Source organism: Podarcis raffonei, chromosome 6 (genome assembly GCF_027172205.1).
Source record: "Podarcis raffonei isolate rPodRaf1 chromosome 6, rPodRaf1.pri, whole genome shotgun sequence".
In the NCBI taxonomy this organism is placed as follows: Eukaryota; Metazoa; Chordata; class Lepidosauria; order Squamata; family Lacertidae; genus Podarcis; species Podarcis raffonei.
The window spans coordinates 68,269,599-68,412,273 of NC_070607.1; the positions used below are offsets into that span (position 1 = coordinate 68,269,599).

A 142,675-nucleotide genomic window follows, 5' to 3' on the forward strand; every position below is an offset into this window, starting at 1 on the left:
TTTCTTGGAATGGTGTGCAACTTCTTGTGCCTGAATGGGGCGGTCGGGAAGCAGCTCCAGGCTCATAACCTCTTGTGCAGGTGCTGGGTCGGGGCCTGTTTCCGGTAGTGGTAGCCTGCTGAGGGCATCCGCATGGCCCATCGCCTTCCCCGGACGGTGAATCAGTGCATACTGGTAGCTGGCAAGGAAAATTGACCACCTGAGGACGCGAGGAGACAGCACTTGGGGGGTCTGCTTTTCAGGGGCAAATAAGCCAAGCAACGGCTTGTGGTCAGTCACCACGGTGAAGGGCCGCCCGTACAAGAAATCATGGAATTTTTTTACTCCCTTCACGATTGCCAGTCCCTCCTTGTCGATTTGCGAGTAGTTCCGCTCGGTTGCGTTGAGTGTCTGGGAAAAGTATGCCACCGGTACCTCTCTTCCATCCGGGAGTTGGTGTCCCAGGACAGCGCCAATTCCATAGGGCGAGGCATCGCATGCTAGCACCACCGGCAGCCTCTCATCGAAGTGTGCCAAGACCGAGTTTGAGACAAGCAAGTCCTTGACTGCCTGGAATGCGGCCTCCTGGCGCTGGCCCCACACCCAAGGGGCCCGCTTGTCCAGGAGTCTGTGTAGGGGCTCTGCTACCGCCGCCTTGTGGGGAAGGAAGGAATGGTAAAAGTTCAATAGTCCCAAGAAGGCCTGAAGTTCAGTCTTGTTCTTGGGCGCTGGGGCATCACAAATGGCCCGTACCTTGTCCCCAGTCGGGTGGACCCCTTCTGCGTCCACCATAAATCCCAGAAAGTCCACCTGAGGCACTCCTAGTAGACATTTTTCCCGCTTCACCTTGAGACCCGCCGTCTGGAAACGGTGCAGAACGGTGCGGAGGCGGTCCTCAAACTCCTCTGGTGTGGGCCCGGCAATCAACACATCATCGAAGAAGGGGGTGACGCCAGGAATCCCTTTAAGTAGAGAGTCCATTAGATTCTGGAATATGCCTGGTGCCACGCTGACACCGAATTGCAGCCGCTTTACCCTGAATGCTCCTCTGTGCGTCACAATCGTCTGTGCCTCTGCTGTGGCCTCATCTACTGGCAGCTGTTGATATGCTTGGGCCAAGTCCAGCTTGCCAAAAATTTTCGACCCAGCCAGGGTGGCAAGAACATGGCTGACCACTGGCACTGGGTATGCATGGGCCGTGAGGGCCTTGTTTATGGTACATTTGTAGTCTGCGCAGATGCGGACTGAACCATTAGGCTTGACGGGCGTGACGATTGGGGTTTCCCAGGGGGCATTAGGCACCGGCTCCAGCACTCCTTGCTTCACGAGCCGGTCCAATTCCTCGTCTATACGAGGTTTCAGGGCGAACGGGACCCGGCGGGCCTTGAGCCTGACCGGTCGTACTGCGGGGTCAAGCTGTAGAGCAATGGGGGGGCCCGTATACTGTCCCAATTTCCCATCGAAAACCCCCGGAAATTCCTTGCATATGGCGTCCACGTCCACTTGTAAGCTAGTGTGGTTCACCCCGGTGACGGCTAGCCCCAGTGGTCCAAACCATGCTAATCCCAGTAAGCTAATGTAGGGGCCCTTGACCACAAGCAAGTCCAGTTGCCGCGTCCGCCCTCGGTATTGCACCCTGAAGGTCCCCACCCCCATTGTGGGGACCTTACGTTTTTGGAAGTCCCGGAGGGTGAATGGGGCCGGCCTGAGTTTGGGACCCCCAGTAGGACACAGTTTCCTTAAGGTCCTTGCCGAGATTATGGATAGAGTTGAACCCGTGTCAAGCTCCATGCGGCATGGGGCCCCCTCTATCTGTACGTCAACATAAATTTTCTCTACGTTGGGGTGGGGCAACTGGTATACCTGGAAGTCCGTGAGCTCTGTCGAGTTGCCTTGGTGCGTTGGGCCCCGGGACCTGGGGCTCTTGGATTGGTCATCTGATGCCTGGCGTCGGGTGGGCCGAGCCCGACACACCCGGGCGATGTGTCCCAATTTTCTGCACTGCCTGCACTCTGCGTTGCGGAAACGGCAGGTCCTCCTCTCGTGACTTTCTCCACAGCTTGCGCAGTTCCCTCCTCGTCGAGGCAGCTGTGGTATGTGGGCTGCTTGAGTGCGCTGCTGTACTCGGTGCACCTCCTCCCTGTCGGATCCTGAGTCATCGGTGAGGTCTTCGTGGTGGACCCTCGGTTGGGACGGCTGGCTCGGCCGTGCCTCTTGCGTCGACCTCTCGGCAGCTTCCGTTGCCAGGGCCTCCTCCAGAGCGACCTGGAACGTTAGGTCCTTCTTAGCGTAGAGGCGTCGTTGCAGCTTCTCATCCTTCAGGCCACCGACGAGGCGGTCACGAAGCATGTTCTCCAGCTCTGAGAAGTTGCAGAACCGGGCGGCTTGGCGGAGAGAGGTCACAAACCCAGTTATGGTTTCCCCAGGGGCTTGCCGCTTTGCGTAGAAGGCATTTCGACGAGCCACCACTGAGGGCTGCGGCGAAAAGTGCCCCTTCAGCTGTTCCATTATTGTTTTGTATGGAACAGTAGCGACGTCTTCAGGCGCAAGGAGGGCCCGGGCAATTTCAAACGTCTCCTCTCCGCAGACGCTGAAGAATATCGCCCTCTTCTTGGCGTCTTCTTCGTCGATGACCCCTTTGGCTTCTAGGAGGAAGGTGAAACGGGAGGCGTACGCTTCCCAGTCTCCAGATGCTGGGTTGAATGGCGAGAAGCTGTTGTCGGTTGCCATTCTGAGTTCCTTGTGTCCCGGAGCTGAAGCCTGGATACACGGTGCGAGGCAGCGGTGCGGCAGGTGGCGGTGCTGCGGTGCTGTGTGTGGCAGTCAGCTCAGCGGGATCCCACCTTCGTCGCCAGTGAAATATACTCAGAGTCGCAAAGTGATTTCATGCTCTTTATTCAGCTCATAGTGGTGAGGAGGAATGAATGAAAGTCCCCTCAAAGTATCTGCTTTATATACATTATTTACACAATGGGCTGCACATGATTGGCTAATTCCGGAATTCTACTGTAAGCCAATCAGGTTGTGGATTCACTTCTATCTGGAGCATGATTGGGTAGTTCCTGCCAACCAATCATACTGCTGCATTGTTCTAGGACCAATCAGACTGCTGCATTCTGAATCCTATTGTTCTAGGACCAATCAGACTGCTGCCTTTTGGATCCTATTGTTCTAGGACCAATCAGACTGCTGCAGTTTGGATCCTATTCAACTCAGTACATAACACAAGTACTGGGGAAAGGCATGGGGCAACAGTAAGTGGGATCCACACGGTTTGGTTTTTTTAAAGTGGTCTGAGAATATTGTTTTTAAATGCACTTAGTATGCAGGTTAGGCCCTTAGCGGTTCACCAACAATGGCAACTGCACTCCCCATTACCTTCTCTCCTGCATGGTGAGAGTGTATCATACTGGGCTAGATTAATAGTTTCCCCCACAACACCTGAAAGATTCATTTATTTAAAACAACAGCAATAACAGTAATAATAATACAGTAGTCGTGGCTTTTTCCATGCCTCTGCATGCAATCTGACCAGCCCGGAAATTGAGGCTGCTTTTTTTTCAAAATCTCCCCCAAAATGAAGTTTTTTTACCTATTTTTGGGGAAATGGCAAAAAAAAAAAATTTCAACACTTCTTATTTGGGCTTCCATAGGCGCATGGATTTACCGCACATGTTATCCGCTTTTCCAAAACTCCGCTCGGCGATTACTGGCTATGTCCGGGAAATTCAGGGCGTATGGCAGTCCAACGACGGCAAGAAAAGAACAGCCTTTTTTCTTTCTTTTTCTTTTGCAGCGTTCGGGCGGAGTTATCCCGCGGGCGGGAGTTGATATCACATAACTTCGTTGTCAATCCCTGTTGCCTAGCAACCGAGGCCGAGCCGAATCCATCCGCAGCCGCGCTTCTTCCTATTTAAAAGATGGTTCCTGAAGCCTGCGGCTTGGCGTCCACCATAGTGACGTCATCGAGGCGCGCCAGATGCGAAGGAGGAAGGAGACGTGTGGGCCTGAGGAGCCGAGCCGGGATTCTCTCCCCTCACGGGGAGGGTGCGGCGGTGAGTTTGGACGGGGGAGGAGGCCCCGAGGGCAGAAATGCTGCGCGGCCCGCCCCCTTCCATGTGCTGCTGAGCGGAGCTCCTGAGCCCCCGCTGCCTCCGAGGGCTTCCGAGGGCCCAGGGGAAGAGGTCCATGAAGCCCTGGGGAAGAAGGGAGAAGGAGAGCTTCCCTTTTCGCTGAGCCACAGCTCCCTTCCCAGCCGCTGCTGCAGAATAGCCAAATCTATAGGTACCAGTATTTCAAAATAGAGGTCTTGCCCTGCTGTGGGTTTTGGCGACCGCACCGGGAATAGTACCAAATTGGGTACCTAAACCTTATCCTAAGCACTGATGGTTGTGGTTGGTCAGGAGTGGGATTCCATTTCAGTCGGAGGGCCATATTTATTGCCTTCTGGGCAACCTTCTGGGAGCCGCATGCCTGTGGTGGGTGGGGCCAAAGGGGGCAAAGTAGCAAATTTAAATTTTGCCTTTGTACTCTTAGGCTAGTTTATACACACACTCACACGTCTCTCTAACCTCCACCCGGAAAAGCGTGAGGCATGATCAGAAGTCAGGGGTGAGTTCCAACTAGGATAAATACTTGGGCGTGAAGCAGGGGAATTGGCAGGTGTGGCATGGCGAGGCACCTGAAGGTCCAACAGAGAGCCCTGGGGAACTGCATTTGGCCTCTGGGCTGAGATTCCCCAATTATGTGCTAGGTAATGGGACCCATTGCTTGAGCTGAGGTCTATGTATCTCATTTAGGAATGCCCAATAATTGCAATATTATGAGGGAAGTTCTGTAGGTTTGTTGGAGAATTCAGCTCCAAGAGAATATTATTCCCACACAGGAATGGTCAATGAATCTCTTCAGTTAACAACTGTTTGTGGTAGGGAGCAGAATTAGCTCTGAAATGGATGCTCTCTGCTCACATTATTTGCAAATGTGTTTGTCTTTGAACCATTACTTCAGTTGCAGCAACTAAACACCAAGTAAAACTTGTGTGTACAGTAAGTTACCTGTCATTACATTGATAAGCTAGGGGTGGCTAGGAGGTATAGCCTTAACATCCTTTGAAACAAGAAAGATTAGGCTATTATTCTGAGTTGTGCACCCTTGTTTTGAAGTGAGTTCCATCAAATTCAGTGGTACTTGCTTCTAAGTAATTACTACAGCAGATAATGATTTTTGAGTATCTGCTGTAGTAAGTTCTTGAAGGTTTATTAACATACATTTATACACCTTATAAAACAAAGGCAGAGGCTTTCATTGTAGAAGTCTTGTTCTATTGATCTGCATTAGGAAATATTCATATATTTGTCTCTTTTTAAACTTTCAAATAAAATTGAAGTAATTGACATGGGGGAAAGTTAAATAGGTGGCAATATATGGTTTAACTTTGGCCACACTGTTGTGCTTTCCTGGACAGGTGGTGCTCCACCATTGTCCTTGCACTAAATCTTGTCTTTGTCTTTATTAGTCTGTAGTTCTGAGATACTTTGATGTTCTACAATTTGCCTAGCACACATCTCACTGTAAATAAATGTGTACTGTTCTGAGATTTTATTGTATTAAAACATAGAATTTCTATGTTTTATGATATGCCTGTGCTTCTGTTAGGTAGGGATGGTGGTCATCTGAATGTAGTTGAGTAGCGCAATTAGAAGTGAATCAAGGTAGACAACAGGCCCATGGGATAGAAGAGAGAACCGGCAGAAACCAAGATCCTCATTCTCCACCTCTTTCAAGCTTCATGCCATTAGTGAAGCAGACTCTTCTCTTAACAGGTTACTCAAACTCTGAACCTACCTTCTCAACGCTATTGTTGACTGGAGAAATACACTATGGCTCCTAAAGATATAATGACTAATTCTCATGCCAAGTCCATTCTCAATGCAATGAACTCTCTACGAAAAAGTAACACACTTTGTGATGTGACCCTTCGTGTGGAGCAGAAAGACTTTCCAGCCCATCGTATTGTGTTAGCTGCTTGCAGTGACTACTTCTGTGCTATGTTCACCAGTGAGGTAGGCAAGATGCAGAGTACACACATTTTTGTTTTTATTCATGCAAATAAGAAAGTAGCTTGTAATACAACTTAAAAGTGCAAAAATGTCATTAAGGTTGCAATTCTGTATGCATTTATAGCTTGCTCTTCACCAAGCAGCCCTAATGCACATTATGCACAACGCCATGTAATGCTTTTCACTTACTCAGCAATTAAATCCATCTTAAATTGCAATTAAGGTCAACAACAGCACTGCGGTAGGGAACATCAGGTCTTATTCTGTACCCCTAAAGATTTAGACACTTGCCATCAAAAATCATACTAAGACAAGGCCATTTGCCCCTTGGATGGGGGGCATTCCACAGCCTGGGGGCCACCATAGAATTGGCCCTCTCCCGCACTGCCACAAGAATCATATGGTGGCAGTCTTGTTAGCAGATCTCAACATCCCAGTACAGTATAAGAAAAGTTAAATTGCAGGCTTCCTAATGTTTCAACTTTATATACAATTTAGCTTTCTTGTATATCTAGGCTTAAAAAATGTTATCTCTGTTGCAAATCCACACTTTTAAATTGTTACTAAGCTGGCTGGCAAATGTGTTTTGTCTTCTGGTCTACCAGGAAGGAAGCTTTACAAATGTTGGTGGTTCTTTTTTAATTTGGCTGCAAGTGACCCATGTAAGTACATAATGGGTAAACAAGCCATGCAGAATTTTTGTAGGGTCGAAAGGCATTACTATGTTCTCCTCTCAACCCTGAACTCAGTGTAATAAGGACATTGCTGTAATTTATATGTAGAGGTGCATGTTAATTACTTTTGGTGAATTAATTTGCCTGCCCCTTGACAGCATATATTTAAAGCATGTTATTAAAGTCTGTTTCTCTGATATTTAAAATAACACTTTTCAAAGTCAAAACAAAATAAATAAATAAAAATTCCTTCCAGTAGCACCTTGGAGACCAGCTAAGTTTGTTATTGGTACGAGCTTTCGTGTGCATGCACACTTCTTCAGATACATGCACACGCAAGCTCGTACCAATAACAAACTTAGTTGGTCTCCAAGGTGCTACTGGAAGGAATTTTTATTTATTTATTTTGTTTCGACTACAGCAGACCAACACGGCTACCTACCTGTAACTAGAATTTTTCAAAGTATTATCCTTGCACCAAAATGTCTGTAGGGTATTTGTTATATGTTCCATTTGCTGAAATATTCATGTGAGATTATTAATGCTTTATATCTCTTCCCCATTGCCCACACTGTAGTTTTCCAGGTTATGTTTTGGAACCCTGTAAAACCCAGGGAATAAAAAAGTACTTCCCTTGTTTATAATTCACAGCTTTCAGAGAAGGATAAACCCTATGTGGATATTCAAGGACTAACAGCATCAACTATGGAAATATTGCTGGACTTCGTATACACAGAGACCGTTCATGTGACAGTGGAGAATGTTCAGGAGTTGCTTCCAGCAGCCTGTTTGCTTCAGCTGAAAGGTAATGACAAAAACATACAGTGTAGATCAGGAGCGAAGAGCTTTTGAGAATCCTTGATCTGTATTGCCCATTTTTTAAGAGATTTACAAAGTGGTGAACACAATAAGAAAGCAAATATATTTAGACTAATAAACAAATATAAAACCAGCAGCTTCTAATACAACATGAACCTAACCTTGTCTAAAAGCCCACATGAACAAAAGCATTGTAGCTTGAGTGAACCTATTCAGTTGAGTGTGTCAACCACTGGGTAATATGATTGAAAATGCCACATTGCAGATACCAAGTGGGTGATACTTTAGTGGGTTGGGGTCTGAAGAAATATCTTGAACCATGCTCTCAAAGGGCAGAAGGTTCTCCAAGGATTCACCAGAAGTGTAGCTTGATTAATAAGGAAAGCCAAGAACAATATAAAAGTCAAGGAGGGTTCCTTTTTAAAAGTAGAAATTTTCCCATAATGAATAAAAGGATCACAAATATCTCTGGTTGTTCTTATTAAAGCACAGTAAAACATGCTTCATCAGGTGATGTTGGTGGTGATGTGGTATTTCTGTGGTTTCATGCCTCGTGCATTGATTTTGTAATTGGACAGCAAATAGGAACTGTTCTCTGGTGCCACACTTTTTATACAGAAACTGAAATTTATCAACTGCCTATCATAATGCATTCAGAAGCAACGTACAGAAAATTATACAACCAGCACTACATATAAAATCATATTAAAACCCACATTACACCATAGTAAAAGGTATATACTTTTGCAAATTTTCATACAGGGACTCTTTAGTGAGAGAGTCTCCCCATTTTAAGATTGTTAAACTTGAAATTACATGCATACTAGGAACTTCATCCCAGCTAGTACTGCTCGCCAGCCCCACTGCTCCTTACCAACCACCCTCCTTTTAAGCCTGGCCGAACCCCCTTCCCTTTTATGTAGCAGTTTGCATGGCTGGCCATTGACCACACAGGCTTTAGTTTGATGACATCCTTACAATTTTGTTATATACTAAGATACTGAACATTCAGATATCTGAGTTCTGGGGAAAATGCAATCCTGAGAACAAATGAAAAATAAAATTGTAAAACAGCTGTTGATTAGTAGTTTGGGAGCATTTTCTGGGTAGTAAGATATTTATGTATTTGTGAAAGGGTAGAGATTGTTTTTGTAATATGGATTAAAATACAATAGTTAATTAAGAATGTATTTTACTGATGTCACACCATTTTTAAAATTTATTACCACCAAAAAGAATCCCAATACTAACTACCAAGGAAAATGGCAGGCTGGTTAAGATAAAAAAAATGTCTTTTTATTTACCAGATTTAGTGTTTGTTAGGAAAATGGATGGATTTGTTAAGCACAGTTTCCCCCCCTCTTAAACACTTTTCAGAACAGTGACTTAGCCCTCTGAAGTGCAAATCATGTCATTTCTCACAGGAGTGAAGCAGGCTTGCTGTGAGTTCCTGGAAAGCCAGCTGGATCCTTCCAACTGTTTGGGGATTCGAGATTTTGCTGAAACGCACAATTGTGTTGACTTAATGCAGGCAGCCGAAGTTTTTAGCCAGAAGCACTTCCCAGATGTAGTTCAACATGAAGAATTTATTCTCCTAAATCAAGAAGAAGTGGAAAAGCTAATAAAATGTGATGAGATTCAGGTAAAATATTCCTTCTTGTTGTCCAAAGCAATGCTATTAAGTTCTAGTGTTTGATACAGGAACCAAACACAACCTAGGAATTAACTGGTAAAATACTGTGGAGCTGACCGATGGAATTCATACTTTGGAGGTTAGCAATTTACAATCCATGAGCGCTTGTAAGATCTTACTAGAATTCTGAGAATCCTAGTTTTCATTTCAATATAAAAGCAAGTTGGTAGCCTTTACAGTTACCAAGATCTGTTTAAAGAAGCAATGGCAAAAGAGAGAATGTGAACAAAAAGGGATTAGAATGGATGCAAGGCTAAAATTCAGAAAGGGGGGCAGGGTGTAGGAGGATGTACAAGATGGAAATCTGGAATAATCAATACAGATTTACAAGGAAAGTCCCTGGAAGACCTAGAGAAGAGCTCTGCACTCAAGAGAAGCCCTTACTTGCTTCTCCAGGAATGCTCCCTGTGACACAATGTGGGGGTGTCTCCACAAGTACAGGAGGTTTCCTGTTGCAAACAGTAGCCCTTGAACTCTCAGAGGAACATGGGAGCGACCAGAGCTCGTGCCCTTGTGCCCCTTTCCCCACCATGTGTGTGTGTTAAACCAAGATTCTGAATGTCCAAACAGGGCTTCTGAGGCACAGGCTGTGGGTTTTCTTAACAGTTGGTCCATGCTGTTAAAGAGTTATAAATCAATACTTAATTTTGTGCTACAAAATCATTGGCAGTAAATGAATGATTTAAAATTCGTGGAAGCTGTTGAAGAATGTTAAAGTGAGAAGTGCAGTCTTGTTAGTTACTTTGAAAGATTTTGAAGCATTTTGTAAGGCACCAACCAGTTCTTAAGCAGATTTGTGCTTGTAAATATGATCACCCTTTTATCAGTGGGAAAGAGCCCTCTTTGCACTACACTCATGCTAACCCTATCTTGTTAAATATATGTTTGCCTAGGTTGACATTATGGAAGATATTTGCTTTATGAACAAAACCCTTAAAAGAGTAAACCCAAAGTTGAGTTGGGTGTATGTGTTATTGTTTTTTTACTTTGATATGGATTTTTGTGTTTTTATGTTGTAAACTGCCACGAGATCCTCAGACAGAGGTTTAGTATAGAAATTTAATAAAGAATAAAAATAAAAGTGACTGCTGTTAGCATCGCCCTTGAGCCAGTACCACCAACTGGACTCATCCACTTCAGCCCCGACTGGGCTAGGCAAGCTGGGTAGCACTTCCAGAGACCACCTTCTGGACAGGAACAGGTCAAAGTGCTGTGGACTCACAGCTTAGAGTTGTGAGCACCGGATTCACTTCCACAAGAAGACAGTCGTCGCACAGCAGAGTATAGCAGAGTATAAACGACTTGGAGAGCAGCTCTGTAGAATAACTTCTTTATTCTATCTACAACTATCATACAAACTATATACAGAGCTAAATGAGGTCTAAGCATAAAGAATGCTGCACTGCACTGAGTGTCTGCAGCTGCTCTTAGCAGCAACCTTATCTATACACATGATCTCTAACACTCAGTCTCTCTCTCTCCAACACACTGACTGACTGACTCTTTGATGTGGTGCTGGAGCAGAATAAGTAGAGAGCAGAACACGCCTCCTCCTCTCTGGAGAATCACCAGACTCCTCAGGAGATTCTTGGATATGGGAGGAGTGAAATCTCCTCAACTGCACTTTCTTCAGAGAAAATGCTTTTTAAAAGAAAAAATCTTGCATGGTGATGGTGAGGAATGTGTGCTGGTCTTGAGCTAGGGTACTGTTTAGGGAGGGTTGCAGGGGTGTTTGTTGCTGTTAACTGATGATTATTTTTACCCTTATTTTTAAATCTTGCTGTGATTTATGTGGAAATTGTTCAATTTGGTTGTGTACTTTTTGATGTGTTTATTGTTTTTGACTGCTATGGTTATATTTGTAACTATGTAATTTGTTTCATGCTGTAAGCCACCTTGAGCATGGTTTTAGCTATGGAAAGGCGGCATACAAATAAAAGGATGCATATCACATCATTAACATTGCACATTATATGCTTGTCACAGTTACACGACAAAGTTACACATTTCCCTCTCTAGAGAGCTGCCTGTGTTTGCTTTGCAAGGTGGATCTTCCTTTCCAACCACCATAATTTTCTGTGCAAATGCAGCTTCCCCACACCAGAAGTACAATCTATGCTGCACCCCCCTTAAAGTAATCCCTCCTCCCGTGTCGTAGCCATCTATTTTTCAAAAGACTGATTAATTCCATGCCTTTTCTTATAGGTGGATTCTGAAGAGCCTGTCTTTGAGGCTGTTATTAATTGGGTAAAGCATTCAAAGAAGGAACGGGAAGCATCCCTGCCAGAGCTTCTGCAGTATGTGCGCATGCCACTACTCACCCCACGCTACATTACCGATGTCATAGACACTGAGGTAGGGCCAGTTGCCCTATTAAGCAGCTCATGGAATAAGTCCTGCAGAACAACTGCTGTATTTAGGAAAACCTCACTCATAATAGTAACTTTGTAATGTGTTCTAGCTGATCCTTTGCATATATACATGTTAGAATTTGGGAACAAAGATTAGTACCCCTGCAATTCCCCCTTAAGAGAAACCCTAACCCCAAACCCATCTACTTTACTGTGTAAGAACTTGAAAAATTATCTAAAGCGAGTCAGCTGAACATGCCTCTCAGCAGTGAAATGAATGACCTAACTTAATTGCTCCCCATTTCCCCGCCTTCCTTCAGTAACATGTATTAATACTGGAGGTAGCCATGAGTTCTGTGATGCCTAACCATAGAAATGAGAAAGACAATCCAATTCTGGTGTAGCCTTTGTGCAGAAAAAGGGGGGAAACTCTGGTCTGTACGTCATTAATTTCCCCATCCATGTAAAAAAAAACCCATCCCATAATTTTCACTTATTTAGCCACAGGCCTTAGCTATTCAGATGACTTAATATAACAAAATAACATCAGTTCTAATAAATGTAATACAGCTAATTTGCAATCTACTACACAAGTCAAGGTTCCTTGGACAAATATTTGCAGCTGCCATAGAAAAGTTAGGCTGCTTTCAGAGTAGCCGCCTTTTTAGTATTAGCAAGTAGGTAAACAATATTTTTGCAATTTTGGCCAATGGGTTCTTCCCTCTAATAACTGAGGAAGGAATTTATGTGCTGTATCCTTGAAAATTAGGACAATAGAAGGAAGCTCACAGAAGGCTACCTGCCACCCTACCCCAGGCAGTCCTTTGCATTGCCTCAAAAAGGGGACCTTCCTGGGTGGTGTGGGATAAGGCATAGGGCTTTGCTAAAGGAAGAGAGAATTGGCAAAAATCAAATTCACAAATCAGCATCCTTAGTATATAATTTTACATTCAAACCAATTAAGTTATTGCAAAGGTCTTCTGGAACCAGTGTTTTAAGTTTTAATCCTGGAAACTGTATTTGAATAAAGATTTCTGTTGCATGCTCCACCAGCATGGTTTTTCCATATGTTTTATATTACAGTACTTGAATTAATGTAACTGGACTAATTTTAGATTAATTTAATTAAATATTAGGGTTTTTTTGCAGTGGGTCATTCTTCTACTAGCTATAGGGTATTTTGAAGAGTTGTAAAAGTGTATAAAGAATTGGATAAAGTGAAAATAATGCCTGTATGTCTTCTGCAGCCTTTTATTCGATGTAGTTTGCAATGCAGAGACCTTGTAGATGAAGCAAAGAAGTTTCATCTAAGACCTGAACTTCGGAGTCAGATGCAAGGTCCCAGAACCAGAGCACGTTTGGGTAAGCATCAGAGAAGTGCATATCAAAATGGCTGGGAAAGAGTATGGTTTAATGTCTTCTGCCATTTGGCAGGCTCACAATGAAGCAATGCTTCATGTTTATAAGGAGTCTGTTCTTTAGTGTACCTGAACTTTGGAACTCCCTGCCTGTTGACATTACACAGGTACCGTCACTGTAATCCTTTAGATGCCTGTTGAAAACTTTTGTTTCAGTGGACCTATCCAGACATATAATTTTGATATGTAATCTGTTGTTAATTTGTTATGCTTTTATTGCTTTTAGATGTTTTAACCATTCTTGAAATGTTTTAATTATGTGTTATTTTATGTTTAATAATGTTTTTATTAAGGAAATGTTTTCTGTCCAGGATCTTTTGGGAGGAAGGGCAGGATATGATTTTAAAATGTAAATAAAGCTGTGCCTTCAGACCATCCCCGGAGATATAGGGAAGGATGTGGGGGGATGCTGCTCGTTTGCACAAACCTAATAAACATGTGGGTACAAGGACCCAGACAGAAGCTGTATGATACAAAAGAAGCACCTTCACAGCTTTGTCTAAATAACTGCTTTATAGGAATAACCAGTGTTTTTTTTTCTTAAAAAAAATGTTTAGGGGTACTCTCATTTTGACTCAAGAAAATCACAATTTTATAATTCTTAACGTGTGTTCCAAGCAAGAGAGAATCTCTGTATATAATAAGCAAGCATATAAAAATACTTCTGCTGCAGTATAGTATTTAATATTACTCTCATCTGAAGCATTGTGTAAAGAAGGCTTGTTAGAAGAAAATGGAAGTAAGTTATTAGATGATATTATGGCTGAGTGGTAATTTTCAGATACTCAAGCCTTTGCCTGACAGGCATACAGATACTATTCTTAGATTCTGTATAAAGCTGAAAATTCAACCTAAATTTGTTAATGACAAACTGACGATGCTGGGAGAAATTCAAAGCATATTTTTTTAAGACAACATGTTCAGGATGTTCTGAAAAGTGAGCAAAAAGACTTCTCATGTGGTATGACAAACATCCTTGAAGCTTCACTATTATCTTCTGGATTGGAGCAATTAACTGGAAATTAATAGAATGGACTTGCCAAGGGCAAATATGGTTGGGAAACAAAGCCCAAGTGCACAGCTGCAAAATGGGCTGTAAGGGTGTCAAGAGAGAGAAATGAAGATTATATGGCACAAGCTAAGCATGAGTCATCTGTGTGGTGTTGAAAAGAAAAGAGCAAGGGTTATTGGCTTGGATTCACAGACATAGGGTATTAATACAGTTCAGTTTGGCGTTAAACCAAAACTAGATTCTTATTGTCACACTTATCTAGCCTTTAGTAGATTGATGGGCAAAATAGCAATCTCAAGGCTGTTGTTAAAACAGGATTAACTATTCCTCACAATTATGTAAGGAAAAGCAAAATGCAGTGAAATACAGCAACTCGTAGATAGGTTTGCTTAGATGCTATTGAAATATTTTTTAAAAAAAAATGCTTAAGCTTCATGATTTGCAAATTATGTCCTGTGTTTAAAATGGAAGCAGTATAGATTTAGGCATAATTCAAGGGTGGCAAGTGGAGGGGGGACTACTAAGACTACATAGTGCAATGAAATCAGTTGCTTAATAAAATAGTCATGTGTCTCTTGCTGGAGAGTTTAAAAAGGTGAGGCAATCTGTCAAGAGTGGCTTAAGAGTACGTAGCCTTATATTTAACAACTTACCTAGCAGCCATAGGAATTCTATGTAGATGCGTTAAAGGCCTGACTGAGAGATGGATTTCTCCATCCTCCTCAGCCAGCCCACTTGGTTTCCAGTCTAGCAACAGAGGAAGGAAAGTCTCTTCCTCCACAACCATCACAGAAATGCAGTGGGAGAATGAAACACCCTATCCTTTCACCAGTCTGCAGTTTTTTTAGTAGCCTGCATTTTCATGCTGACCAAGGGTGATGGACTTCTGTTCTCCACAGCTGGCATGAAAATGCAGGCCACTTAGCAAGTTATCAAAAAATAAAACAAAGGCTAGTAGCACTTGTGCTTTTATTTTCAAGGCTGAACTAGTGTGTCACTCAGTTCTACTATTCTTGACCCACTACTTACGAGTTGAAGTGAGGATCAGTACACCAATAATGGAAATAAAAAGTATATACTCTAGGATATTAACCTTAAAGTGGTCTGTTTTTATTCAGGTGCCAATGAGGTTCTCTTAGTAATTGGGGGCTTTGGAAGTCAGCAGTCACCTATTGATGTGGTGGAGAAATATGATCCGAAGACACAGGAGTGGAGTTTCCTACCAGTATGTAATTGTTTGCTTTATCACATTTTTTTTTTTTGCAACAGTAAAATACCAGGTATATACTTTAATAACACATGTTTGACCAGTCTGATTAAGCTTACTAAGGGGCTAACTGCACTTACTAGCTGATGCATGTAACAGTGCCTCAACACCTTTTTTAAAAAAAGAGATGAGGGAATTTAAAACAGGGAAGCAGCAGCTGGGAGTGCTTTACCATCTCCCTGCCCTCTGTTTTTCCTCTCAGATTGCTTTTCCTCTGTGGGGTGGACATACGTTTGCAATTGGAAATGCTTCTTTAAAACCTTGTGGTTGGAAGAGTTGCTGCAAGAAGGGCTTTACAAAGATGTTTATAATGCAGGCATCTTCTTCACGTAGGAAAATGGATAAACCCTGTAGTCCCGCTGTTGTGAAATTGTGGGCTGGATTCGGCCTGCCAAACCAATGCAGGTAGCTCACCACACATTGGCAAAATCTAACCATCCCTTGCAGCACTGGGCTGAGAGGTGTTTAACTCTCTGCAATGTGTGTATCTCACATGTGTGTCTCAGTAGCATGGAGCTGGCTAACATCTGGCTGAAAAAAGGGTTAGCCAGTTCTGCTGTACAGCATCATCTGTGGGCAATAATACATGTGTCTCTGACCAGGAGCTGGATGGTGACTTCACAACAAGCATGTGGGTGGCAACATAGTCTTGCACACATGCTAGGATAATAATTACCAAGAACGAACTGCGAGTCAGAAGTCCCCAGTTCAAATCTCATCTCTTCCTTGAATTTACTGGGTAATCTTGCGCAAGCCACACTCTTCCATTCCCACCAACACTCCCCTAATAATTTCCACCATCAACTCTTTTGGGAGGAAGAGTGACATAGGCTTTTAATAAAATACTGCCCTTTTTTGCCTTCATAGGGCTATTATAAGGATTGTCCAGAAAAGGCATGTGAAACTAATTGAACCTACGAAAGCATTGTATGTACATAAATGTTAGAAAGACCTCTTGTGTAAAGTAGTCTGAGATGAAGAATTGGGGAGGTTCTGGATGATGACTCACAGAGCCATCTGAAATTTAAATTAATGTTTTCTAAATCCCCTGGTGAGCTGTTTGCTTTCTGTATGTCAAAACCTTTTGATACTGCATTCCATTGAGGCTCTTCTCGTCTCATGCAGAGAACCTCAAAAGTGTGCTGCGTACTGAAGATGTGAGCGTGTGAAATTGAATATATTGAACATATTGTTGTAGATAAACAGAATATATAGAATGATAAGCCCTGACACATTAGTGCAGCATTGTCTGTATTGATCGCACTATCTCTGTATGGCATCACTAGGAAATTGCAGGTGCCCATCATACCTAAAGATACCCAAAAAAATTGCTTCCATTTTTTTCTTTATGCATAGAGTATCAGCCGTAAAAGACGCTATGTTGCCACAGTTTCCTTGCATGATCGGATATATGTAATAGGTGGTTATGATGGTCGTTCTCGCCTCAGTTCTGTGGAATGCTTAGATTATACATCTGATGAAGACAGTATCTGGTACTCTGTGGCTCCCATGAACGTTCGACGGGGCCTAGCGGGGGCTACAACCCTAGGAGGTATGTATTGGTAAACGTATTCTAATTCCCCTACTGATAATCATTGCTGGAAACAATCTTAAGTACTTTCATTTTGCGGGGAAATTAATTCATTTATTCAACCAACATAAATGCATATTTGTAAAATACTGATTTCAAATACTGTGATTTGTTTAATTCAGTTAACTGTTGTGTTACAGACATGATCTATGTTTCTGGAGGTTTTGATGGAAGTCGGCGCCACACCAGTATGGAAAGATATGATCCCAACATTGATCAGTGGAGTATGTTGGGAGATATGCAGACAGCTCGAGAAGGAGCAGGACTGGTGGTTGCTAATAATGTTATCTATTGTCTTGGTAGGTAACCTCAGTGTATTTACAAATTTTTATATGGTAGTGCCTCAGCTGCAGTCTGGTGAAAAGACTATGCAAGAAGCTGTAATTAGGAAGTGATCTTGCAAATTTCACGGCATTTGTAAGTTCTGTTTTGCCCTGGAATGCCCATCAAGTATGAAAGGTTTCTTCCGTGGAAAGCCTTTGAATTCAGAATTCCAATATCTGAAAGCAGTAGGCTCCATATATAAACATAGAAACAGAGCAAAGGCAATGAATTTTGCAGGACAGAGCTCAGAAATTGTTGCATTGCATTGGTCCTGTATCTTTTGGTTTTTAAGAGGTGACTTAATATTTAAGAAACCATCCCAAAGAAATCCTTAGTAGGTGCTTAAGAGTTGTTCAGCACAGTAGATGCAGCAGCCCTCAGCTCCACAGGCTTCTCAGCCTACCAACCCTGAAGCTTCTGCCTTCAGGATCCAGATGCCCAAGCCAGCCACTGCCACTACTGGCCACCTTACTTCGCCAGCCAGCTTGGGGATCTGCTGCTTCTACTGCTGCCAGCTGGCCAGTTAGGAGTCAGTCTGACAGGAGGAGTGTGGGAACAAGGAAAGTTGGTAGAAGCAGTGGACAGCTGGCCTGATAATCCACTGCTGCAGTCGCCACCGCCAATCCCTAGGCTGGCTTGCTGCTGCCTTCCTCTTCCTGCCGTCCTCCTCCTGCCAGTCTGACTCTTCATCCTAAAATTTTTGGCAACAGCACAAGAAAGTCTAAGCCTTTCATGATCCTGCACTCCTCCTTTGCACCTCTGGCATCAGGAGAGGCAAAGGAGAAGTGGCGGCAATGGGGAGATCAGGGAGATCATAAAAGGCTTCTGGTGGGCTCTTAAGGGGATGTGGGTGTTTTTGGTGCAGAGGTTGGCTTGGTGAGTGAAGTGAAGCGAGCAGGGGCAATAGCCCCTCATAAAAGTAATACAAGTAATTTAATGGGTTCCTCTGTTTTCAGGTGGTTATGATGGTCTGAACATCTTAAATTCTGTGGAGCGATATGATCCCCACACTGGGCACTGGACAAATGTCACTCCAATGGCCACAAAGCGCTCAGGTGAGAGTCCTGATCAGGGTGGGGAGCTGTTGGCAGTATACCAGCTGTAATGGTGGTTTTATAGGGACCATCTGATTAGAGTGAGAATTTTGTTCTTTCTTTTCCCTGCAACTGTACTCCTACGGAGTAGAGCTCCTGAAGCTTCCAAATAATGAATCTGGAATTTACCAAGGGCACCAGTAACCAGCCCTCTCTTCCCAGCAGCTCTCCAACTACCACAGGGTTGTATCAAACAGTTCATGGAGTTCTGCTCATGCAATGTGACTTCCGGGATGCAGGTGGCGCTGTGGGTTAAACCACAGAGCCTAGGACTTGCCGATCTGAAGGTCAGCGGTTCAAATCCCCGCGACGGGGTGAGCTCCTGTTGCTCAGTCCCTGCTCCTGCCAACCTAGCAGTTCGAAAGCATGTCTAAGTGCAAGTAGATAAATAGGTACCACTCCAGCGGGAAGGTAAACAGTGTTTCCGTGTGCTACTCTGGTTCACCAGAAGCAGCTTAGTCATGCTGGCCACATGACCCGGAAGCTGTACGCCAGCTCCCTTGGCCAATAATGCGAGATGAGCGCTGCAACCCCAGAGTCGGTCACGACTGGACCTAATGGTCAGGGGTCCATTTACCTTTACCTTTACCTAATGTGACTTCCACTTCTCCTCTCCCTGCATGCTCCCAACATCTGCTCCAGACAGTCCCCCAGCTTCCTGGAGCAGATTTTTTTTGGGGTAGTGGTGGTTAGGGTTAGGATTAGAGAAGATGTCCTATTACACTGCACAAGCCTGTTTTGTGAGGACTGTTAGATACAATTCATACTATCTGAATAGCCTTCACAATATAAAACATCTGTTTTCTCTCACTCCTTTATACAATTAAGACAGTTTGCATACTGTCTTTAAATGTATATAAATGTATACTTTTCTTGGATATCTTTACGCAACTTTGACATCCTGTGCAAACATTACAGTTTCAGGAAGATTACTTTCCCCCTGTCACCTTTGCAGTGGTAGACTGTGACTATTAAAAGAGGCAGGCATTATGATAACTTCACCCACCATGGGGCTTGTTCATTTTCAGAAGGCAAGAGGCACAATCTTCCATCCAGATATGCCTAATTGTGGGATTTGGTGCCACATTCCATGGTTTTTCTTTCCCAGGAGCTGGAGTAGCCTTGCTGAATGATCATATCTATGTGGTTGGAGGGTTTGATGGAACAGCACATCTCTCCTCTGTGGAGGCGTATAACATTCGCACAGACTCATGGACCACAGTGACCAGCATGACAACCCCCCGCTGTTATGTGGGAGCAACAGTCCTGAGGGGGCGACTTTATGCCATAGCAGGGTAAGGGGGCCAAGCTTCACTCAGAAATACCTTTAAGCCTAGTATAGCTGGATCAGTCTATCTATACTTATTATAAGTGTATTAGATGCCCAGTAACATGGCATCAGTAAAAAGGGACGCGGGTGGCGCTGTGGGTAAAAGCCTCAGCGCCTAGGGCTTGCCGATCGAAAGGTCGGTGGTTCGAATCCCCGCGGCGGGGTGCGCTCCCGTTGCTCGGTCCCAGCGCCTGCCAACCTAGCAGTTCGAAAGCACCTCCGGGTGCAAGTAGATAAATAGGGACCGCTTACTAGTGGGAAGGTAAATGGCGTTTCCGTGTGCGGCTCTGGCTCGCCAGAGCAGCGATGTCACACTGGCCACGTGACCCGGAAGTGTCTCCGGACAGCGCTGGCCCCCGGCCTCTTGAGTGAGATGGGCGCACAACCCTAGAGTCTGTCAAGACTGGCCCGTACGGGCAGGGGTACCTTTACCTTTACCTTTAACATGGCAAAAGGCCTATCTGATACAGCATTTGTTTTTGTGCACTGAGGCACATGATCAAGATCAAAAATGCAGGAAGGGTGAATGCTGTTGCGCTAAGGCCTTGCTTGCAGCCTCCCTATAGGTATCTGTGAGAACAGGATGCCGAAATAGATGAGCTGCTGGCATACCAGGCCTGAGTCTTCCTTCTGTGAAATTGTAATCTGTAGATTGGTCCATAGGGTGGGTTTGTAGTAACATGGTCAAAGATGGACATGGCAAGTGTTTCCTTGCACTGACCTCTCACAAAATACAAGAGTTTTGTCATCGTATGACTTAATAGGGATGGTTGTGCCACCGCTCCAAACTATTATCAAGTCATCATCTCCTTTTTAAGAGTTCCAGACTTCAACATGTTCTCATCAGTAATCTTCTCTCACGTGTAGGTACGATGGGAACTCGCTTCTGAGCAGTATTGAGTGCTATGATCCTATCATTGACAGCTGGGAAGTGGTGACATCACTGGGAACCCAACGGTGTGATGCTGGCGTTTGTGTGCTGCGTGAGAAGTGACCTTAGGGGAAAGGCCTTGCAAGAGCACTTCTGTGGAACAAAGAGACTATGGGAGAAAGTACTGGCTCACTTGCAGCTATTGCTCTTGTAGCTGTGGATGCAGTGACCATTGCTATCTGGCCTGCGCTGCAGACCTTCAGGCTCATCTTCAAAGCTACTGATTCCATTTAAAAAACAATCCACACACAAGGCACTTTGAACTGAAAACAGAAAAATTACATGCTCATGTAATGATAACCCTGTGAAAGTGAGTTGCCTAAAGCAGTAAAGATGTCTATGCTTTCTGGCCCACTGCATCTCTAGAACATTGGCACATACAAGGAAGTTTGAGCATGGCACCAACGATTTGTGCCTGAATGTTTCCATGTACCAAATATGCTGCAGTGCAGACATACTGTTAGTGAGCATTGTGTGGGCACACTGTGTTTTGTTTTTGGACGCTTTTTACGTTCTGCACAGACTTGCCCATGGTGCTGGGGAGAAGAGCCAGAGGCTGATGCATGCAACTGATAAAGACTCTCTGTGTTGGTATAAGCAATCTGGCCTTCCACCATAACGGAAAAGGGGGCAGCGGAGACTATAGCCTGCTGGAATATTCAGTCTTATCTGCTGGGAAGAAAGGCAAGCAGACAGGAAGAAAATACTGAATTTCGTGTTTTTACCTGAAGAGAGGCTGTGTGTTCTAGTACTTGTGAACAAGAACCTGTTTACATCTGCTATCTAAGCCAAGTTTTTTTTTAGTGTTAGTGGAGCAGTGAAGTAGGAAATCTTGACATATTGGCGGGAAAGAGTATAATGTGCTCTGGAAAGGGTGCATCTGCCCAGGCCACTTAGGCTGCCTTGCGAATGTCCCTTCAATCTCCACAAATCACTGAACATCTCTTCTCAACCCCACACTGGTCTTAAGCCTGATACCCTGTGCAGGCCTTCTGCATGAGCATTGTCAGCACAGGTTGTCTTACACTCAGCTTTTATTGTGCTTCTGCTTTAGCACCAAAGTAGGAGCATGATACGTTCTATTTCGTTAAGAGCACACTAATGTTTACAGTGCATTGTAGTTTTACCTGGTGTCATTTCTCTCCAGACCCAATTACAACAAGGCATTTCATGTGAACTGGAACATTTGCTCAAGGCATCTCTTTCATGGCATATTTATGATTCTCCTTGCCTATTTTAATACCCCTCTGGTGTGTTATGCAGCTTGTACTAGATATGTGAATTCACACCACATTGCTGAAATGGACACCTGAGCCTGTGGATAATGCGCCTCCAACCCCTCATGGATGTGCCCTAAACTTTCAGCATGATCCTGGAGCTCTCTCTCTCCCATGACCCACTGAGCCTCTTCCTGTCACACAGCTCTATTGGGAGCCAAGGGGTGAATGTATTTATTTGCTGGGTGTTATTGACTCCTTGCTTTGGGGATATGGTAGCATGGGAGAATGATGCACTTTCGAATAACACTGAGTTTATAAGTCCTGTCCTATCACATCAGTGTTTGTGATTCATTTCTTACGTATTTTTTAATAAAAGTATCTCTGGTACATGTGAACATTTGGTTTCTCCAAGTAGGTTGCCTTTATTTTTGCAGTAGCATTTATTATTTAAACCATTTTTTAAAATATAAAGTATTTGTTGGTGAAGTGCTCCTTTTATGTAGGCTTCTTCTGAAGAGGTGCCAAATGGGCATTGGTGGGAGTCTACATTTGCCCACTTTTCTCTTAAGTTCATCTCTTTTTTTACAGCTTATTTCTTAAAGAGAAAGTAAAGTGATGGGGATTAAGAAAATGTTTATAGAATAATAGAATTGTAGAGTTGGAAGGGACCTTGAGGATCATCTAGTCCAACCCCCTGCAATGCAGGAATATGCAGCTGTCCCGTATGGGGATTGAACCTGCAGCCTTGGCGTTATCAGCACCACACTCTTAACTAACTGAAGATTATTTTTACTTTGATGTGCAAACTGCATTAAGAAACTGCTTTCTTAATCTTGCATAGCTTCAGATCTCCTTTTCCACTCTTGCTTACATTATAGTATGACCCCATTGCTCCTTTCAGGGAGGGAGCTGTCATCTATTGAGGCAAGCTCTGAATGAAATGAATAATGCATCTCATCATCTGGTAAAGAAGTTGCCAAGAAATAATTCTGTGTGTTTTCCTACTCTTTTGAGCCCTTCCACTTTTCTCTGTAATATCTTACCATAAAACAGAGGCAGGGAGCTTTAGCCAAGTATCAATCTCCTTACACAAGAAGCCATCACATTCTTCTTCCTCTTTAGTACTATATTTTAATCGAACTCAGTGAAATACATTACAGGAGAGAAAACTGAGTAGTAGTCTGAACAGAGAAACCATGGGCACAATGAGTTGTTTGGAAGGCACAATGGGCGCATGTGTGAATGGAGTCACGTTTTATTTTGGGACGACTCTTTCCTTTCGGTTACTTACCCTTAAAACCCGCCTAAAAACAAACAAACACACACACACACACAACGGCATCTATGCCAGCCTTCAATAATTCCCCAGTTAGCAAACAGGAACAAAGAAGAATCAGCACTAGCAGGGCGTTCTTCCCAAAACGAAAGTGGGATGTACGCGCTACCACCTTTCCTGGCATAACGGGAAGCTGTCTTCCATTCACGCAGACGTGTTCCTGGCAACTTGCAAGCTGGCGGTACTGTGAACAAGGGCGCAGAGCCATTTGCTCATCTTTTTTCCCCTACTGGGTTCGTAGCTGATGAATTCAGCCGGCGTCTACTTTTACTATTTCCGTTCGATATTATATTAGAACTAAAAAAAACCCGAACTGGTGCAACAGCAGGATTGCAAAAGGAAGCAAAGAGCTTTAGCTTTGAGGAGCGCTGGACTGCGCCGCTCGCTCGGTCTCCTCTCTGCTTTCCCGTTCCAGAGCCGCCGCGTAATTTGCGCGCGCGCCTTGCAGAGCCGGCCGAAGGGAACAAAGCGGGGCGCCTCTCTCGTCCCCGCTGGTGTCGCCCCGCCCTCGCCCTCTTGCGCCTGCGTGGCTATGGCGGCGCCCGGTTCGGAGATGGAGGCGGCGGGCGCGGCGGGGCCGGAGGAGCTGGTGTGCGCGCGGGGCCGGAACCGCAAGGCCGTCCTGTGCCAGCGCTGCAGCTCCCGCGTGCTTCTGCCTGGCACCGCCACCTTCACCCGCCGAGAGGTAGGCAGCGGGCGGGCGGGAGAAGGGCTTGCTGGGACGCCCGTCCTCGGCCCGCCTCCGGGTGCCGCGAGACCGGCTGGCCGAGGCCAGGGCGGGGTTTTCGGAGCAGCTTCCCCGGAAATCTCCCGTTCCTCCGGTGGTGCTTTGCTTAATAAGAGCCAGAGGTAGAAATCTCTGCCTAGCCCTGAAGATCCCTCGGTGATTTGGGGCCAGTCATTCTCTCAGACTCGCCTAATGCTACATTGCAGGGAGGTTGCGAGTTAAAAATGGGATATATTGCGGGTGTGGAGGGGGGTTGATATCTGCAATGTTGAGCTTGTTAAAGTCCTGGGTATAAGTGAAAATAATGGCTATGAAAGGAAAGACGTTTAGAAAGACGCTTGGCGACTTGTCTGGCTGCAGAATGGGAAGACTGTGAAGACACCCTGCAGATCCTAAGAGGCATATTTCTTATTAACACATGCTTTACAGTTATGGAGATAAGTCTTGCCTAAAATGAATCCCTGAATCCGAAATCTAGGTGGAGAGTCTACTTTGCAGCCAGAGGCGTACCCAGGCTCCCTTGCACCCTTCGCAGTGAGCTGTCTCGCCCCTGTCTCCCCTTGCACCCTTGGCAACGAGATCTATTGTTGTGGAGAGGCACAATTTTTGCACCCTGGACCTGCACCCTTTAGCACCCTGGGCCTGCACCCTTTGCAGGGGCCAACCTAGGCAGCTCCCAGGTACACCCCTGTTTGCAGCTAGTCAACTTGTGTATGCTAGGGGAGGCTAACCAGTGTTATTGGACTCTGATTCCCATCAGCGCCATCCAGCATGGTCAATAGTCAGGGATGATGGGAGTTGTGGTCCAACAACATCTGGAGGGCCACAAGTTAGCCACTCTTGATGCATATTCAAAGTACAGTGGTACCTCGGGTTACATATGCTTCAGGTTACAGACTCCGCTAACCCAGAAATAGTGCTTCAGGTTAAGAACTTTGCTTCAGGATGAGAACAGAAATTGTGCGGCGGCGGCGCAGCGGCAGCAGGAGGCCCCATTAGCTAAAGTTAAGAACAGGTTAAGAACAGTTTCAGGTTAAGTACGGACCTCCAGAATGAATTAAATACTTAACCCGAGGTACCACTGTAAGAGTGAAGAGACAGGGAGTTGTGTGTTTGGGAAACTGTAGAAAGCTCTAACTATCCCATAGTAAGTACCAGCATATCATGCCAGCCATGTTGCTTCTTTCACGATAAAAGCAGCTGACTTGCTTGTTTTGTTGCTTGACAGCTTTTCCTCCCTGCTATGAAGAAGAAGACCGCCCTGGTGGGTAACAGTGACTTGGATGGGGATGTCCTACAGGACCACTGGCTGGTTGATGACATGTTCTCTTTTGAAAATGTTGGCTTCACCAAGGATGTTGGAAATATAAAGTTCCTGATCTGTGCAGACTGTGAAATCGGTCCTATTGGCTGGCACTGCTTGGATGACAAAAAGAGTTTTTACGTGGCCTTGGACCGTGTGTCCCATGAATGATGTGCTGGCTGGTGACCAAAAGATCCATGATCTTCCTGTCGGCTGGTTCAGACATGTTACAGCTACTCTTCTCTCTAGCAGACTAATGTCTACTTTGTAATGCCAACATGCAGCCTTGAAAACGGCTCAAGAATGGTGCCCTAACATGTTGCATTGAAAGAAGTGTCTGCTTATATTGCTTGTCAAGTGACTTACGACTCCCTTGAACCCCTTCTTCCCCATGTAATTCTTGCCCTGAGTCCTGTTCTTGTCTAAAATCTTGCAGATTACATTGGTGTAATTTGAAGCAAAGACATCGCTTTATTTAATTATTGAGTGAAAGAAAAATATTGAGATACACTGAACCATCTATCCCCTGTAAAGTGAGCATATTAATGCAACGGGAAGAATTCTTCTAGCTTTTTCTTTTCCTTTTTGTTTTTATTTTTTTATTTTTTTGCTTTTGGGCAGTATCATATCCAGATTTATGGTTTTCTGCTGTATTTTGGACCAAAGGGTGCATACTTTTGACTTTAATGTTTACAGACATGACTCCTATATCTCTGTCAATTGACATTTTATAATTGACATTTTATAATTTCTATCTTATAACTGTTATTGAAAGCCAAGTCTTGGTTGCGGGACTTTTTAAATGTGGGAAAATAAAACGAAGCTTTTGAGAGTGCAGAAAGAAAAGTAGAAGAAAAAATGTCATTGGAAGAGCTAACCTTCTAATCCTTTACAAATATTTGTATTTAATTAAATGTAAACCAAGCTTTTCAATTTGTATGTTGTGATCTTTCTATAAAATGTTGCCAGAGATAATGAACCTAATGAATGTGTTTTAAAAACACAGCAAATCTTGACAAAGAAAGAATGCTTCAGTTGGATTTACTTCCACTTCTCCGCATAGTTGAGGGAGTTGAGAATGTTGAACCTGGAGAAGAGGAGACTGAGAGGAGAGATGATAGCCATCTTTAAATACCTAAAGGGCTGTCACATGGAGGATGGAGCAAGCTTGTTTTCTTCTCCCAAAGCTAGGACCTGAACCAATGGATTCAAGTTACAAGAAATGAGATTCCAACTAAACATCAGGAAGAACTTTGACAGTGCAAGGACTCCCTTGAGAGGTTGTGGACCTTCCTTGGAGGTTTCTAAGCAGAGATTGGGTGGCCATCTGTCATGGATGCTTTAGTTGGGATTCCTGCATTTCATGGGGTAGGACTAGATGACCCTCGGGATCCCTTCCAGTGCTACATTTCTATGATTCTGTGATAGATCAAAGGAACTATTTGTAAATTAGAGCTACAAAACATTGCTAAAGGACTTCATGAAGAGAAATGTCCAATGCTTTTGTTAGGCAAAAATATTCTAGACCAGCAATAGCCAATGTGCTGTTTTCTAGCTATTGCTGGACTACAACTCCCATAATCCCTGACTGCTGACCATATTGGCAGGGGCTGGTGGCAGTTGGGAGTCCAGCAGCACCTGGATTTTAGGCTACCCCTGTCTAGTGAGTAGATTTCTAGTGCCAACATCCTGCTTAGTTGAGAAAACCCAGCTTTAGAGCACCCCCAACTTCTCCTGAAGCCCTCTAGCCCTCTAAGGAATTAGTTCTATTGTTGACGTGCTCTCAACCATCAAAACATTTCTCCTAATTTAGTTAAAGTCTGTCCTCCTATCATTTAAACCCATTAGATCTTGTCCTGTCCTCTGGGACACCAGAGAAGCCATTGCCCTTCTTGGCAAGCATCTGAAATGACCTGGAAAGTAAAACAGAGGGCATGATGACGTTTCCATTTCAAATGTACACCTCATGGTGGCACCGCTGCTTCAGGGCTGTAGTGTGGATTCTTTTGCTTCTGGGATCCAGCACTTGTCTTGCAAATAAGTGAATGTGTCTCTGTTAAAGCAGTGGTTATTTCCAGTGCAGCAGCTTCCTTCATACCTCTTTACTACATTTTCTTAAGTGGCTGATTCTCCTTGACCTCCCAGTGGCTTTTGATACCACTGGCCATGTTATCCTTCTGGGCCATCTGTGAGAGGTAGGAAGCACTCCTTTGCAGAGCTTCCATTCATATTCTGTGGCAGCTTCAGACAATAGCCCTGGGTGACTTCTGCTTGGGCCAGAGCTAGCTTTCTTGTGGAATCGCACATGGTTTAGTCTTAATTGTCCATGCTATGTGTACGAAGCCACTGGAAGCTGCCACCAGGATTGGAGCACCAAGTCATCAGTATGCTGATATCACACACAGTGTTCTCTTTTCCACTTGTACCAAGCAAGGCACTGCAACTGCTCAGCCAGTGCCTGGAGGTGGTAATGAGCTAGATCTGGCCCAATAATTCATCTTAAGTGTAGTGTAGTAGTTACAGTGTTGGATTGGGACCTGGGAGATGGGCTCAAATCCCCAATCAGCCATGAAGTTCACTGGGTAGCCTTGGACCAGTTCACTGTCTCTCAGCCTAACCTACCTCAGGGTTGTTGTGAGCATAAAATGGAGAACCAATATATCCGCTGCCTTGATTTCCTTGGAGGAAAGATGGGATAGAAATGTAATATAAATAAACTGAAGCTGAATCCAAACAAGGCAGAAGTGCTATGGGTGTCCAGGAGGTGGCAGAATTAGCTGTTCTTGATAGGGTGCACTTCTTTTGAAGTGTGTGTATTTTGGGGACACTCCTGAAATAATCTTTTTTGTCACTCAAGGCCAAGGTGGCCGTGGCTAGGAAAGCCTATGTCCAGCTTCAGCTTATGTACCAATACAGTGGTACCTCGGGTTAAGTACTTAATTCGTTCCGGAGGTCTGTTCTTAACCTGAAACTGTTCTTAACCTGAAGCACCACTTTAGCTAATGGGGCCTCCCGCTACCGCCGGAGCATGATTTCTGTTCTCATCCTGAAGCAAAGTTCTTAACCCGAGGTACTATTTCTGGGTTAGCGGAGTCTGTAACCCGAAGCGTATGTAACCCGAGGTACCACTGTATAACCATTTCTGGATAGGAATACCTTGGCTGTAGTTATTCACGATCTGATAAGCTACAACCTGATTTGCTGTGCATGGGGCTGTCTTTGAAAACTGTCTCGAAATCACAACTAATGAAAAATGCTGCAGTACTAATGTTAATTGGAACAGCAGGCTGTAAGCACATTACTCCTATCTTGAAAAAACTACACTGGTTGCCAGTTGTTTTCTGGGCCAAAATCAAGGTGTTTACTTTGATGTTTGAAGGCCTAAATGGCATGGGACCCAAATAGCTGCAGGAATGCCTCCTTTCAACTCAACCTACCTGTGTTTTAAGATCAGCAGGTGACACCCTCTTGGTGGTCCCTAAGCAAGATTGTGAGTGGCCCAGGGAAGGGCCTTTTCTATGGTGGTGCCTTGCAAGTGGATCACTTTTCCTACAAAGGTGCACCTGGCCCCACCTCTTTATAGTTTTAGGCATCTGGTTAAGATGCACCTCTTTCAGTAGGCATTTGGAGGATAAATGGATTACAGTGGTACCTCAGGTTAAGTACTTAATTCGTTCCGGAGGTGTATTCTTAACCTGAAACTCTTCTTAACCTGAAGCACCACTTTAGCTAATGGGGCCTCCCGCTGCTGCTGTGCCGCCGCCGCCTGATTTCTGTTCTCATCCTGAACCAAACTTCTTAACCCGAGGTAATATTTCTGTAACCTGAAGCGTATGTAACCTGAGGTACCACTGTACAGTGGTACCTCTAGTTATGAACTTAATTCGTTCCGGAGGCCCGTTATTAACCTGAAACTGTTCTTAACTAGAGGCATGCTTTCGCTAATAGGGCCTCTTGCTGCTGCCGCTGCGCCACCAGCACACGATTTCTGTTCTCATCCTGGGGCAAAGTTCTCAACACGAGGTAACTCTTCCAGGTTAGCGGAGTTTGTAACCTGAAGCGTTTGTAACCTGAGGCATTTGTAACTCGAGGTACCACTGTATTGGCAATAATATTATTATTATTATTATCATCAGCATTATCATTATTATTTATTTATTATTTATACTCCACCCATCTGGCTTAATATCTGCAAGCAAATTGGTTCAGGCCTCTCACAAGAGTGATGTGCCCCTCTTACAGCAGCCTGCTGGACATGCAACAGTGGGAGAGAGAGAGAGAACAGGGTGGCCTCCCTCCAGCTGCTTGTTCAGCCCTACCCATAGTCAACATGTGGCCCCTGACAGACTACCCTCAAGGGAATGTGGCCTTTGAGAGGAAGCTGTTTGGCCGCTCCTGTTTGAACTGACCTGGACTGGTGTACCATAGTGTGTTTGTCCCCCAGCCAAGAGAGCTGCCTCTAAGAACAGTCAGGAAAAGGATGCCACATCAACAGTTTTCAGCCCAGGCACCTGTCAGAGGAGGCTGCTTCAGGCAGCACCGTCCTGCGATGGAACAAAAGGCCCCTAGCTACTGTTTAGTGCTAACCGGAGAACATTCCTTCGATGTGTGGAGCGCCAGGAAATTCTTGCCTTTCCTTCATTATGGAATGATTCCTTTTTCTCCTTTCTGTGCAGATCATGACTTGGCTCATTCTGCTAGGACAAGCTGAAGAAGAGGATGAAGGACTGGCTCTTTAGGCAGTGAGTACCATAGGAAAATTGGGCAGGCGGAGGGTTATTATAAAGGGAACTAGATTTGAAGAACATTGCAGTGGGCCAGATTCAACTAAGTAGGTCTGCCAGCTGGAGCCAGTGCCAGGACTCCTGCTAGCACAATGGGACTTTGAGTTTAGTGGGAAGCATGTTTAGAATTGGAGTTTTACTCCCAATCAACCAAATTTCCCTTGTTTTCAGTGGAACTGAACTCATGACTATGGGACACGGGTGGCGCTGTGGGTAAAACCTCAGTGCCTAGGACTTGCTGATCGTAAGGTCAGCGGTTCGAATCCCCGCGGCGGGGTGAGCTCCCGCCGTTCGGTCCCAGCTCCTGCCCACCTAACAGTTTGAAAGCACCCCTAAGTGCAAGTAGATAAATAGGTACCGCTTTATAGCGGGAAGGTAAACAGCATTTCCGTGTGCGGCGCTGGTACTGGCTTGCCAGTGCAGCTTTGTCACGCTGGCCACGTGACCCGGAAGTGTCTTCGGACAGCGCCGGCTCCCGGCCTCTTGAGCGAGATGAACGCGCAACCCTAGAGTCGGTCACGACTGGCCCTGACGGGCAGGGGTACCTTTACCTTTTTTAACTCATGACTAACGTTTGCTAGACTGGGGACTTCGTCTTTAACAACAACAACAAAAAAGGAATATCAAATATCAAGCAGCTTTCCTTTAAAACAATATTTATCATATTTTTAATCAATACTTTTTATATGCTCATGAACCATTGCATATACATCCATTTATGACAGGCTACAGTCCTAAGTGCTTAAAAGGAAGCCCCACTGACCCCGGCTTAAAGTGGAATTATAAAGTAGCCATGCTAGCCCATTTTAAATTTTTGTCTGAGGGAGGCGTTGGGATTCAACGCACCTTGCTTTGTAGACTGGCATGGGGAGGGTAAATAGGGAGGAACCTCCAGTCTTCCTTTTGCTGATCTATTTATTCAGTATTATACTGATACTCTCAGAGCCCCTGGCCTCATTTCCTACTTCCTTTTCTTCATGCTCATCCTGGGAGATGAGACATCTTCATGAGTCTCTCCAGCAGACATCAGTGAGCAAACATAGCTCTATGTATCTCCACCTGAGTGAGAACTAGGATCTTTCCTATCAAGAATGTGTTTCCTTTAATAAGCCTGGCTTTCTTATATTCAAAACTCAACGAGTCTCAGCGTAAAGTGTGCTTCTTCAACAGTGTTTCAGTTAAGCTTCCAAGTTGCATGTTAACACCAAATACCATGAGAAAGTTCCTTATTGACCTTGGAGCAGCAAGGCATAAGAGCAAATTTAAAGCATGCATTATGGTATTGCAATCAAAAACTTTTATTAACTATTAAATTCTACCCCTAGAGACAGAGATCTATTTGTGTACTAGCGCTCTATTTGTGAACTGGCAGAAATCCAAGAACATGTTAACTCCTGGGCTGTCTCCTTTGACAGCCACCTATTACAATACTGAATTTGAAGAAGAAGAGTTGTTAAGCAATAGGTATATGTGGGGAACATCTGGTAGGATTAAATTTAGAAGGGATACTTGAATCATGCTATCAGATAAGAAAAAAGTGGGGTGTTCTATACTGTCTACTGTACAACATAAAAATGCAAAATGCAAATGCAAAATACATAACATTATAACATAAAAATTAAAAACAACATAAAAAACCCCTCCTACAAGCACATTTAAAAGCCCATCTTTCTTTGGCAATCACTTCTAGCCGAATAAGATTGTTTTCCAATAAAATGGTCTTAACAGTGAGTGTGTAAGTGACTGTGAAGGCCAATTCTGGATCCACACGTCCTTCCACAGTGGGGACATAGGTTTCCGCTGAGGGTTTGCCAAAAGTGCTTTATTCTTAGCTCCTTTCTCCTTTTTGCCCTGAGTTCATGCTTCTTCAAAGTCCATGGCACCTTTGGTAAAGTCTATTCTCCAATTGGAGCACTTGCAGGCCAGTGTTCCCCAGTTATCAGTGTTTAAACTACTGTACATTTTTTAAGATTTGCCTTGAGAGCATCTTTAAACCTCTTTTGTTGTCCATTTTGCTTTCCATTCTTAAGTTGGGAGTAGAGTAGTTGCTTTGGAAGGCATCTGAACAATGTGACCAGTCCAACGAAGTTGATGTTGAAGAATCATTGCTTCAACACTGGTGATCATTGCTTCTTCCAGTTCATTGTCATTAGTTCTCCAGCCTTCCCAAGTGATGTGTAAAATTTTTCGGAGACACCGTTGATGGAATCTTTCAAGGAATTGGAGATGGAGTTTATAAGTGGTCCATGTTTCGATTGTTTAATCAGGCAAAGACCTAACGGAAGAGGAACAGTTTGGCCTGGTGCCTAAAGATATGTAATGAAGGCACCAGGTGATTCCCGCTGGGGAGAGCCTTCCACAAATGGAGAGCCACCACCAAAAAGGCCCTTTCTCGTGTTGGCACATAAAGAATATCAGATTCAGTAAGAAGTAGATTCAGCTAAAGTACCACCACATGGTATTTATTTATTAAAATGTGTTACATGTTGCTTTTTATTACCAAATTATCCCAAAGTGGAAGTGCAATACCATAAAACCATGTAAGCCATCAACAAACAGTAAAACCAGACACCAACTCTATCTGAGGAATAACCAGAGTGCCCTTCCTCAGGTTGCAGCATTTTCAATCCCTGACAAGTGTGGCACTTAGGCAGGCCCATAAGTTAGAAGGTGCTCCCTCAGATATCCAAGTTCTAAGCCAGGGTGAATAATTTTTTTGGCTTGGCAAACCAGATCTTTATCTTCCCACCCCACCCCTGTGCAGGCCAGCTTTGACTAGTGAACATGGCTACCCACCTGTCAGTCACTGGACATCATTGCTGGTATGCAGGCCCTGGAGGGCTGCCCAAGGTTAGCCAAATATAGTTAGCCACCCCTAGTTTACTGCATACTTCAATACCTCAAATGTTTATTCATTTTTGCATTGCATTTATTAGCTGGACAATATACCTTAATTTATTGATGTATATATAGAGATTTTGGGGACAATGTTTTCTTTTCTGTAATAACAAAGAAAGGAAAAAAGTGAGGAAAGATGAAAGACATCTTATTTACAGCTAGCAGCATTGTGTCCTCTGCTGCTCAGTAATTCTAAGAAACCGAAACATCAGTGCTGGTTTGAAAAGTTCAGTCTGCTATTTTGATCGAAACTGCCATCCCATTGCATCGAAACATATTTGAAAACCTGCTCCTTGCTCTCCACAATTCTATGCAAAATTTGGTTATATCTTCAGATGTATCTAAATGCATAGCAAAGCAGGCAACATTGCAAAGTATATAGTAGATTGGGAGGTAAATCTCTGTTCACTCAAAAATCAGGTATTTACTTTACCAGTTTAATAAAATATTTATACTATTGTTCAGAATTCTTTGCCATTTGTGAAAATTGTGCATCAGAAACATTAATTACAATGTTCAACTTCTTTAGAAGTTCTTTAGAAATCTATAATGTCTATACCCTTACCTTATGTAATATTTAAGGGGAAAGTGGAGAATTTTTAAATAATTAAAAATACAGAGGAAGTGCTGATTTGTTATGGAGTGATGTCTGTATCTGTCATAGATTCCTAAAACCCACTGATGAAACTAGACACCATTTTGGCACAATAAATGCAAATCATATGTAAAAATTAGACCCAGGCATATCTCCACTACGATATACGCCAGAGAATTTCACCTCATCATTCTTCCTGCAAACTCAGAACATCTGGTTGAACAGAAAGAGGCCCTTTGCAAGATATCACTATCTTGCAGAAGGAAGTATATAATTATGCATTGCCTGGAGAGAATGGAGAGAGAAAAGCTTTACTCCCTCCTCTTGTAATATTAGAACCTGGAGACATCCCATAATGTTGGAAGATTCGGGATAGACAAACGAAAGCACTTCTTCACACACACATAGCACTTATCCACACTTAACTTTCATCCATGTTTTCAAGGCACAGACTGCACCTTAAAGCTCTGTGCCTAAGCACCCTTTTTCCACTCTAGATCTTTCCCCGTGAAAACCTGCTCTTTAAAGCTCAATCGGAGCAAGCAAAAATCCACAGAAAGCCCAAATTTGCTCTGATTAAGCACTAAAGGGCAGATTTTTGTGGGGAAAGCTCCGGGGTAGGGGGACAAGCCAACTTGGACACCGAGCTTTTAAGCATGGGCCTGTGCCTGGAAAGAGCAGGGCAAAAGCTAAGTGTGGATAATAGTTAAACTATAGAATTCGCTCCCACAAGAAGTAGTGATGGCCACCAGCTTGGATGGCTTAAAAAGTGGATTAGGCAAATTTGTGAAGGATAAGGCAAACAATATCTCCTTGCCACCTCCACTGTTGAAGGCAGTATGCCTCTGAATGCCAGTTACTGAACCATGTGGCAGTCCTGAAGTGACAGGTTTGGTGTGGTTACCAGGGGTCAGCAAACTTTTTCAGCAGGGGGCCGGTCCACTGTCCCTCAGACCTTGTGGGGGGCAGACTGTATTTGGGAGGGGGGAATGAACAAATTCCTATGCCCCACAAATAACCCAGAGATGCATTTTAAATAAAAGGACACATTCTACTCATGTAAAAACACGCTGATTCCCAGACCGTCCGCGGGCTGGATTTAGAAAGCGATTGGGCCGGATCCAACCCCCGAGTCTTAGTTTGCCTAACCATGGCTTAGATATTGTTTTTAGGTTTGCTCTAGGCATCCAGTTGGCCACTGTGCGAACAGAGACGCTGGCCTGGATGTGCCATTAGCCAGAGCCAGCAGGCTTTTCTCATGTTCTTCTGAAAGAGCGGCAATTTCACTCAGAGAGCCCATGCAGCTATTTTGTCACGTATTCACTCAAGTGTATTATATTGCCAATTAATTAGGGAATGTGCAAACTTCAGGTGCAAACGTGTTTTAAATTTGCATTGAATGCGCTTGAAATGTATTGTGTAGATCCACGTAACAACGGTGCTTTCCTTCTGCAACAAAGCAGTCATGTGATATATGTTGTACCCTAAATGTTGCAATTCATTCCTAATTATGGTTAACATTGTTGTAGGGATTAAGACATATTTAAAAGAGCAGGTTTTCTGAAATACATTTGATGCAGATGACACCCAGCTCTACCTCTCCTTTAAATCAGAACCAGTGAAGGCGGTGAAGGTCCTGTGTGAGTGCCTGGAGGCGGTTGGAGGATGGATGGCGGCTAACAGATTGAGGTTGAATCCTGACAAGACAGAAGTACTGTTTTTGGGGGACAGGGAGCGGGTTGGTGTGGGGGATTCCCTGGTCTTGAACGGGGTAACTGTGCCCCTGAAGGACCAGGTGCGCAGCCTGGGAGTCATTTTGGACTCACAGCTGTCCATGGAGGCGCAGGTTAACTCTGTGTCCAGGGGAGCTGTCTACCAGCTCCACCTGGTACGCAGGCTAAGACCCTACCTGCCCGCGAACTGTCTCGCCAGAGTGGTGCATGCTCTAGTTATCTCACGCTTGGACTACTGCAACGCGCTCTACGTGGGGCTACCTTTGAAGGTGACCCGGAAACTGCAATTAATCCAGAATGCAGCAGCTAGACTGGTGACTGGGAGTGGCCGCCGGGACCACATAACACCAGTTCTGAGAGATCTGCATTGGCTCCCAGTACGTTTCCGAGCACGATTCAAAGTGTTGGTGCTGACCTTTAAAGCCCTAAACGGCCTCAGTCCTGTATACCTGAAGGAGCGTCTCCACCCCCATCGTTCAGCCCGGACACTGAGATCCAGCGCCGAGGGCCTTCTGGCGGTTCCCTCATTGCGAGAAGTGAGGCTACAGGGAAGCAGACAGAGGGCCTTCTCGGTAGTGGCGCCCGCCCTGTGGAACGCCCTCCCATCCGATGTCAAAGAGATAAATAATTACCTGACATTCAGAAGACATTTTAAGGCAGCCCTGTTCAGGGAAGTTTTTAATATGTAATGCTATACTGTTATTAACACTGATTGGGAGCCGCCCAGAGTGGCTGGGGAAACTCAGCCAGATGGGCGGGGTATAAATAATAAATTATTATTATTATTATTATTATTATTATTATTATTGAGTTTTTGTACTGGATGAAAGACTAAAAAGACATTTGGTAATGAATGGATTAAGAAATATTACGATGCAATTACGTAGGCCCGATTCCTTCCTAACAGGTTAAACAAGAAATAAAGTTCTGCAGTCTTTGGTATGCAAAATAATATGGTACGGTTGCAAGTCTCATTTTTAAATATAGTGGAAATCTCATAAAATCATGCATTAAAATTTAAATTAAAGAGAAGCTGTCTGTACTCTTTGATTTTCAGCTGACAAAAAAGATAAAATTAGGTGTTCGATAGTGATAAATAAATATTATATATGCAGAGAGGAAATGTCCACATTGAATCATAGCTTAAATACTCCACATGAGAGCCAAAGTTCAATGCTCTCACTTCAGGACTCCAGCCAGGGGGGAAAACTAGCACTCCAAAACACTGCCAGCTCACAAAGTCCAAAAGCTAAGCAGTTCTGTGTCTCTGGGCTTTTCTGAAAACTCTGGTCTCACTCAAAACTGTAGTCAACTGTTCTTCTCACAGAGAGACACCTTGTCATGCTTCCCTTGACTAAAAGGAATAAAATTTCCCAAGGCTCACTTAGTTTTCTTGGGCTATCTTAGTTAACACAGATACACACCATCTTAATATAGCTATCAATTGTCTTGTCAAATCTAAGAGGCTAGTCAGGTATTTCTTCAAGGCAACTCACATGGACAAAAAACCCATTCATAGTGATCTAATAGAAAACCCATAACAATCCAGCATTGTTGGTTTACACCTCATAAATCACACATTTATTATATCAACTCTTGCAATGATTAAATTGAGAAAGACTGTCCTGCAAAACCATTTATGGGATCAACCTTAGCAGCTGAAACAGCACTGTCCCTATGATTCCTTGTGTGGACTTTCCCACCCCAGTTAAAAGTGCCAGCTTTCCTATCCTCTTTTCCTCCAATTTGAGTGACAAATGATGAGTCAAGGACAACACTGCAAACTATCCTTTACTGATACTGTACTGTCCCCAGATTCATCTTGTTATTTGCAAAATGAAAACCGTGAGGTTAAATTTCAAGCCTTGTGCAATTCAGTAAAAATACCTGGCATTTAGAATCACAGCAAAGGGGAATAGAGATAGTTCAGCTGGTAGAGCATGAGACTCTTAATTTCAGGGTCAGGGGTTCGAGCCCTGAATTGGGCAAAAGATTACTGTGTTACAGGGGGTTAGACTAGATGGCCCCTATGTTCCCTTCCAACGCTACAATTCTATGAAAACGCATCCCTTTAGGGTGGGGAACTTTAGGCCCGGGTGCTGAATGTGCCTCCCACAGGCCTTTTCACCTGACCCTAGGAATTCTCCCAAGGAATATGTCCTTGTACTCTTGATATTGCCTCTTGTGTGCCTGGATAAAGAGGGGTGTATGAGTGTATGTAGAAAATAGCCTCCTGTACAACCCTAAAACTTACACTGGCATGTGACACCTGGAAGGCTTCCCAGAAGGGCCTGTGACTCTCAGGCTGAAAAAGGTTCCTCACTCCTGCCTAGAAGCAGAGCCCTAGCTAGATGATCTTGCACCCCTGGCAGAACCGTCCAGATTGTGGCCCCTAGACACTGACAAATTGGCTCTTTTTTCCACCTCTCTTCCACCCATTCAATTCACCCTCTATTTAAAACATGTTCTTATGAGGCAATAATCAATATTTTTATTTATAGACATATTTGTTGACATACTTCTAGCTGATTTTGTGCACTCACCCTCACCTGCACCCCTGGCAAGGGCCTCCCTCACCACCCCCTAGTTACAGCCCTGCCTAGAAGTACACACAACATCCAGAGCTCCTTCCAGCTATTCTGCCATATGCATGTGTGATCTTTATACTGCCTGGCTCTGGGTTTCAACTCAAACCCAGTAATATTGGTGAATCATTCAGCACTGATTTTGATAGAAGCCAGATTCAGCCAAGAGTGCCCTAGGGCCCTGTTTTTGCCATGGGACATTTCTCAAGTTTGAGCTGGATACAGCCCAATGTAAGTGTAAAGTTCACATTGCAGAGTATAGTCAAACCTCGGTTTCCGAACGTCTCAGCTGCCGAATGCCAAAAACCCAGAAGTGAATGCTTCCGTTTTCGAACGCACCTCAGAAGTCAAATGTCTTCTGAGGCACATTTCTCAATTTTTTCAATGGTTTTTGCTGCCAGCCCTTTGAGCCTCAGTTTTCGAACGTTTCAAAAGTCGAATGGACTTCCAGAACAGATTACATTCAAAAACTGAGGTTCCACTATACCAGAGGCTGATCAAGAATGTGAGAAGAGAGCTGGGTCTAGCATCAAGCCTCAAACCTCCCGGTCTGCAATAGCAAAAGTAGGAAGAAAAATTAAACAGTTATGTTAGCTGAAGCTGATGGGAGTTGTAGTCTAAAACACACAGAGGGCACCAGGTTGGGAAATTCTGCAGTAAGACATATTCAAATGTATTTCATTGGCCAATATCTACTCCCAGCTGAATCTTCTGTACTACACAAACCCATGTATTGGGAGCTCACGCAGTTCAAAACAGGCACATCAGTTATTCATACATGTGGTGGCAAACCTGCTCACAAAACCAATTACCATTGCTATAAAAGTTTAAGGTGCACACACACAGCAGACACACAGAATATTCCCTTAGAAAAATTACTTTATTTTAGCAGACAGAACAATCCCAAAAATCCATCTTGGCTTTCCTAATGATTCCAAATATTTCCTCTGCAGAAGGAAATACATTGGGGAAATATTTCCCAACAGTTCTTTCACTTACAAATCCTTCAAATCCTGTCTTGAGGACATATTTTGTGTATGAATAGGGTATGCCTGTTACCTGGATTCAAGAACTAAAGTATCTGCCATCTCAAAAGCATGGTCAGGCTGTCCGGGTAATGCAATCAGCAAAACATTATAGGGTACCTTGACAGACAGGAGAGAAGGCATGCACTCAAATTTCTGCTATGGACAGCCTCCTGTGATGTATGTATGGTGCTTTTGGGGTGGTCTTTGATTAAGGGGTTGGGCAATTTCAAAAGTCTTTAAAGGGGCTTGCACACCTTTGTTCTTGGTTGCTCACCTCCTTGCAAAGGGGGGGGGGGAGGACTCGTTGCAACAGAAAAATAAATATCTTCCTTCTTTCACTGGATTTTGCCTCCATCCATTCTTCTCTGACCGATCATGGACTTAGGGGACTCTAAGTCCCAAGGGAATTTGGGTTGCAAAAGCCAACCCCAATTTTTCATGCACGGAGTCAAGCAGACTCATAAGTAAAATCTACAGCCAAAAAAGTAGCCAAATGCCATCAAAAATTAGATTTATTTGTTCACCCAATGGCTCTGAAACCAAGTGTGTGATGCACCCTAGTGCTATGTGGATTGCTGCAAAGCACAAGTATTTAAAGAACATGAAAGGGGGAAAAACCACCGAAATGTATTATGTGGGTGTTTAAAAATCCTTCAGCCTTACCTAACACACTCAAGAATGCAAAATAATCCCTGGTCTATCTTGCCTGGCCTGTCTGACTGGTTAATAAGTAAGTCACATACAGCAATTACAGCAGGCAGGCAACTCCCAGAGCTGTAAATACTCCTCCTGTGTTTCTCTTGCCAATACCCACGTTCCCCTTGCACACACACATACCATGTTAATTCCTGGTCAGGTTCCTTCCTTCCAGAAACCATGAAGCAATAATTAAATTCTCTATAGTAAGAGTCTCCTACTGGGAAAAGGCCAAGGACAAACCAGGTTACATTTGCTGGGCTGCTTTAAACGAGAAAGAGGCTTGCTCTCACACACAAAACAATCAAGAACAGAGTCTTTGGAAGTCTTGCATTCAAATTCTGCTGTGACCTCATTAGGCTATCTTGAACAATCTATTATTATCTTAGCCTCTTGTACAAATCCCTTCTGCAGTATAGGAATAATAATTCTGATCTCCCTAAAGATGGTTATTGTAAGGAGGATTTTTGAGATCATGTTTGGGAAGTGCTAAATATCATTGAAAAATGATATTTAAATACTGCTGTTATCACTTACAGTGATTATGGCTCCTCCATAACCATGGTGCAGAAACTGGTGGCATTGTTGCTAAATGCCAGGTCTGTCCAGAATAAAACATAAAGCATCCATGATTTGATTGTGGATGAAGGGGCAGACTTGGCATATTTAACTGAGACCTGGGTGGATGGGTTGGGTGGCCCTGTGCTAATACAGACATGCCCATTCCAGAATTACTCGGGAGATAAAAACCCATAACAGGCCCAGCTGCAAGATGTTACTAGTTAGGAATAGGTGGGTGTCCTAGAAACCTGGGTACCAGCCTTGAGATAAAGGGCTGTAAATCTCCAGAAGCTGGCAGCTATTTCAAGAGCCCTTGATCTACCCAGACCTCCCCTGCTGCTGCCAATGAACCTCAATTTGTCCAAAGTAAATAATAAAACATAACTACCCTAACTAATATTTACATATCACAGGATTTTACTAAATGGTGACAGGGAGCTACCACCAAAAAATCCATTCTCTTATTATCATTCCTGGAAATAATAGTTTATCTATAATTAGTTAACTATCAGCATAATCCTATACATGTTTACTTTGACAGGTATGTATCCCCAAACTCAATGGGACTTACTAGTTAGTAAGTGTGTTTGGAATGACAATTCACAGTATGTAACATATTGGCACAACATCAGTTATATTGTATCTGTTTTCTATCAGATTTCTGTCAGCTGTCTGGGTTGCCCTGAGGCAATAAGTAGACCTGACAAGAGTGCTAGTAATGTGTTGGCATGGGAACTAATAAATAATTAGCCAACTGATTACTGATTTGGACAACTATCAGAGAAGGTACTAGCCCCCTCCTAGCTAAGGATGTGTTAATCTATGTGTAAACATACACTGCAGTTTGAGAAAAAACAGGAAATATACAGAGAACTCAGCTTGGGCTTTATCAGTATTTTAGGATGCTACACCTGCCTCCCTGCTACAGGTGTAGGGAACCTTTGACCCTCGAGATGCCACTGAACTACAATTTCCATCATCCCTGGCCTTTTGCTGTGCTAGCTGGGGCTCATGGAAATTGTAGCTTAGGAACATCTGGAAGGCTGAAGGTTCACCCCACCTGTCTTACTAGATGAAAGAGTGGACAAGACTCCAACACCTTTAATAGTTATGTAGGAGAGAGAATTTTGGCATGTGTAACTTGCACGACAAGCCCAACCTGCTGAAATCTCTACACAATTATTAACAGTGTGGGAGCCCTGCCTGATATTTCACGAAAGAGCCCAGCTAGATCAGAGTAAATACCTTCTAGTTCAGCATCTTGTTTCCCACATATGCCCAGAGGAAGCTCACAAGCAGGGGGAAAGCACAATCTTTATCTTCTGCTTGGGCTCCCCAGTGAATGACACTGAAAAGCAGGAAGCCTCAGATTCTAGGGAGAAATACTATAGTCACCATGTCTAGTAGCCAATGGCAGCTTTATTCTCTGGTGGAGTTGTCCACAAGACAACTTGTAGAGAGCTTTAAAATTCTAAGCTGGTTGCCATCACCATAGTTGTGGTAGCTAAATTCCATGGTTTAGCACTGTGCGGAAAAAGTAGCCCCTCTTGTCTGTCCCGAATCTTCCACATTTCAGCTTAATTGATTGACTCCAGCTTCTAGTATCGGGTTGGCAGGGAGAGACTTCCCTCTATCCACTTTCTCTACATTGTGCATACATTTATACACCTTTATCATATACACACACCCCCAACACACACATCTTACTCTTCTTTTCTCCCAACCTAAAAAAAAAAGCTCCAAATTGTGTTAGGGTATTTACTCCAGTTCCCTGATCATGTTGGTTATCCCTTCCTTCAACTCTGCAAACTTCTTTTTGAAATGCAGCAATGGGAACTATATACAGTATTCGAAGTATGGCTCTACCATAGATTTCCATCAAGGGCAGTTTTTCATCTCTTTCCTAATGGTCGCTGATATAGAGTTAAGCCACCCACCCTGCTCTCATTCTTGGAGACCTCACACAGGAGCAGCGGCCTTTCTGTGCCTGCTGGAGTGTTTAAACTGGGCAGCCGGCATATTTGTCCCCAAATGCAAATGTTACAAAGTTCCAGTGAGCCTTTAGTAACCTCCTCCCAAAAGGGACCCAAACCTGGCAACTCTTGGAGAAGTAAGTTCATCACAACCATATAGAGCGCTGGGTTCAACCTAATTTAAAGTGGATTTATTTCCCATCGCATCGATAGTTCGAAGTGTGTCGGGAAGGAATCGATCAGTGCATCTCTTGGCACCCGTCGGATTCACGTCCAACGCACCTCATTCTTCAACTTGATCCGTCTTGCAAGCTGGCGGGATGTCGCCAAGTTGTGCAGAAAAGCGCAGCCAAAAGAGGAGCGCAGGGTTCTCCGGCAAGCGGCTCGGCACAAGGTGGGCGGAAGGCTTGCCTGCGCAAGGGACACGTCCAGAAACAACCGACCAACCCCCAGCCTCTGGGGGACAACGCACTTGGAAATTTTCCAAAATCAGGGAAGCAACGCCTTGTGCTGGACTCCGCAAGGCCGCAGTCAAGCCCAGGTATATGAACCTGACATAAAAGCAGGTTCTGCCAGTGGTGGAAATAGCACGAGAGAGAGGGAGATTGCGGGGTTCGCTCCTATTCCGATCATTTTTGGTTTGGCGGGAACTCGTCTCCCAGTTTTGCCTCGTTACGAATTATCCTATGGCTGTCCGCAAATGGGCAAATTCATATCCGCTGCCCAATGGTGGCGGGCCGGGGGCGTCTCCCTTTGGCTCCCTCTTCAATGGGGCGCGTGGGGCGGGGCAAGGGGACTCTGGCGCTGTCCAATCGGCTGCGAGGGGAGAAGCGCTCCTTCGGAGCCCCTTATATAAGGGATGCCCGGACCTCAGAGCAGCTGTTTTCGTGGTGCTGATCAGACCCGTAGCGCGTCTGCTGAAGCCAGAGCACCGACAACCTCACAGACTCCTCGTAGCCTGTCGGAGACATGGTGAGGGCTGCTTGGTTTTTTCTTCCCTCCGGTTCCTGCCTCTCCCCCTCGGGGCCTATTAATAAAGGCGCGCGTTATGTGTTTTTTTGCCTTACGTAATGTCATGCGGTCGGGCTTTCCAACATCTCCCTTTCCGTTTTCTGTGCCGCGCTAGCGACGATGGGGCGAGTGGGGGCGTCGAAGGGCTTCTCCGCGTCCTTCGGGGCGGGAAAGAGGGTTGTAGATCGGTGTGTAATGCGCATTTAACAGAGCGGAAAGTCTTTGCTAAGACAACGATCCTATCCCCGCTTACACAGGAGTAAGCCCTGCTTAATGCAGCGGGACTTCTGAGTAGACGCGGTTAGGACCGCAGCCCATGCCGTCTATAGAAAGCAGCTACGACAGAGGTGCAGGACTTTTCAGAGCGGGTGGGGGGTCCCCTCGATCTCGGAAGGCCCACAGGTTTCCCTAAGGGTGGCCTCCGTAAAGCTAGTAAAGCAGGATCGGGCCCTTCTTCGTTTCCTGGTTCCCCGCCCGAGTCGCGCGCCCAGCTGATGTAGGCTGAGTTGGCGGGGTGAGCTTCGGGTTTTTGCAAAAGGTCAGTGTCCAAAGTCCTCGCGTGGGAGACCAGCCAACAGCTGCTGCAGCACTTGGACTCTTTTCTCCGATTCAGTGTCTCGTTTTGCCTCACCCTCCAGTTGCCCCGCTTGTCCTTTCTGCCAGCTCCTCTTGAAACCTCCGCTGCTGAGATTCTCAATCTTAATCGTCTCTGGGCCTAGACATACATTTGGGGATATGCAAGTGATGCCTACATGCCCTCAAATCAAATCAAAGGACAAAAAAAAAGGAAGCTGAGACTTAAAATGGCTTGGGCATGACTCATTTGTCTGGGAGACTTGGAGCTGACATCTCCGAGCCCCCTTCCTTTGTCTGGAATGGGAAGGAGGGGCAGCAGGGGCGAGAGTTTTTGATCCACCACCCTCTGTCCTGCTTGCCTCCGTTTTAAGTTCTTCAAGACTTAATTGGTTATTTTTGACCAGGTAGTGGTTTTTGTGGTTTTTTTAAGAATGCTGGAAGCTTTCTTGGGTATCAGAACTAGTTTGATGCTGTGTTGGCCACTCACTGCACTCCCCTTTTTACAAGTTTATAAAGCAGCATTGCTGCAAAATGGTGGGAAGTTTTTAAAGAAGATGGCTGCCTCTCTCAGTCCTTCCCTTCCCTGGTATTTCAACATCCTGGGGTTTTAGGGTTGTTGTTTTTAAGTCTGTCTCTTTGATTTTTAGCCCAAAGTTCACATTGCTATTTTGTGTTATCCCTTAATGTGAATTGCTCCATCCTGTCAAACTGACTGGTGTGTGTGTGTGTGTGTGTACACGTACACACATGCACAAATACACACTTCATTCTTTCAAAATTGGCACCAGGGCTTTCTTATTACGTTCCATCCTTTTTTGCTAGTGAGTTCTCCAAGTACAACTTTGTGAACACACACCAAAAAACCCCAAAGGCAAGAGAAACATTGCAGTAATGGTGATAGACACTAAATCTTGAAATGACTACAGAGACCTGAACTCTGTCTTAGAGGGCATTTCTTAACATCTGGCTAAAGTGCTGTATTCTGTCCATCAAAATTATGGCCTTAGTTGAGTTTTAGATTACAAATGTCTTGCATCAAGAGGGACTTGCCAACAATTCCGATTGTTCCAGTTAAATAACTGCAAGAAGGGATGTGATTCTTCCCCCCCCCCCCGACATGAAATAGCAGGGAGCACTGTAACAGGTAGCAGAAATTATTGATCATTCCTCCTCATGATTCCTTAGGCAAAGGAAACTCTAATCAACAACTGAAGATTTCCTCTGCTGTCCTAATATTCTTGAGAGTTTATTCAATTATGAAGCCAGTAAGCCTCATACACAAGCACACACACTCAGGGTTGCAGTTTTGATATGCTTTAACTCCCGTGTGATATTTCGACTGAACTAATGTTTCCAGGTTTCCACTGTAGTTACAGCCACTGCTAGCTAACTGTGGCCCTATTTCCCTTACTTTGATTAGATCATCTTTCTGTCTGTGCTTCATATTTTTCATTCTGCCTTAGCTGAGGTGTGCCTGCGTTCCATTAACAGCTGTCCCTGGCTTTGGGGGGGAGGTGTAGTAAAAGACTTGGGGTTGTAAACCAATGTTAGTTCCACTCACGCAAAAACTTAAGTTGGGTACAAGCCTTGAATGTGCACAGATGTCTGAGAACTAAATCTCCAGATTTTTTGTTGTAGCTGCAAATCCTGACAATACTGCTGGATTGCCCAGTAAGCTGCCACCACTCTCGATGGGTGTCCTATGAAGTGCACTGCTTAAGAGATGAAAGGCAGATAGCAGGAACATGAATCAGCCATGAGGCTGTTTTCTCAGTGTTGGCAAGCCAAGGACTGGATGTTCCTGTTCTGTGCCTCCCAGCTTGCTGCTGAAATGAAGTGAGAATCCTGTGGCACTTTTCACACTAAGCAAATACTCAGCTTGAAAGATGGTGGGGGCATTAAACCTCATGCACTATATCCTTGGCCATTTATCCAGGAACCACTAATAAGGTGTCTGGAAGGTGGAAAGAAAGAGACCTTCTGAAAGGGGAGACAAGTTTCGATGGGAAAAGAGCAGAATGAGATTTAAAGCACTTACTAACATTAAAAATATATACAATTAAGTTATTAACTGCTGCTTAAGCTAAAACTGAAATACCATTGTGAGCTGTATAATTTAGATCATTATCCTTCCGTGGTAGAAGAAAATTACCAAGTATGGATAATTGATGACAGAAATATCTAAATGTAAGAACTGGAGGGATATCTCAAAATAGGCCTTACAAGAGAGCATCACCTGAGCTTTGAGACACATGGGAGTAAAGTTAACAAATTAGGACAGCTAATTAAAAGTGCACCAATAGCTTGCTAATTGAGTTAGCTTTATCATTATTTCTAGATAAAGAATACTTTGGGGACAAGCTTAACTTCTTCTCTTTTGCATTAAAATCAATAAACCAAGGAAAAGCAGCATCAGTCAACAAGTAGTATGAGAGATGAATATTTAAATTACATTGGGTGGGAGGACCTTGGGGAAAAACAGTAACTGGAATGGGGAGAACCTTAACTAGGGTAGATTTAGGATTTGTGTTAGCCCAATTGAAACATAATTTCTGTATGGCAACATAGCACCATCTGGCTTGATGTTTGCACATGAACATCACAATCCAAACTGACAACAACTTCCTTGGAAAAGGACTACTTTTTTCTTTAAATGGACTAATCTGTGCTTTATTTGGCATATTTGTATACCGTTCTTTAGTCAAGGCTCCCTGGGTGACTCACAATAAAAAATTATTAATGCTGTCCACAGTGCATTATAGGAATGTATATGGGAATCTAATTACAAAGCTCAAGCATCTTGGGTTTCTAATATTTTTTTTCTTGATTGGTTCTAGAAAAGCAGAGCTGCCAGGGATTCTAGATGGCCAAGGACCTTTTCTACTTCTTGGGCAAGATAGTAACTGGGAAATAATTTGAGTAGTAGATATCCTATACCCTTTTAAAATGTGGCTCTTGGGGGGGGAGTGTTATTGGGTTATTATTTTTATTTTATATACATTGTAATCTTTTCTGTGAACCACCCTGAGACCTCTGGGTATAGGGCAGTATATAAATTCAAAATTAATTAATTGTATAGTTGGAAGAAAATATGAGGCCCACCTAGTCCAACCCCCTGCAGTGTAGGAATCTTTTGCCCAACGTGGGGCTTGAACCCACAACCCTGAGATTAAGAGTCTCATGATTTACTGACTGAGCTGTACAGCAGCTAAAGGTAAAGGGACCCCTGACCATTAGGTCCAGTCGTGACCGGCTCTGGGGTTGTGGTGCTCATCTCGCTTTATTGGCCGAGGGAGCCGGCGTACAGCTTCCGGGTCATGTGGCCAGCATGACTAAGTCGCTTCAGGCAAACCAGAGCAGCGCACGGAAACGCCGTTTACCTTCCCTCCAGAGTGGTACCTATTTATCTACTTGCACTTTGACATGCTTTTGAACTGCTAGGTTGGCAGGATCAGGGACCAAGCAACGGGAGCTCACCCCGTCGCGGGGATTCAAACCGCCAACCTTCTGATCGGCAAGTCCTAGGCTCCGTGGTTTAACCCACAGCGCCACCCACGTCAGCTAGAGAGGTGGTTATTGGCAAGCTGAGTTTTTTTTTTTAAGATATTTATTAAAATTTCCAATTTTTATACAAACAAAAAGCAAACAAGTTTAAAAACACATATAGTTCACAATACTTAGTTTTCAATGACATATTTCCCTGACCTCCTCATACCTCCCCTTCTTGTAGTCCAATTCAAATTATTTATTCAGCAAATCCTTATCTCAAAGCATTACAGCTAAAAAACCCCTTAATTTCTATCTGACATCAATTGGCAAGCTGAGTTTTCAACCTAAATTAGATGGGCTTATTTGTTTTCAACTGAATAATTCATATATTGTATATGCAATCAATGGTGGGCCATCTGCTATCAGTACTATTTCAGTAGTGGCTAGGGTTGGCAATTATGGGACACAGAGACTATTGAATCCTCCTTTTTTATCCCACAGGACATTGGTAACTGTAAATTGAATTGTGCTTGGCAGCTTCTCTTTCAGTGCATATTCCCCTTTTAATGGGTTTGGTGGCAGTTTGCATTTCAGTTTCAGTAAAGAACAAAGGAGGAGGAAACTGGGCATTAACCTTTTCTGTCTGTCTCCCTTCCCCACAGCGTGAGTGCATCTCAATTCACGTTGGCCAAGCTGGTGTGCAAATCGGCAATGGATGCTGGGAACTCTACTGCTTGGAGCATGGGATCCAGCCTAATGGCACCATGCCAAGTGACAAAACAATTGGTGGTGGAGATGACTCATTCAACACCTTCTTCAGTGAAACTGGTGCAGGAAAACATGTCCCTCGTGCTGTGTTTGTGGATTTGGAGCCAGCAGTGATAGGTAAAGTAAATACAGCCTGTGTGGTTGGAATGGACGTGAGATGGGATGTGGGACAGTTGTATAATGAAAAGTCTGGAACGTGAGGATTCAGTTTTTCCCTGTTGTAATTTAGATTCTGTATAAAACACATTGCATGACCTTAACTGTAGACATAGCCAGAGCAAGGCACAGTATTTCTAAACATGTGGTTAACATATTTATCATTATTTAAGTTTAGATACAGTAATCCTTGAGAAATTAGGTAGTACTTTGCTGTGACTTGGATGGAAGTGAAGCCTGGGTTAAGATGTCACTTATGAATATCTGTAATGCTTGGTATGTGAAATACTGGATTGCAGGACTTTTGCATCAGTTTTTACAAGAAAGTGTTTACAGATGGGGGGAACGGGATAATTCTTGTGGTGAAAGGTTATATCCAAGTAATTATTACTCAGAGTAGACCAATTTACATTACTGGACTATGTCATGCCCATTTATTTCAGTGGATTTACTCTGAGTGTAACTAACGGGTAAAACACTTAACATACTTACTAATCTTTAAGGCAGGCATAGCCAAACTTGGCTCTCCAGATGTTTTAGGACTACAACTCCCATCATCCTTAGCTAACAGGACCAGTGGTCAGGGATGATGGGAATTGTATTCCCAAAACATCTGGAGGGCCAAGTTTGGCCATGCCTGCTTTAAGGTGTTTCAAGACTCTTTGTTCCACTCTGCTACAACAGACTAGCATGGCTACCCTGTGGAAATTGTAGCTGGAAAAACATTTTAACCCACATACTGGATACTGTTGCCAGCTGTTTATACTTCTATGTATATTGTTTAAAAATCAGTTCTTGTACTAACAAAACCTGTTCTAGGCAATCACTAGCAGTGCCTGTCAGTAGAAAAAAAAGTTCTCTTCAAGTTCTATAAACCTGCAAAACTACTTAGGGTGCTTCAAGCACAAGCAAAATTGTAAATTTTATTTGTTTCATTTTTATTGTACAATAACTTGTGGTTTTGTTTTCAGATGAAGTGCGGACTGGGACATATAAACAGCTCTTTCACCCAGAACAGCTGATTTCTGGCAAGGAAGATGCTGCTAATAATTATGCAAGAGGTCACTACACTGTAGGCAAAGAAATAATTGATCTCGTACTGGAGCGCGTCAGGAAACTGGTAAGTTCTGTTGCTTTTGCACAGTCAAACTTGCATTGAAACATTTTGCCCTGTTTAAAAATTAATTCTTAATGTTCAGACTTCACTTGTCAATCTGTGCCTGTCAAAATGTAAATATCCTCGAGCTCTTTTGTACCTCCATGTAAATTTCTTTGGGGGGGGTTATTTAACTTTTGATGCTACTAGAACACGGACTGTTGCTTCATGTATTTTTTACTCTGGTTAGAACCATGTGGCAGTCCTGAAGTGACAGGTTTGGTGTGGTTACCAGGGGTCAGCAAACTTTCAGCAGGGGGCCGGTCCACCGTCCCTCAGACCTTATGGGGGGCGGACTATATTTTTGGGGGGGACATGAACAAATTCCTATGTCCCACCAATAACCCAGAGGTGCATTTTAAATAAAAGTACACATTCTACTCATGTAAAAACACCAGGCAGGCCCCAGAAATAACCCAGAGATATATTTTAAATAAAAGGACACATTCTACTCATGTAAAAACACACTAAATCAGCAGGCCAGATTTAGAAGGCGATTGGGCCATATCCGGCCCCTGGGCCTTAGTTTGCCTGTGTTTTGAGCAAACATACCCTCTTCCTTCCCTAGCCACTGTACAACCTCTTTGTTGTGGGAATGTTCTGGGGTGCAGGAGAGGATATATTGACTAATTATATCCTTATCCAACTTGTGCTAACAAGTTCCCAAAATATCAGCAGAGTTTATAAACATTTCCCTTTAAGTTCACAATGGTAACGTGTGCACAGGTTCGCTAGAACCTCTGTAATAATTACTCTGGTAATTTCCCCTTTGTTCCCTCTTAAAATACAAGACACGACACAGTCTTTATAAAAGTATAAAAGAGTTTACTCACGTTCTGTTCACAATATGATCCCAGAAGGCAGACAGGCTTAAAAAGGTTACATACATTCGGAATCTATCTTATAGCAAGATAGTCCTTTCCTCCTCTCTTGGCTAAGAGCCAAGAGAGCATCTTTAGATGCTTCTTCTTCAAAAGGAAGATGGCAGAGAGACAGGCAAGAGAGAGAGATAGCTGCCTGCCCTGTGCTTTTATCATTTACCTGCACAGGTGAGGCCACACCCACCTCTGGTCACATGCGGAGGAAGTCCGTCCCCAGGAAGTTTACCTGCTTGCTAGACAGACATCCCTCCCCATGTTCTAACATGTACACTCTAGGAATGTTGTCATTGACTGCTCCTGTGTTTACATCCCACATTTGTCTAGGAGGCCCATGTAAGGACTAATGCAATGTTTTACATTGGTTTCTGCCATTTGTTATGGATTTGGTCTCATCTCTCATGGTTTTAGAATTGAGTCAGAGGAATGAGGCTATAGCTAACTACAGCAAGAGAATTCTGGGGGCTATGGCTTTCTTACTCTCTAAAATATTTAGATTGCAATCTTTGTTGGTCTGGTATAGATTTTCGCTTTCTCAATTGTTATGTATAAAATAGTATTGGGTTAGAGAACTGAAAGGGGGGGTATTTTGTGAGTTTAAAAAATCTTTTTAAGCTGTGTTTGCCCAGAGAATGTAAGTTATTGGGTGACTGAAATACTCTAAATAAATAAAACTACATATGGCCTGCTCAGTCAGTGAACTTGCAAAATTTGCTTGTGACCTCCATGTAATAAGAAATATCTACCTCCAACTGGCAGATCTGTTTGGTTGGTGTGGGAACTGCTCATGGTTCCTGCTGATGAGTTCTACATTTGGTCTCTGCTTTTTTCTTACAACTGCTTAGTGGTTGAGTTGAATGATAAATGAACTTTTTGCTGCTGGGCAGAATACCACACTAGAAGGTAGAAAAGTGAATGGGCAAAACCCATTCTCAAATGTTAGGATTACTAGCCTGCTATAATGTCCTTTCCCCCCTCCCCAGGCTGACCAGTGTACTGGCTTGCAAGGATTCCTGATCTTCCACAGCTTTGGAGGTGGCACTGGGTCAGGATTCACTTCTCTGCTGATGGAACGCCTCTCAGTCGACTATGGAAAGAAATCAAAATTGGAATTTGCCATATACCCAGCTCCCCAAGTTTCAACTGCTGTTGTCGAGCCATATAACTCCATCCTGACAACCCACACCACCCTCGAACATTCTGACTGTGCCTTCATGGTTGATAACGAAGCAATCTATGACATTTGTCGTAGGAATCTGGACATCGAACGCCCAACCTACACTAACCTCAACCGCCTCATTGGTCAGATTGTTTCTTCAATCACCGCCTCTCTCAGATTTGATGGTGCCTTAAATGTGGATCTGACAGAGTTCCAGACAAACCTGGTGCCTTACCCCAGGATCCACTTCCCTCTGGTAACCTATTCCCCCATTATCTCAGCAGAGAAGGCCTACCATGAGCAGCTCTCTGTCTCTGAGATCACCAATGCCTGCTTTGAGCCATCCAACCAGATGGTGAAATGTGATCCCCGCCATGGCAAGTACATGGCTTGTTGTATGCTGTATCGTGGAGATGTTGTCCCCAAGGATGTCAATGTTGCTATTGCCGCTATCAAAACGAAGCGTACCATTCAATTTGTTGACTGGTGTCCTACTGGTTTTAAGGTAAGCGCTGCTGATTGCATTCAAAATGGTCTGTTTCATGTCAAGATTTATAGGTGGTTGAATAAGCACATCTCAAGTACTGTATATAGTTTTACAAATGGTGTAGGCAGGCTTAATTAACTGTGTTTCAGTCTTAAGATGACCTAAAGGCATGCAGCCATCCCCTGAACTGGATGGTTGATCACAACCTTTGTGGAAGGGCATCTACCATTTCCTGCTTTTGCAGAACCTACATGAAGGAGGGTGGAAATACTTAGTCAATACTCAGCTTGCCATATATATGAACTAACTAAAGCTGATTTGAACATTGACAATCAGGACTTTTCAATATAAAAATGCCTTCTAACGTTAGTCATGGTAGATTAATGTACTATTTGTGGGGGCAGTTTAAAATGGGAGCACTAGCTCCTAACAAAATTATAAAATGATGTAGGCCTGTAGAGAAAAGAGAATTATGTTGATGACTAATGATGTTTCAGCTTCTAATGTAGGAGTGGGAAACCTGCATCCCTCGTGAGAGTTGCCACATGAGAGAAGTGGGCAGGAAACAAAGGAAAGCTGAAATGGAAGGTGGTAGAAAATCTCTCTGTTCTGACTTCTGCCAAGAGCTATTTGTCAGTCCTTCCCACTGGGTCAGGAGAAAAGGGTGCAAGAAAGAACATGCAGCCTTTGGAAAAAGAGATCCCCCACTTTGCTCTAATAGGTATCTGAAAGTCCCAACCATGTGTCAGTTATAAGAGCTGCCCACTATGCTAGCTGTGAAGAAGAATAGCAGTGAAAAATACTGCACTTTGCAAATGGGTAAAAGGTTCCCCATAACACAAATTCTACTTTGTGGGGAACGTATCAGGATACCCCCGGGAAATGGATATAGCTAGACATCTCTTACCTTTAAATGTGAAGTTCTACACTCCCAGTGTTCTTAATGCAGTGTGATCTTGACCTTGAGCTTGCTGGCTTGTGTACAGATGCAGCTCCTTTCTGACTTGCAAATACACACAAATTAGATGTTATTGTGATATAGGAAACTTTACATTGTCTGCATATCTATTGATTGTTTTCTAGGTGGGTATTAATTACCAGCCTCCGACCGTTGTTCCTGGTGGTGACTTGGCCAAAGTCCAGCGTGCGGTCTGCATGCTCAGTAACACCACAGCCATTGCGGAGGCTTGGGCCCGCCTGGACCACAAATTCGACTTGATGTATGCCAAGCGTGCTTTTGTCCATTGGTATGTTGGAGAAGGAATGGAGGAAGGGGAGTTTTCGGAGGCCCGAGAAGATCTGGCTGCACTTGAGAAGGATTATGAAGAAGTGGGCACAGACTCCTTGGATGGTGACGATGAAGGCGAGGAGTATTAGACTTGCACACGTCTGTTGTATGGCTGTTACCATTTGCTACTTTGTAATAAAGTAAATGGGGAGCAAATCTCAAATGTAAACAGAACACCTGGCATTCCATGCCAGAGCGCTTGGAATAAACACTTTTATAACTGAGGTATCTTGCCAGTTGATGATGATGATGCAAGCATTAAAGCATCCAGCTGGATGCAAACAAATAAAACCATCTTGCTATTTACTAACATGGAGTACTTGTCTCATTGCTACATGCCCTAAACACTTGAAGCAGGCAGATTTTAGGGAGAGGATATAGATCTTTGGGAAGAAGTTGGGTTATGTTGGTGGCTTAGCCAGTAACAAACTTCAGTGGTCAATTTGCTTGCGCCTAAACTAGCAAGTAGTTGTTAACAAACAAAAAGCCAAGCTGTTTTCAAATGCGCTTGAAAATGTTAATCATTGTTGTGAGTAGTGCGTATAAATTCTACTTGTAGCTAGTGAAATACTCCAGTCCTAGACATGCTTATTCGGAACTGCCAAATGCTAAATAACCAAAACTTTTAAATATTGTAATTGGTCTAATTAAAAGTAGAAACAAAATAGTAAATGGCTAGCCCCTCACAACCTGCCCACCCACTGGAGGGAAAAGACACCTCCAGAACAAGATACCACATGCAATAGGATGAAAGAGGGTGTAGAAGATGAGAAAAGGGGAAGAGAAGCTGCAGAGGAACCCAGGTAAGATGGAATTGCTGGTTGAAATGAAAATGTGGATATACTGTATCAACTGCAGAGCTGCTCCCCTAATTATGTGAACCAGTTGACGCCTGGCAACCAGTTGACGATGGCATATTTTAGCAGCCTACCTATGTATTTGTAAAGAGTTTTGCTTAGCTACAGGTGGCAATCTAAAGTAATCTGATAGTATCAAAGGTCTGTTTGTGGCACATGGCTGCTCAAATTCTACTTAGTTATATAAAATGTCTGAGGAGGCGGGAGGTAGGCCTTAAAATCACATACAGTGGTACCTCAGGTTACATACGCTTCAGGTTACAGACTCTGCTAACCCAGAAATATTACCTCAGGTTAAGAACTTTGCTTCAGGATAAGAACAGAAATCGGGCTTTGGCAGCACGGCGGCAGCAGGAGGCCCCATTAGCTAAACTGGTGCTTCAGGTTAAGAACAGTTTCAGGTTAAGAACGGACCTCCAGAACGAATTAAGTACTTAACCCGAGGTACCACTGTATATTTGTGGTGGTCTGCCACTGGTTACTGTTTGGCAATGTGCCAGAGATCTAATAAATTCGGTCTTTGTTACTATTGCTGACCAATTCCTGATGTTAAAAAATCTGGAATATTTTAAACACTATTTGTTAATGGGGGTTGTGGGAGGAGAAAACTACATTTCTGATCAGATCCACTTTTGTAAACACATGCTATTGGTGTGTATTTATATTTCCACATTTCACAGAGCTATGATGTGATGGTGTGGGTACAGTCTGAGTTCCCTGTTAATAATTTTCTCTGTCATTGCCTAAAAGCAGGCAAGGCCTTTTTTAATATGTCACTTTCCAGTCATGCTGCTCCTGGCACAAAAAGAAAAAAGCTTAAGACTCCCGAAAATAGGTCATGCTCTTATTTGCCCAAGCTTCAGTGGAGGCATGGAACAGAACAGGTTCGATGTATGTTTAGCCTTGTATGTTTGGCCTTGACTACCAGTAACAGACGTTTTGCAGAAAGCTGTGGGGAGTTCATGATTGTAGTAATTTTGTAGGCGTCTTTATTTTTGCTTTAGCTTAATTTATGGGGAGAGATGCTCCTCTGTCACAGGGAGCATTGATGCCTTCGTAGGAAATACTTTGGCAAAACAGTCTGCCTAGATTAAATTGGCATATACTGCAGGATCTTGTTCTTAAACCTTGCAGATCAAAGAGGCATGATATCCCTAAATTACTTTATATGGCAATACAGTGGTACCTCAGGTTACAGACTCTGCTAACCCAGAAATAGTACCTCGGGTTAAGAACTTTGCTTCAGGGTGAAAACAGAAATCGTGCAGCGGAAGCGGGAGGCCCCATTAGCTAAAGTGGTACCTCAGGTTAAGAACAATTTCAGGTTAAGTACGGACCTCCAGAACAAATTAAATTCTTAACCTGAGGTACCACTGTAAAGTAAAGCATGCTGGGACTGAGTGTTGTGTCGGCTGGGGGCTAGGATGACCCCCAGACATATGACAGGAATGTTTCCAGCCTGACTCTCCCTTCAGCGTTCAGTGTGCAGCTCTAGGGAGTTTCTACAGCCTTCCCCGACGATTTATAATGACTCAAGTCTTGGAGACACTGAGCGCACATTCAGAGTCCAGCAGAGATAAACGCAGACAGAGCTAGGCTGGAGTTGTGAGCACTAAAAGCTACTATATTAAGCATTATGCAGAACATGTCTCCTCTCTCTCGCTCGCCTTCCTCAAAGAGAAGTCAGAAGTGAAAGCAAAAACAAACGGAAACAGAGTACAGTAAACGTCCGCTCCGCTGATTCCAACAATTGGTGCTGGAATGCATAACACAGACATGTGATGAGCCAATCCTACACAGTATCTGCACTGTGAAAGGAATAGAAATCCAACACTGAGTAGGTGGGTCCTAAGCAAAAAAAAAAGGTGGGGTCAGAGCAAAAGGGAAGCCAGCCAACGCCTTTGCTCAAGAACTGCTGGCCACTGCCCTATGTGGTGAGCTGCATGAGCCTCTTTGAGAATAATCTTCTAGTTCTGACCTGGTTCTCTCAGCCCAGGCTTCCCATTAGACTCTTTCCAGCCTAAGAGGAGCCAAAGGACTTCCTTTTCCATTTGGATTAGCTCATGGGAAGCCCTACTTGTGACCTATAGGTATCAAGTTGGCCACAGTAAGGGTGGTCCACTGTTATGTTCCTTCTTGAACAAGGCCTACCAGAGCTCTAGCATGTCCTGCATTTCTCACCATGCTGCTCTAGCAGAGTCCTCCTGTCTTGTGTTTTGATCCCTGATCCTGATTTTTCTTCAGCATTCCTTACTTTGTTTTCCAGCTCAGCCACTTGATCACTTTTGGATTCTGGTAAGTCATCTGACACTGGACTCTTGTTCCTAGCTTTTGGTATTCTCCAGACTGCTGCCCATTGGCCCATACCTGACAACATATTCTGACACCCTTGCCTTGGCCCCTGCTCACCACCACCACTCCAGCCCTATTTGAGGCCAGTGTGGTGTAGTGGTTAAGAGTGGTAGACTCATAATCTGGTGAACCGGGTTCGATTCCCCGCTCCTCCACATGCAGCTGCTGAGTGACCTTGGGCTAGTCACACTTCTCTGAAGTCTCTCAGCCTCACTCACCTCACAGAGTGTTTGTTGTGGGGGAGGAAGGGAAAGGAGATTGTTAGCTGCTTTGAGACTCTTTAGGGTAGTGATAAAGCGGGATATCAAATCCAAACTCTATGAAACTAGGCCACGTGTTGCAAGCTGCCCACCCTGTCCTAGGGCCTATGTTTGTAATAATAATAATTGTACCCTGCCTATCTGACTGGGCTTCCCCAGCCACTCTGGGCGGCTTCCAACAAAGATTAAAAACACACTAAAACACCAGTCATTAAAAACCTCCCTAAACAGGGCTGCCTTCAGATGTCTTCTAAACGTCAGATAGTTGTTTATCTCTTTGACATCTGATGAGAGGGCGTTCCACAGTGCAGGCACCACTACCAAGAAAGCCCTCTGCCTGGTTCCCTGTAACTTGGCTTCTCACAGGGAACTACCAGAAGGCCCTCAGCACTGGATATCAGTGTCCGGGCAGAACAATGGGGGTGGAGATGCTCCTTCAGGTATACTGGGCTGAGGCCATTTAGGGCTTTAAAGGTCAACACCAACACTATGAATTGTGCTCGGAAATGAACTGGGAGCCAATATAGGTCTTTCAAGACTGGAGTTATGTGGTATCAGTGGCCACTCCCAGTCACCAGTCTAGCTGCTGCATTCTGGATTAGTTGTAGATTCCGGGTCACCTTCAAAGGTAGCCCCACATAGAGCGTGTTGCAGTAATCCAAGCGGGGGCACAGTTGCCCCATTCAGGAACAGGGAGTCCTCCACACCTGCCTGCCTCCTGTCCCCCCAAAATAGTACTTCTGTCTTGTCAGGATTCAACCTCAATCTGTTAGCCACCATCCATCCTCCAACCACCTCCAGACACTCACACAGGACCTTCACCGCCTTCACTGGTTCCAATTTGAAAGAGACGTAGAGCTCTGTATCATCCGCATACTGATAGTAGTATGTAGTAACAGTGTAGATTTAGACATGTCTACACAGAAGTATGTGCCACCGTGTGGGGTTCCTCCCAGGTAAAGGTGTATAGTGGTGATCCTTACAGCTTCAAAATCTGGCTAAAGCTGAAGCAAACCCAAAGCCCAATTATTACTTCCAAAAGGTAATGACTGTTATTTTAGAAATGCTGATACTTTATAAAACAAACAAATACTCACACTGGAGGCCTTTTTGGACATTGTTTTGTGTTGGTTTTTATAACTGTTTACAGAGTGCTGCCAAAAGCATGATAGGACTTCCTTCCTGTGTTGAGCATTTCCTGTCAAGTCTTTTTTTGCCGCTGTTGCTTCTTATTCCATGGCCCATGTGGTCTGGTTTCTTGTCGCCCACATTAATTCAAGAGAGTTTCGTGCCGTGGTGATAAATGGCTGCAACTAGGTTCCTTTGAAGGTCTGGAATCCCAGATCAGCATATTAAACATCGGTCATCAGAGCTTACCAAAGAAACTGAATTTGAACTAGAAGAGGGGAAGGAAAGGAAATTGCAAACTTAATCCTTCTTGCCATACAAATGACTAAAGCAGGGTTGGTGAACCTGTGAGCCTCCTTTTTTTTATCCTCTTACTCCAAGTTGTGCAGGGATCCAGAATTGGCCTCCACAGTCACTGACGGACTCACTGTTAAAACCGTGTTTATGGAAGACAATCTTACTTGGCTACGAGTGATCACCAGACAACAAGAAGATGATATTTCCTCATTACTCCCCACAACAATAACCCTCTGGAGTCCATTAGCCAGAGTGACTGGCCCAAGGGCATCCCCTGAGCTCTGTGACTGAGAAGAAATCTGAAGCTGGGTCACCCTTGCCTAAGTAAAACACTTTAGCCATTACTTCACACTGGCTTTTTTTTTACATCTCTGTCTGCACTTGCTGTCTACCTCTTAATGCATCCAGACCTTTTAATACATTGGGGGGTGGGGAGGGAATCCAGTACCCAGTTAAGCTCTAGTACAGTGGTTCTCAACCTGTGGGTCTTCAGATGTTGTTGGACTACAATTCCCATCATCCCTGAGCTCTGGCCTTGCTAGCTAGGGGTGATGGGAGTTGTAGTTCAACAACATCTGGGGACTCACAGGTTGGGAAAGGCAGCTCTAGTACAAGGCCAGAAGCCAGTTTTGGCTCTTGATCCTCATTCAGTGGGACTACATCAGTTTACAGATGGGAATGAGAAATTCTCTCATCTTCATGTGCATGTATGCATTGAATTATGCAGCATACATGTTTCATTAATGCACATCTGAAGCTGCAGCAGCCTTAAAGAAAAAAGGAGGAGAGAAATGAGTGGCAAAAAAATAATTTCAGCTGCCTTAAACTGAAGACAGCGTGCCTAAAGTGCTGCCTGTAGAAACTGTTGAATTGGCGCAGTGCGGTCAACCTCCCCAGAAAGCAATGCAAGCAGACAAACTCTGACCACAAGCCACCTTGTGATCCACAATCAGCTATTAGGGACCAACCACCAGCTCAGCTGTGATTGGGCCAGAGCAATGGTTTCTGCCAGAGGTTAGTATGGGTGTTAACACCAGTGGCGGAGCTTCAAGCTCCGGAGAGGGGGCAGAGAGCAGGCGTGGGCGTGGCTGGCACACATCCTGGGGGCATGGCGCACCACCCGCAGGGGCGTGACACGTGTCCTGGGGGCATGGTGTGGCACCCAGCATGGGCGAGGGGGCAGCCACGATGGCACCCCACTGGGATTGTGCCACCAGGGGCGGTGCGCTCCCCCCGCACCCCTGTTCCTCCACCAGTGGCTAACACCAGTCTCAATAGTATGTCTTGCCATGGCTCATGGCTCTTTGGTTGGTTGTGAAGTCTCTGGATGCTATCTATGTTTGGGGTTTGCAGACTTTGAAGGTGCCAAGGAGGTATCGGTGCACTGTGCAACAATTACAGATTGTGCTTCTAGATAAAACTCATCCAATCCTTTTAGAAGTTAAAAGCTGAGGTCCTGTTGAGGTGCAAAGTCTGAAATGAAAGCTGTTAATTGCCATTCCGTATGATAGATGGTGAAAGTACAAGGGAAACTTATGCCACAGCTGATGACTCAGTGCTATGTGGGAAAAGGCATGTGTAGGTAGGTTGTGTGCGTAGCAAAACTGGTCTGGCCTGATCAGAAACAGATGCTCTCCATTTCTAAATTCATTTGTTCCCAGGAGGCTATTTGGCAGAATGAGTTTTCTAAAATTCCATGTGCATTGTGGCAATTGAATGCCCTTACTTGCAAATTTATTTAAGCCCCCAAGTGGACAGAGAAAATACTTTTGATGTTTGGTCTCAGATAACTGGGTTCCATTCATACAAACAATCAGCTACTTGGTAGTTGGTTGAAATTCCTGCATGAAGGCTGCTATGTTTAACAAGTATTTTATTTTCTGATGGTTGCTGGATAAATCAGCTACTTGCCATGACAAAGTCAATGCAAACAGTCTCTTATGATGTGTAGAGACATGGTGCAGTTACTGGAACTACTTGGTAATTTAACTGGCTACAAACAAAAGACTTCTCCCATGTAAAGCACCATACATGCAGTCACAATTTTAAGTAGCCACAAAACACCTGTTTTCTTAGTTGTGAAAAGGTACATCTCAATCTTTCTGTATTGCAGAATGTTTGTGGAATACTATGTAAGATCTGGCCTCTTTTTCTATGTACGCAGCATAGGGGTTTGCAGAAGGGAGATACCCAGTTACTGGAGTTAATTGCTATCTCACAGCCTTCTCCAAGTTTGTGCATTCCAGATGTTTTGAACCACAGCTCCCATCAGCTGTGCTGGCTGGCCCCATGTAAAACTTTCACCTGCTGGTTTTAACAGATCGGGCTGCTGTTGAAGGTACACATGCAACCCTCTCTTTTCTGGTTAACTGGCAAACTTACATTGCGAATGTCATGTCTGTTTTCTCTACAATAACTAGCAACCTCCTTGCCAAAAATAAATAAATAGAAATGCAATACATATTAAAAACTAATATTTATAGTGCAGCATTTAAGATGTTGAGGTTATTTATTTGCCACACTTATACACCTTTCTGCCAAAGCAGAACAAGCATTATGGGAATCATAGAATGAGAAAGGGAAATAAATTCCTTGAATCACATAGCCAGAAAATAAGTTCCAGACATTCAAAAACTTTCCTAAGAGATAACCTATCCCTCTCTTAAGCAGAGGCCACTTTAAGGGGAAGATTATTTGAGCTGTTAAAGAGAGATATCAGAACAGAAATATAGATGCATTTGCATAGCTTGTTGCAGATGGCAGGAGCTTTAAAGGGAATCTTGTGTCCTGCCAGGGTAGATACATATCTGGCTGACAATAAAAACTCCCGCCACAAATCCAAGTGCTGATAAAAGCATGTGAAAGAGGACGTCGTCTATGTGTGGCTTGTTTGATTCTTAGATTTTTGTTTCTTATTGCCATTGAATATTCTTTCTTCCCCAATCTGAGGCTGCTGTGTTTGTTTGTGTGTGTGTGAGAGAGAGCAAACTCTCACTGCCTAACATCCCATCCCATTTGTCACTCAGCTTGCTTTGCGCTGGCCTGTATTCCGAAGCAAACTTTTTGTGTCCTAACGTTTGACCATTAGAAGCAAATGCATCCTGTTTTATATGTTGCCATCTAGTGGAACATGTGAATAAGAACAGATCTGGTATATGAGGAGTTTATATGATGAGTTGGCTAGTTTGCCAGAAATCGTCATTTTATTATAAACACTACAAATGGTTTCCTGTGGATTCTTGTTGCCTGGCCGTTGCTAATCCCAAATCTGCAAAGAAATCAAGATTGCATTATTTTTGTTTTGGTTTCAGATTCTATGCATAAATTCGTCCTCCTAGGATGGATCTTTATGTAGTGGCCAAAATAGCACCATCCACACATGAGTGTGAGATTATGAGTAGGCATGTAGGCTTGGGGGAACCAATATCTATATCTATATATAGATAAAATAATCACACCATTTTACTCTGAATACCCAGCATCCTTCCAGGATTTGGTCTGAAGACATATGGCACAGCCTCTTTGGTGATCTTTTGCACATCTCAGTCTGGTGAGATCTAACTCTGGCCTGGATAGGAGACTGCCTGCGAATCCCATTATGTTGCTGTGATTTCTGTAATGGAAGAGAGGTGGGATAGAAATGTAATAAAATAATGTCAGACATTCACTGGCCTTCCTTTTGGCCCTTTTTGCGTGCTTGGACGGAATGTGTCCTTGAACTGTGATAATGCCTCTTGCATGCGTAGATGGCAAGACTGGCCTGCCCATGAGGTAGACTGAAGCAGCCGCCTCGGGCAACAGAATCCTGTGGGTGGCATCACTGCAAACTCTTTGCCTACCACCTCACAAGATCTCACCAGAAGACACTGCCACTTAACCTCAGTAAGCGTGACCTTGAAAGGAGGTGGCATCTTTCTGTTTCGCCTCAGGCAGCAAAATGGGACAGGTGGAGAGACGTATGTAAAGATACCATTGATTTTTTAGTGACTGCCATTTAGCCTATTGTGTAAAGCTAAGAGTTGCATCCATTGCTCTGCCCCCTTTTACTTATGTTCCCCATCCTGGTCTAAGCACACAGAACAGAGTGAAGAAGTCTGGCTGGAATCTGAAGGCAATGTCTGGTCCATCATATAGGAGTTGTAGGGAACCAGTCAGTGGGGGAAGTGGATTCTCAATAATATGTTGGTCGTTTCTGTTTGCTGTTTTTTTTATTGCAGGAGGAGATTGCCTTGGAATCAGCTGGGAAGATCTTTGCAAGAGAGCTGAAACAGAATTTCGTAAGATGTCAATGGCTGTTGAAATTTAAAAATTCAGCTTTGATTTTGAAATTTTATTTCAAAATGTGCGTGCTTTAGACTGTGGGGTGCATGCTTTTTTTTTACTGGCAATGCAGACAATGTTTCTTGATTGGTTCCTTAATCCTACTTTACCCCTTTCAAGAGTGGCTGATTTTGCTTTGTTGCTCTATTACAGTTATTTCTGCTGCTTTTCCTGCGGCTTTTCTATTGCTTTTAGATGTTCTATGGTGGTTTTGTATTTTTATTAAATATGATTCTGTATTTGTCTAATGGAAGTTGCCTTGTCAGGATCCTAGTCCTAAAAGACAGCCTAAAATATCTTAACTAATAAATATTGAATGCCAAATATCAAGTAGCATTAAATATTGTATACAGAAGTGCTGAGCATTGGATATCAGTATAAGGTCTACAGAGGAGGAATAGGATTTTAAGGCTGTGGGTTTATTTGTTTTTAATGTAGGCACATATATTTGACCTTTATCATGATCATACAAAAGCCTTCTTAGCATAATGCATTTGATGAAAGCTTTCTTTACATCAGTTTAATTCTGTGCATTCTCACTTTGAAATAAGCCACACTGAAATCATTAGCATTTGCTTCTGTGGTTAGAATTATGCTGTTACCTGGGCCTTACTTTCGGGCATAATGGCCCTTACTTTTGAGTAAACATACAAAGGATTGTGCTCCACTGTAGCTTTTAATACACACATGCCCTTTTTGCTAATTTTTTAATTTATCCATCATAAAAAACCACTCCCTGATTCTGTAGACACAGCAACTAACTTAGATTGCAGCTGTGCTGAACTTCACCCACAGCGTGTACTGGGAGATGGGGCAATGCCTTGCTTTCCGTAACTCAGTAACTTCCTGGTGAAGATGACTCGCGTGGATTAAAGGCCCACGCTTTAGAGCTTGGCAAACCCGCCCCCACTCCACAGTGTGGAAACGACGTCCCCTCGAAATTCAGGGTGGCGCTGTAAGTTAAAAGACCTGATCCCATGTGGCTCGACGGCGAACACTCCCCTTAAGCTGTTGCTATGCTGGAGAAGTTGCCTAGCGCATACTTAGAGAAGGGCGCGGGGCAATGGAGAAGTCGGGATAATAGAGGGGGCGGTGTCAGGACCGCGGAGAAAGAGGAGTGATGGCTGCAAGGTTGGACGGCGGGGGGGTGGGGAGGAGGAGGAGCAGGCTGGCCCAGAAATGCGGGAGCGAATACACGTGTGCTACGTGCAGCTCCCGCTGCTCCCCTGGGTCCTAGAGAGTTCCTCAATGGGGAGCCACCTCCGTGGGGTGCGGTGGGGTGGCTGCCTCGTCGATCGGCTCTTTGGCTCCACCATCCCTCTTTGCTGGATCGACCCCCGAGGGGAGCCTCATGCCCCCCCCGCCAGCCCAACCCGCCCTCCCTCTGGTAATAATGCTCGATGTGTTTCTTTACCAATGGAGGCGCTTCCTTCGACTCCCCTCGCCGGCCTCCATAAGGCAGACCCCTGCCAGATGCGGAGGGGGTGGGGAGGGGGCCTGGCTGCGTCCGGGGTGGGTTGCGCCTCCCTTGGAGAAGCTGACACCAGAGGGGGCTGCCCCTTCCCTTTGTCCTGTTCAGTGGCCTCGACGGGGGCAGTGGCCCGGAGTAGGGGCCCGAGGGGGTGCCTGTTTGCTAACCTGCACGCCTTTAGAGCTGCTCACACCCAGGATCACCCGGCCTGAACCCCAACTTCCTCACCCTCTCCCAGTAATGAAATTGGGGGTGCGGAGGCAGGATTAGAGTAGCATGGAAGACTACACAAGGGTGGGGGCGATACTCATCCGGAGGGTTGGGACAGCTGCTGCAGGATTGCTGGAAGTGATACAGGGGTAGGTGTGGAGTAGGTAGCGAGCTTTGTGCAATACTAAAGGAGGGAGGCATAACTACTAAGGAGTTCAGGCTGGGAAGAGATTACAACGGGCGTCTCCAGATTTGGGGTGTGTGTGTTGGGGTACTATTGAGAAGATGGCTTGATCTGTTTTCTCTTTAAGTAAAGCCACCGCCGGCCCCCCCCCACCTCTGAGGACACACTGTGGGTGCTGAAGGAGGAAGTCTGGAGCGGACCCCTTCAGCAACCTTTGTCAGTGGCTCCATTTGGGGAAGGGGGGGAGAAGACGAGGAACCTCTTTTGTGCACAACTTTTGGAACAGTTCCAATATCTCCCCCACCCCCTTGGAAGGGAGCCCGGTCTTTGCTGGAAGCGAAGGGGTTCTGCTGGGGAAGGAAGGATTATAAAACGGGGGGCGGGGGTGATGGTGTCAGTTCATCTCATGGAGAAGGTATGGGGCGGGGAGGGGAAAGGTTGTGGCCCGGTATGTGGAGAGGAGCAGCGACAAAGCTACCTTTTGGGGGGGGAGGGAAGCCCCACCAGAGAGAACAGATCAGTGGGCGGAGCACCGTTAACAACTGCCAGCTCCCCGGTGGATCACCGCCCCTCCCCCTGAAGCGTGGCACCGTTTATCAAAAAAAGCCTAGACGTTAAGGCTGCAACCTTACGCTCGAGAACAAATCCTATTGAGCTCAGTGGGGCCTACTTTTAAGTAAACCCGTGGTAGGATTCCGGATAGTTGCGCCGAGCAGTGACCCCCCCGGCTCCCTTCCTCCCATCCAACCATTAATTCCCATTGTCCTGGGGACTCCAGTGATCTGCTTACAGTCCCCTCTGAACCAAGGGGCCTCCAAGTCTTGTATGAGACCTAGGGAAGCGACAGGGATAGCAGCGTTACAGTGCGCGCCCCCCCTTTGCCCCGCGCACTGCTTTGCACTGGAAAGGGAAGGCTTTCCCACTGCACAGAGCCAGGCACAGACAATGAAACAGCTCGGCCTCCCTCCCCCTCTGACGTCCCCCCAAGCCCTGGCCTATCCCAGAGAATAGAGAGGCTCTTTAAAAAAAGAAGTGCCGGCACTGAGGTGGCTGTCAGCTGTGAAGGATCCCTCCGCACATGTAAACATAGATCATAAAGGCGAAGAAGGTGGATTAGAGAGTAGAGACCCATGTGGTTGGCGTTCTCTGCATGGAGCTCATTAGCTTAGAGGCCTCTAGTGATCCCCTGTTGCTGGCGAAACTGAAGGGAATCTGTCATTGCAGCAGTCACGTTGTAGGTCCCCACCCCCACGCCACAAAGACAAATCCTAAAGTTTTGCACGACAGGACTAAACGAGATTTTGCCAATCCTGCGGTGCTCCTGCTCTACTTAATTTAATAAGAAGTTTGGAAAAGGCCTTTATCTTTTGGTTGAGGAGCCATTAACTTATACAGAACATAATATTTTAGGGATAAAATAATTCTTGTGGTTTAATAATGGAATCCTCTCTCTCTCTCTCTCTCTCTCTCACACACACACACACACACACACAGAGAGAGACACACTTGGGATAGATTATATGTATCCTCATTTTATTCCTCATTAGTTCTAAATTTAAAACAGCAGTATTATTCTGAAGGAAATGGACTGAAGATTGCAGTCTTGTAACAAAATGCATGGTACTAAAAATGATCCATACCTACTTGAAAAGCCACCCACAATTTATATCATGTGATGTTGACTATGGTGATCAAATGTATAATCTGTGCATGACTTAAAATGTACAAGCCACACAATAAACTTCCCTCAGTGTCCCCCTCCCCACTATTAGAGCTAAAATGCAAGCATAAATGTATCTACCCAGAAGGAAGTCCTAGTGAGTTAAATGGGGCTTACTCCCAAGTAAATAAGTTATAATTGCAGCCTTAAGCATTCTCTTGGAATCAATACAAAACCACATGATTTTGATCATAGCTTTAGACAGAACTTTCCAAATTTTTCATGTTGGTGATACACTTCTTAGACGTGCATCATTTCATGACAAAGTGATCCAGTTTTCCTAGCAAACCTGAGGTTAAACTAACCCCTTTCCAGCCCCAGCAGAAGCACTGGGAGCGTTTGTGCGGACACACCTACACACTGCAGCCAACACACTAACATTTTGCAACACAGAATTTGGAAAGCTCTGGCTTCTCTAAAGATCAGGATCAAGAAATAATTGGGTTATGGGAAGTTACAAAACTAAATAACTGAAGTTGGTGGGCTTTACCCATAAGCCTACATACAATATAATCAGGCTGTTATTTGGTTTAATTTGGAAAAAAAAGCAAAGGTAATATTAGAAATGCATGAGAAATAAAGAAAATAAATAAAACTAATGTGAGAGAAAAGATACTGCTAACCCTATTGGCTCAATCTCCATTTTGAATTAGGAATGGTTTCCACATAAACTAAAATTCTATCTATGAAACAGTATAAAGTATGAATATAAAGCAAACCCAAACTCAGTTTTAAATGTCAGAGTATTATTTGTTTCATATACTGTACCTTGCTGAGACACATTAATATATTTTTGACAATGAAGTATTTTTAAAACAATGCATGGCTAAATAAAACCACGGAGTCCTAATCTTCCTTGCATGTGCATTATTCTCTTGTAGAATTAATTACTGCATCTGAAAACACATGTGGATCTGTTGTATGTTTATATAAAAAAAGGTAAGAATCCTGCCTACTGAAGCATATTTAAACACGTGAAGCATATTTAGGCATATTTAAAACATTTACAAGTTTTTCAGAATTATGTAATTGCTAATCATTTGGCAGTATCAATGTGAGAATACAGCATCCTAATAAAGCAAAATGTGATTTTCATCCCACCATATGTGAAACAAACTTATTTTAAATGCATAAATATGTTGTGCTTTGCTTTGTTTTAAAAGTGCCTGGGGCTGGCAAAATTAAAGCTACTTCACTTAAAACCAGCAAGAAAATATGCTCGTAATCAGAATGTCAATCTTTGCACATTTGGGTGTTATCACATAAAAATGGACATTTTTCTGTTATGGACAAACTGTTCTGTCGTAATCGGTGCCGAGTAAGTCAGAAACAGCTATTTAAAGTACAGCTAGTTGAATCATTTTATTAGTTATTAATTATGGAAAAACGATGAAATTTAAGTTATAAATACAGATTTTAGAGTGGAAGGCATGTAATGAAGAAGATGATTGTTAGGGGTTCCTGGTTTTGTCAGAGAAACAAAATGGAGTGACTATGTTGAGTGTACTGTGTACCCTGAAACAAAATAATGGGTACCCAGACGAAGAACGCGAATTGCAAAGGTGGCTCCTTTTTCCTCAGTCCCGTTTTGTCGGCAAACAGGAGTCCAAATGGACTCCTGGATCACTGGATCGATCCCACCAAAACAATGAAAGCCTACCATGGGGCCTGAAGGCCTAACCTCGTAGGGAGAACACGCTCCCTCTTTCCAAAACAGACACATTCCCTTTGGGGGAGGGGGAAAGAAACACAGCCGAACCAGCCCCGGCTGCAATACTTTCTCTGCTCCTACTGCAGCCCCATTACTTTTCACGCATATGGGCCCCATGGGCGTAGCCAAGACGGGCCCTATACTCGGCCGTCCCAGAAGAGGCCTTTCTGCAAAGAGCAGCGAGCACGCCCGCACGCAGGCAACCCGTGTTTTGCGCAAGCTCTTTCGGACGAGAGAGTTGGGCGTCCGCGAGCCAACCCGAACAAAGGGGTGCGGTGGAGAAAAGGGGCTGGCACCCCATGTGGCGTGGGGGAGCGGGCGGGCGGGTCCCTCAGGAGGCACTTTCCATAGGGCCGGGCCTCCTCCTCCTCCTCGGGACTCTTTTTCTCCCCCTCCCCCCGCCCTCGCTCTGGCGGAGGCACACGGGCCGTTCCAGCGGCGCTCGGCGACGCTTTGGCTGTTGGGGGATTGTTCGGAACGGCTGCCTGACTCGGCGCTGCCCGTCCTGCCGGCGACCCAGGGCTGACCATGGCCGAGTTCCTGCCGCCGCCCGAGTGCCCCGTCTTCGAGCCCAGCTGGGAGGAGTTCGCCGACCCCTTCGCCTTCATCCACAAGATCCGGCCCATAGCCGAGCAGACCGGGATCTGCAAGGTGCGGCCGCCGCCGGTGAGTGAGCCTGGGCGACCGACCTGTGCGCTGCCTTCACCCCCCACCCCCAGCAGCGACGGCGCGGACGGCCGAGCAGAAACCTGGGGGGGGGGCGCCTGTGTGCAGAGAGTCTGGGGGCAACAACAACATCTCTTTCCCCTTCGAGCCTTTTGCCCCCCCCCCCGCCCTCCAAGTTCCTAAAAACTCCCGGTCCCAAGACCCCTGCATTGGGGGGGGCAGATATCGTTTTACACATCCCCACTCAGTAAACTTGTACATCTTCCGTCGGTCCCCCTCCCCCCTTTAATATTCAGCGCGTCTCGGGGGGCTTCCATTCGCCCCCCCACTGCACGCCTTCATGGGGGGAAAGAGCCCCCCACCTCCACCCATTGACCCTTCAATGATGGGCAAGCGTTGGGTTTCTGGACGAGCTCTGAGAGAGTCCTCAAAGGCGTCCTTGTCCCCATATGGACTCGCTTTGGAGGCCAGGCTCGCGTTTACCCCACAGAAACGGGGTCATGGGTTGGAGTGCAGAATGGCCCTCTTGTGTCGCTTCAGCCCAGCGGACTTTGGAGGTTTGGCTCCCCGAGGGAGACCCACTCTAATATGGCTGCCAGTGAGCTTTCTGCCTCTCTCTCTCTCGCCTCCCTCCCACCTTTCCTCTCCCTCTCTCTCGCCCCCAAGGCTCTCTCACTTTGGCCCTCCATTCGGGGAGCTCCCCTCCCGCGGCTCCCCCATCTCCTCCTCCTCCACGACCCAAATAAAGTTGCCTTGTGTGTCTTATCCCGCGGGTTGGGGGGGAAAAAGCAAGAAACGCGCACCGTTCACACAATGAGGCACGTTTCTTCAGCTGCTAGTTTTCCAAATCAAACGGGGAAGTTGGTCCCGAAGTGCTTCCTTTGGGATGACTCGTGCTAGGGAAGCTCCAGTGGCAAAAGCCTCTCAAGACCCAGTTGAGGCTTTTGTTTCTCTGCACAGGATCATATTAGCAGCTAGTTAAGTAATAAAGAGTGTAGCTTTTAGAATGAGTGAGGAAGGGGGAGGTGGAAGAAACTTTATTAAGGCTCAAAACCTGCCTTGCAAGCCCACTTTTAAATTGAGGGAACAAGTTTTACCTTACAGGCAACTACAGTGAAGAAAGAACACATTATTTATTTATTTCCTAAAGACTTAATGCAGCAGAAGTAGTTGATTTTTTTATGGCTAGAAAGAGGCAGCCATTGTCACCGTTTTACCTTTTTTATGGTAGGGTATTTTGAAGGTAAATAAGTGTTTGTTCCACATGGTTTGTCTAACAAAGTTTAAGCATTGTCAAATTCTTGGGGACTGGGCTACTAATATCAAGAGAAATACTTTATAGCAGTCACTGTGTTAAAACCTGAGACAGCTGCTTGGGTGTTGCCCTCCATGTTGGCATTGTGGTTGAGCTAGGACTGTGGATTTTCTTATTTCCATGTTTTCTGTACCCACAAAAAGCTTTTCTGTGGCCACTTTAGTTCCATCTGGGTTAATTTTAATACTGGCACCCATATTTTAAAGTTGGGAATATATAAATAGAAGCCATTGAGTTTTCAGAGATATTTTCTTTCAGAATCCTAGGCAGACATGGCCACCATTTTAGAGTGCGATACATAGTGGGAAGGGTAGTAAGTCTTCATCATTACCAGTATAAACAGACACTACAGAGGGCTATAGAAGGGGTGATTTTGAGCCACTAACTCAATTCAGTTTTTTAAAAACTGTTTCTCAGTATAATTTACTTCAGTTTTATTACCCCAGTTATTTGCACTTCCTTTTTAAAAAAGGTAAACTGTGATTGAGGAAGGATTTGAAGAAACAAAGATTTGTTTGTTACAAGGGGTATACACTACTTTCACTAAAAAGAAGGCAATCTTCATTTAGGGAGATGTATTGGTAAATATGGATTCAAACAACTTACATTCTAGTTAAAATACTTGAAATGTTAATTTGGAGCTGTGTATAAATGAGACATATTGATGAACTTGAGTTCTGCAATGAAACTTGAATTTTATTCATTCTCTGTATCCAGTTACATTTCAGTATGACTTGCAGTCCTAACTGGAAAACATAACTGAAGATTGACCCTTGACTGAAGAAAGTAGCTTGTAGGAACTTTTCTTATTCTACTAGGTGAAATCTTGTCAACCTTTGTTCCTCTTAAATCCCATTTATTTCACTAAGGTTTGGGTGCAAAGAGTGATTGGTGGGTGGAACTCACATATGCACTTAAGTAGGGCAGCCTTTTGATTTGAAAGTAACTCCGTTTAATATATGATCTTTTAAAGTTTCTCTTCAGTTTCATTTTTATGTTTTAATTGTACATGTGTATGCATTAAAAAGTCTGTGGCTGAACAAGATAAAAACTGCACCTAAGATTGTGTATCATACCTACCTACATGACATTCATTATAAATCCCTGTGTTTGTAAAATTATTGTTGGTGGTTGGTTGTGGTTTTAGCGCCTTTGAATAGGGTGGAGGTAAAGTGTGTGTGTGTTATGTATGTTGTTAATGCTGAGATGGCCTGGCTTGATTGTTTGGTCCCAGTGGTCCTACCAATCAAGATTTACTTTTTAGGAAAATAAGTCATGAGACATGCATTTCACAGAAATTACTTCAAGCTTAGGTGCATTCTAGAAAGGTAAAGTATCGCCAGGCTGCCCTTTGAGGTGATTTTTTTAGGAAGCACATACCACAGGCCTTTTATCATATGAAGGCATTGTGTCCCATTCATTTGAGATCCTTGCTGGTAGGTGACACCATATTTATAAAAGGGCCTGCTCATCCCTGAGTGGGTCAGAGCGCACAAAATATTGATGGCCCATGGATTAGTATCTAGACTATAATATGACCCTAAAGGACACAAGTTGGCCATCTCTGTTCCAAAGATTCATTGCTGGGTGTTTGCCTGTTTTTTTTTTGTCACTTAATTTTGGCAGCGCTTGGTAGCAAATAATTGTTTATAGGAGCCTGCTTTCTTGCTTCCAGCTCTACAGAGACAAAATGACATCCCTTTTGTTTCTGTTGCCTTGCTGAAGAGCTTTTTAAAAAGGGGGGGGGGGAGGAGCAATGAGAATTGTATGTATGTAATAATCCCTCCAACCCATAACACTAATGCTTTGTTCTGACTCAAGATGCAGTCTGCTGCCATTTTGAATGAGGTACACACTACCACCATGTTCTTTGAGTGTGTTTCTTTTAAACTTGTTACTCCAACTTTTGTTGGTTATATAAGCAGACAAATATTTTTAAAAGAGTGACATTTGTGAGAATTGTATGTTTTCAAATGAAGGTGTTGAATAATGAAGGTGTTGAATAATGAAGCACACAAATAATGATGTACATAAAGACAAAATGCCCATGGAATTTAATGTCTCCAAATAATGCTACTCAACACCTCATATTGGTGTATTTGATGTGAAATTAAACTCTGGACCATAGGTTCCATCTGCTTTTAAACTGAAGATTTTTTTGCACTGGTCTCAGAATACTTAATATTATAGGCTGCAGTCCAGCACACAGCCTGATGGTGTGCTTAGGCATGCCTAAGACCATGGATTTCAAAGGGTTTAGATGCTCCTAACTCTGATCAGGGTGATTGTTACGGATAATTGAGTCTCACTGAAATTAGTGCAACTTGTGTACTGATTAAATCTACAGACTTAAAATCCTGTACAACAAGGAGGGAGGGGGGGGATAAAGGAAGCAAAAAAAGAAAAAATAGGGTGGTAACCTTTGTATTTTTAAAAAAGAAAAGAAATGCCCACACCATAAATTACCAGTCCAAAATGCCACCCAAAGGATAGTGGGTTTTGTGGACACCATCTGCTAAATGCCTACTTGTTGTAGAGATGCTGTAAAGTTAAGTGGGATGGATGATTGTTTCTCTGGAGCTCTATCCAGAAGGCAGATGAATCTTCACTTTCAGGCCTTCCCTGGAAAAGGTGCTGTAGCAAGCGATGTTCTGAAAATTAAAGCTTGTTCCCAGCTGTAATTGTGTTGATGTCTAGCAGACAGGTAAAATGACTTCCAGATCTCCAAATGTTTCTTTCCATCTGCACCAGAACTATAAAGGCAATGTTGATAATGTAACTGAAAACCTCCTTTCTGGACTAAGAATTCGTTTTCCTAATAGCCCAACCAGAACTCATCAAATGGGAATGTTTGGATTCAAATAATGTTCTTTTCACAGAAAAAAAGAGAGTTAAAATGGCTTAAATGTGCACATTTCAGCATTTGACATTGCCTTCTTGGTGGCGGCACAGAAGTAGGTTGTTGTTACTTGAATGAGCTGGCACAAGCCTTGGATCAGACCCAGGTTTTGAGCCTAACTTATTACCAAACCACCATTTGCCAAGTTTGTAAACCAACAAACCACAATTTGTTTCTAACCAGGAATAGAAGCTTTACATCTTTCTTTTTTTTGTATGAAGGGGAAAGGAAGCGCACATACCTAAGATTTGTTTGAGCTTGTTCATGTAACAACACACTATGGTTTTTTTATTACCCCTGATGAAGCCCTTACTCTGAACATAAAGAATATGCATCTTGCTTCCAATTTTATTTATTATCAAGTGATCCTTTGATGTGAACAACTTTTATTTAACTGGGATAGCAGAATCACTCTCAACATCACATGCTTTATTCCTTCCAGTTGTAGAAGACTTAATATACATACCTTCATAAAAAGGTGAAACTTAGTCTGTTTCTTGGGCATTTTGCTTCCTGAAATGAGGTTATGATAGTATTGTTTACTATTCTGTATGAAGTGTCATATCTATAGCAACATGGAGTACAGTCTTCTAGCATTACCATAAGACGATAGCTTTCAATCAAGCTTGTGACCTATTGACTGTATTTGCCTGGCATAGACATTGTACCTTTGACAGCAAAAAAAGGAATTCAACAGGTGCTTCTCTTGGAATGGAGTTAGGAGGTCATGCATATTAGATTTTTGCTGTCAAAAGGGCATGATCTTTGCCAAGAAAAACACTTTCACCAGACTTAAACTTGCCAAAGCTTGGCACACTGGTACTTTGATTAAGTTCTAGCAGTTCCCTGTGTCTATACATTCAGGTGGTATAAATGTTAATTTCAAAATATATGCATAGCTGTCAACTTACAGATTTGAAAATAAGGGACCAGCAGCCTTGAAAATAAGGGACCAGCATCCAAAATAAGGGACCAGCAGCCTCGCCTGTTCCAGGCACTCCAGTCTTCCTGTCCTCCTGCCGTCTGGTCAAACTCATGCTGGGTAGCTTCGAGAACACTGTCCAACCAACTTTGTAACCAGAGGTTCAACTGAATAGAATCTGAATCATATGCACCACAAGGCCTATGCAGCCTCAACTTAAGATGGCTCCCCGGCCTGGCTTTGCACTGCAAAGTTTGCTGTAGCAGATGCAACAAAATGGCGTCCAGCATTCAAAAACCTCCTCAGCTTGCATTAACTAGCCACACACAAGGCATGCAAGCTCCACCCCCCAGTCGTTCTTAGACTTCTTATTGGGTGAGCAACACAGTGGGAGCCTCCCTCCTCCCTGGCTGGGAGGGAGGGAGGGAGAGGAGCTGCTTCCTTTGAAATTTAAGGGACATCATTTAAGGGACATTTAAGGGACATCCATCAATAAGGGACAGCAGCGGGACATGGCGCTGGAATAAGGGACTGTCCCTTCAAATAAGGGACACTTGACTGCTATGATATATGCCTTTCAAAATATGAACATTTGGAAAATCTGAAACAGGGACCTACCTGCTGATGATAGACATTACCTTAAATCTAATCTGTATCTTAGTTTTCATATTGTACTGTTGGGATGGCACAATCAGATGAAAAACTTGTAATTCTGGAATAGTTTTCAACACTTTCCTTGTGCATGCTATTGGTCTCAAGAGTACACTCTTATTTTTGGGAGGTCCAACAAAGGGATGTGGGAATCAACTCTACATTGCATGACTTAAAATTGGGGCTGTGCAATTTTGCAAATGATAGCTTCTGTTTCTCTAAGAAAATTTGTAACATGGTCCTTTTAAGTTTTCTTTTCAAGCCATTGTTAGTAAAGGATCACCAGTTGCATTGCAGTTCATTTGCTAAATACCACTTCTCTGAACTTGCTTCTTAGTAGTCTCAATTTGGTTCACTAGTTGTGAAAATCTGCAGTTCTTGGTGAAGGAGGTTTTTCCCATTTGCTTTCTTGCCCTTGGAAAGTCCTCATAAACCCAACATCCTACCTGAAGAAATTCCAGCCAACCTCTACCTTCAGGTTATATCCCCAATCTTGGTCTAACTATAAAAAACTTTTAGGAGTTTGGTCTAGGGCTTGATCAGTGATGCCTTATTGAACATCAGTCCTCCCCTCTTTCTCAGAGACCTAGAAGTGAATTTTACAGAGACTATACCTTACATGTCTGATTTATATTAATGTAATTTAATATTGCAATTTCATTCCCAAGAGAAACTTCAACTGGTAATACACAAGTCTTGCTAAAAGGGCATACATAGATCAAAGTGATTTCTTGTGCAAAACCTGTGCATTATTATCACATCCCTGTAGAAACATGTAGAAACCAATCTGGTTATTTGTATGAACTGTGGCATGCTGAGGCATGCCTAATGTGTTATGAACCAGACAGAGACAAGTGAATGTACCTAAGGCAGTGAACACAGCCTGTAGTTGGTGTACTGCACAAACTAAGAAGCTTGGTGTACATACACACCTTAAAACAACCTGGGCTGGAGAGTTCAGTATGAAGCACTAATTGGGTAGTACTTGTAAGATGGCACTTGAATACGAAGTACTTTTTGAATGATCAAGCTTTTTTGGGTGATCTGTGTGGGGCAATTTAAAAAAAAAATGGCAAATTTAGTATTTGAAATGCTGGATTTATGCAGGTAATGAAGTCTTCAAGACTTCATTGACCCTTTTCAATGCTATTAAAACAATTCCAGAGCATGCCATCAAATATATCTTTTAGATATTCCTACCAGTAATTACCCTTATTATTATTATCTTTAAGTTGGCACATTACTGTTTTATACCGTGGACCATGTATTTTCATGTTTTCTTATCTTGAAGGAACATACTAGAAAAATAATTTCATCACTGTACCACAGTCCCTCTCTGTCTGATGTTCATACAGCAAGACTCAGTTCTGTGAAGGAAAACAACAGTTTATCATTAATCCTTCTATATTAAGGAAAAGGACTCAAGCAAATTTTTGATTAATTTCATGGCTTTGTGATGAGCTAGAAATTATACACACAATATTGTTGTAGCTGATTTATAACTCATTCCAAAGTAGTTGTGGGGGTGACAGCTACTTTGCATAAGTGAAGAGAGAAGGGTGAACAAATGTGGAGAAAATTAACATAAATCAGCATTGGAAAAGTTAGCAATATTTTAAAATCCAAGTCAGGAAAAGGGATGATAGGTTTGCTAAATTTTCAGTGTGGTAACATGTGTGAAAAGGTTATGTAGCAGAGAAAAATAGCACTTGCAGTCTACAGAATTGGAAAACTTTATGGAGATTTCAGAACATACACTTAACAGGAAACAGAGAGTTACCAGAGTGGGCTTGTATCAGGACCACTTTCCATACGTCTGCTTCACAAGTCACATTAAACCACACTTCAATTTTTTTTAAAAAATGAATGCACTGTAGTGAATGTCACTGGAAAGTTTTTGTTCTCTTTGTTTGCTCCTGATGAACCATTAGGAAACAAGCAATGTTGGCCACTGCTTGTGCTTTTGAAAGAACCAGGAATCCTTGTTTGGATATAATCACAAGCCAGACTCTGGCAGGAGCTGGGAAGGTAGCGTGAGAAATCCTTAGCTGCATGTGATAGCATGATGAGCATTCATATTAAACCATAGTTAACTTTGAACTATGGCTTAATGTGATGTGTGAACTAGACCATTTGAAAGCCATCTTTATATAGGGGAAAAAATGCCATGTGTGAAGTGGGCCAAACCTGATATTATGGGAGAAAAACTAGTTAGTTTTCCAGTATTTTCCCTTCTAAGGCAATGTGGGCTAGGGAATATTTGCAGAAGAAAACTAGTGGGTTGTTGTGCATGGGGTGGGGTGTTCTTACCCATCGGTTCTCTCCTGTAGGTACTGTCTGGGCACTTACTTTCCCTCTCTGATTTTTGATTTTAGGACTTGCAGAGGGGGAGGAGAAAATTACATTGTGGGTAGCATTTGTTGGAGAAATTGGCAGGTCTTGGAGAGGTTACATAGCCCTCCTTTCTGCTTTCTGATCAGCACCTCCTGTGTTCCCCACTCTATCAGAAAATTTGGGATTAGAACCTTATCGTTCCTGAGAATGTATACTTTAGCCCTTAATGTCAGTATGCTTGCTGTAGCAGAGAAGTGGTAGCTGTTGGATTCACTTTCACCAGTATGGGACTAGATTAATTCTTAAATCTGTAGCTCTTATACAGAGGGTTGGGGAGAAACATAAGTGATGTAGCCATCTTGAGTTTAAATAGCTCCACCTCTGATTTCTAGTTTAGGCTGTCCTTACATATTAGTGTGGCAGTTGTGTAACTCTCCCCTTAAATTTAAATTTCTGCTGCCTTGTCTTTCTGGATGACAACAGAGGCTAACTGTACTTCCTTCTCCTTCCATATTTATGGCTAGAGAAGGTTAAGATGGGATTGTGATGCTTCTCTGCTGGCCTCTGACATTAGAGTGAAGCACAGTTAGTGGGAGAGGTAGCTGTGTTCAGCCTGGTGGAAGGCTCCCACTGATGGTTCTCCCATTGGCAGAAGCAGGCAGTACATTCTGAAATGAGGTATTTTGAGGTTGGGTCCACAAATTCCCTGAGGAGTTTAATCCTAAGGCTCTTTTGGCTGCTTGAGCAGTTGATCCACCGCTCCATCACTCATTGAAAAGATCACAAAGCAGTATGCAAAGAAAAAGCAATAAATGCAATAAAAATAGATACATTATGGAAAATATCAAAATCTATAAATAATACAATATAAGAAAATATAAGACATCAACCTCCAAAATGTAGAATTGCACTCACTCAGTACACTTATCCTCTCTCAGTATCCACATCTACAAACTCCTCTGTACATCAGTCAGCCTACAGCTGCACACGTTCACCCACACTCATAGAATCTATGTTCTCTATATAGATTTCCATACTTCAAAATATTTCCATATAAATACATATTTACTTTGACTTGGTACACATTGTTTTCCTTTTAATTTTTATTATTAAATTTTAGAGAGTATTATAAAAAAATTAAAACAAGGAAACAGTGAGTTGTATCCAACTTAATCACTGTGCAAGTGAAACAATTTTTACTCACACGGTGCAACTTCCGTTTCCTCTCCTCTGTCCACATGCCCTCCCCACCTGCACCTGTTCTGGGCCTTCCCCTGGAACAGATTTGGGGGTGGTGTGTGGTCGGAGAAGGATGAGAGGTTCCATTATGCAAGCTAAAGTTGTTCTGCTCATGCAATGACTTGGATTAATTCCAGTGTTTGAAAAGTGTTTAAAAAGGTAGTAATATTGGTGATGACAGCATTCTACTGTATTTGACTAGATTTCCAGCACTAGTGGTTTTTGGCATGCATTTTCTAATGCCAATGAGATCTGGACTGTATGATGTGAGGTAGCATTTTTACCCCATATAATATTTGCGTTTGTAGTATCGGATGAAGTGTGCTCAGCAGAACCCAAAACACCCAGAGCCATAAAACATATTCATGGGATATTGTATAAACAAGAAAGTAATGTTTTTATTTTAAATTGCAAACAATTCCAAAGTGTAAAAACTATATTTTAAAAATGCTCTGGAAATACTGTAAAATGTCTAGAAAATGCTGTAAAATGTCTAGAAATTACAACTGAGAATTAACATTAATGGTTTTTTTTTGGGGGGGGATGTTTTTCTTACCCCATTTAGAAACCTACAAGAAAACTCTTCCTGGTTAGAGAAAGGTCTCCCAAACGGTGTTACATAGTTTGTGCCAACCGACTGACATTTGCTTGACCTTTCCATGACCATTTGTCTATGAAAAAACAGTGAAGTGTTTTACTACCCCAATCCACTAAATTGGCTGGCGTAATAAACACACCCCAGTGGCAAAATTCAATGCTTTTCTGGGCCATTTTATGCTGCAGGTGGTTTTTGTTTACACTACTAAATCACGAAGTGGTAACTGGCTCAAACTTGGGAATGCTGTACAGCTGACAATTTGTGTGTGGTTATGTGTGTGAGTAAATTGCACAGTGAGAAATGTGCCTGCAGTAAGTATCTTACCCTGCAAAGCTGGATGAAGGTTAATGCTAGTAAGAAGTAACTGTGAACTATATTTTTCTGTTAGATTTTTCTATATCTGAAAATAAAGTGAACAAGATCTTTTAAGTTGTATCTGAAAATAAAGTGAACAAGATCTTTTAAGTTGTATACCAGTTTTGCTCTGTCAAAAAATTCTATTCTCTGTACTGAATTATTTTTCCCCCTTTCCTAGGATTGGCAGCCTCCATTTGCATGTGATGTTGATAAACTTCACTTTACTCCACGGATCCAAAGGCTGAATGAGTTGGAGGTAATGAATTAACTAATCGTAAATACTTCCCAGTGGCCACTGATGGATTGGGTGCTTAAAACTGTTGAGATAAATGCAGTATTTTTAATTAAAATAGCAGGTCTCCTTTTCAGACAAAAAGAGGAAACAGGTGTGGTGATTAGCCACCATTCTGTTGTGATCTGTAAGGCTGGATAGAGAAGTTCTAGAATGCTACCTCTCCCTCAACAGTTTGAGGATCTGACAAAGACATAAATTCTAGCTGGAGAGCCTCAGCTGCTAGCTCTCTGGCTGGCTTCTCAAACATTTTGACCTTTTAAAGATGTCTCTTTGGAGACAGTTTTTCTGCCTAATGTTCAGCTTCCCGGGGATATATTATTTAAGTATGCTTTCTTTCATTTGGCATCTCATGGTATACAAAGGTATAAACAGATTAAACAATTAAGAACAATTAAAATCAGTAAAGATCCATTCCCAAAATATTAAAAACACAAAAGTGATCCAAGTGGAATCAAACACCAACAAAAGCCTGGGGGCTGAAATACACTAGTGTTGGTCTGCAGAAGATGTAAATAGTTCCATAGGGAAGGTGCTGCTACAGAGAAGGCCCTCTTCCTGGTTACTGCCAAATTCACGTCTCTAAAGTGTAGCGCAACCAAGAGGACCTCCTCATCTAAGTAATGAACATGAGGAGATCCTAAAATAGTATCCGCGTAGGAGTGAGATGGGAAATAAGATACAGAAAAGTGGAAAGTTTCAAATGTTCTAGAAATGTGAAGAAGGGGTACTTCATAAGCCTGGAAAAACCACACTACTGGTTCATCTGGGAAGGACTTAAGGAGAAGTCAATCTTAGATTGTATTTCTACCACTTTTCCTCTAAATATCTTGGCTGTTACATGTTCTATGTGACATTGAGTCATGGCTACCCCTTTCCAGAGGTTAAGATGTGGAGGTGCTTCAGAAGTGCCAGTTGATGCATTTTGGTGGTGTGTTGACAGCTATTTTGTTTTGAACAGTCATTAAGCTTGTTCTGCTCATTCTGCAAGCTCCTTTTGACTACTTTTAACATTCCATTCTACCAAAAATATCAGATGATTATTATTTTTGTCATTTTAAAGAAGCAGGAGTAAATAAATACCGTATTTTTCGCTCTATAACACGCACCTGACCATAACATGCACATCGTTTTTAGAGGAGGAAAACAAGGGAAAAAACATTCTGAATTAAACAGTGGATGTATCATTTTTGTGCTTCATGCTGTGGCCACAGACATGTGATCTGATGGTGAATTTGGGGTGACCCAATGCAAAAATCCTGAGAATCCCTGTGGATCCATGCTTTGTAACCACGTTTTTGCACCATTGCAGCCCCAGGCAACAGTGGGTGTGTGATTTTTGGGGGGCAGGCTGTAGCCATGGACATGCTATGTGCTCTGGTGGTGAATTTGGGCTGACCCAATGCAAAGATCCTAGGATCCATGTGGATCCATGTTTTGTAACCACGTTTTTGCACCATTGCAGCCCCAGGCAACAGTGGGTGTGTGATTTTTTGGGGGCAGGCTGTAGCCATGGACATGCTATGTGATTTGATGGTGAATTTGGGGTGACCCAATGCAAAGATCCTGAGGATCCATGTAGATCCATGCTTTGTAACCACATTTTTGCACCATTGCAGCCCCAGGCAACAGTGGGTGCGTGATTTTGGGGGGGGCAGGCTGTAGCCATGGACATGCTATGTGATCTGATGGTGAATTTGGGGTGACCCAATGCAAAGATCCTGAGGATCCATGTGGATCCATGCTTTTTAACCACATTTTTGCACCATTGCAGCCCCAGGCAACAGTGGGTGCGTGATTTTTGGGGGGCAGGCTGTAGCCATGGACATGCTATGTGATCTGATGGTGAATTTGGGGTGACCCAATGCAAAGATCCTGAGGATCCATGTGGATCCATGCTTTTTAACCACATTTTAAGTGGGGAGGGAAGGAAAAACACAGAAGGGACAAGGAGCAGGAGAGGGGTGTGCAGAGAAGCAGCTGGCTAAGAATGCAGGAGAGGGGTATAACGGGAGGGAGGAAAGGAAGGCAAAAGTTTTCCCTCACCTACCCACCCAAGCCAGCCAGCTCGCGCGCGCGCTCTCGCTCTCTCCCTCCAGCATGTTTTCAGCAGCACCGGAGCACAGAGATGACACTCTGCTTTCCCCTCTGCTTGCCTGGAGGGGAGGGGCTTTCCCTGCTCTTTGTTCCGTTTGAGCAAACACAGCAAGGAAACAGAGGTGGGTGGGCAGTAAGACCCTGAGGCAGAATGCAGGAAAGCAGCCGCTTCCTCTTTTCAGGTTTCCCTTCTCTGAGACGCGCGATTTGATTTTTGCCTGATTTTTTTTGCCTCCCCTCGCGCCATTTGGCTCCAGGGACCACACATTCGCTCAATAACACGCACAGACATTTCCCCTTCCTTTTTTAGGAGAAAAAAATCTGCGTGTTATAGAGGGAAAAATACGGTATATGTAGTGTGTATTAAAATGCTATACAGTATTTGCATTTGTTCAGAAGTCTTTTCCTGTGCATGCAAGACATCAGGTGGGACTTAAATGCCACCTAGTGGTAGCAGGCAGAATTCACTGTTTTAAAATTCTGAATGCTCTGGAGCGTTAATTCTCTCATGGACCCAGTCTAAAATTCTATCTCGCCACTTTTTTTGACCTCTTCTGATTGCATGGTTCAAGCCTTCCATTGCAGCGCATTCTTCATCTGGGAGCCCTGGTGGACTTTGTTGTGGGAACAATGTCCTTGTTTCCAGAGAGGATAGGCAAGGTCAAAGCGGCACTCAGTTCTGTCAAAATCATGAGTGAACCTCAGGGTGCAAATTCTGGGTCTCATGGCAATACTACATTTTTGACCTCTTCAGTGGCTGCTGCTCTCTCATTGAAGTTCCATAGCTGACAAGTGACATAGCCTCATTTCCCTGCCAATATTGGTATGTCACTCTTTTCAGTGGTGGCTTCAGAAATCCTCCCTTCACTAGGGATTCCCTCTCAGACAACCCCCTTGGACAGTCATCATTTCAGATAGACAGAGGGCCTCTCTCCAGCAGCTGGATGCTCCAAGGCACCTAGTCCTCAGAGGAGACTCTCCTCATCAACCTGGAATGAAGGGCAGCCCACTTCATAGTCCAGCACTTTGCAACCAAGGGACATTTGGGGGCGATCCTAATCTTAACCAGCAATGTCACGGACCAACAGTCACATAGACAGAGTGGCACTAGAGGTGGAAGAACATGTGGACTCCATTTCTGTCAAGCACTTCAAAAGGATTGAAAATGCTCAAGCCAGCTGACTGAGCAGGGAGCACCTCCTTCATGGAGAATGAATGCTTCAACTTGAGGTGTTTAGAAAAATTGTGTCCCACTTTTGGGACAGTCCAGGTGGACCTCTTCACCTCCTTAGTCAATCACTCTGTCCTCACCATGGCCTCCAGGAATGCTTTATGCCTTCCCCCCATTCCTACTCCTCTCCCAAGGCTTGAGAAAAGAGAGGGTTCAGTTCACTTTGTGGTCCCATACTGGCCTTAAAGGCCATGGTTTTCCAAGATGGGGATGGCATTCCCATGGACTCTTCTTTTGCATGACAACCTCTTGACTTAGGGAGAGCTTCATTATCCAGTTCCATTGTGGCAGAACCTGCATGTTTGAAGACTGAGTGGAAGTATCTTAATCAAGTTGGGCCTTTCTCCCAGCAGCTGATACCATGTTGTTCTCCAGCATCCTCCTTCCTTGGATATATCAAAGCTCTTGGAAAGTACTCTCTAAATGGTGTAATAAGAAAGGGCTCTTGCACACACACAAAAAGTTGGAATCTCAGAATTGTTATTACTTCAAGCTGGTTTGAGCATGGGCTTCAAACCTCATACCCTAAAGCTCCAGTCACCAGTCCTTTCAGCTGTGCTGCCAGAGAATCTGAGCAAGACTCAAGGCTCTCATCCATATGTCAAACATTTCCTTTGTGGTGCTTTGCTCAAATGTTCTCCCACTCACCATAGATTCCACCCATCTATGGGAATCCACATGGTGCTCCTAGCTCTCCAAAGATCTAGCTTCATGAAAGGACTAGTGCTCTAGAACATTCAGAATTTTAAAACAGCAAATTCTGCTTGCTACAGGTAGGTAGAGCTCAAGTCCCACCAGATGTAGTTTTTACATGCACTGAGAAGAACTCACATTTGGGTGGTGTACATGGTTGCTTAAAAGCACAACAGATTCTTCCTCCATACTTCTGCTTGCATCCCAGGATAATGATTGCTTCTTAACCTGAAGAGACAGTAATCACCTTTATTTTCACTTTCTTTGCTCATTATGTATAATAGATTGGAGAATATTAAATTGGTACTTGAAAATAATAACTAAACTGTATAATAAATCCACACTCTGAACAGGCTCAGACCCGCGTAAAACTGAATTTTCTGGACCAGATTGCAAAGTTTTGGGAACTTCAGGGATGCACACTGAAAATTCCACACGTAGAAAGAAAGATCTTGGATTTATTCCAGCTTAATAGGGTAAGTTTCACATGCTTTTAGGCTGAAGTCATGCTAATTTTCAGTCGTAAGCAAGTAAAAATAAACTTGTTTGGTCCTGAAGGCCCTTGCGTTGATAAATATTTTAGAATGAATATCTAGATAAACAGGGATTAAGTAGTTGTATTAATTACTTAAAGCTTTGTTTTTGTCTGACACTAAGTAATTGTGTTAAGGTAATAACTTCCTCTGGATCTAACATTTATTTATAAGATAGCACCTGCTCACTGGAGTTAAGCAGTTTCCTTTTCTGAGTTATATTTGTCGGAAATGACCCTGTAAATTTGTAAATCTTGATGTGCAATCCTTTTCATTTGCAGCTAGTTGCAGAAGAAGGTGGATTTGACTTGGTGTGTAAGGACAGAAAATGGACTAAAATAGCTACCAAGATGGGGTTTGCTCCTGGAAAAGCTGTGGGCTCACATATTCGTGCTCATTATGAGCGCATTCTTTACCCTTATAATTTATTTCAGACTGGAGCTAGTCTTCTGGTGAGTATAGACTACTTTTCCTAGATTGTGAACTTCTTTACAAATTGACTATTTTTCCATTGTGGGAAAGAGTTCTCCAATTTTCTTTTTTGGTGAATGCTTTTAGAGTTCTAAAAAAGACTTACTACAGCAGAGTCATGGAAATTTTAATATAATTTTTTAAGGTTTCACTGAACACAAAGACGTAGTTGTATATTAGCTGCTGTTTTAGGGTTTTTATCTTCTTGCTTGATTGATCAAGAAGTTGATACTTACAATGGCTATTCTTGCCTTGTAGAAAGGAAGTGGTTTGGATTGCTTTGCTCCTTCCTCACAGTTAGAAACAAGGTAGTTAGCTTTTGAACCACATCTAAAGCTGTACTTTGCTTTGAGGGCTCTATGCAGCACTTTTTTACAGTACACACTTTCAGTGTGCTAATCTTCTTAGCTTACATTTGTGCAGTTCTAGCCTGCTTGGGTTCCTTCCCTACCTTCCATTGAATGGGAGTAAGCTTCTTACTTTATTGGACCCCAAAGTGGTTAAAGTTTATCTGCAGTTTCTGAGGTAGTTGTGCAGTTGGTATATAGAAAGCTGGTATGTCTGAAAAGACATGACACTGCTTTACTGAAAGAGTAGAAATGTATGTAGAAAGGATAGGCTTCATCTGATCAAAAACCAGTTTAGACCATCTATAGGAACATAGGAAGCTGTCTTATACTTAGGTCATTGGGCCATTTAACTACAGCAGCTGGCAGCAGCTCTTCAGGGGTTCTGACGGGACAATCCCAGCCCCATGTGGAGATTCTGGGGATTGAACCTTGGACTTTCTGCTTGCAAAGCAAATGCTATATTTCACTGAGCTGCAGTTCTTTTATGGCCAAGAACTCAATACACATGCACTGGGTACATCCAGACTAGACTACTGTAATTTTATGTATGCAGAGTTGTTTCTGAAGACAGTCTGGAAACGGATGTCAGGAAGCTTGTGAGGATTAGGCAGTTTGATTATATAATACTAATTTTGTATTGGTTTCATTGGTTTACCTTTTTGTTTCTGGACTTAGTGCTGGTACTGATCTCTAAAGTCCTATCTCAGCGCCATTATTCAGGCAGCCAGGTCCCAGGGACATGGCCTATATAGTGATGTCCCTACCCTTGTAGAATTCCTTCTCCCTAGAACTCTTTAATTGGATCCTAAATATTTATTCTGTCTAAATTTTGATTTTTTGTTCCCTTCCCATCAACTTTATCTAATGCTATTTTTGTTATGCTGTATGTCAGTTCTGTTCTAAAATTGTTTATTGCAAGCCCTAAAACGCAGGGTAGAAATTTATCAGATAAATAAGTGAACAGAATGGGAAGAACTTCATGACCCAGGCTGATTTCCTAGTCACCTCTCTCTCTCTCTCTCTCTCTCTCTCTCTCTTGTTAAATGAAAATCATAGAGGGTTCCCCCCTTACCCACAAATACAGAAGTTTTAAAGATTTACAGATCACTTCTGGCAATTTCTAAATAATTGAAGTATTTTGAGCAAAAGGAGAGATCCAAATTATATATGTAACACTAGCTTTAAAACTAGTTTGGTGTGCTAAAAGGCATTTTTATTTTGGAATTTGAGAGAAGTTGTATCCCTGTCTGTACAGACTCCTCTATACCCTTCCTTCCTTTCTTTTACACTGATCTTGTTTTCTTTCGCCTTAAAAAAAAGAAAAATAAGTTGAAATTATTTGGTTTGATATAAATTCAGAAGGTGGATAGGCTTTTAAACTGAAGTCTGAAGTTGCAAAGAATGCTGCACATTTTAGTGCAAGGTTTCTTTATCACAATTAAAAGGCTGTGTTTGCATTACCTCCCATCTTGAGCATAGCATATTTTGAGTTAGTCTTTGTTCATTCTTCATAGTAGTTGTGCTATTTGATAGCACATTAGAGGTCATTCTAAATATCCATAGTATTGTTTTTTGTCTTTTAAGACATTTACTAACCTATCTGTAGGTCTGTGTGGCACTGTGGTGCTTATTCACTAAGTTAGTCTACACAGTAATGGCTATGGATGTATGGTAGTAATCAAAATAGCCATCAAACTCTAGCTGTGTATGTAATAACAGGGATGTCTTCATATTCAAGGATCATGCAGAAAGCTGTTCTACTAATTTTATCCCATTCTGCAATATAACAGGCCCTTTAAACTTGATGGTCTTTGTGTCATAAGCTTACTTACAGTGGCTGTGTTTGCACATCATGCATAGAACCACCTCATTCTGGGGGGACTGTAATAGGCCAAGTGAAACATAGCTGCTGATGAGCTAAAAGGGTTTAATTAACTCATAGAAAGTAGGTTCCATTGTTTCCACTAAACAACCATAATGGTATATTGTAGGTTGTAAAAATAAAACTCATATTTTCTCAATTAAGTATATCTATATGTGTGTTTTTTCAAAGTTCTGAATGTTTTGGTTATTTGTAAAAATGCTAATGATGCAAGGACAAAACCTTTGAAGTAAAAGTACTAGATTTTTGTAGCAGAAAAGCAATTTTAGTGTTTCTGTCATTATCTTTGTTAATACATTCCTATTGTTTGTCCAGTAGAAGCCAGTAAATCATTGCAGTCTGTGTTTTGCTCTAAAGGCTATATAGTCATGGTAGCATCTTATGAAGATCTGCTGCTTTGGCCTTGTGTAATCAGGTTTTTATAGTTATTGTAATAGGAACTTATAGAAGAGGATCTTTTTGTTCCATCTTAAAACAGGGCTGTCTTAATGCCCATGTACTTACTGAAAATCTAGTCCTGGTATAGGTGTCTTTATATTCCTGAAATGAAAACTTGCAGCTTTTCAGAAAAGGACCACTTAGAAGGAAATGACTTTCAAATAGCTACTTGTGACCCCACTTCACAGGGTCACAATTCTTTAAATTGTAACTCTCCAAGCTCTCTCTTGCAATAGGCGCCAGACATTTGTTCCAAACTGATGTGTTTAGTGGATGATGCAGTTCTGGAAAAGGTATGTTCAACATTTTTTAAAATGATGATCCTTTCCCGTTTCTCTTCTAAGCTGTTTCAGGTGCTTCCTCTATATCCACTTGTGCAAAATAGTTCTATATTCTGTCAAGTGCATCAAGGAATTGTGTGAATCTGTGTTTTGGGCACAGGATTTCAATTATATGCTTTTCAATAATGTTTCTATAAAAGCATGTTACATTAACTTGGTTTATCCTTGATCCATTGACTCAGGCCTATTCACTGTATTTTAATTTAGTGTGGAGTGTTCATTGCCTAACTCAGACAGTATTTCCTGTATTCCGTGATTGTGTGTTAGTGTATAATATAGAGAGGGAGAATGGAGGCAAACGCTGTATAAAAAATTAGTTGCCTCTTATTAATATCTTGCATTCATTTTTAAGCAGCTATATATTTGTGATATTATGGAGTATTGTGGTATTTGTTGTTGTATATACCTTTGCAATTATTTACTTAAGATTTTATTTTTTCATATGTAAAGCTTCTACCCTTCAAGCAAGTAGTGCTGTTGGATGCAAAATGATTCTTTAGCAGCTATGATTATTCTTCTCCCCTGTCTATTACTTGTATCTTCATAGCTTTTTGTTTGAAGTCTAAATGTTCCTCAGGAGAACAATTAGCACTGTGATGAGAATTGACAACCTTCTATGGAATTTTGTTTTATTGGTGCTTCTGTAACTTTTGGATTCTTGAAAGCTGTGTGGAAAAAAAGTTAAACGCCATTTTGTGCATGTAGAGGTTTATATAAGTAGTTTGGTGAATGATTAAAATTCTGGTTATTTAAAAGGCATGGTGTACATGGTCAAGCAGAGAGAGAACTTTCAGATGCATCCAGGCCATTTTAGCTTTTTCCTTGTCTGGGCATCCCTGTGCTACCACCATGTGGTATTTACCTATGTACCACATTTTGATCAGGCAACACTTCAGTTCAATTGTAGATTTGTAAGTTCAGTTGTAGATTTGCTAGGAAACATATTTCAATGCACAGCTGGCAGAAGAGGAATGATCAAAAGGTTGAGAACTGTTTCTCACTGTGTTTGTTAAATCTACAAAGAATTCAGGTTTAGCTTTTTATGACAATGGCACCTTGGTGTCAAAACAGATGTGCATTTCTTTTTTTCTTTTTTTTAATACTGGGAAAAGCAACACTCTCTGTTTAATATCCCCCTGCTGCAAATCTGCTGCTAATCCTGCTGGGGGAAGGTACAGGTACACGTACATTGACTTAATCTTTCCCTCCATTAGAATAGCAGTCAAGATTTTTTTTTTAAAAAAGTGGGCATGGAGAAAAAGTGTATTTTCTACATCAAGCAGTGTATAACTTTAGTGAAATAAATACATAAATATAAATATTGTTCTCTTTTTTTCCTAGCAGTAAAACATTTATGCTTGGTAACTACTTGTGTTCTTTGCTTCTTCAGCAAAACATTTAATGATTTGTGCCTACCTGAGGGCCAGTGGTTGGAGGGCTGCAGTTAGTATGTTGTACCAGGACTGACCCAATTTCAGATTCCTTTCTCTTTCATGACACTCCTTGGGAGACCTTGGGCCAGTCACCACTCTATTCCTAACCTTATCTCACAGCATTGTTGTGACAATAAAATGTGCATGGTATGGAATAAATGTACACTATCCTTCTCTCAAGGAAGGAAGGGTGAGAAAAATATGTAATATTTCAGTATTTTCATAGCAGATTTGGTATTTTCGTCCCACTGCCCAGAAAACTCAAATGTTATTATCAATAGCAATCCACAGAAATGGTGAAATTGTCAAGAATTCTATTGCAGGTCCCATGCAGAGTACCTTGGATGTAAATGATCGCAATCTACTTTTCTTCTATCCACTGTCATTAGTCGCCACCACTGCAAAACTGCCAGATTGTTGGATCCAGATTTACTTCTGCAGTTACTGTTGGAATGCCATATAGAACGCAAAACTTGTAACAAATTTATTTTCAAAAAAAATTGCCATTATTAAACCATTTTAGAAAGTACAGATTGGTCATTCCAATCCATCTGTAGTGAATATAATCATGTATGGTTTTTTATTTTAGCTACTAAAAATACTTTACATTTGGGTTTTTAAAAAAAAATATGCGTGAAATATTTGGTAGGAAATAGAGAGAGGAAAAAATCACTTTTGCTTGTTTTTTTAGTGTCTTCAGAAGCCAGATATTACCAGTGGCACAAAGGACAAGGAATATAAACCACATGATATTCCTCAAAGACAGTCTGTTCAGCTGTCTGAAACTTGTCCACCTGCTCGTCGAGCAAAACGCATGAGAGCAGAGGTAGGATGGACTTTTCATGTATTGATTTCTAAAATGCCATAATTCAAAGCCACAGAAGTACTTTATAAGTAGTTATTTTCCTTGCCAGAAATTAAACAGCAGTTCCAATATTTCCACATCATCGCTACCTATGGTTCTGAGGAGCACATACAGTTTTATTTATGGACTGATGCAGACACACTCTTTAAGAGATTATGAGTGGGTTGTAGGATCACACTGCCTTTCCTTGTGGGAACAAATCTTTCAGCCTTAACCACAGTGAAGTCTTGTGTTGGCACTAACAGCAACTGGATAACCAGGGTTCCCATTTAACAAGGATTTGAAACTAGGGTCTCGATTTCACTAGCATTTCCTCATATTGTCTGAAGCTGTTGACATCTTAAGTAATGCAGTTTATATTCATACAACATTTCTTATACACATTGGGGTTTAGAATCTCTTGTAGTCATCTATGCAACAGCTCTGTAGAATATACGTCATAATTTCCACTTTTGAGTAAACTGAGGCTGAGAAATGCTGACGATCCAGAAATCATGAGTCACGCACAATTTTGGTTGCCCTTGAAAACCGAAGGCCTTAAGCAACATAACATTCTTTTGAATTCCTACTAGAATCTAGTTTATTAAAAAATTTCCATTTGGGTGTCTTAGACTAAGTGTAGCATCCCTGAAGCTTTACAGTTCTCTGGAGAACCACCAAGGTGACTTATCAATTGTCTGAATTGGTGTGTGTTTTTGTAATTTTAATCATATACTAGCACATCTGCTTTAAAGCAGCTGAATCTAAACTTTCTGAATAGTCTAGGATGCAGCTTTAGCCTGGATTGTGTGAATTGCCTTGACTTTGACTTAGGCATCCACCTACAGCTGTGCAGGAGCAATATCAGTACATGAAATTCCTACCTACTTTTAGTAGGGAACAAAATGTCTATGAATGGGACTTCTTCATTCTTCTAGTTTATCAGTAAAATATTAATTGTAGGTGTTGGATACTTCAGGCAAACATTCCTCAGCATTGTCGTTACTGTGCTTCCATAAGAGAAAATCAAATGCCAGCAGTTGAGGAAGGAGTCAGAAGCACTCCTTCCTTTTCACCTTTGCATAATCTTACTATTGTCATCAATAAGTTATGGGGCAGACTATACATTTGAACACATCCAAATAACTATTCCAGCAGCGGTCTATTGTTGCATATTATAAGCTCATGACAGGTAATTCTGTACTGAACAAAAAGGAAGAATAAATAAAGATTAAGCTTAATTCCCCTCCCCCTAGGCTACTAATATTAAAACTGATTTGGAGGAAACTACAGAAACCAAAGCTCACAATTTGAGACGTAGAATGGGAACCACACCTCCAAAGATTGAACCTGAAAGTGGTAAGTGTATCAATGGGGTGGCGGTGGGGGAATAAAATAGTAGGCATTTGCTTTTTAACATCCAAATTATGGCTTGACCAGTATTCATTTGGATGTAGTATTTGCCAAAATGGTGGTGGCTTTGAAGCAAAATCTTTTATTTTAAAATAAAGCTTTGAAATTTATGAACTTGCTGACCTTTAACAAGAGAAAATACATTGCTGAGACTGTTGGTTTTTTAAAATGTAACTTCTGTAAAAAAAAAAATTAACAAATTGTAAGTAGGTTGGTAGGCACCATCTTAGAAGAACCTATTCCCTTTCTCTTTCTCTTTGTTTTTACCTGACTTGCAGATTTAATAAATTAATAAATATTCACACAATTTAATCACTTAAGGATTCTTTAAGTGGGTGACAGCCCCATTTAAACTCTTTTAAAAGCAGTTCTATTTTGTCTCAAACACTTTTGAGTAATATTTTCTAAATGTATTTTGCTGAATCAGATAAAGAGTCTCAAGGCCTTGTGAAACGGGAAACGGTTGAAAAAAAGCAACCCATCTGGGAAACAGAAAGAGAAAAACCAAAGGGACGTTCTAAGAAAAGCTTTAATGCAGTGAGTACTCTTCTCCCCCGCCCCCTTTAATGCTGATTGTAGAAAATTATGGGCTTGTAGTTTGAACTTAGTAGTCAGAAGAAAAATAATTTCTTGGTATTTTGTATTGTGAAATACAGTGATGCAATACTTTTGATTCTTGGTTAATATAGAAAAGATATTATGTGTTAACTGTAACAGGTTTTTGCAAAAAGTTGATCCAAATGAGGTTCTACAATTACCTCATTCATTTAGAATGAGATCTCAATTTTGGCATTCAGCTGTCCAGTAGCCATATGGCAAATTCCATCTGATATCTGTGTCATGTGCTCCATCTTGCTATGCAATGGGAAAGCTGCTTTCTCTGAAAAGCTGAGATGCAGGAAGCTTTGTAACTGTCACTGGATCCTTTTTCTCTTCTAGGAGACGGACTGACTGCATATTTCTTTATAGCAGCCACAGCTGAGATGATAAAATGAGATGGCCCATGCATCCCATTGTGCTCCTTGATGGAAGGGTGGGATAACTTAGAAAATAAGGGTGTTTTTGATGGTAGCCCACCAGGTTTTCTTTACTCTTTTTTTTATCCATCTATTCATAGATAATGCACTCCAAACAACTGGGCCATTAATGGTGCAATGCGAACCTGGCCTGGCAGCAGTAGGGTTTAATGAAGTGGCAGGATGCTGCTGCATCCCTGCCACTCAAGCTGCCCAGGACTGAAGGTTGCACCAGTTGGGAGTTGGCACAGCTATCAGGCTTGGGCCCAGTGCCATCAAGTCACAGCAGTGAAGTCCTGGGGCAACACAACTGTTTTGTGCCCTGTTTTGGAGTTTTCTGTGGAGCGCTGCTAGTAGGTTATACTTCTTCTCAAACATTCAGTTCGTGAATCTTCTCACCAGTTCAAAGGGTGTTTGGATCATAGTGCTTCTAGCTTGAGATGTTTGTAAGAATAAAGAAATGAAATGTGTTTCTGCATACACATGACATGCCTACATCATATCTATCTGTCAAGTGTTTTCTTACCAAGAACCATGCACAGAAGTAAGCAAGGTAATGATGGGACCAATCCCCCATCCCTCACTTTGGCAATTTTTTTTACAGGTGGATTTGTATGTCTGTCTCTTGTGCGGCAGTGGTAATGATGAGGATCGTTTGCTCCTGTGTGATGGCTGTGATGACAGTTACCATACCTTTTGCTTAATACCACCTCTTCATGATGTTCCCAAGGGCGACTGGAGATGCCCCCAATGCCTAGCTCAGGTAATAATAAAATATGGGTGAAATATTTCCCCCCCCCCCGGGCTCACAAATATAAAGGGTCAGCACCCAAGTAGACTAAAATACATTAAGCAAAAATCTGTTTTTCTTTGACTTCTCCTCTACCTTGGAGGTTACTGAGTGGTATCCAAGTAATATGTCCCATCAACACAAGGGTTTCCAGAGGTACTTTATCTGCACAAGTGCCTTGCGCCTTCCCCAGATCTGCTGTTCAGGGTGTATGGAGGTGTGGGGGGAGGAGTTCTGTTGCACAAGTAGTAATCCAAGTAGTAATCCTTCTGATGGGACTGCAACTTAAGGCTACTCTGGAGACATTCCACTGTTGTACACCTTCATCCTACCCAACCCCATGGTGCAATTACTCATTCAGTATAAGAGTTCGTTTAGATTCAGCATACTCCTAGAGCCCCATACCCTTCTTATCATTCAACAAAGGGTTGGTGGCTCCATTGTTCCTCCTGGAGACAATTTAAGATTCTTCTCATCATAGGGCACCCGCACATATCTAATATAGTGTGTGTCTGCCTGGGTCTTGTTACAAAACCCCTTCCAATACTGTCCTGTATTTATGGAGTTAATTTCACTCCTCTTATCAGTAGCTTTCCCACTTACCTTTTAGGCAGTTCCCTCTCCAAGGTTAATTTATGGGTCTGGGATGTTAAAAGTGGCCTTCTACTAATTAACTTTTAAAGTCAGTTGCTCTGTGTCCTGGTCCAGCCTCATTCTCTCCACACACACCCCGACCACACTCTTTTATGTTGTCAGAAGGGTACAGAACATGTGCATGCTTGACATCTTCTCTTACTCAGGTGATTTGTTTTACCACTATGGTAAATGTACACTGCTGCACTCCATCCAGTTATGGTTAGTTTTTAATACATGCCTCACAGGGACCTTTGGTTTAGATAATTAGATGTGAGTGATTGAACCCTGTGACCCAGGATTGATGGGAAGCTCCCACTGTCAGCCCTCTGTCCCCCAAACTGCCAATGAGCATTCTCCCCAATGGTTTGTACTCATTTTGAGAAAAAGGTGGTGGGGCTTTTGAAGAGCACCATCTACTTTTCTCTACTCCTTGTTTATCCTTGTAGTGTAACCTGCAATTCCCTTTGTCAACCTGTAAAAATGGATCCATGCTAGTCCATCTTGGATGAAGTCCATTTTGTTGTTTGTTTAAAAAAAAATTGCTTTATGTATGGTATGTTTTCCCTTTGTTAATTCAGTGCTGTATTTTAATTACACAGGAGTGTAATAAACCACAAGAAGCATTTGGTTTTGAACAGGCAGCAAGAGACTACACACTTCGCACATTTGGAGAAATGGCAGATGCCTTCAAGTCAGATTATTTCAATATGCCAGTGCATGTATGTTCACACTTCTAATGAGTCTGTTAACTTCGGTTTCATTATTGGGTTTATTAAAATTTGCATTTGGGGGAAACTCTTGTGTTGGTATCTAGAAAACAAAAATGGAGAATTTAGTTTTGAATTTGGAGTGGGAAACTAAACGCTGGCAGTAGGGTTTCTATCTCATCCATATAAAGTGGGTGGCAATGTGACTTTTTATAAGACAGAATGGCAGCTGTTTCCCATTTGGTTTTTTACGTGATAAAGTTGAAGATTCAGAATTGACACTCTGGGCAGAACCAGTGTGGGGAAGGAGTTAAGGTGTTGAAAGATTCTTGCCTCCCTCTCCCACTGCTATCTTGGCATTTTAAAGGCGTTCAGTGTAACTTACATTTTAATGAACAGGTGGCTACTTTAACAACTTGACGGCCCCAGAAAGGATTTATATCCTGCTTGGTACTTATTTATTTGCCATGACACTTCCATACCGCCCATCAGCTAAGTCCTTTGGTATTAGTTACTACCTGACAAACTTGTCTTGTCACTTTTTCTAATGTTTCCTCTAGCATTTATTCTGATTTAATGCATTTGTTAAAAGGGTTTAACACTGAGTTGTGGAATAAAATATCTTCTAACAGTACCAATGTAAATAATAATTTTTTTATTGACTCCCTAAAACTGCATGTGTTTGTAGTAACAGAAAGCGAATACTGACCACTGCAAAATGTTGAAATGACCAGTGATACTTGCATGCATGTATAATTCTTATTGATGCCCATTAGAGACTATTAAATCTATGACCCTAGGAATAGGATTTCCCCAACCTAAAATATTTTAACTATTAACCTGAGATACCTGAATCATCCAGTGGTCCATCTCATCTTTCTCATTGGCATGTCTATTCATGCAAGGACCCCCAAGTTTCTTTCTATGTCGCACTTCAACGGGTCCAGGGAAAGTATGAAAGTGGTATTTTCCTTTGTTTTCATAGTTTTCACCACTAAAGTGCACTTCTAGTTCCTTTCTAGCTCTCTTTGCCTGTCTTGTTTCATTGTGGCCTCTCCTACTTATATTTGCAGCATACCTGCTACATTCCCCCTGTTTTTTATAGGGGATGGCATTCGGTGTTAGGGATAGTAACACTTAACCCTCACCACCTCACAATTCTGTTTTGGTCCTTTATATTTATAACATGCTGCTGTTTTATTTTTTGTTAGTGAGTAACTTTTACCTGCCTCTTGTTCAGATGGTTCCTACAGAATTGGTTGAGAAAGAGTTTTGGCGTCTTGTTAGCACAATTGAAGAGGATGTTACAGTGGAATATGGTGCTGATATTGCTTCAAAGGAGTTTGGCAGTGGGTTTCCTGTGAGAGGTGGGAAAATCAAATTAAAACCAGAAGAAGAGGTAAGATTTGATTATTAACTAATATTTGGCATGTAGGCTGTTTAGAAACATATATAAAATTTCATGGATTCAAAGTAAGAAATGAGCAACTCGGACTGGCCCCAGCCTTTTGGCGGTTTCTCTGCTTGTGAATTAGGTGATTGTTATGGTATTTTTCAGTTCCAAAATGACCATCTTGCTGATTCTTCAAGAGGAGTGAGGAAAGCACTTTGCTATCACTTTAGACGTGAATGAGATTCTGCAACAACAGAATACTCCCCCAGATCAAGCACTTCCTTTCCAATGTGGTAAAATAGGCCAAAAACATACCAGATGGGAATAATTTGAAGCCAATTAGCTGCTCAGAGTTTCTATGTTTATTTCAACCATGGAAGCTTTTAAACTAGCTATTTAGTCCAGAATCACAATCTTTTGTTCACATACTATTTTTTTAACAAATCATCCAGATGACTTGGCCATCAAATTATTGTTCTTTTGGCTTTGTCTTGGTTGTCTCTCATTCCTTTTTGGAGCACATAAATTCCAACTATTGCAAGGGGAGAGAATCAGAAGACCATTGTAGCCCTGGCTGGTGTACATCACCTTTGTCCTACAGTCCCATACCTCCCTTCATTACATTTCTAGCCCACCCACCCTTCCTTGTTGCACTGGAATAGAACTACTGTCATAATGCCACCTGACCCCCTGCTCTTAGACTCCAATTTGAAGGAAGAGGACTTTGTGTGGCACAAAGCTGGTGAAGTTTGCAAAACAGTGAAATACCTTTTGCAAATGATTCAAAGACACTATGAAATCCCCCTCCTTTCTCTGATTCACATGGCACTGGAGTTAGTGGCGCCTGCCCTGTGGAACACCCTCCCATCAGATGTCAAGGAAATAAACAACTATCTGACTTTTAGAAGACACCTGAAGGCAGCCCTGTTTATAGAAGTTTTTAATGTTTAATGTTTTATCGTGTTTTTAATATTCTGTTGGGAGCCACCCAGAGTGACTGGGGAAACCCAGTCAGATGGGCGGGGTATAAATAATATTATTTGTTTGTTTGTTGAAATCAGTAAGAGGTCCTGCTGCTTTTCAAGGCTGAGAAGGGAAGATCTCGCTCTCTCTTGCACTGGGCTGTGATGGAAAGCAGCAGGATCTCTTGTTGCTTTCTGATTTCTGCAGCTTCATGTGAGTTAGAAAAGGCAGGGGGAAATCCATGCCATCTGCACTGAGAGATATTTTACTGGTCTGATGTTCAGCACATCAAGGAAATGTGGGAGGAAGGAGTAATCCAGGGTGGGAAAACCTGTGGCTCTCCTGATGTTATCGGATTCCCATCAGCCTCAGTCAGTATGGCTAGTGGCCTGGGATTATGCGAGTTGGAGTCCAGAGAACCACAAATTCCCTGCTCCTGGATGAACCCTTCTTGCATCCCCTTCTCTTCATAAGTTCTGTAAAATTACAGTTGTTTGTGGACATCCACATGTACCCAGCTTCGTTTGGCCCTTCAGCATACGGGTGGGCATTCCTGGATGCTAATGGAAATGAAGCACAGTATTAACTGCAGTATGGAACCATTATTTTTATTTTATTTTACAGCTGAGAATTATACCTCAGCAGTGCTAAGACATCCTACTTTCAAGCAGCCCAGGTGATCTGTAATACATGTATTAGGACACAAGTGCAATCAGAACTTAATATGAATATAAATTTATTTTACTGGAAAAGCTAATGTTAAAGCAATAGCTAGACTTAGGGTGGTAAAGTACCCATGCAATATTCTATGGCATTTTTTAGAGTTACGAAATTAGAAAAATGTCCTCCTCAAATAGAAAACTGCTTTTTAAATGTGGTTTATGTTAAGCCTGTGGACTCTCCCATTTGCTTTGCTTTCAGGAGTATCTTGATAGTGGATGGAATTTGAACAATATGCCTGTGATGGAACAGTCTGTTCTTGCTCACATCACTGCAGATATATGTGGAATGAAGTTGCCTTGGCTATATGTAGGGATGTGCTTTTCCTCATTTTGCTGGCATATTGAGGATCACTGGAGCTATTCCATCAACTATCTGCACTGGTGAGTTTATAGGGAATGGAGCATATAGATATGTTTGGGCAACCTGATATATATAGGTCACCAGACTAAATTATAATGTTTCCTTTCCTTTTAACATTAATATCTAGGTATTTGTATCTCTGCATACCTAAATTGTCACCCCACTTATAGGACATAATTATGATCCTAAAACCTGCAAATGGTTGATTATTGTAGTTTATCTGCGTTTTTTATGTTTGCAGGGGGGAGCCTAAAACATGGTATGGAGCCCCAGGATATGCAGCTGAGCAACTGGAAGATGTAATGAAGAAGTTGGCTCCTGAGCTATTTGAATCTCAGCCAGACCTTTTACACCAGCTGGTTACAATTATGAATCCCAATACATTAATGTCTCATGGTGTGCCTGTATGTCATTGAGCTTTTGTTTTCACCCCTACCCCTTCTAGTGCAAGGTTCATAGCTTAACCAGTTGTTTTGTAGTACCTGACAAACTTCAAGCTTTTTTGCAAACACTAATAGTTGTGATGTTTCATGAGCTATAGCTATAGAAAGAGCAATACTGTCCTTGCTTCTCAATAATTGATTTGAAACTAGCAAAAGCAATTTTTGTTTGCTGTTCCAAGCTCGTATTGTGCACAAAAATGAGCACAATTCGATAGTGATTAATTCCTCTGTTGCACATTGCTTGCTTTTTGTGCAAATTATAGTCTCCAGGTAGGAATTCTGTGTCCGTAAAATGATGTAATGATTTTTCATCAAGGGCACTACTTTGGAGTAATTCCTATAAAGGAATAAATGTGGAAAGTTACATCAGAATGGAAAATCTAAATGGAAAGAGATATTACCGTATATACTTGAGTATAAGCCGACCCGGATATAAGCTGAGGCACCTAATTTTAGCACAAAAAACTGGGAAAACTTACTGACTCGAGTATAAACTGGTTCACCACACCACAAACCTGGTGGTAGCAGCATTGGTGGAGGAAGAACAAGTAGTCTGAAAGGGCTGCTTTCAGGCTGCTCGTTCCTCCTCTGCTGCCGCTGACAGCGGCAAAGGTGGTGGAGGAGGAAGGAGAAGCCCACTTGTCCCTCCGTCACCGCCTCTGCCGCTCGCAAGAGCAGGCATAGGAGCCGCGGTTGGGAGAGGCACAGTGCACCGCCTCTCCCAACCGTGGCTCCTGTGCCTGCCCTTGACGACGGCGGGACCAGTGGCGAGAAAGGGCTCCTTTTGGGGCGCTCCACCCTCCGCCTCCCGCCTCGAATATAAGCCAAGGGGGGCTTTTTCAGCATTAAAAATGTGCTGAAAATTTGGCTTATACTTGAGTATATACGGTATTAGTCTTTCTTCTCCCTCTCCCTCACCGGATACTACAAAGCTTTAAAGGTGACTTGCAGCAAAGAAGTAAGATATAAACATTCTATGCAACAAAACATCTGTGTGGATAATACTGAGCTAGATGGACCAGTGGTCTGACTTTATGTGAAGATAGAAGCATCCTTATAACAGTGATTATATACCAATTATGAGCTATTGAAATCCCCCTTCCCCAGCTGCAACAGTAAGATAACCATTACAACAGGGAGCTAACAAAACTCTTCAAGCAGCGGGAGGAAACATTTTACAATAAAATGCCGAGGCGTCTTGGCCTGGTGCCAAAAGATGTGGAGTTATGGGTTGTTTACATACCACTTTTTGGCTCAAAAACCCCCAAAGCAGTGAATGACGTGGTAGTACAAAAGAAATACACAATAGGTAAATCAAAACAATATAAAATAGCTAAAGCACCAAACACTCCTGATCACATTTGAGAGCTGCATTCATGTTTTCGCCACAAAAGCAGCTCCACAGCATTACGCATCTCATTTAATTTGCATCATCTTGTGCAGCACCAGTAGCATGTTGTCACTGGAAAACAGGTTGTAGGCTGGGTAAAACAGGTTGTGTCCAACTTGGTTTTACTCGTAGCAGAGACATTGATTACTTACTTTATTTGAATGTTCTCTTTGTACTATTACAAAACTGTAATAAACATGTTTAAATAAAAAAGAGCAAACCTGTTGCAATGACTAGCTCTGGGCTAGTCATGTTCATTAATTTCAGTGGCTCTACGCTGAGTAAAAGCTTAGTTGAATAGCTTCCTTAATATTTAGCCCCTTTATGTTTGCCAACATAATGTGACAGAGAGCGTATTAGAGTTACAGGCTGAATCACCTGGATAATTGAACCCCTCAGTATCCATGGGTTTCGACAGCTGTCCCATTTTGTGAGCAGCAATGACTTATTTCTGATGATGATGATGATGATGGCTGTCATCATAGATAGCTTGAAAAAAAGGCTTGGACAAACTCACGGGATATTTCTGTCAGCACCAAATAGATTTGATAGGTAAATGCACAGAAGCAGTCCATACTTCTGGATACCAGATGGTGGGGACAAAGAACATGGAGGGTTGTTTCTCCCTTTACACCACATTTATGAGTTTCCTGGATGCAACTGAGTAACTATGGTTAGAATCCAAATGGATGCTTGGTCTGATCTAGATGGCTTTTTAAAAGATTCCTAAAAATTCTAAATTTTCAACTTCAGCATTTTCTGGTTTGCTTTGCTTTGCCATAGATTTACCGTACCAACCAGTGTGCTGGTGAATTTGTGATTACGTTTCCAAGAGCCTATCATAGTGGCTTTAATCAAGGTTTCAACTTTGCTGAAGCTGTTAATTTTTGCACTGTTGACTGGGTAAGTTTTCCATTTTATTGCCATCTTGTTGGAAAGCATATTCTGAAATTTGAAGGTGTGGCCATTGTTTCCTTTAACCTTCAAAACACTTCTGTGAGTTGGATCACAGTGTAGATAGTATGAGTTTTATTCTTTTTTTAGAATATGAAATCAGGTTTTAAAAGATCTTGCTGTATTCTTTGGACACCTTGTCATCATCTCACCTTAAGAAGCAAACTAATGTTATACATTTTGTTTCTGATTCAAAATTTTGTAGAAGGGCTTCATTGTGCATATAGCATTCTTGACTGCTGAGGTCTTCCAATCCACTGAAGTAAAATGGATATATCCCTGCCAATGTATTCCAAATGCTGTGAATGGTTAAAACATTTCAGCTGGAAGTGTGCTGCCAAGTTTCTGGTTATGCTTCAGTTTTGCACATAGCACTGTACAATCTTAATTAGCATTGAATTCCTTTCTGCAGAGAATGGTTTTAAATACTTATTTGTACAGGGTCCTAGAATGGACTGTGCTTACCTTGTTTATTCTGGATCAAGTGGACTGCATTAATTTAATAATTTGGCCAGTGATGTATTGGCAAGAACCTGTTGCTTTATACAGCTTCACCTCTCCTGAGAACATTAAGAAAATCTGTTTATTGTATTTTTTCTTCTAGTTGCCATTGGGACGTCAGTGTGTGGAGCACTATCGCTTATTAAACCGCTACTGTGTGTTTTCTCATGATGAGATGATATGCAGAATGGCTGCCAAAGCAGAGACTCTTGATGTAGTGGTAGCGTCTACTGTTGAGAAAGACATGGCTATTATGATTGAAGATGAAAAGGCTTTACGAGAGGCTGTCTGTAAACTGGTATGTTTTATGAAGTTAAGCGATTAGCAGTGAAATTGTTTCAAAGCAAGCAGCTCAGTGGTAGCCACCTACTTTGCTTGCAGGTCTCTCTAAGCAGGCCATCTCAGAGCCCTGAGCCACTTACAAACTTTTGAGGCCTCCTAGCCAGTGGTGGCTTACTTCTGAGACCCACTGAGTTCCATGGGGATTGCTCTCTGATAAGTATGTACAAGATTGCAGCCTGAAACCGCTAGTGTTAAAGGTGCCACAACAAGGGCCCCCATGAACTTCCAAGCTATGAGGGGGGGGGATTCCTCCCAAGGTATTTACTTCAATACTTAAACTGGTGTTGAATATTGAGTGGAACGGGACTTGGGAGATAAAGGGTTAAAAACACGGCTCAGATGGATGAGACTTCCTGGCCATAGCAGTACTTTTGGACTGAGTGAGTTGTGCAGAGTTTTGATAGGCCAGTGAACAGGAGCTGGAGAAGGTCCTCCTGGAGAATACACACTTCTCTCGGAGTTTAAATTGGTTGTGGAAGAATATATGGAACAGGAAAAAATGTGCCTTTGCAATTTTTTTGGGGAGGGGTGTTAAAAAGCACTTGGTGTTTTAAGCCCTGGTTGTCCTAATGGCTCCACTGCCCCAGCCATAATAACTATGAAACATGACAACAAACAAAAACAAAATAAGGAACCACAACAGAAAAATAGACATATTTTGATTTTTTTAAATTTAGGCTTTTCTACCCTTTTCCTGTGGAAATGCATAAATTATTGAGGTAAAATGGTACTTTCATGTAAAACGGCAGTTGATATTAAGCATATGACAGAACTCCATATCAGTTAACCAAAAATGGTGTCTTTTAGCAAATCATCCATTTGTTTAAATTTGCATTTCTAAGCTGGGAGGGTGTGTCGCAATCTGGTCCAATGTACATAAAAACGAGTTGTGAAACATCAAATTCCCCCAAGATAACAAGTGTTGAATTAAATTTGAGGCTTCCTTTGAACTTGAGGCCTCGGGGCAAATGGCCCTCGTAGGTACGTCTCTGTTTGGCCCTGCTTCCAGGTTCAATAGCTGCCTCATGAATAGTCCATATTAGAAAAAACAATCAGAATGTTTGGTCGTTAATGCAGGTAACATTTATTTTTTTGCAAAGTTTTATTGTTTGTTTACTAACTTTGGTAAGGTAATTAATGTCTTAGCTATTTAACTTCACTATTTAAAATCCTTAATTCCAAAAAATGATAATTGTTGATAATTTTAATCTACATGATGGGGTAATTTACTCATAAATGTACAGTTTACATGCAGTGAATCAGTTTATTTTTATGGAAAGTAGCTATGCCTGAATCTCTCAGGATGGTACGTTGCCATTCTTGAAATTTACTTGCATCCATGAACTGTTTTGTTTTTACTGTCCTATGAAGTGAATGACTATTGTTTATTACAGGGGGTTACTGATTTAGAGAGAGTGAATTTGGAAATATTGCCCGATGATGAACGACAGTGCATAAAGTGTAAAACCACTTGTTACATGTCTGCAGTCTACTGTTCTTGTAATCCTGACTTATTGGCATGCCTGTATCATGTAGAGGACCTCTGCACATGTCCCGCTTATAAATACAAAATGGGGTAAGATTTTGTTTGCAAAATCTATTCCAAGGAATAGAAATGTTTCTCTTAAAGTATAATTGCATTTCTTTTTCCTGCTTTTGCTGAATATTGTGTGTAGTAAAAGATTGCATCTTAGAAGCTTAAACAACAAATTTTGTTTGGTTTCTTATCACAGCCAATAATAGGTTAGATTTTTAAATAAACAGCAACAGAGCATAGTTGTATGTATAGGAGGGAGGGAAGTTACAGAAGCATAGCTTTTTCTGGGGTAGTTCTAGGTGAATTCTTTGCATTTTCAGTTTCATTTGGGGACAGGCAGTGTATCTTTTGGATTTGCTCCCCCCTCAGTGTTTAGCTAATAAATACCTTAATATTGTAATACATTATTTTGGAAGAAGCTGTTGGATTGAAAAAATGATATGCTTGGTCCTTTCTAGCTTATGTCACTTAAGTTATGCATAGCTTTTCTCTGTAGTTGATTTTATGACTTCCTTCCCAAGTTTTCCCCATCCTTATTGCTCTAAAATACTGTATCTCTGAAAAGCAGGTACAAACTACCAGGAAGTGTTTCCATGCTGCTGTTCGCCACAGTGTAGGTTATTGGGGGGGTGTTATATAGACATGGTTGTGTTGCAGACCTGTTGCTGCAGCTATCACACTTTAGGTATACATATATATATACCTGCATATATATATGCAGCCCTGCCATTTGATTTACCTGTTATCCCTTCCTTCTAAAGCAGGGGTTGAGGAGAAATTTAAAGAGTAGAGTGACGCGTCATCTCCGGAGGAGGAAAAAACTTAAACACGTAGCAGAGTTCCCAGAGGCAATTGTACTTCATCCAGCAGAGCTTTACTTGCTACTGAAGGCAAATGGGCATAATCTCATTTGCATGGAATAATAATAATTTTATTATTTATACCCTGCCCATCTGGCTGGGTTTCCCCAGCCACTCTGGGTGGCTTATAGCACATATAAAAACGTAGTAGAATGTCAGACATTAAAAAAATTCCTGATACAGGGCTGCCTTCAGATATCTTCTAAAAGTTGTATGGTTCTTTATCTCCTTGACATCTGATGGGAGGGTGTTCCACAGGAAGGGCAAAGGTGAAAGCAAATCCCTCCCCATCCCATTGTTTTCGGAATCACTTCCCCACAGCTGTCTGGACCGTTGGACCACTTCTGTGGTCAGAAGTAACTCTTGATGAGAGAAGAATAGATGGGGGAAACTGTACAGGCAAGTTCAGTTCCCTGTCGTCCTGCACTTTAAAACTTGTCCTACCCCATAGGGAATTGACAGAGTGTGGTCAACCCCACATCTTTTCTCCTTTCCTTTTTATCCCCCATCAATTAGTAAATAAAAATGTGTCAATATGATGTAACTGCATCACAGGCTCAGTGATCCCCAGTTCACATTATTGAATTCTGGCTGTGGAGGTGGGGAAGCTTTAAAACACAGTGACATCATTCATTTTTGTTTCTTAGCTGTTAGAAAAAGGGGAGAAGTGGGGCTGCTACCTTTGGCAGTGGCTACAGTCTCCCTAACATTTCAGCATACTGTGCACATTGTAGTAGAATAGTACATGCCAAAATGCTTCACTTAGAATTTCAAATTTGCAAGTATTTATAGAAATTCTGTACTATTTCCAGATATCGTTACACATTAGATGAACTCTATCCAATGATGAATGCACTTAAGCTGCGGGCTGAATCCTACAATGAATGGGCTTCTAATGTAAATGAAGCTTTGGAGGCAAAAGTTAATAATAAAAAAAGTATGTATCTTTACCTTTTTGTTTTTGTGCTATGACTACATATTGTCAAATGTTATTAGTTTGATATTATCAGGCTGTTATTTATCACATGTACCCAGAAATTCCACTAAGTTCAGTGATACTTACTTTCCACTAAATGTACATATGACTGCAGCCTAGTTCTGTATAGGTTGAAGATGAGCAACCTCATCTGTTACCAAGCCAGGTTCAAGCTTTTTGTATTAATTTACAAAGCCCGGAACAACTTAGGATCAGGGTACCCCAGAACTCTCCTGAACCCTTTCCCCCCAGCTCAGTCACTGAAATCAACTGCAGGAATGCCATTGGTCATTCGCAAAGTTAATGAAGGCTCATTTTACAACTATCTAAGGCCCAATCCTGTGGAATACTCTGCTAATAGAGATTCACCAGGCCATGTAGGCAACTAAGAATACATTCTTCCACAGTGTTTAATTAATGTCTGTTTTATGCTTTTTTTATATGGTTTTTATTGTACAGTTTTATATTTTATTGCTGTAAACTGCTTTGATAAACCATATTTCACAGTGTATAAGACTAGTTTTTTTTCTAAAAAATAATGTCAAAAATTAGGAGGCGTCTTATAAATCTGAGTCCCCCAAAATAGGGGGGGGTCTTATACATGGGGGCATCTTATAGACGGAAAAATATGGGATATATTTTTAAGACACTGCAGTATTTTAAATAAATAAATAAATAAGAAAGTAGAATAGTTTACTATAAAAGTGCAGACCCAAAATAGCGCACTTTACTATTCTAATTACCAAAAATTTTGGTTCTCCCAAAGGTCTCATGAATTTCAAAGCTTTAATTGAAGAATCTGAAATGAGGAAGTTTCCAGACAATGATTTGCTGCGACACCTTCGTTTAGTTACTCAGGACGCAGAGAAATGTGCCTCAGTTGCACAACAGCTTCTTAATGGCAAACGGCAAACTAGGTATGTTTAATATGTGTCTTGTAGCTTGATTTCAAATTCCCAGGGGGTTTATTAGGAAAACTTGCTTCGTGTCTTTAAATTATTGTGAGTGTTTAAACATTTTTTGCTTCTAAAAATGCTGAATACAACCCTACAGCATAAAGTGCTGAAAATAGCTAAATTACCTACATTTTTATTGAGGTTAAATGTGATAGAAACGTGCATATCTATGCTTGGCATCATCAGTTACTATGATCATGGGCATTAAAGGTAAAGGGACCCCTGATCATTAGGTCCAGTTGTGACCGACTCTGGGGTTGCGGTGCTCATCTCGCTTTATTGGCCAAGGGAGCCAGCGTACAGCATGACTAAGCCGCTTCTGGCAAAGCAGAGCAGCACACGGAAACGGCGTTTACCTTCCCGCCGGAGCGGTACCTATTTATCTACTTGCACTTTGACGTGCTTTTGAACTGCTAGGTTGGCAGGAGCAGGGACTGAGCAACGGGAGCTCACCCTGTTGCGGGGATTCGAACGGCTGACCTTCTGATCGGCAAGCCCTAGGCTCTGTGGTTTAACCCACAGCGCCACCCGCGTTGGTGATGGGCATTACCTGGAGCTATAAGAGAGCTGAGCAATGTTCAGTTTCCCTTTGGGAGGAGTGCATGTTTGCAGCTAATAACACAATGAAGTAATTGTTTGTTCGTTCTGCTGTTCTCAGATAGCCACATTGACCTAATTAATAGGAAATAGCTGCAGACACTCCTGCATCATCAAAGGAACCTTGGTGGCAATCTCCCATATCTTGAGGGGAGGGGTGTTGGCAGGAACAGAGTGTAACTTTCTTAGGCTTCTTTTAGCAATGGTAAACACCAAAGGAGATTAGAAGGAGCAAAACGGGAGTGGGAAAAGACACAGAGGCAAGCATCACACGGTGCTGAAGAAAATACTTTCTTTCAAAAGCACTCAAGTTTTCTATTTTTACACTTAATGTATTTTGAGTGCACCAGTTCTTTCATTGGCAGAAGCAGCTTCTCAGTTTTTGAATGAGGAATTTATGTTTGGTGTAGCAGTAGACAATTGGAATGAGCATGGTAAGCAGTAAGATGGCCAACAGCGACACCAAATTATTCAAGGTAGTAAAAATAAAAGATATGTCTCCTAACAGGGCATTAAAATGGGAAATACAGCTCAGTGCATGTAAGTTTAAAGTAACACACATTGGCACTAAATAAAACGTCACCAGTGATGTCAGCTGATGGGCGGTTGGACGGGGTTTAGAGAAAATGGCCTTGTAGACCAGTTTTGACTCAGTAGTGGACCAGGTTTGGCCTGCAAACTGGATGTTCTCCACCCCTAGTGTACAGAAAGTGGAGAGATGTCATCCAATGAGGCTAAATGACGGGAGGTTCAAGACAGATAAAAGGGAGTACTTCATATAGCTAAACCTTGGAATTCACTATTGCAGGATCTGATGGTGGCCATCGGTTTAGCTTTTAAAGGAGATTAGGCAGATTCATGGACAATAAGACTTGCAATGGCTACTACTCATGGCTACATGCTGTCTGCAGGTTCCAAGGGTGGCATGCCTCTAAATATTAATAATTGTGGGGTAATAATAATAATTATTAATAATAATAATAATAATAATAATTAATAATAATAAAATTTATTTATATCTCGCCCTCCCCAGCCGAAGCCGGGCTCAGGGCGGCTAACAACAATAAAACAGTACAAATGTACAGCACAAACAACACTCTAAAATCATTCATTATAAAATTAATTAAATTCAAGCCACTGGCCACCATTGGGCCAGAGCTCCGCGAAGATTGCCAAGGGAGGGAGTCAGGCTGTGCCCTGGCCAAAGGCCTGGCGGAACAGCTCTGTCTTGCAGGCCCTGTGGAAAGATGTCAAGTCCCGCAGGGCCCTAGTCTCTTGTGACAGAGTGTTCCACCAGGTCGGAGCCACAGCCGAAAAAGCCCTGGCTCTAGTTGAGGCCAGCCTAACATGTGACTGAGAACTTTCCCCATGATGTCCTCCTTGTGGGCTACCCATAGTCATTGGGTTGGCCACAGTGGGAAACAGGATTCTGGACTAATAGACTTTTGGTCTGATCCAGCAGGGTTCTTCTAATGTTCATGTGTTGCAGTGTGTTTGTAAAAAAAATTAGACCATTTTCTTCTGCACCTTTAAGATTTGCCATTGTTGTATGAAACTTGTGTTGGCTTCATTATTCTCTCAGAAGAGTAAAATTAGCACATTCACACTTCACTTGGCATTGACCACAAGCTGTTCCCCACCCCTAGCTTATAGGAAGTTTAAATAGCAGGTGAAAAAGTATCAATTGCAACAAAATTCCATCTGCTGTAGGAATTTCATTGAACAGCGGGGCAGAAATCCCTTTTTTAAAAAAATCATTTCTGATTATGCAAATAATTGGAAGCATGTTGTAATTAAGTCTGTGCGATTGCAGGTATCGGTCTGGAGGAGGAAAATCTCAAAATCAGCTGACTGTGAATGAACTCCGTTTATTTGTTAGGCAGCTCTATGCTTTACCATGTGTCATCAGCCAAACAACATTGCTGAAGGTAAATTAGAGCATTCCAGATAATAAATCCTAAGAAAACAGACTCAGATTTCTGAATGTTCCAAGAATTTGGATAGAGAAACAAATGCCACTAAAGCCAACAACTTATTGGGACTAAACAAACGGTAGTTAAGCTTGTTGGGCAGGCAGGGTTCAGGCAATCAAGCAGTCAAGTCAAGTAACTTTTATTGGCATCACATAAGAACATTCAGAGTACATTTAGAATAGATAGGCCAGTACGATCTCGTCGCCACCCCAACAGCACAGTCACCTGCCAAAGGGCAGAAGAGGCGAGCATCTCTGTGGGTTTCCAGCAAGGGCAGGATCCTGTAGCATACTTCGGCAACAAAAAATCAAATAGAGGAACTTTGCTACTGTCTTGGTGAGCTCCTGGTCTCTCCCCTGTAATAATATGTGCTCGATTCAGCAGCACATATACTAAAATTGGAGCGATACAGAGAAGATTAGCATGGCCCCTGCGCAATCAAACAAAGAGTGGTTTTAATAAACCATGAGTTAGTGTTTTGTGCAAACCAGACATATATCATATTTTGGTGTATGTATTTGAACATAGTTTTAAATGAATGTAAATTGGCAGGTCTGCATTTCTGATTTTCTATGCTTTCTTGGTGTAGAAACCTTACCCCAGGGAGTTGTCACTTCCTAAGAACAGGAAGAATATGAATTCCGATTGGAGCTCTCCCTGACCAAAATCCAAATCTAATAAAGTTGACTTGGTTAACTCATACAAAATTCTGAAACACATCAGAATTTTTGGTCATTATTTATTTAAGCAGATCTTGGCAAAGTTGATAAGCTCTTAAAATGAGATTTGTTCAGAAATCTTAAAATCTGAGGAATTGTTATTTTTTTACTTCTTGGAAACAAATACGCCTGGCATTCTGAAAAACCTGCTAGGTGGCTTGCTGTTCAGGTGAAAATGACAGAATAGATTTCATGATATTTTGGTGGGAGAGTTTTAAACCCTTGACATATTTTGCTGCTTTATATTTCAGGATCTTCTTAATCGTGTGGAAGACTTTCAGAAGTATAGCCAAAAACTCCTCTCTGAAGAAATTCCCAGTGCTTCAGAAATACAGGAACTGTTGGATGTCAGTTTTGACTTTGATGTTGATCTTCCCCAGCTAAGTGAATTACGGATACGCCTAGAGCAAGCCCACTGGCTGGAAGATGTGCAGCATGTTTGCTTGGACCAAAATTCTCTTACTCTGGATGATATGAGAAGACTTATAGACTCTGGTGTTGGGCTCGCTCCTCATCCTGCTGTTGAGAAGGCAATGGCTAAGCTGCAAGAGCTGTTGACAGTATCTGAACACTGGGATGACAAGGCTAGAACCCTGATAAAAGCCAGGTAAAAACTGAATCTTCCTCTTTCAGAACTATTGCAGTTACCACACACTGCTTTCAAGTAATTATTTTCCCAAACTTTCACAAAAATGAGGAAAGGTGAGTCTGTAGCACTCTGTGTACAGGAAAGAAAGTGAGATGGTATATTCTCTGTCCCAGCAGGCAGGAAATGGTTAACCCATCTTCCACTTGAAGGCATTTGGGTGAAGACGAGTCCTACAATAATGTATTGAGCCTAGTTTTAACTACAGGCATTAACTTGTTTCTGACCTGTACCACTTTAGACTTCAAGATGGAGCCTTATGTGTCTCCATGCTTCTCTGTATGTATGTACAGTATACATGCATACAGAATCTCTGCACATAAAAAACTGTTGTCAGGAAAGTGACCAGGCTAGAACTCTGCCCCGATTCAGGTAACCATGTGCACTAGTGAAGACCAGCACAAGGGCTCTCACTAGTGTATATGCTTCGCTCCTCCCCCACTTCCCCAAATCCACTCAGAAGGGTCAGGAATACTCCCCAGAGCAGCACATAGGAGGAGGAAAGATCAGAAGAGTGCAATGTTGAATTCCACCCTCTTATGTTTATGTTATCACCATTGGGCTGAGAGGATCCTCCAACTCTTGGTCCCCATTCCCCTGGTTAAAACGTAAAAATAGCATCTGTGGGGGATATTTTCCTTAGCAAAAAAGCGTTTTGTGGTGGGGGAACGGAGTCTGTGTGTGTATGCATGTGTTTGCTGAACTGCCTTGCAAGCAGCATATGCAGGCAAAGAGAGCATGGAAGGAGACAGCTGCTTTGGCTTGCTCTTGCTCCCCAGCTGGACAAGGCAGTGGCAGCCCAGTAGCAGAATCACAACAGAGCCCTTGCACTGCCTTCAGGGCACTCTGATGCAAATGCTGGGCTGCCTCTGCCTTGCCCAACCCATGCACCAAGGCGGCCTTGGATGGGGCAAGTGCGCTGGCCTGTCTCAGCTGCAGCTGCCTGTGGGGGGGGAGTCTAATGGATCCCCCACCCAGTCTGCCGGAGACATGGTGGGGGTCTCCTTTAAACTTCTCCTTTGAGAGGCGGGCAGCTGCACACCCCCAGTGGAGAAGTTTAAAGGAGCCCCCACCTCCCCAGAATCCCTCCCCCCGCGTCCTCCTTATTGGCCTTCAAGATATGGGAACCTTATGCAGGCAATTCTCAATTTGTGCATGTTCAGCGTTGGAAGAGAAGCAGGGTGGGCTTACACGTGTGATGACCTGGAATGTGACCCCCACATAAATGGGGGATTGCCTGTAAATTAAACTGAATTATATATTCATTTAATTTGTCTGTTGACATCCCATACTGACAATAAGTGCCTTATGATACTATAATTGTAGCAATTTTGCACTAGTGTTTGAGTAATAATACAACATTGTGATCATATATGTTTGTTTATTTTAAGACCACGGCAGTCATTAAGTAGTCTTGAAGCAGCAGTGAAGGGGATTGAGGAAATTCCTGCTTACCTTCCAAATGGCATAGCTCTGAAAGAGGCTGTAAAAAAGGCCAGAGACTGGCTACAGGAAGTGGAGGGCTTACAGGTAGGAAAGATATATTTACTCATCATCAGTGATGTTCATTAGTGATTTCAGTCTGACTTCATTTGTTTCTGTAGACTGTGTGGTGTTCAACTGCTGGCAGAAATTTAAGTTGTACAACTGATGTTTCCTTAGGGTAGGGATGGGGAGCCTGTGATCCTTCAGATCTTGTTGGGACTCCCATCAACCCCAGCCAGCATGTAGTCCAGCAATATCAGGAGTCCCACAAGTTCTCTGTATCTGCCTTAGATAGGCATGCAGCAGAATAATACAATTACTTTAATGTTTTTTTTAATAATGTTTCTACACTGTTAGGTTGGTGGACGTGTGCCTGTGTTAGATACACTTGTGGAACTTGTGTCTAGAAGTCGCTCTATTCCCGTACATCTTGAATATCTGCCAAGATTAGAATCATTAGTTGCTGAGGTTCAAACTTGGAAAGAGTGTGCAAGCAATACTTTTTTGACTGAGAATTCACCTTATTCTCTTCTTGAGGTAAGCAGTTTATGGTGTATACATGTTTGCTTTCAATTCAGTATTTGTGATATATACCCACCACATAGAAATTAAGAGTCAAAGGCTGACTGAAATACCACAAGTATCTTGTTCACATCCACAGGGTACATCAACTGAAAGTATCCCACAAAACTGGACAAGACACCTGACATAGATTTGTCCCAACTATGGTATTTGGATCACTATGAAATCAAGAATTTTGGCCTAAAATTGCCTAGCAAAACTCCCATAGCAGGCTTCTGAGGGTTCCAGCATACTGTTTCCTGTGGCAGATATCAGCAAACCTTTCACCTCTTTCAAAAGCTCTGCTGGACAGCTACTCGAGGATTTGATGGAGGCTGCAAACTAAGCCTTCATTGTTGCCTTCACCACTATGCAGTAGGCACAATTATGTGTTCTAGTAGTAAATGTTCAGTTACCCTCACAGCAGGCCTTATGCCTATTGTGCTTAAGCCATTGTCTGGCCTGAAGCTCCACAGAAAACCACAGGGGCATTCAGGCTCCATTGTGTCAATGGCCTATCACATCTCACCATTCCACAGTGAAACTAAGGCCTCCACATTTTATGCTGCCAGGAATTCACCTAGAATGCAAGAATCCATATTGACAAGTTCCTCACCAAGGCAAAGACAAAAGTATATGCTTTCTGTGTCAGGCCAGTGACAAACTTATGACTGATCCATGGTTGTCATGGAAGCCATAATGTCCTGAGCTGGACCACATTAATCCTAATTGCCCCTCCAAAAGGTGGCTTTCATGGTTCAGAGAGGTCTATCAGGACGATGTTATACATGACTGTGTGCAGTAACTAGTTTGGCCCTTGAGATTCCCAGATAACTATGATATGGGAAGTGGGATTATACAAGAAGTAAGTGCTGGAACTGACAGCCCTCAAGGTTCAGGTGACTGATGACTATCAGATTTTAAAAGATGTATTTGCAGTCTTCTGTTTAGTGTATGCCCCCTCCCATGTTTGTTCTTGGCTACAGCTCATGTTTAGTGATCAGTTAGCTTAACCATGAGTAAAAGGTAAGGTAAAGGACCCCTGGACCATGAGTAGCACTTCTGGTAAAGCATTAAGCTAAACCTTGGTTTAACGAGGTGTGGCACAATAGTAAAAAGTACTTGGGAGGAGTAAAATTATTGTGAGCTCCTCTCCAGGAGCCTGCAAGTTTGTCTTGCTGTGTTTTGCTAAACAGGTCAGTGTCTTGTTGCATCTCTCTTTTTTGACAGCATGACCTTGCATAGAACATCCTGATTCGGATGGATCTTTATTGCTTTTGCCACAACAGACTAACACAGCTACTGTGGATTGGCCATTTACAAGGAGGATACGATTATGTTGTTTTACACCAGGATGAATAATGGTTGTTCTGACTCTTCACCAGGTGTTGTGTCCAAGATGTGATATTGGAACATTGGGATTTAAAAGAAAAATGAAGAAATTAAAAGAGCCTGTCCCAAATGGAAAAAAGAAGAACACCAAATTAGAGAGTTTAAATGATTTGGAAAGAGCTTTATCTGAGAGTAAGGAAACTGCTGCTGCGGTATGTATACTGTTAGAAATGGGTTTGGAAATAGGTGTTCAGTAGATTAAGCTTTTCTCTTCCTTTGTTCTTTTATGATGCTTCATTTCTTCCATTTCCTTCTGTGTGGAGATGCACACTAATCCTTTTTTGTCTAGTACAGTCATACCTCGGGTCGCGAACGTGATCCATGCAGGAGGCACATTCGCAACCTGCAGCGCCGCGTCTGCGCATGCTCATGAGGCAATTTGGCGCTTCTGTGCATGACGTCATTTTGTGCTTCTGCACGAGCGCCGAAACCTGGAAGTAAACCGTTCCGGTACTTCTGGGTTCGGCACGGTCCAGAGCATTCGTAACCCGAGGTATGACTGTATATCTTTTTATGTTCTCTCCCAAATAAAGAGGGCATGTTTTAATACATTTTTTAAAAATGGACTTTCTGAGGATTTTGAGATAAGATGTGTTTGGGATGGATCTTCTGTTAATGAAAGTCAAGCCTCTTACTCTACATGTAAGAGTATTCCTTAACATTTGATGAAGTGTCAGACAATATGCCATTTAAAAAAAAGGTTCAAAAAGAATGCATCTGGTTTGACTCCCTAGTTGGAATCATAGAATTGTAGAGTTTGCAGGGACCCTGAGGATCATCTAAAGCTTTCTTGCAAGATTTGGAGAAAATTATAGTTGAGCCCTTCAGTTTAAAAACCTTGCTCTGAGGAATTTGACTGTTTTCATGTCATTTTCTTCCAGATGGCCACACTTGGTGAAGCCCGCTTAAAGGAGATGGAAGCACTGCATTCACTTAGAGCAGCAAATGAAAAAAAAATATTCTCCACTGAACAGGATGTAGAGATCAAAGTTTGTCTCTGCCAGAGTGAGCCCGCAGCACCAATGATACAGTGTGAACTATGCAGAGCGGTCTTCCATACCAGCTGTGTTTCAGTGCCCAGAACTTTGCAGGAACCTCGGGTGTGGCTCTGCCCTCACTGTCATAGATCTGAAAAGCCACCTTTAGAAAAGATTCTACCTTTACTGGCTTCCTTGCAGCGTATTCGAGTGAGACTGCCTGAGGGAGATGCTTTACGGTATATGATAGAGAGAACCGTGAACTGGCAACATAGAGCACAGCAGATGTTGTCCTCAGGGAATATAAAACTTATACAAGACAAAGTGGGCTCAGGTATACTGTACAGCAGATGGCAAACCATGGCAGGCCAGTTGCAAGAGACAAGTAAGGTAAGGTTCTCCTTGATAAGGGGAGCTCTCCAGGATGTGTTGTGCAACATCCAACTGACACATTTATCTAAACTCTGAGCCAACAATACTGTGGTAAATTATTAAGGAATTACATGCTAATTCCCAGCCTTGGTTCACACACATTTATTACTTAATGGATTGTCCTATTAGGCCATGAATTCTACTCTCGCTCCTTGATACGTAGCCTTGTTGTGGATTAAAGCTGCCTTATGTTCCTGTCCTAAACTGTATCATTTAGAATAAAGTAAATCCTCCTTATCAGTCTTGCGTCTCTGGCCCTTCATCAGCTCTTCTGTCATGGACCTCCAGTCTGCTTGTGGACAAGCTGATCTGATGTCAGTCTGTTTAGCTGGGTTGGGATGAAACTTGTTTGACTATTTGTCTTGGGGGGGGGTAACACCCCCCTCCCCCAAGGTCTAATTAGATTTGACTATGTGGTATCACAAGGCCAAACTGGAGAGAAGGCAAAAATTTGCCATCATTTTAAAGTGGTGTAAATGTTGATGCCTCTAGTGTCTTCCCCAAATGAAATGGTTATGTGTTTTTCATGGAAAATGAGGCTCCTTTCTCCCCTACCTTAATGTGATAGTCTTTTGTCTGCAAAGGACAGGCACATCTTGCATGGCAATGTGAGATAAGCTTTGCTCAATCAGACTAAAGGTCTAGTGTGGTATCCTGTGTAGTACTTAATTTTGTATGTCATGAATCTACTGCCAAGGAGTTTCATTGAGTTACCCCAATTTCTGATGTTATAAAAGAGAGTAAAAAATAAAACACTTTCACTTTCTCCATAACGTACAGTATAACATTGTTAACTTCTGTCACATTCCCATTTAATCATTTATTCTTATCTAAAAAGCCCCAAATCCATTCAGGAAGGTGATCAACAATGTTGGTTGCCCTTTTCTTTCCTGTTTTCTATGTGCCTTTTTTGAGACGAGGCAATCATAACATGGAATTTGCTTTTGTTACTTCTACACACATGAGTTGACATTTTTCATTAGTTGTCTCTTTAACCCCCTAAAACTTTTCCCCCCAAGTCACAGACAGATTAGACCCTATTACTGAATGTGTGGTTAGAATGTTTTGCCCCTTCACATTTCAATGGCTTTTCATTTGCTACTTTTTGCTGGCCGTCCACCCAGTTTGGTGAGATGCTTTTTGGAGTTCCTCACATGTTTGTTGAGTTTTCACAATCCTGGATAAATTGGTACTGTATTTACTGCAAACTTTGCTACGTCACCCCTAACTCCAGATCACTTATGTCTAAATTAAATAGCATCTGCTCCAATTCTGATAATGCCTACATGCATTACTCTGTTGTGGAAAATTGTTTATTCCTCACTTCTGCTTCCTGTTCCTTAATCAGTTTCCAGTCCAAAAGAGGACCTAATCCAGTGACTTCAGTTTGTTTTAGATGGTTATAATATTGTGTTTTAAATTGTTGTAGCCAGACATAGCACCTTATGATGAAGAGTGGCTAATAAATTGAAATAATAATAATAGAACTTTCTAAAACTAAGATATTGGGCATGTCATTTTAATCAATTGTCAATTTAAAGTTACGTTTTAACACCATGATCATTCAAGTTCACAGCATGTTAAAGAAATAAGGTGGTGTTTAATTGCTTCTCTTTAATTAGGTTTCACAGACAATTGGTGCGACATCTTTCTCTTTGCCACATGACTGGAATAACAGACCCATGCATTTACACTCTCCTTTCTCTACAGGACAAAACTGCATCCCCCTTCATGGTAAGTATGCTGTACTTATCATTCATCAGTGTGAAATCCTAAACATAACATTATGAGCTCCTTTGTGTAGGGTCTTGTAGGCAGAGAGTTTGTAAAAATAATTTCAATTTGCTTGATATGCTTTGGAAAGAAAAGTTTTAAAGCTTCACCATTTTTAAACTTCACCACTGATAATTAAAAATTATTTTGTTTGTCACTCTAGCCATTAGTGCAGAGCTGAATGAACTGATGATGGAAGCCCAACTACTACAGGTTTCACTACCCGAAATACAAGAGTTGTATGAGATCTTATTCACAAAGCAAAGCCCAGTTGCAAAGACAGAACAGAGGTCACCAGTAGGACCAACAAGTGAAAAGGTAAGCTTTTAGGACTGGGGTCCATCTCAGAAAGGGAGTGATTGCTTGAATCTGCTGGTTTTGAAAATCTTGTTTTAATTGCTGTAATGTAAATATAGGCTCCCCCCCCCCATCAACAGTGCACATGCACACACAGAAGCATTTTCCTATGTATCACTTTTATTTCTCCCCTCCCTCAACATCAGCCACCAGGAGATGATAGAGAGGGCACACTAGAAATCCAGCTCAGTTGTTTCTCTGTACCCCTTCCCCCCAAAAAACACACCAGATATGCAGTTGCAATGGAATTCTTACAAATGTTCTGTTGCATAAGCTTTGCCAAACCAAAGCTCTAATGTCCAGGTTTTTGTGACATTGCTTACAAGCTCCAAAAGTGGTTAGGGATAGCTTGCATGCTGTGGCAGTTCACAGCCGATATGTGTGCTCTCAATATTAATTCCCTTGCACTTAAAAGGTGACAGGAGGTTTTTGTGTCTGTGTTGAAAAAATGGTAAAACTTTTCAAAAAAAATCTCATTCTTAAGTGCTATAAGAAAGAGATGCTGAAGTATTATGCTTAATATGTGCTTCTCATTAAATGTGTGGATGGTTACTGCATAGCATGCAGAAGTATAAGGAACTGGCTATGTGGTACTTTATGAACTTCTAATGCATGTTTCTTGTAGACTGATTTTTGTCGAGGGAAGAGAGATGGAATTTGCTCTGTGGAAAGGAAGCTGAAGAGACATTTTGAGAGAGGAGATTTCTGCGGTGAGATGAGAACACGAGTCAGAAAAATAGCTCCCAACAAGAAAAAACTGAAATTATCTCATTTGAGGGAACTGGGTACTAGCAAGCTGGAAAGAAACAGGTTGTTTGACATACAGCGGTCTGGTGAAAGCCAGTTGCTTCTTTCGGATATGTCCTTCTCTGAACAAGAAGAATCTGAAGATGAGGATGCCATCTGCCCAGCTGTCAACTGCCTGCAACCTGAAGGTGATGAGGTAAGTTGAAGGAAATATCTGTAAAGGATGTAAAAATGCATGGTTTGGTAGAATCATAGAGATGGAGGGGGCATTGTAGGCCACCCAGGACAAACAAACCCAGTTCTTTCAGCCTTTCACCCTAAGACTATTTTCTGAACACCAGTTTTTCTATCTCCTCAAAGTATTGTGCCCAGTACAGGATATGGTACTAGTAGACTGCTAGACTTGTAGCTACAGAAAACTTGCTAGCAAACAGATATAAAAGTGATGTACTATATTTGTTGTTGTGTGAAGACTTTTAACTCTCTCTTTGTGTCTAGGTGGACTGGGTCCAGTGTGATGGCTGCTGCAATCAGTGGTTCCATCAAGTATGTGTGGGTGTCTCTCCAGAAATGGCAGAAAAAGAAGACTACATATGTGTGAGCTGTACGGGAAAGGACTCCCCATATCGAAAGTAACATGCCTGATGAACATAAGGACTCTACAACAGAAGATTAGCTTTTTTTTTCCTCCACAAAGCCACTGGGCTGGTTTTAGAGCCAAGTTGCAAATGGTGCTACTTCTATCCTAATGGGATCATTTTTCAGACCTTAAAACAATTTGACACTTTTGTATTTTTATCCTTTAAGCTGTTTGTGGTTATTGAGGTTTGAAATGCTGACTGTTCAGACAGGGGTTTTTCGCCAGTTTGAAGGCATCAAAACATGCACCTTTTCATGTATAGCATTAAATTACCTCTTTGAAATTTACCAGCACATTTAATCAACTCTGTTTAGGTGCAAAACACTGCACTAAGAATTCCCATAATTCCTCTTTTTGAAGAAATCCCTGTTTACTCTTTTGAACATTTTTGAAAACTTTAGATTCCCCCCCCCCCTTTGATTTTGTAGACTAGGTTTATTTATCTGAGCAATAACTTCTGTGTCTGGTTTCAGTGACTGGAATTCTATTTCTGAACAGCGTGTGGTGCTTTTAGCATTGGTTAATGTACAGAAAGCAAATGTTTAGGTTCTAGTGTCACTGATGGACTAGTGATGTAGGAGACAAGAAAGCTCTGTAAAGTAATGGCCACAGCTGTATTTTGGCTTTTTCTTCTTTTTTGGTAGCTTGTATCAAATGTTGCAGTTTATATTGTGGAATAAACCCTTGGTTATGTTACAAAATTCAATGCTGGTGTCTTCAAAGATGTTGCATTGCAGCTGTTTCCCACCTTGATCACTTTTATGATGCATGTTTTCACATAATTATGTTTTTAAAAGCATCCATGCCATTGCATTTTGAGACGTCTTTCTTTCCTTAATCCCACAGAGCCTAGATCTGCCTTGTAAAAACCTACTTCTTCATTACCTGTGGCAAATAGGTGTAGAAACTTAACAAATCTGTTTCTTTTCTAAGACCACGAATGTGTAGGCAAGTGGGTTTTATGAGGTAGTAACTTTTGTAGATATGTTTTACAAAGGTCTCTCAGATGACATAAATGATGGAAGGGCCTTGCTCAGTGTAGAGTCCATGCTCTGCAGGCAAAACATCCCAGGTTCAGTCCTCAGCATCTCTAGACTTGTCACAGAATTCTGATGGAAATTGGTGTGGAAAATGCCAATGTTCACTTATTTGTCCCATGTCTGGAACAGAAATCAATTCAGTGAATATGATTGGTATTTGCTCTTGTTTTGAGTTCGCCAGTGGTGCATGATTGATTGCGTCTTTCCCCATTTGTATTGAGTTCCCTATGTGTTGAAATGAATGACCATTGCATTGAAATGGTGTGTAATAACGTAATAATAGCAATTAATGTAAAACTCTGCCAAATTGGAAAGTGAGTCTAATAATGTAGTTTGTGTCAGAAGACAAACTGCAGCAGAATGGACATAAATGTCTTCTTCCATTCCTAGCATCTCCAGGTATGGGTGGGAGAGACCACTGCTTTAAACCCTGAGTGCCACTGCTAGTCAGTACCTGAGCTAGATGGACTAATGGTCTGATTCAATATGAGAGTCAGGATTCATCTGTGAGCTTTGTCAGTACAAGCCCTGCCCACGGCTATCTTATGTATTGGACTGGTGTTCCTTTTTGTGTCAATTCCTCATGGTATATATTTGCTCACTTCTGACTTCGGTAAGTTTTTGGACAGCAGTCTTCACAACCAGATACCATTCTTTCCCAATTCATGGGTGACGAGAATACAGTTTGGAACTCTTGACCAGTGAGAAAAAGGACAGAAATATTCCTATCAGCTTTGATCTTCTTGCTTCTATCTCTATATAACTGCCACTACTAACATGTCCGACTGAGTTCAGAATCAATGTTATGTTAGATGATAGCTCAGTCAGCAGAGAATGAGACTCTTGACATACATTTGGCCTAAAATGTAACTTGCTAGCAGAACGAAAAAACATTGGCTGGCTGTTATATATTTTTTTAATGCCAAAAAATGCCAATACATTTAAAGCATAAAACATATTTGTAACACAAAAATCAAAAACTGGAATTCTTATTTACAGGCTTCTTATTTCATTTTAACTTCTGGAATTAGTGGTGGGAATATGCTATGGGATTAGTTCTTAAGACTTGCGCTAAATCTGACAGCTAGTGAGTACAAGCAGTACAAATTATGGATGCTATAGTCCAGGAGTTTCTTCTGTCTATCTTCAGCCCTTGTAGTGGTTCCAGAATAGCAATGGAAACTGTGTTTTATAATAAAGTATTGTCCCAACTGCAATGGGTTGGCTGCACTGACCAGTAGCACTTTCAGAATTCCCATTACTTGAGAACAAAGCATATTAAGACAGCCTTCCCCAGCCTGGCACTTGCCAAATGTTGGGACTGCAGTTCTCATAATCCTTTACCCATTGTCGTGATGGCTGGGGTTGAGGGCAGTTGGGAGTCTCAACATTTGGAGCACCAGCCTGAGGAAGGCTACCTGAGGGAAAGCCTTTCCTTGAAAGCCATGCCCGAAACAATCCTAATGCCACATTTATTTATTTTAATAAATAAAGAGCATATTGATCAACACTTGGGCGGAGGGGCAGAATGAAAAATATTTTGCTCCTTTATGAAGAAATCTGTTCCAGAACTGTATAAAAAGATTGTGTGTGAGAGAAATACTGTCCTAGGTGTATTCCTTTCCAAAATGCTGTGTTGCTTGGGTGGAAAATCAGTGGACACCTCTGCTAGCAGATTCTGAGGGAACGTGATTTTTGCAGACTAGCTCTTCCTGCTGTAGTCAACCTATGCCACCTCCCATATTTTCAGAAGTGTCCCTCAACATTCGCTCTGATTTTGGGGAAATGCTTGTACCTGTGGGGGCAAGGAAGAAATGGTGAACAACCCCCTCTGTGATCATCCATTGGCTTAGCAGAAGCACCTGCTGAATCAAAAGTCCTCTTGTGAGCTTAAGAACACCAACGCGTATCTTTGAGTTGGCACAACTCATCCAAGTTATACAGTGGTACCTCGGGTTACAGACGCTTCAGGTTACAGACTCCGCTAACCCAGAAATAGTACCTTGGGTTAAGAACTTTGCTTCAGGATGAGAACAGAAATCATATGGTTGCGGCTTGGCAGCTGCTGGAGGCCCCATTAGCTAAAGTGATACCTCTAGGTTAAGAACGGACCTCCAGAACGAATTAAGTTCTTAACCCAAGGTACCACTGTACCATGAAAACACAAAGTAGCCGCATCAATAGAGTAGTAACAAAAGTTTTGTAGACTGTTCAGCCCTTAGATTTTCAGAAATGTACCCTCTTCAGACCAATAAACATCTTATTTCAATCGACAATGTTACCTTGGAGCCAGTGCTGCCAGCCTTTCCCTTTATGAGAGATGCATGTTTAAAGGTAAAAACATTATTGGCCCATGACAGTGTTTTTATTTTGGGGAGAGGGGAGCACCTATTGTATGGGAGTGTAAGAAAGAGTGGCCAATATTACATTGTTTTGCCAGGTTCCTGCAAAGGCCCTCAGCTTCGAAAGCACTGCATTGTGGGAAGGAAACAAAAAACCAGACTTTATCATATCACCACTGCACAGCCAGCATGAGATTGGGTTACATACAGTGGTCTGTTTGGTTCCCTGTACAATAGTGAGGTTATTACAGAGAGATTGCCATCATTTTGACAGAGTCAGATCTAGAACACAAGGACGCTGGTATAAGAAAACACTGAGATCTTTCATATGGAAGCACTTAAATAGGGTTGTTTTGTCACCATGCCGGTCTATGCAAAGCAGTGTTTTCAAGCATTTACTCTAGAACACATGGGTGCTGATGTAACAAGCCAGTCCTGGAAACATTTAAATTGTCACCGTGTTGATCTGTGCAAAGCGTTGTCCTCTCAGGCATTCTCTTTAGTGAAAGCCGTTGCACAACAAAGCCAGCTAGGGAGCTTTGTCCTAAAATAGCAACTATGAAATTGGGTTAGTACAAACACTGTATTGGTAATAGGCCAGAAATAATAATGTCTCTGTTCATCTGGATGTTTATAGGCTCTGTCATGCACTTCACTGACATGACACATGTCTCACTACTGCCTGCTCATGAGATCTGAACTGGCATATTTAATTCTGGCTACAACCCAACTTTACCTCAGAATGTGCTAGTTCAAAAGGAAGATGCCTATAGTCAGACCATGCTTGTGGTTTCATGCATCCATCTGCAGGACAAACAATAGGGTATTTATAGGACATGTTGGATTTGTGAAAAATCCACACATTTTTTCTGTGGTTTTTGCATGATTAATTAAATGCATTTCAGCCACTCTTAAGAAAAGCATTGCAAGCCATTCAGCAGTTTGCTTCAGCATACAATTGGGGGGTGGGGGTGGAGGAAAAAGAACTTTGCTATGTATTGATGCTGCAGGACATTTGTTACAGGTGCCACATAATACTTGTTCTGCACTTGTAATAAATCTGTCTTTTAGTGTGGCAGCATGTACACTGTGGAACTTCCTGTGAATGAGGTCAGGTAGTAGGCACTTTCACTGTAATCTTAATGGTGCCTGTTTGAAACATATTTTGTTTAGGCAAGCCCTCCAGGCATGTAGAAGTTGCAAGTATTTTTTTTCTTTTCAGCTCTGATTAATAAAAGTCTCCTCTCATCATCATCATTATTATATTTATATATCAACTTCGATTTGAAATTACAAGGCAATGTACAAAAAAAAAACACACAGTACAAAATAAATCAGCAGACAATAGACAAGGACAGACATAAAATTTATAAATGCAACCAAATTCTGGTCAATTCTTAGGGCCTCTTGGTGTAGCCTTTGTATTTTGTATCCTCCATAGCACCCGTCCAATCCATATAAGGGAAGTCAGCTGTGGCAATACAGTGTAGCCCTTCAGTTCTCCTGTTCTTCCAGGGCTGTACGAGCAGTTGGCTTAAGAAAGCAGCCCTTATTGGGCTTTCAGCAATCTTCTCTCTCTTTACTGCCTCACCACTATTTGAAGTACAGCCAAGAGAATCATGCCAAGCTACAGCTCTGCTTGCTTTTAGCTCATAGTTCACTACTGAGAAGGATGGGTGAGTGGGAGGGCATTTTAATTCTGATGGTGGCAGTGAGGGGGGGAAATGCTTGGTTTTTTAGAGACACAATATTGTGTATGCACAGTGATGGCTGTTCATTAATAGCAATCATGCATGCTATCCAGCAGGGGCCCATGACATGTATACAACCATGTGCCATCTCAAATAATATTTTTTTCTGGTCACCTCACCACCCACCTAACTTTTGATATCAGGGACACCCAGAGGAGCTCTGATTACCTTAATATCCAGACAGTGGGAGCTTGCAGTCCTTTCAGATGCCCCTTCAGTACATCTCCACATTTTACCACTGCTCAGCTGACTGTCCAGAGCTTTGCAATGGCCAGAACAAATCAGAATGAATGTAAAGAATGTAATTCTAAGCACACATGAGAGTAAGCCTGGTGAAACCTGGTGGGATAAGTCCCACGATTGGAATGTAATAATGGAGGGATACAATCTATTTCAGAGAAACAGACCAGACAAGAAAGGAGGAGGAGTGGCGTTATATGTCAGGGATGTGTATACCTGTGAAGAGATCCAAGATTTAGAACCTCAAAGCCAAAGTGAGAGCATTTGGGTCAAAATTAAGGGAGAGAAGAATAACAGTGACCTCATTGTGGGAGTTTACTATAGATCCCCAAGCCAAACGGAGGACATAGATGATGCCTTCCTGGAACAGATGGCCAAGCATGCAAAAGGAAGGGAGATAGTAGTAATGGGGGACTTCAATTACCCGGATATTTGTTGGATGTCAAACTCAGCCAAGAGCATAAGGTCAAACAGATTCCTCACTGGCCTTGCAGACAACTTCATTGTCCAGAAAGTGGGAGAAGCTACAAGAGGAACAGCCATTTTAGATCTGGTCCTAACCAATGTTGATGACCTGGTTAGTGGGGTAGAAGTGGAAGGATCATTAGGCGCGAGTGATCATGCTCTTCTGAAGTTTACTATACAGCGGAAAGGAGCAGCCAAGCATACTAGGACTCAATTTCTCGACTTTAAGAAAGCCGACTTCATAAAACTTAGGGAAGTGCTGGGTGAGATCCCATGGACAGTAATACTAAAAGGAAAGGGAGTTCATGATGGCTGGGAGTTTGTTAAGAGGGAGATAGTAAAAGCACAACTTCAGGCAATACCAATGAGACGGAAACATGGAAGGTGCCTAAAGAAGCCAGGGTGGCTATCTAAAGAACTTTTAACTGAGTTAAGATTAAAAAAGGATGTGTACAAAAAATGGAAAAGGGGGGAAACCACCAAAGAGGAATTCAAACAAATAGCCAGCACGTGTAGACACAAAGTCAGAAAAGCTAAAGCACAGAATGAACTCAGGCTTGCTAGAGAGGTTAAAAGCAACAAAAAAGGCTTTTATGGGTATGTTCGTAGCAAAAGGAAGAACAAAGAAACAGTGGGGTCACTCAGAGGAGAAGATGGTGAAATGCAAACAGGGGACACAGAAAGGGCTGAACTCCTCAATGCCTTCTTTGCCTCAGTCTTCTCCGATAAAGAAAACAATGCCCGACCTGAAGAATTTGGAGCAAATGATTCAGCAGAGGAAACACAGCCCAGAATAACTAAGGAGATAGTACAAGAATACTTGGCTAGTCTAGATGTATTCAAGTCTCCAGGGCCAGATGAACTGCATCCAAGAGTATTAAAAGAACTGGCAGATGTGATTTCAGAACCACTGGCAGTCATCTTTGAGAATTCCTGGAGAACAGGCGAAGTCCCGGCAGACTGGAGGAGGGCAAATGTTGTCCCTATTTTCAAAAAGGGGAAAAGAGAGGACCCAAATAATTACCGCCCAGTCAGTCTGACATCAATACCAGGGAAGATTCTGGAGCAGATCATTAAGCAAACAGTCTGTGAGCACCTGGAAAGGAATGCTGTGATCACCAATAGTCAGCATGGATTTCTGAAAAATAAGTCATGTCAGACTAACCTGATCTCGTTTTTTGACAGAATTACAAGCCTGGTAGATGAAGGGAACGCAGTGGATGTAGCCTACCTTGATTTCAGCAAGGCATTTGACAAGGTGCCCCATGATATTCTTGTAAAGAAGCTGGTAAAATGCGGTCTTGACTATGCTACCACTCAGTGGATTTGTAACTGGCTGACTGACCGAACCCAAAGGGTGCTCATCAATGGTTCCTCTTCATCCTGGAGAAGAGTGACTAGTGGGGTGCCACAGGGTTCTGTCTTGGGCCCGGTCTTATTCAACATCTTTATCAACGACTTGGATGATGGACTCAAGGGCATCCTGATCAAATTTGCAGATGACACCAAACTGGGAGGGGTGGCTAACACCCCAGAGGACAGGAACACACTTCAAAACGACCTTGACAGATTAGAGAACTGGGCCAAAACAAACAAGATGAATTTTAACAGGGAGAAATGTAAAGTATTGCACTTGGGCAAAAAAAATGAGAGGCACAAATACAAGATGGGTGACACCTGGCTTGAGAGCACTACATGTGAAAAGGATCTAGGAGTCTTGGTTGACCACAAACTTGACATGAGCCAACAGTGTGACGCGGCAGCTAAAAAAGCCAATGCAATTCTGGGCTGCATCAATAGGAGTATCGCATCTAGATCAAGGGAAGTAATAGTGCCACTGTATTCTGCTCTGGTCAGACCTCACCTGGAGTACTGTGTCCAGTTCTGGGCACCACAGTTCAAGAAGGACATTGACAAACTGGAACGTGTCCAGAGGAGGGCAACCAAAATGGTCAAAGGCCTGGAAACGATGCCTTATGAGGAACGGCTAAGGGAGCTGGGCATGTTTAGCCTGGAGAAGAGGAGGTTAAGGGGTGATATGATAGCCATGTTCAAATATATAAAAGGATGTCACATAGAGGAGGGAGAAAGGTTGTTTTCTGCTGCTCCAGAGAAGCGGACACGGAGCAATGGATCCAAACTACAAGAAAGAAGATTCCACCTAAACATTAGGAAGAACTTCCTGACAGTAAGAGCTGTTCGACAGTGGAATTTGCTGCCAAGGAGTGTGGTGGAGTCTCCTTCTTTGGAGGTCTTTAAGCAGAGGCTTGACAACCATATGTCAGGAGTGCTCTGATGGTGTTTCCTGCTTGGCAGGGGGTTGGACTCGATGGCCCTTGTGGTCTCTTCCAACTCTATGATTCTATGATTCTATGATTCTAAGCCCATTTCAATCAGGGTTCCCTAACTGGTCAGAAATAAGTTCGTATAGTCCCTCGACAGTCAAGAAGCAAGGTCATTTCTCCTCCCTGTCTTTTGTCTTGTTATTTATTTTAAATTTTATTGATTAAATTTGTATACCACCCTTCATCTGACGATCACAGGGCCGTTCGCAACATACAAAATGAAAACAAAAAACACATCATAATCATCCTCATTCTCATCAACAAACAAACCAATAACCAGTAGGGAGGAACATGTGATCTTCGTTGGACTCCAACTCGCACCATTCCCAGCCAGCGTAACCAATGGTCAGGGGGTGAAGGAAGTTGTAGCCCAGCAAGGGCCAAACATTCCCCACCCCCTGCTTTAAGATGTAGGTGAACAGTCAATTTTTGTATTGTATCTGCCCATCCCTGTTTCCAGCAAAAGCTATTGAGCTGGACCCCTAAGCCAGCCAAAAATGGATGGATCCCACCGTCCATTTTTTTATTTCAAAAGTCAGCCTGTTCAGTCAAGGCGGGCGAGTCTGAATGGGGTCAAGAAAGGAGCATGATAGCGGGGACATGCTGAAGACCTGCGAAAGGGGATCCATCTTCACCCTGGACAAAGTGGTGAAGCGAAACAAGGAGACCTGGCTGGTCATCAGTGGGCGCCCGCTTCCTCAGTGGGCATCCAGGTGGAGAGGAGATTCTGCTTGAACAAGCTGGTAGAGATGCCACTGAGAACTTTGAAGATGTTGGCCACTCTTTGGATGCCCGAGAGATGCTTGACCAATGCCTTATAGGAGAGTTTCATCCGTATGGCAGTAATCCTAATGCCTCCAAGGTTCCAAACAAGTCTTCTTCGAAAGAATGAAGTTTCCAGACAGTCTGGCTGATCCCTGTTTTGGGAGCCACAGTCTTGGGATTGATGTATCCCTACTACATGATGGATGGGAAATTCTCCTGATTTGACCTTGCTGAGCCTTTAGGACTGGAAACCATGCCTTGCCACTGAAAATGGGGTTTTACTAAATTTGATGAACATAGATTTTGTCCTTCACTTGCATCAGCCAGTCCAGCAGCCCTGCTGTCTGCAAAGCTAAGCAGGAATTTGGTGGGGCTCACTGCTATCTTTCTTGTAACTGCAGAAACAGCAACTTCCTGCCATTCCATGGCATGGCATTTCTGTCACCATTGACCATGAGTCACTTTTCATCCAGCAGCTTCTGACTTGTCGTGATGGTGACCTATGCCAGCCTGTCCCATTAAGTACCAGCAGAATGAGATGGCATGCTGTCAACATTTCTCTTTAGCAGACCAGCAAGAGAAATGGCTCCACCAGCACAGCGCAGACTGGGAACAGCAGTACACCTGCCTCTTCTCGGGTGTTTTCCTTCAGCTTCTTTCCGTACATGGTTTTTTGAAACGGTTAAATGGGTACATTTTTCTTTCAGTCTTCTGCTTTACATAGTCTACCTTTTTAATCTGCCTGATCTGTAATAAAGGACTCCTCCAATTAAAAAAAAAAAGTAAAAGTTGTCAGCCTAAGGATGCGATGCTTCCATCCGTGCTGCAGGGGGCGCTCTCCGAGAACTGGTTCCGGCGGGATCCTCGCCGGCGCCGCTCTCCGCGCGAGAGCACGTCGTTGCGTGCGCGTTTGGCGCGCGGTGGCGGCAGCAGCCGCGGCCCTCAGCCCGCCTAGTGCCGCCTTTCCCTCACCCGCTGCTGCCTTTCCTCCCGCCTCGCGCTTCCTCCCGCCCCCACCCCCCAGCCCCGCGGAGGTTCTCCCTCGCCTTTGCTGCTGCTCTCCTCAGGGGCGCGGCGGGATGGCGGGCGTCGCGTCGGGCGTGGGGCCAGGCCCTGTGGCTCAGGGGCTGAAGGAGGCGCTGGTGGAGACCCTGAACGGCATCCTGTGCCCGGTGCAAGGGGTGCGCGCAGCTGCCGAGGAGCAGGTGAAGGTGCTGGAGGTCACCGAGGGTGAGTGTGGGGGCAGCAACTGCCGACGGGGTGGGGGGGGAGGCTCTGAGGGGAGCGGAGCCTCCCGCTTCTTCCCTTTTGTGGGCCTCGGGTCTCCCCGGCCAGGGCGATGGGCAGAGAAGGAGATGGAGCTGCTCCTCGGTTTCCCAGTTCTGGTATAACCCCCTTTGGGGGGGGGCTTTTGGGGGGCAGGGGTTGGAAAGGACTTTTCGCAGAGCTTGAGGTGGGCGGGGAAACTCGTGTCCTGCCTCTGCCGCCCCCGGTTCCGCGCTCCCTTCAGGGTCCTGCCCCAGTCTCGCCTCTTCTTCGGCACCGGAGATGCCGAGGCTTCCTTTCCAAGTCGTCCGGAGTTTATATGTCTCGGAGTGGGCTTCCTCCGGCGGCCCCGCTTCTCCTTTTGTGCCCATTGTGTATGTAAGGCATAAATCGGCCTTCGTCTGGTGAGTGTCGTCGGCCTGACCCTAAGGGTCGCCGCAGCGGTGCGGCCACACAACTACTACAGGGTGCAGTTAAAAAGTGGCTCCCTCCCTTTTGTGCTAACGGCGGGTCCTTGGTCAGAAAAGGTTGAAGAGGGTTCCTCATGGGATAAGGTTGGGTGATGGGGAAGGAGGGGGCTTTGTCTGGGCGCCTTGCTGAAGTTCGCCTATAAAGCAGCATTAAGGGTTTCCAAGCTAAATTATTCAGACTTTAAAGAGCAACACTGAACTGAGTGAGATAGTAATATCTCTGTAGTAAAATTGGTTGGCCTAAAGGGTTGCGTACGGCCGGGTTTTAATGAGAAAAAGCTGTGCTCATTAAGTGTAATAGAATTAAATAGAGATGTAGATCTTAAAGCCTTCTGCAGAAATGTTTCTAAAAGGCGTTCTTTCCTACTTAAGACTAGCTTAGGTGTATACAGTACTGTCGCAGGGTATACTGTCTTTCTCCCACTTCTCCTCTGGAGCATTGTTATGCTCACTGTGATAAGCTAGCTGTGGGAGTGCCTGGTATGTAAATATTCCCACACAGATTGTGATCTACCATGTGAACTGGTGCAGATCAACAAGGGCTGAAACATTGCATGTCTGAATTGCAGAGTCTGAATGTGCTGATACTTCACTCCATAATTTCCAAATTAGGCTTTTTAAATGTGCTCTAAAACCCATTTAAACTCCATAGATTTAGACATAGCAGTTCCATAAACATAATAAATTACTTCAGTTTAATGTAGAGAGTTATAATAAGATCTGAATTCTGTGTGGTTATTAGTTGTTGTGTGTGTGTTATATGTGTTGATATATACCCATATGCATACATACATACATACATACATACATGTGTGCTTATATGTGGTTAGATCCAACTCCCACCAGTCTCAGCCAGGACAGTCAGTCATCAGGGGTAATAAGACGTGTATTCCAACCATTAGCTGATGGACATCATGTGTCCCAACCCTGTTCTAAGGAAATTAATTTCTCCTGCCAAAATACCACAATAGAAAAAAAATCTGCTTTAGCTTTATTTATCGATTTTTGAATTATTTATGTGCTTATGCGTTAGGAATATTTTGTTGAAATATTTAAAAACGATGTTTTCCATAGCAAATTCAAGTTAAATAAGCCTTTAAGAAATTTATCTCCTTTCCCTCTCTTGCCACCCCCAGTCTGGTAACTTAAATGACTAATGAGAAGAAAATTCCTGAGATAGGTAGTATGTAATGTGTTGTGGGCAGATACGATTGCTACTTGGTCACTGTTGTGCAAACGTGTTATGCAGGCAAGTGGAGCTATGGGGGGGAGGCATAACTACCTACCGTATTTTTTGCTCTATAGGGCGCACCGGACCATAGGGCGCGCCTAGTTTTAAGGGGGGGAAATTATTCCCCCCCCCAGCCCCAAAGAGCAAAGAAGCCAAGACAGCGAGCGGGATCCATCCCGCTGGCTGTTTTGGCTTCCTCCGAAGGCTTGCGAATAGCTGCCTGAAGCCTGGAGAGCGAGAGGGGTCGGTGCACACCGACCCCTCTTGCTCTCCAGGCTTCAGCGAAAGCCTGCATTCGCTCCATAGGACGCACACAAATTTCCCCTTCATTTTTGGAGGGGAAAAAGTGCGTCCTATAGATTGAAAAATACGGTACTTTCAGAAGCAAGTCATGAACAATATAGCACTTTTGTGGTGTTGTTCTTGTTGTTTGAAAGCTGTCATTGCTTGAAGGAGAAGTACCAATATTTATGCGTATTTGTACCATATTTTCTGGTTTTGTCTGTTTTAAGCAGTTTGATTATGTCACTTCAAAGGGAACTTCCTTCAGACACCCAACCCAGCTGAAGCTTCTCCCAATGTGGTTTCTTTCAGTTGATGAACTTCTATCTCTGGCACAACTTAATTGGAGATGTCTGCTGAGTAAAGTACAAATGTGTGTTGAGGTATTGGTGGAGAGGGCAGAAAGATTAATCGTACAAAGAGGACAGAGATGGCATTATTAAAGTGTCACTAATTATTGCAATAAAAGAAATCAGTTGTATAGCCTTCTGAGAAGGCTTATCCATAAGGCTTCTTCACATAGGATTAAGCTTTAATGATGTATATTTTAAGATCAGAAGTAAGTTGTGCATGTTTTCTTTGTAACTTAGCTTTATCTGTACCTATCCTGCAAGCCAGCCCACTTTTTTTGCTTAATTCTTACATTTCAAGAGCTGATTGCACTAAGGAATGCTGGATTGAAGAGAATTTACAGCACACTATTGTGTATGAAAGTATGAGAGTGCCATAGGTCATCACAATAGGATAATACTAGCCTGCAGAAAACTCTAGGCTGCCTCATTTTTTTTTGAGAGCTCATAAAAATATTAAACAGGAAGCAGCTTTGGACTCACTTTTCCAATGCTTAGAGTACACCAAGTCATAAACTATCCTTAAAACACAAAACTTAACCATATTGTTGAGCATGTGGGGAAGAGACATTATGAGACACTCCAGATAATGGCCTTTTAAAACAATTGAAGCCAAATGTCAAACTTTATGAAATTTTATTTGGTGAAAGGTGGGGGGGAAAGAAAAGGGAAGGCAAAAACACACAGAGAGACTTAAAATGAACTAAGTAAATATCTTAGAATCATAGAATCATAGAGTTGGAAGAGACCACAAGGGCCATCGAGTCCAACCCCCTGCCAAGCAGGAAACACCATCAGAGCACTCCTGACATATGGTTGTCAAGCCTCTGCTTAAAGACCTCCAAAGAAGGAGACTCCACCACACTCCTTGGCAGCAAATTCCACTGTCGAACAGCTCTTACTGTCAGGAAGTTCTTCCTAATGTTTAGGTGGAATCTTCTTTCTTGTAGTTTGGATCCATTGCTCCGTGTCCGCTTCTCTGGAGCAGCAGAAAACAACCTTTCTCCCTCCTCTATGTGACATCCTTTTATATATTTGAACATGGCTATCATATCACCCCTTAACCTCCTCTTCTCCAGGCTAAACATGCCGAGCTCCCTTAGCCGTTCCTCATAAGGCATCGTTTCCAGGCCTTTGACCATTTTGGTTGCCTTCCTCTGGACACGTTCCAGTTTGTCAGTGTCCTTCTTGAACTGTGGTGCCCAGAACTGGACACAGTACTCCAGGTGAGGTCTGACCAGAGCAGAATACAGTGGCACTATTACTTCCCTTGATCTAGATGCTATACTCCTATTGATGCAGCCCAGAATTGCATTGGCTTTTTTAGCTGCCACGACACTGTTGGCTCATGTCAAGTTTGTGGTCAACCAAGACTCCTAGATCCTTTTCACATGTACTGCTCTCAAGCCAGGTGTCACCCATCTTGTATTTATGCCTCTCATTTTTTTTTGCCCAAGTGCAGTACTTTACATTTCTCCCTGTTAAAATTCATCTTGTTTGTTTTGGCCCAGTTCTCTAATCTGTCAAGGTCGTTTTGAAGTGTGATCCTGTCCTCTGGGGTGTTAGCCACCCCTCCCAGTTTGCTGTCATCTGCAAATTTGATCAGGATGCCCTTGAGTCCATCATCCAAGTCGTTGATAAAGATGTTGAATAAGGCTGGGCCCAAGACAGAACCCTGTGGCACCCCACTAGTCACTCTTCTCCAGGATGAAGAGGAACCATTGATGAGCACCCTTTGGGTTCCAGTCCTTTTATTCCAGTCTTTTGTAAATGTCTGGTCCTGCTGGTTCCGAATTTTACCCAGTTAGTTTCACCAACACGGCATAGTCCATTAACTTCATCTGCCACTCTTCTTTTGTTGGGATCTCTTCGTTCCGGAGAGCCGTACTTAACCTGAAACTGTTCTTAACCTGAAGCACCACTTTAGCTAATGGGGCCTCCAGCTGCCGCCCCGCCGCCGGAGCACAATTTCTGTTCTTATCCTGAAGCAAAGTTCTTAACCTGAAGCACTATTTCTGGGTTAGCGGAGTGTGTAACCTGAAGCGTATGTAACCCAAGGTAGCACTGTAAAGGATTAATCTGAGTATGTACTATTGAAAATTAAATGCAGGATGTATTCAGGGGCTGTAGGCAAATTGACAGAGGTGCAGGATTTCAGACTCTTGAAAGGATAGTATTGGTCTGTTCACACACATCTTACCCTCCTCCCCATATAAATTCAACGATTCCTAACCTATTTCTTACATAACCCAAGTGTCAGGTGCTCGCACCTACAGGGAAAATTTATATGCAGCTTGTAGTATCAAATATGAGCTGATAACTGCTTTGAAGATCTGAGGTCAGCCCTCCTGTTACAGAACAAATGAGAATTGCTCATTCTAGGAGTGGCTGCTTCAAGCAAGCTTGGGGACATGTCACACTTCTACTTTTAGCAGCAAGCCCAGACTCTTTCGCATTATATGATCATGTAATGGTACAGTATGGGGTGAGCAACCACCATTGGGCCCTCCGATGTGTTGTAGCTTACATACATCATTCAAAACTGTCACATTTTCATCCTGCGCCTTCTGAATAGGTTATTTATTTTAAAAGTAGTAGTAGTATTTGGCAGAACCTGCAGATTTTGTTATGCTGAAACTGGAAACACAGGCAAATTAACACTAGTTTGCCCTAGCAATTATTCAAGTAGTTTTTTTTCCGCCCTAGCAATTATTCAGGTAGTTATTTCCTATCCAGAGGGCTCTGAGTTGAATTTTAAGAGTTGTGAACCTATTGCTGGCTGAGGTGGGCCCTGAATCTCATCTCTGGTTTGAAAACGGGGGCATTTTTGACCCATCTCACAGCCAAAGATACCTCTTCACAGAATCCATTTGATGGGAAAGCAATGGCTATGAGATTGCGATTTAGTGAAAATAGTTAATGGTTTTAAGTAATAACCGTGAGAATAGGCTAGTATGAAGCATTCTACATAGCGTTGCTCAGGAAGAGTTTTGCAAGCTTCAGTTGAGATAGCATATGACAGCATCACTGCCAGAGCACTTAAATTATGTGAAAGAGCATGTCACATGAGATGTATCTCAGTGGCCACCCCACAGCTGGCCATCACTATTTCCCTGGAAACTTTCTAGGACTGCCCACAGTCTTGCCTCACCGCAAATCACCAATATGTTTTAAACGTATAAAACAAGGGTGGCTAACCCGAGATCCTCCAGATGTTGTTGGACTACAGCTTCCATCATCTCTGACCATTGACCATACTGAATGAGGCTAATGGAATTGAGAGTCCAAAGGCATGTGGAGGGTCACTGGTTAGTCACCTCTGGTCTAAATCAAGTGTGCATAATTAATCTGTGCTAGGTGATCCTGAGTATGCACTTTTTATGGCAGCATAGGAAGCTGCCTTATACCACGGTTGGGCCATTATTTCATCTAGCTCAGTATTGTCTACATTGACTGGCAGTGGGTCTCCAGGATTTCAGGCAGGAGTCTCTCTCAACCCTAACTGGTAGTGCCAGGGATTTGACTTGGGACTTTCTGCTTGCAAGCCAAACCATGTACCACTGAGCTAGGTTTTGCTGGATTAGATCAAGGTCCATGCAAGAATGTCAACAATCAGCATTAAGGATGTCATCTTCTGCTGTTATGTGAATAAGTTAAAGTACTTGGTTTCATTTAAAACACAGTTTGAATGCAGCATTGCTTCTCAGTAGTTATGTCTTTGCTTCATTATAGATGTTTGTCTTTGCAGTGATAGCATAGTTGAACTTTACTGTAAACAAATATCTTTTTCAAAATATTTTTGTCTTGTGTTTCTGTCTTAGGTAAATATTCAGCTGCTAACAAAATATAATCAAATTGAAGTATACATTTAAATTAAAAAACAAATGTAACCACAATTTTAAAATATCAGGAATCAGTATTTTTTTAAATGGCAGTATCAGCACCCTATGATTAAAGTGTAGCACCCAAAAAGTCTTTTGTAAGGATGTATGTTTACATATTTTGTACATACCTTTTTGGGGAGGGTGTTCAGTATTCTTTGCGGCACAACAGAAGATCCTGTCCCTAATGCCCACCAGCTTCACTTCTTATGGTAGAGGGGCATAGAGTTGGGATTCTGAAGTTGACTTCTGTGTTCAGCTGGATTCTTAAGACTGTTCTTAGTATCTGGTCCTATGCTGTTTAACATCAAAAGCAGAACTTTGAATTTAGCCCAGGGACAAATTGGTAACCAATGGAGATCAGATGATAATAGAGAGATGATTCAAACTGTGAGTCCTACATAATGCCTTGGTTCACAGTGTAGCTGCCCATTTACTACAGCATGAATGAAAGAGGCCATGTGCCAGCTGAAATTATAAAATGCATTCTACCCACCCTCACTATCTGGCTTCTAGGCACAGAGCTGAATCCAGGAGCACTCCAGTATTGAGTCTGATGTTCAGGGTGGTGCAGTCCTATCCAAAACAAGTTTTACATCTACCTCCCAGTTTCCAACCTCCTCACCCAACAATATTTCCACTTTGTCTGGATTAAGTTGCAGTTTGTTTGCTCACTGCCAATCCAAAATTGACACCAAGCAGTGCTTCAAATCCTCCTCAGTCTTCCTGAGTTCAGATTACTCCTATGGTTACAAGACTAGGTAACCATAGTTGTCATATAATGATTCCACTAACTTGGAACTGGCGGGAGAAATTGCTTTCTTATTCTCACTTGAGGTTTTCTGGATCTCTTCCAGTATAGCCTAAACAATGTTCTTCTGCGAAGGGAGAACCCTCGGGGATCAAGACTCAGTCCTGAGCATGTGGTGTTCACTGAGCCTAGCTGATGGAGCCTGTACTTGGATAAAGGCCAGTTTTGCAGTTTTTTACTACTAGTATTGGCTTTGGTTCCACAAGTAGTTTGAGAAAATATTTCTGAACAAAAGAAACATTTAACATTGCTTCTTATTTTAATTAGGATGCTCCTGCTTTTATAGGAACTGTGCCCCATAAAAATTCAGGAGCAAGAAAGAAAGATGGACTCCTTTTGAATTTTTCATTGCATTCTCTATATCAGGGTGGGGAACCTATAGCCCATGGACCTCCCCGTATGTCCTGCCAGGCAATTTTGATCGATGCATGCTTATCTGCCCTTCTGATGTCAAATGTGGGACACGTAAAGTCACTGCTGGGCCAGAAAGGTGCCAGCAAAGCCCTCTTCATGGTGCTTTGAAGTCCCAATTATCAGCTGATTGTTGGGGTTTTGAAGCACAGCTTAGGGCTCTCTGCAGTCACAGATGATCAGTTAATATTTTGGTGTTGGAGAGAGCCCTGCACAGCTGCAGCCCATACATTCAGCTGGAAACAGCTGCACAGAAAGCCTTGTATTCAGAGAGTGCTGGAAGAAGTGCTTTGAATACAAAGGTGTTCTCTGCAGAGGAAAAGGTGCTCAGTTTTTAGGATCATTTACCCCTCCTTCCTGCATAGTGGTCAGCATATTCTGAATGTTGATGGCTGTCAGTCACCTGACATAATGATGTGAGGCAGGGCAGTCCAACTTTTCATACCAAATGGGCTACAAGAGTACTTCGACACGGAACCCATGGGCTGCACACTGCCTTGTCATGCAGGGTTGTGGGAATGAGGCTAATCTTGACGTTGGGAAATCTTTTTTACCCCCCAAGGGCCACATTCTTTTGGGGAAAACCTGTCTAATGCTGGAGCCAAAGCAAGATGTGGATAGGTAAACAGGGAAGCATGACTTGATTGAACAATTCTTTCAGTTACCCTATCCCCCCCCCCTCTCTCTTTCTCTTTCCAACCCCATCTGTCTCTGCTTAGAAGTGTGGAGTGGAGGAAAAGTTAAGATTTGCATCAGCAAAAGGGTTTGCATCAGCAAAAGGGGAACCATTTCTCTGATTTGTGGGGAAGTGATTAAAGTCCATTTACAAACAAAAGGGTCGTATTGTTGGAAAGCTCAGCATACAAATTACATTTCCTGCGAAGATATCACATATCTTGGCAAAAGAAAGAATTAGTACACAGGTTGGGGAGCAGAAATACTTAACAGCTCTGCTGCAAAGCAGCATCTTCCCATTTTTCTTTGTGAAATTGCGGGAATTGCGAAGGGGGTGACTGGATGGGAACACCCTGTGAACCAGAAGTCCCACCCCTGAGCTAAAAAACTACATATATAAAATTGAATAATATGTCTTATTGGAGAGGGAGATAAGAAACTGCAGAGATGATGTTGATGGAAATATTGAGGGACTGTACTAGCACTGCATCAATCATCAGCGGATTTTGCATAGGATAATTACAGGATATGAATGTGATCATTACGTACCTGCTGCAATGGTGTCCAAGTGCAGAAGCTTCTCTTGTGCCATAGAACTGGCAGAACTGGAATCTAGCCATAGAACTGGGAGACATTAGGAATTATTTGTTTTAATTGAATGTTTATAGATTTAAACTCATATTTATGTTAGCGTAGTTATAAGTTCCTTTGTGAAAGCTTTTTACCTTATAAAGGAGGTAGAAATACAAAATTGGGGTGGGAAATCTCACACCTCAAGACCACATGTGACCCTCCAGGCCCTTTGATTTCTTCCTGGGCCACATCGCTTAGCGACCATCCTCCATTTCCTCCTTGTGAGTTGATGTTTGACTGGAATGCTTGTTTATCTGGATGGATGATTGAGAAAGGTGATATATATGCATGTGCTTGTGGAAACTTAAGCATTTTGTGTGACTGGGTCATGTTTGTTGCTCCACGTACTTCTGCTTTTAGCCCCACTCACTACTGGCGTGTGGCCCTCCACCTGAAAGCAGTTTTCTGTCTCTGATCTAAATAAATAAAATATTTACTGCTTAGATACACACAGGATTGTAATTTTAAAGCTTCACTTTCAAATTATATGAGCTTCTTGCTTTGTAATGACCTTTTTGCTCTGTAAATCATTTGGTTGGAATGTCTGGTCCAACCAGACATTATTTTTTATCATCTATATTTGTGTATTAGTGGCAAAGTAATGACAAAGTGTTATTTCCTTCAAATGGTTCAGATTTCTAGATGTCCCCTCTTTTCTCCAACTTTCTGCTATAACCCAGTCATTGAAAATAACTTTTGTTCATAGGATTTTTGAATTAAAAGGTTGGTGGAGAGAAGCTAAGAATAGGGCAGGAACTATAGGGAGTGGACTGTGCAAGGAATAAAGGGTCACACATGAAAAATGACAATGTAGTTTCCCCAGCATTATAACCTCTGAAACATGATAGTGTGTTACCAGTAGCTTACTTTTTTTTCTTTTAATTTCAGAATTTGGTGTTCACTTGGCAGAATTGACTGTAGATCCCCAAGGAGCACTGGCCATTCGTCAGGTCAGTCTCAAATAATTTAAAGTTAAAGTATTTGTTTGCTGAGCAGCTTCCTGTTATCCCTATAACCAGGTGAGCAATTATTTTGGTACAGAGGATGTTCACTTTCATGTATTACGACTCACTTCTCCCTGCCCCTTCCACAGATGTTAATACCACAGAGCTGAGTAGGAGTCCCTTAGCACCACTTTCTAGAAACAGCTGCCCAACTAGGAGTGGAACCACTGTAAAACAGTGCCCCAGTCTTCAACCTTGAGAACCAGTGCAGAAGAATGCAGTCATCAGAACCTTGCCCAAGAAGGGAGTATTAGCTATGTTGAGATAGAAGCACAACATACATATTACAAAATAGTAAGCTACTGCTGAAGTATGTCACATTTTCTGGTATAATCATGGTGCCTTTCTTAAAATAGACAGACTGACATGAATAAGGACATTCAATTTTTAACATTTTAAAGTTAAGCACATTTAAGTCCCATTAAATCAAAAGAGCGAGAGAGCACATGCTTAAATTTCTCTACTTCACTGGAATGTTGATACTGGCAGTCCTTATCTCCCTTGTCAGAGTGAAGAATGTAAGAAAGCTAACTCTTGAACATGGTATCGTGTAAGACAGGATGATGTCCTTGTAAAAAGTGTTCTTTTTGTCTATTGAAAAGTACATTTATTGCCTTGCCTCTGAATGTTTACATTGTTTTATTACTGAAGCACAGACCACAACAAAATCTTCACTCTTTGCACATACCGTAGATTCCGGTGTATAAGACGACTTTTTAACCCTGGAAAAGAGGTTAAAAAGTCGGGGGTCGTCTTATACACCAGGTATGGGCGGCACGGAGAGGAGCCGGCCCCCGCTGCTGCGGCGGCGGCTCCGAAGTAGCAGCAGTGAGCGGCAGGCTCAGCTCCGTGCTGGGAGAAAACTGCCTGGTGCGGAGCTCGCCCCCCATTGCTTCTTCGGAAGCAGCAGCAGCGGGCAGCAGGCTCAGCTCTGCGACGGGTGGCTTTCTCCTGGCGCAGAGCTGCCCAGCATATTAAGCGACTGGGCCTATAAGACGAACCCCCAAATTGCAGCTGCCAATTTGGGGGGGGGTCGTCTAATACGCCCAGTCGCCGAATACGCCGGAATCTACGGTATCTATGATGGCTGACATTCCTTTTCTTGTACTTTGACACCAAAGAAGCAGGCATCTTCTGAATTAGCATGTTTATCTAATGTTGAGAGCTTTGCCCTTTCTGTGGGCAATCTAAGCGATAAAAAGGACCTTTGAAGACCTAAATTTCAACAGCTCAGTTTTGTTTTATCTTCCTTGCTTTCCTTCACAGCTGGCTTCTGTGATCTTGAAACAATATGTGGAAACTCATTGGTGTTCCCAGTCAGACAAGTTTAGACCTCCTGAGACTACAGAAAGGGTAATACTTTCATTAATTGCTCAGTTACATAATGCTCAAGTTTGGAAGAGAGATGTGTTTCCTTGATTTCCAAGTTAAAGCCATTTATAAATGTATAGAGAACTTTTTGTATAGGATACATCTCAGCTGGATATTTACTGATACATGACTTGGAATAGTATATCATCTGTACATCCTACTGTGTTGTGCAAATGATTGGTCTCCCTTGCTAAGTTCCTCCACCATTCATTTTCCACAGGCAAAAGCTGCCATTAGGGAACTGCTTCCCAATGGGTTGCGAGAATCTATTAGCAAAGTACGTTCAAGTGTTGCGTATGCCGTTTCAGCGATAGCTCATTGGGATTGGCCTGAAGCTTGGCCTGAGCTTTTCAATCTGTTGATGGAAATGCTTGTCAGTGGGGATCTGAATGCAGTGCATGGAGCTATGCGAGTGCTTACAGGTATGTGAGGATTGTGTCGTCTTAACTGAGTAGTTCTTTCCAACTTGTTTTGGGGCTTCCAAACCATTTTAATATGTTGACTTTTTTTTTAGAAAGGAAACTTGATGTAGCCTTCTTTCTTTGCCTTATAAATTACATTGTTCATACTGCAGCTTGTAATATTGGAAATACTTTTAGTTCCCCGCTCCTTGTACAAATTTCTGGAAGCTGCGTAATGATAAAAGAATTTAGGTGTAGTAGTAGATGAGACTGTTGATTCCAGTAAATCTTCAGCAAATAATCCACTCTAGCCATCTCCCTTGCACGTAGTCACTAGTTCATCTGCCTAGCAGGGTACATATAACTATGGTGTTCATAAATGTTAAATTAAAACAGAAAAAAATCCAGTAGAACTGGGATTTAATTTTTATTACCTCTGCAGGGTTGGGTTTTTACAGAAGATGGTAATATAGCATCAGGCTAACAGCATTTTTGTCAAATTTGTTCCCAATTGAATCTTGTAGTCCCCTGTGCCATTTCAACTACACTGAATTCTTGAAACTCTGTTGAGTGAAATAAGGATGTTAGATACTTTGGGTTTACTCAAAAGGCAATCAGTTATTGCTCTGTTCATGGACGCCACCATCCTCTTTTTGTGGATTTTCATAATGAACCTCTGTAGTGCTATCAAACCTTGGCTATACAATGTGACAATTAGGGTGAATGTTAAGTGGATAATTTCAAAGCAGTTGCATGTAACTCCTTAGAGAGAATTAATGCTGAATTCTGAATGACTCCTGTACTGGATATAAGCCTAGTTCTCACTGAGGTTGTAAAGCTATGGCTGGTTTAAATGTTGGGGAGAAGGCTAGGCTAGAACTCTTCAGCCTCATACTTTAGTCCACTGAGTACAAATATTTGTTATGTGAGCAACCACCTGTAGTCTGAAACAGTACAACCCAGATGCAGTTTAACACCTCAGAAGGAAATTGACTTCTCCTTTATGTAATCCTAAAAGGAAACTTAACCCTTGCCCATTTGTGAATGTGTGTGTCATTAGACTGAACAATATGGAAGTGAGATGTTACTCTGAATAAATCTCTGAATAAATACTTTGCTACTTTTCTTTTTTCTAGAGTTTACTCGGGAGGTGACAGATACACAGATGCCCCTTGTAGCTCCTGTTATTCTTCCAGAGATGTACAAGATTTTTACAATGGCAGAGGTATGGGTGAAAATGGATGACTTCCATCTAGTAGGAATAACAAAAATTTCATTAGCGGAACCATCCTACTAAGTATAGTCATACCTCAGGTTGAATGTGCTTCGGGATGAGCGTGTTCGAGTTGCGCTCTGCGGAAACCTGGAAGTAACGTAGCGCGTTACTTCCAGGTTTCGTCGTATGCGCAGACGCTCAAAATGACGTCATGTGCATGCACAGAAGCGGCGAAAAGCAATGCGCGTGCGCGCAGACGTGCCGTCGCTGGTTATGTTTGCTTCTAGATGCAAACGGGGTTCCGGAACAGATCCCGTTCGCATCTAGAGGTACCACTGTACTGATATGTTTTGATCTATGCTCTTGCATAGTTAACATATACTTCCTCTAGCTTCTCTTCTAAATATGTACTTAGAGGATCCCTAGACAAGTTAAAATGTGGATGTATGGCATGGGTGTAGCCAGGATTTTTGTTAGAGGGGACAGGCCTTTTGTTGGGGGGCAGAACCTCAGTTAGCTATGTATTTTTATTCATGGGGGGGCAGCTGCCCCTCCTTGTCCCCCCTTGACTACACTCATGGTGTGTGGCAAGAACTATCCTCTAGGTGTGTTTTTGGCTCTGCTACAAGAAGCTGGTAGCCACTATGTGGTAGTTTCTGCATAATATAGACAGAGAAGATGCCTTTGGGCTTTGTTTTCATATTTCCAGGTCTAGAGTGATATTTATAAATATACTATTAGCTACATGCTATATCAAGGATTACACCAACACAAGTTGTATATAAAGGTTTCTTCAATGCTTATCTGCCTCCTAAGCCAATTCTGTTAGTGCCCCAGTGAGCCTAGTATTTTTCTCACAGAGTGTGGTGTAGTGGTTAAGAGCAGTGGACTTGTAATCTGGTGAAACGGGTTTGATTCCCTGCTCCTCCACATGCAACTGCTGGGTTAGTCACAGCTTGGGCTAGTCACACTTCTCTCTGAAGTCTCAGCCTCACTCACCTTACAGTGTTTGTTGTGAGGGAGGAAGGGAAAAGAAGATTGTTAGCCGCTTTGAGACTCCTTAGGGTAGAGATAAAGTGGGATATCAAATCCAAAGTCCTCGTCTCCTCCTCCTCCTCCTCCTCCTCCTCCTCCTCCTCCTCTAAACATCCCAGTCTTCAGTTATGTGATGATTCTAGATGAATATCTTACAAAAGGGAAATTTCTTACAAAAATGAGTGTTTTGCTTATTTTGGTTGTACAAGGAAATGATTTTCTCTCTCAATAGAAACAAAGTATGCTTGATAGAAAATTAAATGTCAGAACATTTCAGCTAGGAGTGCTTTGAAAGGCTAGTTTGAAAGTATATATTATTCTATCTTAAAATATCTATTGAGGAAAATCTGGTGCTAATTTTAGGTTGTCTGCACAGTGAAAAATTAGAAAGCTAACTACTTTTTACTAGATACAATTCTGCAGAACTGTGAAGCAGGGAGAACTAGTATTGTGGGTGGCAGCTGCTGATAACACATTAACAAACGCTAGTTGTTTTCATATTTTGACAAGTTGCTTTTCCTGTTAGGTTTACGGTATTCGTACAAGATCACGTGCTGTTGAAATCTTCACTACTTGTGCCCATATGATCTGTAACATGGAGGAGTTAGAAAAGGTAAATTGTTGATTCCTTACCTATGAGTTGTGTTGATTGTTGTTGTAGTATAATATTCTTTCCATTATACTTGACACAGGGTTGTACTTAACTCTGTGATAGGTTAAAAAAGAGGTGACAAGGTCAAAAATTTATTCTAGCATCATGACTGAAAAGAGATTTGAATGTGAATTTTTATGTCCAAACCCTCTGATCTATACCCTGCATTGTATAGGACTAGAGTGTATGGAAGGTGGCCTGTTGGTGCAAAATGTGTTGCCAAATTGAGAGACTGGTAATTTTTATAATTTTTAGCATGACAGTCAAGGAACCTTTAACTTGGTTATAATGTGGGGCAAGGGGAGACCTCCAGCAGTCTCCCAGGAATGGCGGCTGGTATGCTTAGTCCATTTTTAGAGCCCATCTTGAGAGTAAAAAGGTAAAGGGACCCCTGACCATTAGGTCTAGTCACGGACGACTGTGCGGTTGCAGTGCTCATCTCGCATTACTGGCCGAGGGAGCCGGCGTACAGCTTCCAGGTCATGTGGCCAGCATGACTAAGCCGCTTCTGGCAAACCAGAGCAGCACACGGAAACACCGTTTACCTTCCCGCCGGAGCGGTACCTATTTATCTACTTGCACTTCGTGCTTTTGAACTACTAGGTTGGCAGGAGCAGGGACCGAGCAATGGGAGCTCACCCCGTGGCGGGGATTCAAACCGCCAACCTTCTGATCAGCAAGCCCTAGGCTCTGTAGTTTAACCCACAGTGCCACCCGCGTGCCTTCATCTTGAG

The 142,675-nt window shown here is 42.7% G+C and overlaps 5 protein-coding genes, 3 long non-coding RNA genes and 2 pseudogenes across 18 annotated transcripts in view; 7 read left to right on the forward strand and 3 right to left on the reverse strand.

Annotated features, from left to right (window-relative positions):
- Positions 1-3,884: 3,884 nt before the first annotated feature.
- Positions 3,885-22,157, forward strand: KLHL12 (kelch like family member 12). Of its 7 annotated transcripts, none has more exons than XM_053393771.1 (12): positions 3,942-4,263; positions 5,802-6,041; positions 7,364-7,517; positions 8,956-9,173; positions 11,430-11,579; positions 12,823-12,937; positions 15,124-15,230; positions 16,629-16,824; positions 17,004-17,162; positions 18,144-18,242; positions 19,390-19,576; positions 20,479-22,157. In XM_053393771.1, the coding sequence occupies exons 2-12, from the start codon at positions 5,859-5,861 to the stop codon at positions 20,603-20,605; spliced, it is 1,695 nt and encodes a 564-aa protein (XP_053249746.1). In that variant the 5' UTR covers positions 3,942-4,263; positions 5,802-5,858; the 3' UTR covers positions 20,606-22,157. The 7 variants fall into 7 exon arrangements, with proteins under 7 accessions (XP_053249748.1, XP_053249749.1, XP_053249751.1 ...); XM_053393772.1 differs by having other exon boundaries at positions 3,942-4,034; XM_053393773.1 differs by lacking the exon at positions 5,802-6,041 and having other exon boundaries at positions 3,885-4,034.
- A 1,435-nt stretch (positions 22,158-23,592) lies between these two features.
- On the forward strand, positions 23,593-26,061 carry RABIF (RAB interacting factor). The gene is made up of 2 exons (XM_053393781.1): positions 23,593-23,783; positions 25,054-26,061. The coding sequence occupies exons 1-2, from the start codon at positions 23,631-23,633 to the stop codon at positions 25,297-25,299; spliced, it is 399 nt and encodes a 132-aa protein (XP_053249756.1). The 5' UTR covers positions 23,593-23,630; the 3' UTR covers positions 25,300-26,061.
- A 4,490-nt stretch (positions 26,062-30,551) lies between these two features.
- On the reverse strand, positions 30,552-42,801 carry LOC128416268 (uncharacterized). Its single transcript, XR_008331177.1, has 2 exons — positions 42,264-42,801; positions 30,552-32,911 (listed from the first exon to the last, which is right to left on the reverse strand). It is a non-coding gene; the product is annotated as an uncharacterized LOC128416268 (long non-coding RNA).
- Positions 42,802-42,850: 49 nt separating this feature from the next.
- LOC128416265 (tubulin alpha-8 chain) lies at positions 42,851-53,259 on the forward strand. The gene is made up of 5 exons (XM_053393778.1): positions 42,851-42,953; positions 47,720-47,942; positions 48,953-49,101; positions 50,999-51,679; positions 52,745-53,259. The coding sequence occupies exons 1-5, from the start codon at positions 42,951-42,953 to the stop codon at positions 53,036-53,038; spliced, it is 1,350 nt and encodes a 449-aa protein (XP_053249753.1). The 5' UTR covers positions 42,851-42,950; the 3' UTR covers positions 53,039-53,259.
- Positions 53,260-60,847: 7,588 nt separating this feature from the next.
- On the reverse strand, positions 60,848-64,980 carry LOC128415126 (uncharacterized). Its single transcript, XR_008330861.1, has 3 exons — positions 64,920-64,980; positions 61,302-61,456; positions 60,848-61,111 (listed from the first exon to the last, which is right to left on the reverse strand). It is a non-coding gene; the product is annotated as an uncharacterized LOC128415126 (long non-coding RNA).
- A 2,687-nt stretch (positions 64,981-67,667) lies between these two features.
- On the forward strand, positions 67,668-118,010 carry KDM5B (lysine demethylase 5B). 4 transcript variants are annotated; one of them, XM_053393782.1, is made up of 28 exons: positions 67,668-68,125; positions 78,619-78,696; positions 83,107-83,229; positions 83,568-83,738; positions 86,664-86,720; positions 88,893-89,027; positions 90,302-90,404; positions 90,886-90,995; positions 92,079-92,237; positions 93,479-93,619; positions 94,848-95,006; positions 96,885-97,066; positions 97,288-97,450; positions 99,663-99,782; positions 100,438-100,632; positions 102,071-102,252; positions 103,886-104,010; positions 104,816-104,966; positions 107,416-107,530; positions 108,546-108,901; positions 110,332-110,470; positions 110,783-110,962; positions 112,372-112,530; positions 113,260-113,745; positions 115,410-115,521; positions 115,724-115,878; positions 116,543-116,860; positions 117,163-118,010. In XM_053393782.1, the coding sequence occupies exons 1-28, from the start codon at positions 67,988-67,990 to the stop codon at positions 117,298-117,300; spliced, it is 4,650 nt and encodes a 1,549-aa protein (XP_053249757.1). In that variant the 5' UTR covers positions 67,668-67,987; the 3' UTR covers positions 117,301-118,010. The 4 variants fall into 4 exon arrangements, with proteins under 4 accessions (XP_053249757.1, XP_053249759.1, XP_053249758.1 ...); XM_053393783.1 differs by having other exon boundaries at positions 67,670-68,125; positions 93,500-93,619; XM_053393784.1 differs by lacking the exon at positions 86,664-86,720.
- On the reverse strand, positions 79,808-81,128 carry LOC128416272 (uncharacterized). 2 transcript variants are annotated; one of them, XR_008331178.1, is made up of 2 exons: positions 80,406-81,128; positions 79,808-80,083 (listed from the first exon to the last, which is right to left on the reverse strand). It is a non-coding gene; the product is annotated as an uncharacterized LOC128416272 (long non-coding RNA). The 2 variants fall into 2 exon arrangements; XR_008331179.1 differs by having other exon boundaries at positions 80,251-81,128.
- On the forward strand, positions 107,944-108,042 carry LOC128416786 (uncharacterized; annotated as a pseudogene).
- A 7,529-nt stretch (positions 118,011-125,539) lies between the features above and the next one.
- Positions 125,540-127,075, forward strand: LOC128416271 (cytochrome b5 type B-like; annotated as a pseudogene).
- Positions 127,076-127,154: 79 nt separating this feature from the next.
- Positions 127,155-142,675, forward strand: part of IPO9 (importin 9) — a 36,523-nt gene continuing 21,002 nt past the window's right edge. The window contains exons 1-6 of the mRNA XM_053393786.1: positions 127,155-127,482; positions 137,151-137,212; positions 138,533-138,619; positions 138,858-139,059; positions 140,175-140,263; positions 141,816-141,902. Coding sequence (XP_053249761.1) covers positions 127,332-127,482; positions 137,151-137,212; positions 138,533-138,619; positions 138,858-139,059; positions 140,175-140,263; positions 141,816-141,902 — 678 coding nt within the window. The 5' untranslated portion in view covers positions 127,155-127,331. The remainder of the gene's footprint in view (positions 127,483-137,150; positions 137,213-138,532; positions 138,620-138,857; positions 139,060-140,174; positions 140,264-141,815; positions 141,903-142,675) is intronic.

Coding starts and splice junctions, on each gene's coding strand:
- KLHL12 (XM_053393771.1), top strand. CDS start 5,859: ATGGCTCCTAAAGATATAATGACTAATTCTCATGCCAAGTCCATTCTC. Junction 6,042..7,363: donor GTGCTATGTTCACCAGTGAG/GTAGGCAAGATG, acceptor TATAATTCACAG/CTTTCAGAGAAGGATAAACC. Junction 15,231..16,628: donor AGGAGTGGAGTTTCCTACCA/GTATGTAATTGT, acceptor CTTTATGCATAG/AGTATCAGCCGTAAAAGACG.
- RABIF (XM_053393781.1), top strand. CDS start 23,631: ATGGCGGCGCCCGGTTCGGAGATGGAGGCGGCGGGCGCGGCGGGGCCG. Junction 23,784..25,053: donor CCACCTTCACCCGCCGAGAG/GTAGGCAGCGGG, acceptor GTTGCTTGACAG/CTTTTCCTCCCTGCTATGAA.
- LOC128416265 (XM_053393778.1), top strand. Junction 47,943..48,952: donor TTTGGAGCCAGCAGTGATAG/GTAAAGTAAATA, acceptor TTTTGTTTTCAG/ATGAAGTGCGGACTGGGACA. Junction 51,680..52,744: donor GGTGTCCTACTGGTTTTAAG/GTAAGCGCTGCT, acceptor ATTGTTTTCTAG/GTGGGTATTAATTACCAGCC.
- KDM5B (XM_053393782.1), top strand. CDS start 67,988: ATGGCCGAGTTCCTGCCGCCGCCCGAGTGCCCCGTCTTCGAGCCCAGC. Junction 90,996..92,078: donor CTAAGAAAAGCTTTAATGCA/GTGAGTACTCTT, acceptor TTTTTTTTACAG/GTGGATTTGTATGTCTGTCT. Junction 115,879..116,542: donor TAGGACCAACAAGTGAAAAG/GTAAGCTTTTAG, acceptor TGTTTCTTGTAG/ACTGATTTTTGTCGAGGGAA.